At 50.6% G+C, this 139,955-nt stretch overlaps 6 protein-coding genes and 1 long non-coding RNA gene across 16 annotated transcripts; 3 read left to right on the forward strand and 4 right to left on the reverse strand.

The window, feature by feature from the left end:
- Positions 1 to 12,563: 12,563 nt before the first annotated feature.
- Positions 12,564 to 15,532, reverse strand: LOC309645909 (putative cystatin-16). Its single transcript, XM_082431746.1, has 2 exons — positions 15,244 to 15,532; positions 12,564 to 13,548 (listed from the first exon to the last, which is right to left on the reverse strand). The coding sequence occupies exons 1-2, from the start codon at positions 15,343 to 15,345 to the stop codon at positions 13,399 to 13,401; spliced, it is 252 nt and encodes an 83-aa protein (XP_082287872.1). The 5' UTR covers positions 15,346 to 15,532; the 3' UTR covers positions 12,564 to 13,398.
- Positions 15,533 to 23,917: 8,385 nt separating this feature from the next.
- On the forward strand, positions 23,918 to 29,533 carry LOC309645827 (cystatin-11-like). The gene is made up of 2 exons (XM_082431473.1): positions 23,918 to 26,091; positions 26,138 to 29,533. Exon 1 carries the CDS (start codon positions 24,099 to 24,101, stop codon positions 24,381 to 24,383), a length of 285 nt encoding a protein of 94 aa, XP_082287599.1. The 5' UTR covers positions 23,918 to 24,098; the 3' UTR covers positions 24,384 to 26,091; positions 26,138 to 29,533.
- Positions 29,534 to 29,619: 86 nt separating this feature from the next.
- On the reverse strand, positions 29,620 to 34,763 carry CSTL1 (cystatin like 1; the record flags this gene model as incomplete). Its single annotated transcript, XM_082431474.1, has 3 exons — positions 29,620 to 31,582; positions 32,239 to 32,352; positions 34,548 to 34,763. 3 exons carry the CDS (start codon positions 34,761 to 34,763, stop codon positions 31,499 to 31,501), a joined length of 414 nt encoding a protein of 137 aa, XP_082287600.1. The 3' UTR covers positions 29,620 to 31,498.
- A 16,019-nt stretch (positions 34,764 to 50,782) lies between these two features.
- On the forward strand, positions 50,783 to 90,796 carry NAPB (NSF attachment protein beta). 3 transcript variants are annotated; one of them, XM_082431772.1, is made up of 11 exons: positions 50,786 to 50,981; positions 67,263 to 67,342; positions 71,907 to 72,023; positions 73,567 to 73,613; positions 73,705 to 73,782; positions 78,465 to 78,520; positions 78,692 to 78,776; positions 85,650 to 85,754; positions 86,458 to 86,526; positions 86,861 to 86,911; positions 87,854 to 90,796. In XM_082431772.1, the coding sequence occupies exons 1-11, from the start codon at positions 50,884 to 50,886 to the stop codon at positions 87,962 to 87,964; spliced, it is 897 nt and encodes a 298-aa protein (XP_082287898.1). In that variant the 5' UTR covers positions 50,786 to 50,883; the 3' UTR covers positions 87,965 to 90,796. The 3 variants fall into 3 exon arrangements, with proteins under 3 accessions (XP_082287899.1, XP_082287898.1, XP_082287900.1); XM_082431773.1 differs by lacking the exon at positions 85,650 to 85,754 and having other exon boundaries at positions 50,783 to 50,981; XM_082431774.1 differs by lacking the exon at positions 73,567 to 73,613 and having other exon boundaries at positions 50,819 to 50,981.
- Positions 90,797 to 92,111: 1,315 nt separating this feature from the next.
- On the reverse strand, positions 92,112 to 100,617 carry GZF1 (GDNF inducible zinc finger protein 1). Of its 3 annotated transcripts, none has more exons than XM_082431769.1 (6): positions 100,352 to 100,617; positions 97,844 to 99,258; positions 96,599 to 96,693; positions 95,014 to 95,181; positions 94,423 to 94,580; positions 92,112 to 94,102 (listed from the first exon to the last, which is right to left on the reverse strand). In XM_082431769.1, the coding sequence occupies exons 1-6, from the start codon at positions 100,505 to 100,507 to the stop codon at positions 93,767 to 93,769; spliced, it is 2,328 nt and encodes a 775-aa protein (XP_082287895.1). In that variant the 5' UTR covers positions 100,508 to 100,617; the 3' UTR covers positions 92,112 to 93,766. The 3 variants fall into 3 exon arrangements, with proteins under 3 accessions (XP_082287895.1, XP_082287896.1, XP_082287897.1); XM_082431770.1 differs by having other exon boundaries at positions 100,164 to 100,476; XM_082431771.1 differs by lacking the exon at positions 100,352 to 100,617 and adding an exon at positions 99,763 to 100,134.
- Positions 100,618 to 100,685: 68 nt separating this feature from the next.
- On the forward strand, positions 100,686 to 107,118 carry LOC309645944. The gene is made up of 2 exons (XR_014255141.1): positions 100,686 to 100,771; positions 102,190 to 107,118. It is a non-coding gene; the product is annotated as an uncharacterized lncRNA (long non-coding RNA).
- Positions 107,119 to 109,402: 2,284 nt separating this feature from the next.
- Positions 109,403 to 112,456, reverse strand: NXT1 (nuclear transport factor 2 like export factor 1). 6 transcript variants are annotated; one of them, XM_082431776.1, is made up of 3 exons: positions 112,123 to 112,456; positions 111,466 to 111,720; positions 109,403 to 110,268 (listed from the first exon to the last, which is right to left on the reverse strand). In XM_082431776.1, exon 3 carries the CDS (start codon positions 110,111 to 110,113, stop codon positions 109,583 to 109,585), a length of 531 nt encoding a protein of 176 aa, XP_082287902.1. In that variant the 5' UTR covers positions 110,114 to 110,268; positions 111,466 to 111,720; positions 112,123 to 112,456; the 3' UTR covers positions 109,403 to 109,582. The 6 variants fall into 6 exon arrangements, with proteins under 6 accessions (XP_082287902.1, XP_082287901.1, XP_082287906.1 ...); XM_082431775.1 differs by having other exon boundaries at positions 109,403 to 110,921; XM_082431780.1 differs by having other exon boundaries at positions 109,403 to 110,064; positions 112,123 to 112,455.
- Positions 112,457 to 139,955: the final 27,499 nt, after the last annotated feature.

Genomic DNA, 139,955 nt, shown 5'->3' on the forward strand with positions numbered 1-139,955 from the left:
AAATCCACGTGTAACATTGGACTCCCCCGAAACTTAAATGCTAATAGCCTACGTTTGACCAGAAGCCTTACCAATATCCTAAACAGGTGATTGACACATATTTTTCATATTCGATGTATCATATACTGTATTCTTGCAGTAAAGTAAGCCAGAGAAAAGAAAATGTTATTAAGAAAATCATGAAAAAGGGGAAATTCATTTACAGTCCATATATGTATTTATTGAAAACAATCCATTTATAAGTTGACCCGCCCAGTTCAAGTCCGTGTTGTTCTGAGGTCAACTCTAATGTATTCATGATTTTTGAATTTTGCTGCATATTAATAGCACCAGGGGAGTTTAAGAGGTTCCCACCTTTAGTAAATATACAAATGCATTATGATATGAATAAAAGAAGCCTATTACGTTGACTTAAAAACTAAAGAATTCTCAACAATGTTGGAAAATGCTTATCAAAAAAAGTGATGCACAAGATGCAAAACACTAAATATGATCCAATTCTTCATAAATAAAAATGTGTTATGAAAAAATGTAGGAGACTCTTGACCACACTTTGATCGTGTGTGCCACCGCTTCACCCTCATCCCCGGCAGCCCCTCCCACTGCACCGAGCACCAGGCTGGCACCCCACCTGCCCTGCCGGGCACAGCCTTCTCTCGGGGGCTTGGGGTTCCCCCCTCACCTCCACACAGCTGTTCATCCCGGCTCATCTCCCTGCAAGTCTCAACACAGACACCCCCCAAATCTCCAGGGCCTCTCCCGGCTCTGGTTTTTATCTCCCTGTTTGTTTCTCTGTGTCACCCATCACAACCTGCAGTTAGTTACTGGTGAATATCTTTATTGCCTGTCTTTCCCCACGAGAAATAAAACGGACTTTCTCAGGGTAGGGAATTCTTCCTGTCACTCATCACGACGCCCCCAGAGCCTGGAGCCAGGCTGGACACAGAGAGAACATGTCAGTATTTGTGGACTGAGTGAGAAATGCTTTTGCTTTGATGAAAAAACATTCATTTCTGACTTTTCTTTATATTGTTTCAAGTTTTCTATATTATATATGCATTACTTCAATAATTAGGAAAAAAAGGAAAATAACCTTAGCAACGGTATGATGGTACGTAAATAGAAACGGGGTTAGAGCGAAGGGCAGTTCCTGTGCTCATGGCAGAAGATCGACGAGGAACCGGGCCTGAGGCCTGACAATTTGTTCACCTCTAGGGATTTAGCCACACATGCCCCTCTGCCCCTGGGATCAGGAGGCCTCAGGCACCATAGCACAAGGTCTGACCCAGGGGAGACCCCGTTCTGGGGGCAGATTAAGCTCCAGAGCCCACAGCGGCCTCTTCCTTGGGCCTCCACTTGCCTCCTGGGATTGGGGCACCTGGTCCCCCTCCCAGTTCTGTCATGGCCGAGAATGTAAAGCAGACAGGCCTTCTCCTACGCTCAGTGATTCCCACGACCCAGGGAAACAGGGGTGAGGGAAGGCCCTCGGGAGGGGAGCCCGTGCAGGCTGGCAGGCGCCTGAGGCCCTACTGGGCCCCTCAGGCCGGGGGCGTCATGGAGAGCAAACCCCAAGACCCAACCCGGCAGATGCAGAGCCCTCTTCGAGGGTCATCAGTGCATGGAGTCCCCCACCCCCATGTCCTCCAAGGCTGGGCTGATGGAGTAACCCCACCAGCTGCCCCTCAGCCCTTTCCCCATGAACTACCAAGTTCAAAGCACCTGCTGGACTTTTGTCTGACTCTAGGGTGCGTTTGAGGTTTTTGTTTGCTCGCCTTTTGTTTTCTTATGAACCCTAGTTGCCCAAAGTCACCTTAAACATCATCTGTCTTGGTTTGTGGCACTCCTGGCATTGGTCCACGCGTAGCTGTATGACGCAATGGACACCCATGAATCCATCACCCAAGCCGAGAGCTGGAATGTTATCAGTCTCTGACATGTACTCCTCAGCTGCCCTGTGACCCCACTCTGGATGTTGCGCTTCTCATCCCTGCCTTTACTCAGAGCTCCGTCACCAGTGTCCGCAACCCTGACATGCCCAGTTCTGCTGGGTTTTGTACTTTGGGAAAAGACGAGTATCTATCATGGCACATGCAGCCCTGGGGCCTGGGCTGTCCATTCAAGGTTATGGCACCAACTGTTGCACACGGAAGCATCACTGTGGTCCTCAAGCCCTCCCTGGTTAAGACTAGCTCATCTGCACACTTTGCCCTGACTTCCCAGCCTCCCACTGTGGTGGGCCTGGCACATGGCTGGTTTCCACCTGTGCCGTGGAGGCAGAGTTGACAGTGTCAGGACGAGGTGTGAAGATTCCTCCTACTCTCGGGTGGTCTCTCAATGTGAGGGGTCCCCTGGGGGCACCTAGCCTGAGAACACGTGTTGTGGGAGCTCCTAGCGTCCAGCAACCTGGTCTGGGAACTATTAAAGGTCCAGCTGTTTGGAAACACCTAGTCGGAGCCCCAGAACAGGTGGAACAGACCTGTCCCCACTCCAGGGTGAGCCCAGCTGTGCTGATCTGAAGGGAAGCCACACAGCCACGCCTCCGGGTCAGCCTCAGACCCATGACTTGATAATGGACTCTTGCTGTGACGCACTGCTGAGGTCAAGGGGGCTTTGTAGTGCAGCATTTCTGTGCCAAGAGCTGATCAGTACACCAAAATTCACCAAACTGAAGCGATATTTCTAGGGTTTGGATATTGTGTAGAAATATGTGGTTACTGTTGTTGATTTTGTAAAAGAACCAAATATTATGCCCCTAACACTCTCATAAGCCTTTGAACTTCACAAGCATGTGCAAACACACACACACCCCAACAACATGTTGATATTACCTAGAAAAGTTTAATTCTGGGCAGCTCTGAACACAATCATCCCCCTATCCTGCACGCCTGTCAGGAAGGAGTAATGCTTACTGCTATGTGTCACTGATATTTTGAGGCTGCTTCTTATGCAGCAAGAGCTAATTGATACAAAATCTTTGCATTGTGTCTTCCTTTAATTTTGGAAAATGTATCTCCATTATTTCTTCAAATATTTCTATCTTTTTCCTTTTCTCTTCCATTGGTGTTCCTAGGTTCACAGTTCTACAGATGTTTATACTTCAACTTTTACCCTTAAATCACCCGACTTTTCTCTCTCTTACCTCCTCATCCTTTCCTGCTGCCTCTGCACGCATTCCCCAGTGCTGAAACTTGGATTAAGGAGGAGTCTCAGCATGGGTATCCCAAAGGGCCCTGCTTCTCCAAACCAGGTAATCCCAGAAAACAGTCTGGGTTTTGTGGAAATCAAGAATTTCTAAAATACGTGTCCACTTTTCTATTGTGTGCTTCTGTGTATATTTTCACTCCCTACTGATTTGGGACGACTACTGACTAGGCTAAATCTGGAGCGGTTCCTCTAGGACACGGTGACACAGGACAGGCCACTCCTGGTTGTGACTGACCTTAGGGAGTGGGCCATCATCCCCAACCTGCTAACGTGGGTTCGCCAGTGACAACAGTGGTGGGCATAAAATTCACCAGCCCCACCAAGACCCTCACACGGCCCAGGACCCTGAGCCTCAGCTCGGTGAATGGGCCATGGTTTTAACCCCATATTCCCAGAGAGTGGGATCCAGAGGCAAGATGCAAGCCACAAACAAAATATCCTCACTGCGGTTCACACACCTCGAAATATTGGGCTTTCTTAGAAACCATTTCCTAATCTTGGGCACAAGTGCCAACCACCTGGGGACTTTGTGTGTTTCTGACATCAGGTAGCAGAGATGGGGGGGAGTGGGTCTCTAGGACATGAGTGAAATGAAGCCACTGGGGTTTCCAAGGTAGAAAATGACTGACTTATAATGAAACAGAGTAGATGGCAGGCCTTCCCCAGGGGAATGGGGGTTGGGCTGAAGGTGCTCACCTGTGAGCATAGCCCGCCCGGCCCTCAGGGCAGGGCTGTTTTTCCTGGGCCAGCCTGCGGCCCAGAGCAACGACCCTCAGAACTAAGAGCTCTAAGCCAAGGCTGGGCAACAGGCTGGCTCTGCTGACCATAAGACTCACCCTGTCAGTGTGTACATGCCCCTATCAGGGCATGAAGATGTTAAGACTCTACACACAGGCTGCACAAGGAGCCAAAGCTCACCCAGACCACTGTCTTTGTGACCTTCCACTGAGCTGTCCTCAGTGGTCCTGGGAAATGCTGTCCCATCAGCACTGATGACCACTTCAAGGGAACCAACTGGCCAGGAAAGGATAGACTAACAACATGGACACGCAGATCAGATCCCCGAACTCAAAAGGTAGAGGGAAGACCCCTCAGCCTCTCCCTCTGAAGTCCTCCTCCAGACAGCGTCCCATGGCCTCTCTGTCCCACTTAGGGTCCCAGGCCCCCATCCCTCGGCCCCTCCAGGACTGCCCCCACCAGGACCCGGGAAGAGAGAGGTGCTCATGGGGGGCTCTGTCACCTCAGGGCCTGTCCCAGGGCTAGTGATCAGTGTTGACAGCCATGGAGGCCAGGCCGGGTGCCGATGGGGGAACACAGGGGTCAGGGAGCAGGAGGGGAGGGGGTGACTGGAGCTGCCATCTTCTGAGTTGACCCCAGAGGCCCTGAGAAGATTTCTCATCAGTCAGGCAGCTCCAGGGCAGATGCTCTGATGGGAATCCACAGAGGACAGAGCCTTCTGTCATCTTTGTCACCCACCTCCCACCCCTGTGCCTGGGCATCAACCCAACACCACCACCGCAGAAGGGCCACCCACTGTGAATCTGGCCTGAGAGATGGACACAGAAGGGACACAGGTGGCTGTCGCCTGGCAAAACTGCCTGGATTCCTTTTGAGTGGTATGGATGGGAGGTGGAGAGATTGGAGGATGATGAACAAAGGAATGGAAGAATAGATGCATGGATGATGGAAAGATGGATGGATGGATGCATGCATAGATGCATGGATGGACAGATGATGGACAAATGGAGAATATATAAATGAATGAATGAATGAATGAGTACACACACCAATCATGAGGACCCTGCAAGAACCAGGAAGGGCACCCTCCCATGAGCTGAGGAGTTTGATTGACTCAGCACCCTGCACCCACAGCAAAGGTGAGAACAACAATGGTAAATTCTCCATCGCTTGTCACTGGCAGCAAAATCCATGGAAATAAACCATCAGGGAGAATGCAAAACTGACAGGGAACCAGAATGTGCTCTGAGATGCCTTTAATTGCTCTGGTGCCACGCAGACCTAGGACTCCAGACCCTCATTCTTCAGGAGGAAAGGAGCTGCTGTGGGAGCCGGGAACTCCTCCCCCCATTTCTGCTGGTGGCAGGTGCTGTTCAGGAGGGCGAACTGGGTAAACCATGGCCGTGAGTCCACAATGAAAGTGCAGCTCACCTGAAAAAAGTAATTTTATGTAAGACATAAAGTCAGAACAATGTAACAATGAGAGCGCTTAGCAGGAAGGACTTACCAGGAGCTCAAGGTGCATTAAGAACTAAAGAGGAAAGAAAAGCAGAAACAAACAGTGGCCCAGGGCTGGGCTCCAGAGCTCAAGTCTCCAGCGTCAAGGCAGGGGCTCCTGAGAGGGTGCCTGGTGGGGCCATCACCTGCCCTTCAGGGTCCCCCCCACCCAGGGCACGTGACGCTGCCTGAAGGGTCTCTGCCCCGTGAGCTCTTGGGGGAGCCAGCAGACTGCCCAGGAGATGGTCCAGATGGTGCTCACCCAGCCATCAGCTGCAGCTGCAAACCCACCCCAAGGAGAGACTGCCCCAAGGCTGGGTTCCAGGGAGACCCCAGCCACACTGAGGGCATTGCCCTGACTGAGGCCCGTCCCCAAGGTTTCAGTCTAATGGACCAGATGTCAGTTCATAGGGTGATGACAAGAGGTCTGACTGACCAGGACTCCTCCTTGCCGCCCAGGAGACCAGAGGGAGGGATGGGGTGACCAGCAAACTAAACTGTCCTCCTGTCCAGAAGAATCCGAGCAAAGGAAGGAGAGGCCCACAGGGAGAACAGCGTCTTCCTGGACCCGAGTTCTCAGGAAGCTGGAGGCTGGGACCCGGGGAGGCTCCATCCAAGAGGGAAGGGCCCATGGGGGTCTGTGGGGCTCTCTGGTGGGCCAGCCGGGCTGTGAGCACAGGGCCCAGCTTGCTGTTGTGCTGGGAGCATCTCTGTACAGGGGGAGCCCTGGGACCTGGCGGGGAGGGGCCAGGACCTGTCATTCTGCCCCACGGTCATCCCTGACAACTTCCAAGCCTCCTCTCATAGACCCTTCTTGACATTATTTTTCATTCTCTGAAGATTTGTGATGCTTTTGGTTGATTTTATCCTCAAACCTTTTTCTGTTCCGGGCCTTCTTGCAAGGGGCAGTTGTCAATGTCTTCGTCGTGTTTTTTACAAATTGTGCGGCCCAGCTCCAGGTCCATTAAATATATCCACCTATACTTCTGTCAAGGAGAGATTGTAGAAACTTCTGTGAAATACTTATTTTGCAGTAATGAGAGAAACACAGAGAACCAAGTAGAAAATGGGCAAATGGGTATGAATGTGCACATGTGTATAAATTGGGACAAACCTAGGTGCATTTTTCTTATTTTTAATTTATGTATTATTTTACTTTTTCATTTTAATTCTCTATTCTTCTTACAAAAAGATATCCCTGAGCGCAGCTCCAGCCCTGGACTCTTCCCTGCCGCACTCCTCCTGACGGCTGGTACCCAGGAGCCGCGTCACGAGTACATGGCGGTGGGGAGGGGGGTGGTCACGGGAGGTAGGGCCCCGGCGCTGAGAGCACACGCACAGCACACCTGACACGAGACCCAGCTCTCAATCGCATCAGCCAGACACACGGAGGGCATCGCACGGCTCCTTCTAGGGAGGTGGACGGGGGCGCTTCTCCACCGAGCTGCCCTCAGAGCTGCCCTGTCCCGCGGGGGCAGCATCCAGACCAGGACAGGGGGCTGGGGGCTGGGTGCTCTGTCTCTCCTGGGGCAGCTGCGGCACCAAAGGGCTCACCTTGTAAACCTTCATCAGGTGGATGTTTGTGAACCGGCTGCTGCTCTGTGTGTTCATCAGCTTCTCTAAGAAGTTAACACAAGACAGGATTTCATCCCCTACAGAGAGGTCGTGGAAACTCGGAAGAACTCCAACACGGAGAGGAATGTAACCAGAAACTTCCATAGGGAGGAGCACGGCCCTGACCTGGAATTGTCTAGGAAGCTGGCTTCCTTAGGGGCTCAGGAATGCCTGCAGCTGATGCCACCAGCCACACACACACACACACACACACACACACACACAGACACACAGACACACAGACACACATGCCCAGCCCCTTGCACTGCCGCCAGACCCTGGGCGAGGACAGGCTTAGGGCAGGGTGGGGGTGGCAGCTGAGTCCGCAGTGATGCTCGAGGGGCCCTCAGCCTCCACAGGTCCAGGGCTGGGTGCAGCCCAGTGAAGGGCCAGCCGGTCAGGAAATGAGGGCCCATGAGGGAAGCCAGGGCCGTCTGTGCAGGGAGGGGGCCAGCCTCCAGTCCCATCAGGAATGTGTGCAGCGGGGGACCGTCACATCAGAGCCCCGCTGTCCTGGGCCAGCTTGGGGCTGGCCATCCGGAGCCAAGAATGGGTCTGGGCTCAGGACTGTTGGACAAAAACTAATCTGGACAAAGTATCCGGGGCGGGGGAGGTATGAGCATCGGTGGGAAAGCGCTGCACAGCCAGGTGCTAAGGACACCCACACTCCCATCGGGTCCCGCCTCTTCCCCACCCTGATGCTCTGTAACCCACAGCCTTCTTTCCTAGAACTGCCTCGGGAACACTGACTGTGACGGACTCGGCCTGGCCATCTTCCTGTCTCCCCCGCCCCGCACTCTGCTGTCAGCCCACCTGCTCAGGACAAAGACCTGGGGTCTGTGCCTGACCCCCGCCCCCCTACACGCCACATCAACCTCCAAGCCGACTCAGAAGCCAGCTCTTCCTCTGCCTCCTGGCATCCGGGGCCCAGCTTCTCCACCCTGGTCTCAACTTGCCCCCAAGCTGTGGAGCCCACTGCCCCCACGGGGTCCAGAGGGATGCTGGACAAAGCTGAGCGACCACCTCCCGTGAGTCCCCGCTCCTCCGAGGATAACATCCTGACCCAGCCCTGGCACACGCCCACCCTGCACGCCCGCCTCTCTGAACCTCCTTCCCTGAGACACGGGCCCATAGCCCTCAGGCTGGCCCTGCCGGGAACTCGCGGCTCAGCCCGGTCCAGGGCCCTCTCTGGGGCTGCCCGCCCTTCTTGTCCCCAAACCTGCACGTGGCCCGGTCCTTCCAGGAGTGCCCGTCATGAAGAGCGCTTCCCCGCCCCCCCGGCCGCCCCTCCCCTCAGCCCTGCGGCCCTACACTGACCACTTTTGTCCAGGTCTTCCACTATCTCCCCCGAGAACTTGGGGCCTGCGTGCTTCTCGCCACCAGCGTTACAGCCCCACGAGATCGCGCCCTGTCTGCCTCCGCTGCCTCCCGCCAGGCCTGACCCACGGCGGCCACGTGGCCAAGGCCGGCTCACTTCACGAGGGGCCTCAGCCCAGCATCCAGGCAGTGATCCTAGCAGCTGAGGCCTGCGATCGGCTCCACTCTGCGCTGCCGGTCCTGCCTGGGCTTTGATGTTGGGGCGCTGCCTCCCCTCCGTCTCCCTCCTCACCTGCCCTCTGCCTCCCTCTCCTTCTCTCCCTGTTCCAAGCGCAAAGCTAACACATCAGAAACTTGGAGCCCTTCTATTCTGGTACCTTGTATTTTTAAACATCCTTGACCAAATGAAACATCCCTTACCTTTTCCTGCAGACCACAGACTGCCCCTTCCCCCGACCGCGGTCCCGGCTTCAGGGAGAAGGTGGAGCCACAGACAGGGAGACTGCCTCACCCTCCGGCCCCCACCCCCCACTCCCACCACCACCCCCACCCCCCACTCCCATCCCCCACTCCCACCCCCCACACCCATCCCCCATCCCCATCCCCCACTCCCATCCCCCTCACCTTGCGCTGGCTCCGCCCCACCCAAAGCAGCTTGTAAGCGTACTCATCTGGCTCGTGTTCGTTGAAGTGAAACACAGCAAACTCCACACACAAGCGGAAGTTTGGTGTACTCTTACTGATGTCCTCAAACTTCCAGCTGCAGACATGAGGCCGCAGAGCAAGAAGCCCCAGGAGCAGAGACAGCTTCAGGAACATGCTGTCCGGAGTCGGCCTGAAAGCCAGCAGTACTCGGTGGGCCGCCCACCCCAGCTCCCCAGCCAGTGCCTCCCTGCCCCGCACAGCCCTGTGCTGCTGGCCAGGCGCTCTGCCCAGCTCCTCCTCTCTGTCCCTCCCATCATCACCCGATGGGAGGCGGTGGCGGGGGCGTGTCCCAATTTCCACCCCTCATCACGTAAGCCTTGGGCCCAAGGACATGCAGGCGCCGTTCCCCCTTTTCTCCAGGGCATCCCCAGCCCAGCCTCGGTAGGGCCTGGGTGAGGGTCTCAAGCCCACTGGGCTTTGCCCTCATGGCAGTGCCTCCCTGGGCTGGCAGAGTCACGGGCACTTAGGAATGCTGGTGGGTCCCGAGTCCCGGGAGCCGAGGAGAAAACCAGATCTACCTCTGACCTTGGCTGCAGCCGATGACCTCAGGGCACAATGGGAAGGTCCAGTGAGGGGCAGCACGGGGGCTGGGGCACCATCCTCTCCACCACCGCTGGCACCTGCTGATCTGCATGACAGGAAGCCTGGCCGTGCTTGGCAGTGGGCAGGGGACAAGGGGTAAGCCAGCCAAGGCAGGGGCTCTGCTGGAATGGATGTGAGCGATAGCCATGGGCAGGAGGGGTTCCAGGGCTGGGGAAGGTCAGGCCCTGCCTTGCCCCAGCCAATGTGCATTCTCACGCAGATCTGCCATCTGTGGCGCTGTGGCCTCTGCCGTGTGGCCGTGTCAGGCTCTTCTCACGGGAACCGTGTTACTGATGTGCCCTGCCTGGGATGCACACGAGGCCGTGGGAGCGAGCAGGCCGGGAAAGTGGGATGTGCTGCCTGTGGAGGTGAGGAGGGAGACGGACTCCTGTATGTCAAAGATGATCCCAGAAAGGATGCGGGGTCTGGGCCATCGCCGTGGGGACAGGTTGTAGGACAGGACTGGGGCTGGCCCAGGAAGAGAGGGGAGTATGGACACAGTGGGGACACCCTCATCACCACCCTCACGGTCACGCCTCAGTGGACGGCTGTCAGCCTGGGGTCTAAGAGACACGGCAGGGTCCCGTCAGGGCGATCCCGATGAGGATGCAGCAAGCTTCTCCGAGGTGTATGCGGGCCTGATTGTTTCCTCCACAGAGAAGCTGCGGCCCCCATGCTGGTTCCCCACCCCTGGCAGCGGTGACTGTAGCATCTGCAGTCTTCGGAGATCTGCAGGATCTGTCAGGAGGCCCCGTTTTCCTTCCCACCTTCTCCACGTCTAGATACCTCCTGCTGGAGGAGCAGCCTCATGAGACGTTGCGAAGGGTCGGCTGTTGGATTCCTCGATTGTCTCCAACAGGCTCTGTTTTCTTTCCCGTTCCTTCTGCTTCCTGTGATAGTTTCCTCCCACTGAGGGAGGGACAGATCACCGGCCACAGCCCTGTCCAACCTCGGGCGCCTGCGATGTCCAGATCTCACATTCCTTGGACCCAGACATCAGCAGCTTCTCGAGTATGTTTCATCATAAAGTTTTTCATCATTTACTTTAAACATATACCCCAACCTGAAACGAGAGGGCTTCTCCAGCCCGCATGTCACCTAGGGGTGTGTTGCTGAATTTTCACTTTCCTCCTTAATTTCAACCTAAACTTCACTGTGCCTGGAGAACTCATTCTATATGATGTAGGTTCTTCGAAATCCACTGAAATTTGGATCAGAATGTGCTGAATTTGGATAAGTGTTCTATCAGATCAAAAAGAATACATGTTCTGCAGCTGCTGGTGAATGATATATGTAGTTATTATTAATTTGTCAAATCAACACTGAGGTGCAGCCCAGGGCGCTTGGTGGTGAGCCATGGCTCAGCAGAGACCACAGAGAAACTGAAACAGAGACGTTTACTGCTCACAGGCCCTAGAGGAGGTACCAGCAGTTTCCACGTGGTGTGGGCTGGGGGTGGTCACAGCCGGAAGCAGACAGAGACCAAGAGGCACATGCCCTCACCCGAGACCTTGGGCTCCCGGGTAATGCCAGACTGGTCAACTCAAGCCAAGAAAGCAGGTTCTGAAAAGCTCCACAGGGGTCTTATCTAAGGGCGGGACAGGGGCGGGCCCTGGGGGGCAGGGGAGCCTTTGGGGGAAGTCACACAAAGCCTTTTATTTGCTCTCTCTGGCACATGCTCATATGAGGGGTTGGTGTCAGTGTAAGGTCCCCACAAGCCACCTGACCATACAAACTGGACGCCCCATGGAGTAGCTTAGTTAAACTCTCCACAGTAATCAAAATCAAATTTGTTAAATGAATTCTTAGGTTTTTGTAAATATCATCTGAGTTTCACCTGGTGGGCTCTGTCAGTTATTGAGAGGGTGCTTTCACTCTCCCCCCGGGGCCACACATCTGATTGTTCTCCCCCTGGTCCTTTCACGTGTGACTTTACTTCTCCAGAGACCAGGAGAAGAGGTGGCCCCCCTGAGAGACCTGTTGTAACTTCCTTAACCAAGCAAAGCTGTGACAGTCAGTTCCCCAAAGGCCACGTTTCCAATCCTGTATGTGTTTAGAGCTACAGCCAGCAGACGGAGGCTGCAGTCAGCCTCTGGCACCTGCATTCATACCCTGGTGCCCCACGGGAGGCTCGTGGTGGGTTTCAAATCACCCCATGACTGGGTCTGAATGCTGAGGGACATGTGCAAAGCCCCCCGGTGTAGTTAAAGCGCACCTGAGGTCAGACCACAGAAGATTTGAAAAGAGCAGGACACAGGCCTTCCGATGGGAAACGGGAGTTGAGGTGAAGGTGGTCACTATTGTTCAGGGGGTTCTGTCTGGCCTTGGCCGGCACGGGGCCCAGGAACAATGGCTCCACCCCTCTGAGCCCAAGTGCCCTCAAAGGAAGCTTGGCTGACCACACAGCCACCCTTATCAGTTTGTACTTGCCCTTATCAAATTGTGGGGAGATGTTAGAAATCCCAATCACAGGTACTGAAGGACCAAAGCTGGCTCAGGCCAGCTGTGCTCATGGAGCTGCCCAGAGCTGGGGGGCAGGGAGGGGGAGACCTGTTTCACCAGTGCTTATGGCCACATCATGGCAATAGGTCAGTCAGGAAAGGGACAGCCTGCCAACCACGGAACATGCAAATCAGATCCCCGAACTCAAAAGGTGGAGGGAAGACCCCTCAGCCTCTCCCTCTGAAGTCCTCCTCCAGACAGCATCCCATGGCCTCTCTGTCCCACTTAGGGCCCCAGGCCCCCATCCCTCGGCCCCTCCAGGGCTGCCCCCACCAGGACCCGGGAAAAGAAAAGTGCTCATGGGGGGCTCTGTCACCTCAGGGCCTGTCCCAGGGCTAGTGATCAGTGTTGATGGCCATGGAGGCCAGGCTGGGTGCCGATGGGGGAACAAGGGATCAGGGAGTAGGAGGGGAGGGGGTGACTGGAGCTGCCATCTTCTGAGCTGACCCCAGAGGCCCTGAGAAGATTTCCCATCAGTCAGGCAGATCCAGGGCAGATGCCCTGATGCTGATGGGGATCCACAGAGGACAGAGCCTTCTGTCATCTTTGTCACCCACCTCCCACCCCTGTGCCTGGGCATCAACCCAACACCACCACCGCAGAAGGGCCACTCACTGTGAATCTGGCCTGAGAGATGGACACAGAAGGGACACAGGTGGCTGTCACCTGGCAAACTGTCTGGATTCCTTTTGAGTGGTATGGATGGGGGCCTGGAGAGATTGGAGAATGAAGGAACAAAAGAATGGAAGAATAGATGCATGGATGATGGATGGATGGATGGATGGATGCATGTTTGGATGGATGGATGGATGGATGAAAGGAGGGATAAATGGATTGATGTATGGATGAATGGATGATGGAAAGATGGATGGATGCCTGGATACATGGATGGATGCATGGGTGGATGGATGCATGAATGATGGAAGGATGGACGGATGCATGGATGGACAGATGATGGACAAATGGAGAATATATGAATGAATGAATGAATGAATGAGTACACACACCAATCATGAGGACCCTGCAAGAACCAGGAAGGGCACCCTCCCATGAGCTGAGGAGTTTGATTGACTCAGCACCCGGCACCCACAGCCAAGGTGAGAACAACAATGGTAAATTCTCCATTGCTTGTCACTGACAGCAACATCCATGGAAATAAACCATCAGGGAGAATGCAAAACTGACAGGGACACAGAATGTGCTCTGAGATGCCTTTAATTGCTCTGGTGCCACGCAGACCTAGGACTCCAGACCCTCATTCTTCAGGAGGAAAGGAGCTGCTGTGGGAGCCGGGAACTCCTCCCCCCATTTCTGCTGGTGGCAGGTGCTGTTCAGGAGGGTGGACTGGGTAAACCATGGCCGTGAGTCCACAATGAAAGTGCAGCTCACCTGAAAAAAGTAATTTTATGTAAGACATAAAATCAGAACAATGTAACAATGAGAGTGCTTAGCAGGAAGGACTTACTAGGAGCTCAAGGTGCATTAAGAACTAAAGAGGAAAGAAAAGCAGAAACAAACAGTGGCCTGGGGCTGGGCTCCAGAGCTCAAGTCTCCAGCATCAAGGCAGGGGCTCCTGAGAGGGTGCCTGGTGGGGCCATCACCTGCCCTTCAGGGTCCCCCCCACCCAGGGCACGTCACGCTGCCTGAAGGGTCTCTGCCCTGTGAGCTCTTGGGGGAGCCAGCAGACTGCCCAGGAGATGGTCCAGCTGGTGCCCACCCTGCCATCAGCTGCAGCTGCAAACCCACCCCAAGGAGAGGCTGCCCCAAGGCTGGGGTCCGGGGAGACCCCAGCCACACTGAGGGCATCACCCTGACTGAGGCCCGTCCCCAAGGTTTCAGTCCAACGGACCAGATGTCAGTTCATAGGGTGATGACAAGAGGTCTGACTGACCAGGACTCCTCCTTGCCGCCCAGGAGACCAGAGGGAGGGGTGGGGTGACCAGCAAACTAAACTGTCCTCCTATCCAGAAGAATCCGAGCAAAGGAAGGAGAGGCCCACAGGGAGAACAGCGTCTTCCTGGACCCGAGTTCTCAGGAAGCTGGAGGCTGGGACCCGGGGAGGCTCCATCCAAGAGGGAAAGGCCCATGGGGGTCTGTGGGGTTCTCTGGCGGGCCAGCCGGGCTGTGAGCACAGGGCCCAGCTTGTTGCTGTGCTGGGAGCATCTCTGTAAAGGGGGAGCCCTGGGACCTGGCGGGGAGGGGCCAGGACCTGTCATTCTGCCCCACGGTCATCCCTGAGGTCTTCCCTAAGCACCCTCCCCTCGGCATGCTGTGAGATAAAGAAAATGTTTATGTTGGTCTCTGCCTGTATCCCTGGCACAGAACACCTGGATCCCTTGTAAATTTCTAAGTGATAAGAACACCAGGAGCATGTTTTGTTCTATTGAGGTGACTCTGGGTGGGATCCTGGGTGGGGGCTGGTCAGCAGAAAGACCAATGATGACCAATGATGGGGCTCGGGACAGTCTTGCCTACGTGAGGAAGCCTCCCTAGAATCCTGATGGTGTGGGGTTCAGAGCAACCATGTGGGTGAGCACATCCACATATTGGGGGGAGGCGTGATACACATCGATCCTCAGAAGCTCCTGTGCTCAGAACCCTCCCCCACCTCACCTTGTGTATCTCTGCATCTGGCTGTTCATCTGTATCCTTTACCATATCCTTTAATAAGATGGGAAACGTAAGTATTTCCCTGAGTTCTGTGAACCACTCTAGCAAATTAATCAACCCTGAAGAGGGGGAGATGGGAACCTCCGATTTGTGGTCAATTGGACAGAAGTTGTGGGCAGCCTGGGGACCTACTCCCTGCGACTGGCATCTGAATGGGTCGGGGTGTCTCGTGGGCCTGAGCCCTTAACCTGTGAGACTTGATGCCACCTCCAGGTAGGTAACTGGTGTCCCCGAGAATTGTTTAGTGGGGGGAAAATCCCCACACATTTGGTGACCAGAAGGGTCAGGAGAGAGGTGTTCAGTGTGGGGAATAAAGGAGATGCACGGGAACTATGTGTTTTCCTAATACACCCTCCTTAATATGATTTTTCCTTCTCAGATTTGTGATGCTTTGGGTTGATTTTACTCTCAAACCTTTTTCTCTTCCGGGCCTTCTTGCAAGGGGCAGTTGTCAATGTCTTCGTCGTATTTTTTACAAATTGTGCGGCCCAGCTCCAGGTCCATTAAATATATCATTGTCCAGTTCTCTCAAGGAGAAATTAGAAAACAGAAAGGCAGAGAATCCAGTAGAAAAGTGGGCAAAAATCTACAATATGCACATGAATAGGACACACAAACCATGTGCAATTTCTCTGCAAGCACATAACCAACAAAAAGATGTCCCTGAGCACAGCTCCAGCAGCCCTGGACTCTTCCCTGCCGCACTCCTCCTGATGGCTGGTACCCGGGAGCCACATCACCAGTACATGCCAGTGGTGGAGGGGGGGTGGTCACGGGAGGTAGGGCCCCGGCGCTGAGAGCACACGCACAGCACACCTGACACGAGACCCAGCTCTCAATCGCATCAGCCAGACACACGGAGGGCATCGCACGGCTCCTTCTAGGGAGGCGGACGAGGGCGCTTCTCCACCGAGCCGCCGTCAGAGCTGCCCTGTCCCTCGGGGGCTGCATCCAGACCAGGACAGGGGGCTGGGGGCTGGGTGCTCTGTCTCTCCTGGGGCAGCTGCGGCACCAAAGGGCTCACCTTGTAAACCTTCATCAGGTGGATGTTTGTGAACCGGCTGCTGCTCTGTGTGTTCATCAGCTTCTCTAAGAAGTTAACACAGGACAGGATTTCATCCCTTACAGAGAGGTCGTGGAAACTCGGAAGAACTCCAACACGGAGAGGAATGTAACCAGAAACTTCCATAGGGAGGGGCACGGCCTTGACCTGGAATTGTCTAGAAAGCTGGCTTCCTTAGGGGCTCAGGAATGCCTGTAGCTGATGCCACCAGCCACACACACAGAAAAACACACACACACACACACACACACACACATGCCCAGCCCCTTGCACTGCCGCTGGACCCTGGGCAAAGATGGGTTTTGGGCCTGGCGGGGGTTGTGGGCAGCCGAGTACGCAGTGATGCTCTAGGGGCCCTCAGCCTCCCCAGGTCCAGGGCTGCGACGCAGCCCAGAGGAGGGCCAGCCGGTCAGGAAATGAGGGCCCATGAGGGAAGCCAGGGTCGTCTGTGCAGGGAGGGGGCCAGCCTCCTGTCCCATCAGTAGTGTGTGCAGCGGGGGACCCTCACATCACAGCCTCACTGACCTGGGCCGGCTCGGGGCTGGCCATCCGGCAGCCTGGGCCCACGACTGCCACTCACCTTTTGCTGGGCTCGCCTGACCTCCAGCAGCTTGTAGTCGTGCCCCTCCTCATGGCCACTGTTGAACCAAGCCACGGCGAACTCCACAGACACTGCAAAATAATCGTGGTCCTTACTAATGTCTACAAATTCCTTTTGAATGGTCCGGATGTGAATGCCCACGACAGTGAGCCCCAGAAGCAGAGCTGCCTTTGGGAACATGCTGTCCAGAGTCAGCACAAAAGGCAGGTGATGGGGGGTTGGGGGGTGGCCCTCTGCAGCCCACAGCCCATGCAGCCCTGCGCTCTGGCCTCCCGCTTTGAAGACACCTGTGCCCAGCTCCTCCTCTGCATCCCCTGTCTGTCCCTCCTGCCGGCACTAAAGAGGCAGAGCAGGGGGTTACATCCCTGCCTCACCACAGAAAGCCTGGACGCAGGGACACGCACGGAGCAGGCTCTGTCCCCCTTGTTTTCAGGGCTTCATCCTGACAGGGTCCCACTCCGCAGGGCCCTACATGCCCCCTGCTTGCCCTGGGGACTGTGCAGGCAGGGACTTCCAGAGTCCTGTGATTTCCTGGGAGCTCCAGGAAGCCAAGCCTGCCTATGACCTTGGCTGGAGCCAACACCACCAGCCGGGCACAGGGGAGTACAGGGTGTGCAGCCAGCAGTGGAGGTGTCTAGGAGGAGTTGTCCTCATCACTGCCCTGATAGGAATTACTAACCATAGTTGATTGCCTAATTGTCTTTTCTCTTATCAACTTCCAGCTCAAGTCCACTACAGTCAGAGAATATACTTACCATTATGTCTCTTCTCTGAAATTTGTTGAGATTTGTTTTATGGCCAATATTCCACAGGTTCTTTTTTTTTTTGATGTAGACCATTTTTAAAGTCTTCAGTGTATTTGTTACAATACCGCTTCTGTTTTAGGTTTTGTTTTTTTGGCGGCAAGGCACATGGGATCTTAGCTCCCCGACCAGGGATTGAACCCACACTCTCCGCATCGGAAGGCAAAGTCTTAGCCACTGGACCGCCAGGGAAGTCCCCACATGTTCTTGAAAAGACTGTATGTTCTGCATTTTTCAGGTGCAGAGTTAGGTATTGACATATCTCAGGTCGCCCATGTGACCAAACCTTCCACATATTGACTCTCTTTACTTTGTTTTGTTTTATTGAGTTTTCTTTGGTTTGGGTTTGGGTTTTGGTCTGTTGTTCTGTCCGTTTCTGAGAAATGCATTAAAATCTCTCACTGTGATTATGATTGTGGATTTGTCTGGTCTTCTTTTCTCATAATTCATTTCTTGCTGTATATATTTGAGACTCTGTCATTAAGTGCTTGTACAAACAGAACTGTTAGGCCATTTTATCCTCATCAATCACACCTCTGCCTCCCAGTGATGCTGTTGCTCTAGCATCAGCTTTGTCTGACATCAGAGTAGCCACATCAGCAATGTTCTCATTAGCGTTTCCATTGTGTATCTTTATCCATCTTTTTACTCGAAGATGATACCTTAATAATTCAGATGTGTCTTTGTAAACAGCATGTAGGCTTTTAAATCAGTCTAACATTCTTTTATTTGGGGGATTTATCCCATTTGCGATGACTCCTATTACTGATTGTTATCAGTATATTCAGGTTCAAATCTACCATATTACTGTGTGTTTTCTCTTCATATCAGTTGTCTCTATTCCTTCTTTTCTCCTTTCTTGTGTTCTCTTGGATTATTCATGGTCTTTTCATTGTTCCATTTCTTCCTCTCAATGGCTTTATTTGCCCTTATTTCTCTTCTCTCAATGGTAACTCAAGCGATCGTAATGAGCACCACTGACTTAATTGAATCTACTATAAATTAGTACCTTTACCATTTCAAGGATGGCGGGACCACTATTGCTCTTAACCTCACTTCTGCCTTGTGTGTTATTGTTGTCATATTTGAAAGTCCATAGAACAATATGATTGTTGCCTTACACATTCACTATTCACTTGGATCTAGCAACATACCTACCCTTCTGCTGGGCATCATTCCCTCAACATAACTTTTCTTCCAGAGGAATCATTTCCCCTTCCCCTAAAGAACTCTCCTAAGGATTTTGGGGGGGTTGGATATTATTGATACATCTTTTAGTTTTTGGAAAAAGCTGTCTTCTCACTAAACAATTCTATTTCTATGGGAGCCCCTTGTTCTAGTGGTTCAGCCAAGTCTCTCTCCTCTCTCCTCTCTGTGTCCTTTTAGCATTGCTAATATATGAATTTAAGACTATAAATTTTCCTCTAAGCTCTGCTTTGGCTGCATCTCAGAAGTTTTGCTATGTCGTATGTTCACTGTCTTTCAATTCAAAGTATTTTCTTATTTCCTATACGATTTCTTCTTTGATCCCTGGATTATTTAGAATTATACTGCTACATTTATGGGCAGCTAGAGGTTTTCACATTAAGTTTTTATTGCAGTTGTCTACTGTGAACAGAGAACATACTCTGAACCATGTCAATCTTTTGAAATTTTTGAGATTTCTTTCCTCTTTTGTTGTCTGAAATGTTTATATTTTGCCTTCATTTTTGAAGACTATTTTTGCTAGCTATAGAATTCTAGGTTGTTACCTATTTGATTTCAGTTCTTTGAAGATTCAAAGTGAGGCTTCTGAGAATGATCTACTCCCAGTTGACTTTCACTCATAGAATGCAGCCCTTCATGGTCTCAACTGAAATCCTGGGATATTTACCACAGCCCTTCTTGGCAGGTTCTGAACCCCAGGTTTTGTTCCCCAAGTTGAAGCAAAGAACATGCCTTTTCTCCAGTGGCATTTCTCCCTAGCATCTGGCAAAATATCATTGTGAGCATCATAGGGAACCTTGCTGAAAAGGAACATGGGGGCTGGAAAAGCAGAGACATTGGCTAAGGCTGTTCAAAAGCCCAAGGAGCAAACCAAGACCAGCAGGCCTCTGCTCTCCTGCCTCATCCCATGCCTCCGACCTTATCCTTAGGATGATAGAACTGTGACTAAACAGGCAACTACAGGACATGCCTACTCCTTAGCTCTCAGCGGGTCTGATTGTTGCTATTTCAGAAGTCGGGAGAGACCAGGACAGCTGGCCAAGCACCCACTGGAAGAACAGAGTTGCCGTTTCTCGGGGCAGCGGGGCCGGAGGGGGTCTTGGGTGATGTCAGGGAGTGGGGGGTGAGGGGGTGCACTCACGGAGGCCAGTGAGCACAGACAGGAGAGATACACGGATCACCCTCTGCCCTGAGAGAGCACGAGCCATAGTGCTGGGCTACTGTCCACATTAGGGAAACAAAAATTTAGGGAAACTCTACAAAATAATGACCCTTCAAAAGCATCAAGGTCGTGAAGTCAATGAAAGACTGATCATCCCAGATGGAAGACGATCAACACATCCTTCTCTATAGGAGCTCTTGGCAGAAAAGGTGCTTCCATGTTCTGGTGCTCGGTCACTGGCTGAGGCAGGGGGTATGCATGCCCCCTGACACCAGACGGGTCTGAGGACCAGCAGGGGGATCCCTTGGTTGCACTGCAGTTGGAGAGGAGGACCCACCTGTGTGTGGGCCTCACTCACTAACATGCTGGGGGTGATAGGCAACACGTTGGCATCTTCCTCTCCGATGTTTCAAGGGAAACACTTCTTTGCATTATAATTACATCATTTCCCTAAGTTTGAGATTCTTTTAAAAATGAAACCTATTTTTGAAAACACAGCAGGACTGAGACACAGCAATCCCCTCAGTATGTGGATATGGGTCAGAAGAGGGGAGGCGAGCCCAGCAGGATGGGGCTGTCCCTGCACCGGGGGATACCAACTGCAATGGGGGGTGTGTCCGGGAAGTGCTGGGACCACCGCTCCTGATCCAGCAACGGGAACATGCCTTGCTGCTTCTGACACGGAATCACACATTGTTGCAGCTGGAGGTGACTTAAATACAGACCAGCGCCACCTCCACGGGGACAGGAGCAGAGCTCCGTGGGAGCGTTTCTGGCTGAAGTCCCCAGGCCATCAGAGGGGGCCCTAAGCAAAGCTTCAGGCCCACCTTCCTCAGGCAGGTGGAGGCCCCACGGTGCTGGTGGCGCTCAGGGCGCACAGTGAGAGCGGCGGAGGGAAGCCAGTGCGGGGATGCTGGCGAGCAGGTAACACTGGCTCCGTTCCTCTAGGGCTCCTGGGAGGCAACACGGAGTGTGTGCCTCGAAGGGGCCCACCTGAGGGGGCTATCAAGTCTCCAGCTCCTGTCTGTCTTGGATAGAGGCTGCTCCCATTGCCTGCCGCTTTGGCCTGTCCCCACCCGTGGGCACACATGCCCGCGGCCAGAGAAGCCCCAGGCAAAGCACAGGGCACATGGTAGGAGGCCCGGTTCTGTTGGGAGGCACGTCGGAGCCCTCTGCTGCTCTGTCCCTTGGGGGGTGGCCCTGTCCCTCTCCTGGCAATGCCCTGGGGCAGGAGGGCTGTGCTGGCCCAGCCTCGTGTCCTTGCTCCACCCCCTGTGAGGGGAGAATGGGGAGAATGGGGGCTTTCTGGAAGTGTTCTGGGGAGGGCTGGCACATACCTCCCGACGCCCCATTATTACCGGGGGTGGAGCAGGCGTGCCCATCCCCGTGTATGTAGCTGGGGCTGAGCTGACAGACAGCTCTGGGAGAAGCCCTCTAGGAGCAGGATGGGGAGCTCGCAAGCACAGGGACAGTGGGAGAAGTCCTGTCTTTTCTCTCCTTAGTCCTCTCCCGCCCCAGCCCCTGGGCGATCCATGGGAGCAGTACTGACAGCAGAACAGGGATGGCAGATACTGCGGCCACATAAACATTGGGGGAGGGGGGAGCCTCCCTCTTTGATCAGAGCAGCTGTGGTTCTAAGACGGTGGGGCAAACCTCCACTGCTTTTTCCCATCTCTGTCCTCCTACTCTGTGGCCCCAGAATTGGGTGTAGATGTGGGCCTGCAAAGCTGAGCAACGTGAGGAAGATCCGGGGAACCAGAAAGGACCAGAGGGATCATGGGAGCTCAGGAAAGTGAACCCTGAACAACACACGTGTGGGTATAACCCTAAAGGCACACGAAAGATGTGAACTGAAGGAAGGGACAGACCACCACCCAGCCAGCCCAGCCCCTAGAAGAACACACATGCACAGACCCAAACAGCCCTGCAGAGGGTTGACACAGAGCTGACCTGATGCTGAAATCACGACCCCCAGAAGGCTGATCAGAATTTGCACCCTGAATGCAGCTGGGTGAATCACTTGCTGAAACAAAAATACCAACATACCCCAAAGAACATAAATAAGATATAGAGCCTCATTACACAGTTTTCAGAACACCCAGGATACAACTCAAGATTACTTAGCATATGAAGAATCAAGAAAATCTCAGCTCTCCCAGGAGAAAACAATCAACAGACGCTGATGCTGAGATAACTCAGATGTTGGAAATATCTGACAAAGACTTTAAAGCAGCTGTTATCAAAAGGTTCCTAGTAAGGGTAAACACTCTTCAAAGATTGGAAGAGTAGGAACTATTAGTAAGAAATAGAAGATATCCATAAAAACCAAATGGATATTTTACTGATATCCTGCAAAAATACAAAAACCAAAATAAAAATCTCATTGGATGAGCTCAAGAGCAGACTGAAGATGCCAGAGAAAAGGGCCTGTGAACTTGAAGATAGATCAATAGAAATTATCCACTATGAACACTAAAGAGGAAGAAAACATCAAAAAGCATGAATAGAGCTTCAGCAGCCTATGGGACAATATCAAAAAGTCTTTCATGTCATTTGACTCCCAGAGGGAGAGGAGAAAGTGTTGTGCCAGAAGAAGAAGAAGGAGGAGGAGGAAGAGAAGGGGGGAGGGGGAGGGGAGAAGGAGGAAGGAGAAGGAGAAGAAAGGGAAGAGATAATGGCTGAGACTTTCCCAAATTTGTCAAAAACACAGATTTAAGAAGCTCGGAGAACCCCAAAACAAGTAAATTCCAAGAAATCCACATCAGAGCACATCATACTCAAACTACTGAAAACTAAAGACAAAGGAAAAAACCTGAGAGCCATTAGAGAAAAGACATAATTTACAGAAGAACAAAGATTTGAATGACTGCAGATTTCTCACCAGGAACACAGAGGCTGGAAGGAAGTAGAACATGATTCTGAATTCTGAAAGACAAGAATGGCCAAACCTGAATTCTATATTTAGGGAAAATATAATAGTGGTATAAAGATGTTATCAGTTGAGGAACGGTTAAAGTATTTCATTGCCAGCAGACCTGCTATAAAAGAAGGGCTAAGGGAATTCTTTAACAGAGAGAAATTTTCTTGGTTCTTCATATGCTGAGTAATCTTGGATTGTATCCGGGACATTTGAAAATTGTGTTATGAGACTATATCTTATTTACATCCTATGGGGAATGTTGATATTTTTGTTTGGGAGGATGGAGGAAGGGGGCCCAGGCTGAGCAATGCCTCTGGAAGCTGGAAGAGGCAAAGAAAATGTTCTTCTCTAACGCCTCTGGAAGCAGTGCAGCCCTGCGCACACTGTAATTTTAGGACCTCCAATCTCCAGAACTGTGAGATAATAAGTGTGTGTCGTCTTAAGCCACCGTTAGTGGTCACCTGTCACCGCAGCCACAGGACACTAACCAGGTGCCAAGAGAGGAGAGGTCACTGCTGTGGAGGTTGGGGGAGAACAGGGAAGGGACCCGCTTGGCAGTCAGCTCCAGAATCCCGCCGGGGCGGGAGCCCCGCAGCTGGACCTTCCCGGTCCCTCCCCTTCCTCGCCTCATCCAGACCAGGAAGGTCCAGGACCCGTGGGTGGTAAGACGGGAGGCAGGGCAGACAGAGGGCAGGGGAGAATGACAGAAACCATCTCTCCCTCTCCAGGCAGACCTCCAGGATGGAGAAGGGCAGCTCCAAGTGCCTTCTAAGCTCTGGGCATCTGAAGACCCTGGCCCCTTGGTACTGGACCGAGGGTGCGTGTGTTGTACGAGTGCCACAGAGGGTCACAGGGATGGAGAGCATGGCTGGTGCATCCACAGGGACAGCAGGACACGAACACAGAGCCGCGTCGTGGCCACAACCGCAAGCTTCCCATACGGGGCACACCCTCCATTTTCTGGGGAGTATCAGCTTCTCCAGGGAGGCCCAGGTACCTCCCAGGGCTAAGAAATATTAGCAGGAGGAAGATGCCAAGGTTTGGGCTTGTGGGCGAGCTTGCATCCCAGCCAGCCCGGGGAGTGGGGAGGGGACGACCAGAGGAAAGTCTGAGGAAGATCACAGGGACAGGAGGACAAGGTGTTCAGGGCTCCGTCTCGCTCCACTGCCCTGGGATCCAGCGCTCCCAAGTGCCCATCGCTTCCTGCCTGCCGCTCAGGCCTCCCACGGCCCAGATGGGCCAAGCTCAGCGGACAGAAACCCCTGGCCTGGCTCCCACCCAGAGATGCTGGGGCAGCAGGAGGGTCTGTGCTGCTGAGAGAGCAGCACCCCCAAGGGAGAGGGGAGCTCGGCGTGTGTGTGCATGTGAGATGCGGAGGCCTGCGAGGAGGACGCGAGCCTGCCCTGGTCTCCCCGCGGGCTCGGCTGCAGGTAACGAGGGAGGAGGACACGCATGGACGCCCCCGGCTGCCTTAAATCCGTCTGGGCAAAGCAGCCTTGGCAGGGTGAGCCACGATGGCCAGACCCCAGCAGGGCGCCCGGCTGCTGCTGGCCATCATGGGGGCCCTGGTGGCCCTCACCTACCAAACAAGGAGGAAAACCTTCATAAGTGTCCACGAGGTGCCCGTGTCAGATCCTGTCGTGGTGACCACCCTGGACTTTGTGACCAAGGACTTCAACCAGAAGAGCGAGGACACGTACAACTTCCGGATCGTGCGCGTCCTCAAGGTCCTGAAGAGGGTCCGTGTCCCCCTCCCATCGCGCCAGAGCACCGCAGGCTCGGGGTGGCCACGCAAGTGAACTCAGCCTCGTTTAGTCCAAAGTGGAGGTTTTAAGAGAAGCAGAAATCCCCTGGAGTGGATGAAGTGGAGCTGCTTAACTGATACCCAGGACCAGGGCTGCACACCCCGGCCTGAGGGCCCGAGCCGCCTGTGGCCCCACGTGAGGGGTCCCCGGGGTGCCAGGCGCACCACATGTGTGCACGTCGGGGGCTGTTTCCACGTGGGGCGGCAGCGCCAGGACCCGCAGCTGAGACGGGCTGGCCCTCAGAGTCTAGGCTGCTGCTCTCTGCCCTTTACAAACCGTGAGCATCACGTGGGTCACCCAAGGGCGACTTTGCCCATGGAGTGGCTTCTGGGGAATTCTGCTCAAATGGCAGAAAGGGGCACGGGAGGCAGACAGGGGGTGGGGGGAGCCCACGGGTCTGTCCAGGGCAGGCCCTCGACCTGGGGCGCCACGCTAGGAGTCCCCAGCCCCGGAAGCTACAGACAAGGGAGAGGAGGTCCTTTATCCCCCTGTCCTTGCCTCCGACAGCTGACCGACCACATGGAGTATCGCATAAACCTGGAGATGCGGCGGACCATCTGCCTCAAGATGGAGGTGAACAACTGCTCCTTCCAGGAAGGCGAGCTCTACAAGGTACTGGGCACGTCACCCAGAAAGAGCTTATTTCTCAGTGCTTTGCTCCTCTGTCGCTGGAAGAATGATGAAGCAGTTGGGGGGTCCAGAGGGAGCAGCCAAGGTGGCTGAGCTGCGGGGGAGTTGGGGGGACACTCTGGTCCCGAGGAAAGTAGCTGATTATAATAATATTTTAGCAGCCGGGGGACCTTGTTGGTGCACCCACTGAGTATCTGAACCTCAGCCTGATGTAAGACACAGTCTCTGGGCTGCAGCCTCTGTTTCTTTCATCCAGCAGTGTTTAAGCAAAGACGAGGAGGAGGAGGTGGGAAAATGCGTTCAGAAATAGTTCAACCAGTGGTGGGATGGGTCAGGGAGGGGACAAGCCTGCAGGCAAGTGACACAATGCGTGCCCACCTCCCCAACAGTGGCTTCGTCCCCACCCAGTGTTGTCACATTGGGGAAGCTGGCTGGGCCATCATCACTGCAAGTGGCGGACCATCACACACACACATGCGTCAGGTGGGCCCACGTGCTCAGGGGCCTTGAAGGTCCCAAGTCCTACAGGCCCTGCAAATCTCTGCTCTTTACCCAAAGGAACTAACATGACGGTGATCACATGACCCACCTTGCCTAGAACAGTCCTGATTTGTGCCCAGCTTCTTAGTGTCATTGTTAACAGCATCCCCATTTGCCTACAACATGTCCTGGTTTGGTTCATAGATTCCATGGTCACCCTAGTTCTAATGGCCTAGGTGTTCTCAAGACAAACACATGTCCATCCACGGGCTCCCCCCTCCATGGAGAAGTCTTCAAAATCTAGCAAGTTAGACGTTTTTGGTTCTTCCCTGGAGAAGATCATGAAATCTATGAAAAGACTAATTGACGATAACAGTGAGGTAAACTTAGAGAGTCTCATCACTGTGAGAGATTAAATTGTGGGGTTAATATTCTGAATTCTACTTTAGGAGAAATGTCAACGTTTACGCCTCCCACACCACCTCTTCGCCCCCGGCTTTCCAGAGAAGAGCAGGAAAGCAAAATCGCACTACGAAATGATAATAATGTGCAAAATATGTTGATTGATCTTTCCTTGTGGGAGAAGAGGGAGGTGGAGAAGAAAGGGGATTGATCTTTCCTTGTGGGAGAAGAGGGAGGTGGAGAAGAAAGGGGATCCTGGAATAGAACAGGGAAGGGGGAGGAGAGGATGTGATGATGGGTGGAAGGACGGATGGATGGATGGATGAAGGAAGGAAGGAAGGACAGCAGGAGGGAAGGAGAGGGGATGGGTTGGGTGGGAGGAAGGGGAAAGGAAGCAGGAGGGATGAGGTGGGAGAGTGGGTGGAGGGAGAGAGAGAGGGAGCCAAGTGAGGGTAAGTGTGATGTGAACAGCACCTGAGCAGAAAAGAAGAGGAAGAGTCAGTCGTTACCATGGTGATGTGGGTGGGTGGACACTCGATTTCCAGTCTCCAATTCTAACCACAAGCAGAAGGACGTTTTGTGGGGTGGTTTCAGCAGTGACACTCTCAAGTCATTGAAATCAAAATAAAGATGGACCCACCTGTGGATTGGAGGCAGGTGAGGTAGGGTCATTTTCCCCATCTGCTTGTCTTACACCTTCCTCTTTCCATGTTGATCCTTTTTTATATTTTGTTTTCTTGTCTTTTTCAGAAAATCGATTGCTTCTTCTCAGTATTTGTTATTCCCTGGTTTGAAAAGTATAAAGTTCTGGCCAAAAACTGCACGGATGGCTAGGTGTCCCAGAGTGCAGCCCACACGGAGTCACTGTGTCTAAAAGAACCCTGCATTAAACAGCAGTTCTCAATATAGAAAATAAATTTTGGTCAGCCTATTCTCTTAATGCTTTGAATGTTTATGTTTCCGCTCTTTTTTCCCCAAAATTCTTCAACTCATAATAATATGATCTGAAGGTCTTCTGGGCTAGGGCAGTTTGGGGGTCCAAATGAGGTGACATGTATAATTTTTGGCCTTATAGCCTATACCCGCGGGATAGCAGACCTTCAACCTCATCCTTATATCAAGTAGGATTCTTTAGATTTTAAAATAAGGAGATGAGAAAAGGGAGAAGGAGAACGAGGGAAGATGCTCTAATTACTTAAATGAACAGCTAAGAGATACTGGCAAGAATGCCTGTGATGGCATCTCTGAGGGACCCAATGAATCTTGCTTGCCTAAAGTGTGAAACAAGGGGAAACAAAGAGAAATAATGCAAGTAATTGAAAAGAGGAGGGCCTTTGTTACTGGTAAGAGCTAGGTTGGGAGATGTGCCTTATTTTTGCAGGCACGTGCACTTTCTGATACCAGACTCCAGAATTAGACTCACACCTCCAGCATCAGCAACATTGGACCAGAGCAGGTCTCTTCCCAGAGGGGATTCCTCTCCCAGAATTGGCAAGGAAACCGTGGGCGCCTGTGAGAGGAGGAGGACGTGGGTATAACGCCCCGTTTATTCTTCCCAAACAGACCCATCTGATGAATTCCTGCAGGAGGGGAATGATCGAGGGCAGAGTGAAACCAGGAATGCTGCATTAAAGTGGTGCCCTTTTCATGGATGTCACATTAGCAGTGAGGAATAAGCATCCCTCACCCACCAGCTTGATTCAGTGTTTCAAATAATGTCATCAGGCTCAGCTCTCCCCTCGACTTCCTCCATGTGGTCTCAAGATGGTGCCAGCAGTTCACTGGGTCACATCTGCCCTCGTTCACATCCAGTAGGGAAAGGATGAGCCCATCTGCAAGAGTTCGGGCAAAAGCCTTGGGGTTTAATATCGCAGGGGAATTCTAGGGACTCTGTGGAAAATACACCAGCACACACAGCATCCATCGACCGGCAGAGAGAGGGAGCTGGGGCATTTATCCCCAGTTACTGGCTGCAGGACAGCTCCTGTGGGGCATTAATTCCCTGGAACCTCTGGCCTGGGGTGGCTCGAGGGCAGAGCAAACAGCCAGAGGTGACAGGGCACAGGTGTTGGAATCTGGAGCTGGTGTGCACAGAAGGATGAGATGTGAGAGGGCACAGGCAGAACACCAAAGGGACAGGTGAATAGTGAGCTGACAGCGGCCACCCACGTCCCCACCAGCTGGAGAAGGCTGGAGCTTTGAAAGAACAATGTTTTTCAACTTCTACTCTCCCTATGAAAGTTCTGGAGTCCTCAGGACCCCGTTTCAGGTGGGACCCAGGTGAGAGTTCCCTCCGCCAACTGTCTGGGAGAATGCTAACCTACAATTTCTTCATCGTTAAACGAGAATGACAGTACCTATTTCTTGGAAGAGTTGCAAAGATTAATGATGATAATGCTTGTAAGTTGCTTAACACAATGCCTAACACAAAGCAGATATTCAAACAAACAGTGATTCGTAAGAATACGGGCACTAGCAGCCTAATTTAATACTAATCAGCCATGCAGCTCTCTTCCGGCACTTTGGTTACTATGTCTGGAGGTGAGGGTTGGAGGGGAGAATAAAGGAAAGGTAGGACATTTGTGCTCATTGATTTTGGATTTCTCAGCCCAGTGGGTTTTTGAAACTTTTTTTTATTTTGAAATGTAGATTCACAGGAAGTTACAAAGCATACAGAGCGGTCTCTTGTACCCTTCATCTAGCTTCCCGCCATGGTTACATCTTTTGTAATTACAGAAAAATATCACAAGCAGGAAATTGACACCGTACAGTGTGTATGTGTGTCATTTTGTCATATGTGTTGATTTGTGTGGCCGCCACCACGAAGACATTCTGCACTAACCCCTCTGTAGTCACACCTTTCCTTCACCATCTCAAACTCCCAGCAACTGCTCACTTCTCCATCTTTATTACTGTGGCAATTCAAACGTGTTGTGTAAATAGAATCATACAGTGTGTGCCCTTTGGAGACTGGTCACAATGCCCTTGGGATCTATCCAAGTTGTTTCATGCATCAATAGTGTGTGCCTTTTAATTGCTTAGTGGCATTCAATGGCATCCTCAGTACCACAGTTAACTATTTACCTATTGTAGGTGTGTTAGTTGCTTTCAAGTTTTGGGCTATTACAAATGAAGCTTCTACGTACAAGCATGTAAGGTTCGTGTGTGGACCTAAGGTTTCGTTTCTCTAGGTTAAATGCCCAGGAATGCAATTGCTGACTTGTACGCTAAAGTATATTTTAGGATTTTTTTTTTTAAAGAAACCGACAAACTTTACCAGAGTAGATGTATCGTAATGTTCCTCTCTATCCCTGGTGATAGTCTTTGCCCTGAGGTCAACTTCTTCTGATATTAATATAGGCTCTCCTGCTTTCAATTAATGTTCGCATAATATAACCTTCTTCACTTTTTTACTTCCAACCTACCTGTATCGTTATATTTAAAGTAAGTTTCTTGTAGACAGCATACAGTTGGGTCACTTTTTTAATCCACTCTATCATTATCTGTCTTTTAATTGGCTTGTTTAGACAATTTACGTGTGGTTTGTACATACCATGCATGACATTATTAACATGTCAGGGCTTACGTCTATTTTACTATTTGTTCTCTTGTTCTCTCTGCTTTTTATTTGTGTTTTCTTTATTCTTCCTGTGAGTTTCTTGAACACTTTTTTAAGAATTCCACTTGCACGTATCTATGCTGTTTTTTAATTAATTAATTAATTAATTAATTAATTATTTTTGGCTGTGTTGGGTCTTCGTTTCTGTGCGAGGGCTTTCTCTAGTTGCAGCGAGTGGGAGCCACTCTTCATCGCGGTGTGCGGGCCTCTCACTGTCGCGGCCTCTCTTGTTGCGGAGCACAGGCTCCAGACACACAGGCTCAGTAGTTGTGGCTCACGGGCCTAGTGGCTCCGCAGCATATGGGATCTTCCCAGACCAGGGCTCGAACCCGTGTCCCCTGCATTGGCAGGCAGATTCTCAACCACTGCACCACCAGGGAAGCCCTATACTGTTTTTGAGTGTATCTCTGCATAGCCTTTTTAGTGGTTGCTTAGATGTTACATTATGTATATAAAATTTGGTCTACTGGTGTCAGTATTCTACCAGTTTGAGAGAAAGTTTACCTTCCTTTACATTCCATTTCTAGAAGTTCAGCCAATAGGCCAGCCTTGGCTGGGATGTTAGGATCTGGACAGAGTTTCCTTTGGAGGCTCCTGGCCTGTGATGTGGGGATAAGCTGCCGTTTTATAGGGCTGTCAAGTAAGGTAGTGAGGGCAGCAGGCAGCACCAGGCCCCCAGGCAGCCCCCAGTGACATCAGATTTGCAAAACCAGATGCTTCCAGCTTCCCTCTTTTTTGCACAAGAATTTCACCACCTTTAACCCTTCACCTCCATCCTCCCCTCTGCCTCAAGCCCCTCCGGCAAATGTGAGTTTCTGGCTTGTGTGTTTACTCTTGCCCCTCCGGAAACACTCTCTCGAGTTGCCATTGTGACTGATGGTGGGACTGCTCCCTGGGGAAGAGACCAGCTGGTCTGGGGGCACATCTCAGCCCACAGCCGCTCCTTGTGTGTGGTCCAGGGCACACCTTCTCTGCTTGACTGTGAGTCACATGACGGAAGACACCGTGGGTCTCACTCCACCAGCAGTGAGCCCGTGAGCGGCTCGAGAACTCTCTGTCAGGAAGACCACCCCACGGCCAGCCCAAGACACGGGGTCCTTGGAAAGGCCTGCTTGCAAAGTCGGCCTTGGCTGGAGTCTGGGAACTAGGACGGTAAACCATTCCCGATATAAAACTTTCCCTAAGTGATAAGAGGGCCTCACTAGGTCTACAATGTTTATACAAACAATGGGATTTATGCTGAGCACCTGCTTTCTTTCCAGAAATCTGAAATTTCGGTACATGCTGGGCAGAGGCTGCCTATGTGAGCAGCTCCAGTGAAATCCTGGGGCACTGAGTCCCTGGGGAGTTTCCCTCGCACACAATTTATCTAATTCTTGGAAGAATGAGGCGTGTCCTGTGTGGCTGCCCCCGGAGAGGACCCTGGAATCCTGTGCCTGGTTTCGGGGACTTCTCCCCACGAGCCTCTTCCCTTGGCTGATTTTGTCCTGTATCCTTCACTGTAAAATTCACAGCCCTGAGTATGACTGTACACCTGCCACGTCCTGGGAGTACTCCTAGTGAATTCCTGAGCCAGAGGGTGGGCGTGGGGACCCCTGGCACACTCACAAAGACAGGTGTCAGTCACAGAGTTGTACGTGCGTGGGACAGAAACTGGGGTCTCCAAGCTCAAGTCAGGATGTGCCTGACTCGTGAAAAGGCTCAGAGGTGCGGGCTGGAGGTAGAAACTAAGTGACGAGCTTCCCCCAAAGGATTAACAACCTTCTACTCAAACCACATCAGCCGCCTAAAGACCATTGACTCTGGGCATGAGTGTGTGAGTGCACACGTGTGAGGTTTGGGTGGCTGTGAGTGTGCATGTACGTGTGAGCGTGTATCGAGATCCTGATGAGGGATTCAAGGGCCTTTCAGATTCTACAATGCAAAGCACACAGCACGACCATCTAACGTTTCATCAAGGATCTTGGCACATATGCACCTAGGCATCCAGACAGGAGTTGTTCCAGAGCTGGTAATGGTTCATCCAGGGTACGGTGTATACAAGAAAGTCACAAATGAAACTCTGTGGAAGGAGAAAGGAAACGGACAATCAGCTTTCTGGGAAATATTTTTTTGAAGGCAACAAAAATTCCTGGCCCCATCCCCAGCCCCTGCCTGGGGAGTCTGGACCCGGCCTGACACGTGGGCAAGGCCAGATCTACTCACTGGCACATGCTGGGGGTGAGAGGGTCAGCCGAGCTGGCACAGGAGTGTCACCCTGGGCTCCCCCGCCCAGTCCTCCTGCACCTGCCAGCTTGCAGGAGGTGCTGCCAAGAGGGACCAGGAGGAGGACATAGGTTGGAAGACAAGGAGGTGACTGGACAATCCACAGGGACCCAGCGGTGCAGACCCAGACACAACAAGGTCCCCGAGGAAGGTAAAGCCGCTTCCACCTAAGGGCCGGGGAGTGTGCCAGGTGGGTGAGGCGTCCAGTGGCCGGGAGGCCAGGGGCCAGGGCTGTGCCAGTGCAGGGTGGGGAGACACCCAGTCAGAGGGCTTCCCTTCCCCCTCTCCCGGCCCCAGGCACCACCGGTGGCATCAGGCAGCCCTGGGGCTGCGTCCTCGCTCCGTCCCAGCCACACGGCCGCCAGAGCTTCCGACATCCTGTCCATGTTTCCTTGTGAAACGTTTATTCCCCCCTTGACTGGAGCGCCTTCTCAGACAGCTGCGGGCACACACCTTCTGCAGCTTCTTCTTGCTCTGAATGGGGCACCAAGGGTTGTTCGTGCTGTTCCTCTTGCACTTGGTCCGGCTAATTTTCACAGTGACCAGGTACTCTACACCTGTCGTCAGCTACCAAGAAGCAAAGCCTGTTAGATTTGTTTGTTTGTTTGTTTTTTAAATATTTATTTTGGCTGCGCCAGGTCTTAGTTGTGGCACATGGGATCTTTAGTTATGTCATGTGGACTCAGTTGCGGTATGCATGCGGGATCTAGTTCCCTGACTAGAACTAGATCAAACTTGGGCCCCCTGCTTTGGGAGCGCGGAGCCTTACCTACCAACCGCCAAGAAAGTCCCAAAGGGCTGTTAGTTTTGACTCCAAGCATTGCTGATGCTCCCCAGGAGGAGCTGGGTTGGAGAGTGAAGTCCCAGGAGCCTCTGTCCCCATTCCCTCCTCCCCTCCTGGCTGGAGGATGCCCAGTGGTCCCCAGTCAGCGCCCAGCATGTGCGGAGCCCGGTCCCTGCTCTGCACCGGCTCCACTGCTGCAGCCACAGGTGGCTTCTCACCTGTCTCCCTCGCATCCTTGGGACCAGGGAGGCAACTTGGCTGCAGCCCCATCGTACCCGCCTAGTCTGCACAACGGTCCTCAGAATGCATGGATGTAGCCTCATCTGTTCCCTGGGCTCTGCCTGTGTCCTCTTCCTCCCTCCCCACTGCCTTGTCCCAAAGTCAGTGGTCAAACCAGTGAGAAGCCTGGGCACTGTCTGGGGTGGCCCCCAGGAGGACAGCCCCCCAGAAAACCTCAGGGCAGAGCAGCAGGGGAAGGGGCCTGGGGCAGGACCACCGCCCTGGTCCCGGCAGCCACTGGAAGGACCTCAGGGTGCAGGGCTTCTGGCTCTCCATCGAAGGACGGCTCTATCCAGCTTGCAGAGCTGGTGCCAAGAGGTTTCACACTGACCCTCAGCACACCCCGCATGTGTGAAGAAATTAAAACACTGGTGGCAAATTTAACTAACATTTCAGAGTGCACAGTGTTTTCTTATTCATTGTTAGGCTCGTTAGTTAAATAATAATAGGAATAATCATGATGATACAAATGTTTTCACAGGTGCCACTTCGCTCTTATTCTGCCCACTTTGCAGGTCAGGAAACTGAGGCCTGGAGAGTATGGATGGTGCTTGACCAAGACTCCACGATTAGGAGGACCTGGGTGTCAAACCCAGAAGGGGGACCAGGAGCCCAGCAGAGACGGCCACCGCATCCCCTCCCTGCCCTCTGTGAGGTACAGATGGACACAATCACGGGGCAGCAGGCGATTGTCACCCAGCTACCCAGGGGTGCACCCACTCTGTCCACTAATCCGGCTGAATGACATCAAAAGTTTGCTTATAAACAATGATTTCAGTTAACTGTTAGTGATAAAGGACCAAATCCACACGACTGGCCTCCTTGGGTTCCAGCTTCACCCCAGAGACTGATGGGGGGAGAAAATGCCAACTTGGGCAGAATTTGGTGGATGGCTGCCACCTTGTGGCCATGTCACCTCAATGTCCTTGGTGCCATGAGCCGCCGTCTTGCAGCAAGAGTGTGTGACTCAGGCAGACAGGCTGCTGTTCACGCCCTGTGAGGCCCCTTAGCGTCACACTAGCACTGCCCGCCTGCCCTGCCCCACCCTGGCTGGTTTCTGTGTTCCTGCCGTCCCTCTCTCTAGCCCTTTTCTCCTAGTCAGTTTTTTTCCAAATCCAGTTAATTGAACGAGGATGCATTATTGCGTCTGCCCTAACTCATATAGTTTACTATCTAACCTTGAGGGCAGGTTGGACCAACAAAAGTGGTTTTTTAACAACTTTTCTTTCCTCTATTATCCTTCAATTGATGTATTTCAGAGAAACTTTATATGTAAAACAAAATGAGAGATGACGCGCACCTCCAGGTTCCTATAGGAGCCTACTAGAGGTCCTCTGTGTCATTCTAGCTTTCTGAAGGACACGGCTAGAACATCCAGACTCAGATTTTACAACCCTGGACATGGAAAAACTATCGCTGAGGGGAACCTACAGAGAACACTTATGTTTTGCCAAACGCGAGGAATAATAAAGGAGGCGAGACCATCCTCATTTGCTGTCCTCCTGGCAAATTTCTGAATGAAAGCGATTCTTCCCTCGGGAGAGCAGCTAAGGAGCTCGGGGACACTTCCGTTCAAATGAGAGTAACCTCGGTGCTCAGGCGGCTCTGGGTCTGAACAACACTGCTCCCGGGAAGGCGCCCCCTGGTCCCCTCTGGGAGACACACCTGTGCCCACGAGGCCCTGCGCACCCGCTCTCACCTGCGCCTGGCTTCGGAGCAGCTGGTCCACGCGGAACAGGTAGGAGTCATTGCTGTTGTTGTTGTACGTCTCCATGAAGAAGGCGAGGGTGGAGTTCACATTCTTCGGGCTCGTGGACTCCTGGAAGCCGCTCCACTGTTGCAATTGACCCAGCCTGGCCACCAGGGCCAGGGCCGCCAGCAGCAGCAGAGGGTTCCCCCAGGGTCCAGCTCCCATCTCTGTGGCCTCAGAAGCCTCCTCTCCACCGGGCCTTCCAGGTAGAAAGGTGCCAGCCTCGTCCACTCACCCTCTCTCCTCGCAGCCGTCACCCACGCAGGCTTCCCCAGGAGATGCCCTCCTGCCGTAAAACAGAGACTGAGGCCCCAGCCCCTTCCTTCGGGTCCTGCCCATGACTTGACCAGAGGACTCTCCGGGAAAGTCTTCCCGCGCGGCTGCCCAACCCGCCGTCAGCTCGTTCACCTTTCTTGCCCCTTGGGTTCTTCAGTGATTGAGGCAAGTGTGATTTCCAAACACCCACCAAGGCGGGCAAGACCCTCTTGTTACCTTCACACCCAGTGAGGAAAAAAGCCCCCAGAACAGACCCCACAGGCAAGAAGAGCTGGTGTATCAGACAGAGAAGGGCCATTGGTGGGACTCGGGGAAGGCCATGGAGAAGGTAGTGTTTGAACTGGGTTGCAAGGAATCAGGGACACAGAACAGGATACATTCCACATTACCTACAGTGGGTTCCAGCTGTCTAGCCCGGCCATCCACTATACCGTGCTTCCTCTAGACACTGGATCTCTGACACCCACTCACCACAGAGTTCGGCCTGCTGGATCCCACTGTGCCTGCACCCCAGCGCCAGCTCTTACCATCTTGGTGTGACACCAGCAGAGCTTTGTGAGGTAATCCCAGCCCTTCTGTGAGGGAGGAATGAGCTGTGGGCCTTATTCAGAAATTAACCCTGCAGACCCCTGAAGGTTAGGTGTTGCCCGTGTAGGGAAGGGAAATGTCCTCTCCCTTCTTTGGGTCTCTGGCTGGGCCTAAGAATTAAACTGACAGAAGGCAGATGAACAGGAGACAAGTATACAAACTTTACTGGCTTTGACATGTACGTGGGAGACTTCACAAGAGAATGAAGACCCAGAGAAGTGACCAGAACGGGGAGCTTTCATGTTTTGTAGATAGGGACACAATAAATCTGTGAAGTTGCCAAGACAAAGGGGTTGGGCTCAGGGTGCCCAGTGGTGAAGGGGTAACAAGTTAGTTTAAGCAGTCTCCTTGGCCCTGCCTTCCCATCTCTGGTTACCAGGACATCCTCTATCTTCATGTGCAGAGAGGGGACCTTTCACTTGGGACATTGATCTCCTGTTTCAGGGAGGAAGGGCCAGTGGGAGGTCAGAGTGACCTTCCTGCTTCTGCCATTTTTTCAGACTCCTCTAGCTTAAGACAGTCCATAAGCCAAGGTGCCATATTTGGGGGTAGCATGTCCTGAACCCCATCACCTGCACCCAGAAGCCTGTAAGAGCTCCCTTTTTTTTTTTTTTTTAAAGTGCTTCTATAGCACCTTGTATTTTTTTTTTTTTAATTTATTTATGGCTGTGTTGGGTCTTCGTTTCTGTGCGAGGGCTTTCTCCAGTTGCGGCAAGCGGGGGCCACTCTTCATCGTGGTGCGCGGGCCTCTCACTATCGCGGCCTCTCTTGTTGCGGAGCACAGGCTCCAGACGCGCAGGCTCAGCAATTGTGGCTCACGGGCCTAGTTGCTCCACGGCATGTGGGATCTTCCCAGACCAGGGCTCGAACCCGTGTCCCCTGCATTGGCAGGCAGATTCTCAACCACTGCGCCACCAGGAAAGCCCAAGCTCCCTATTTTTAAAACACTCATTAAGGTGGGATGCTGAATGGGGTTCTGCTCCATAAGAATAACATTAGTGGGACAGTTGATGAAATGTGGATAAAGTCTGTAGATTAATAGCATAATACTGCTGATACAAATAATCAATAACCAATCTGTAATAGGAAGAGAAAAGAGTTTTATCTGAGCCAAACTGAGGACTATAGCCTGGGACTCAGCCTCTCAGATAACTCTGAAGAACTGCTTCGGAGAAGCATGGTCTTCAGCACAGTTTTATATCTTGTCAGAACAAAGAACATCAACAAGTCAGGGATACATTCCTTCAAGGTTTCAAAAAAAAAAAAAAAAAAAACTGGATCAGAATGCATACAGAGAGTCAGTACAGCCTTGGCACCTGGGAAGGGAGTCTTATCATCAAAGGAGTCCCAGCATTGACGTCCCAGGGAGGAAGGCATTTATCTCTATCTTCAGACATTATTTACTTCTGGATAACGTGCCTTTTTCTTTAATGATTAAAGCAGATATGCAATGTATGTTTGATGGACCACAAACAGGCTGTTTTAATTAGCAGAAAATTCAAGTCAACTCACGTATAAGCCAGAATGACTACCTCTTACCTCAATATGTGAACATTTCTTCCATTAGTAAGAATGTTAACTCCCTGGTTTCCACCGTTGTCCTGGAGTTATGCAGGATGTTAGCATGAGGGGAAGTGGGGTACAGGGTATATGAGTACACTATGCTATTCTTGTAATCTTTTTTGTAAGTCCGAAATTATTTCAAACTAAAGGTTAACGTGTTCAAAAATAAATAAATAGGATCTTGGACTTTGAGAAGCAGCACGATATGGCGGGGGAGGCACTGGCCTTGCAATCTGGCTCTCCTGGGTTTTTGCTGGGTTCGTGTCCCCAGCCTCAGTTTCCTCATCTGTAAGATGAGAACAGGGAAAATGACTAATCTTGGATTGGGGTGTAGACAATCAACGTAGGCGAGAAATCTGTTTCTCAAACCAGGCAAGAACACCCTCCGTGTTATTCTGTTGTGACTCTGAACCCACACGCCGAAGCCCGTGGCCTGTCGGACCCCAAGTGTCCTGGAATCCAGACCACCCTCTGGCATGAAAGTCCTGCTAGGACCTGCCACGGTGTTCTCCCTGACCCCACGGCCTTGCAGGGCTTGTCCACCTGGGGGAGGTGGCCGCTTTGGAATACCTGAGCCCGGGCGGCCGGAGTGCCATTATGAAACAGATACGGAAGGATTGAGAGGGATGTGCGAGATGCTTGGGTCTGGACCAGCTCAGCCCGCCCTGGACGTCTGGGTGGACAGCCACCCTGGACATGCCATCAGACTGTGGACCTGAGGAGGGGAAGGTGATGTCTGTGAGCTGTGTTAGAAAACCCGTGAACACGGGGCAACGCACACACCAAATAGATCTGCTTAAGAAATGTGGGCCTTGGCGACACCCATAAATTAAGAGAAAATGGGACTCTGGTGATTTCCATGGAATGAGAGGAAAATATAGACCCTGGCTATGTCCATAGAATAAAACTAAAAGAAGCCTTGTCGTGTCACTCCCGGAGTTCTTGGGCTCATGGCAGAGTCACTCCAATCTGTGCCTCCATCTTCACATGGCCTCCCCTGCCTCCCTTGGTCTCAAATCTGTCTCATCTTCCTCCTATAAGAACATCAGTCTTGGGGCTTCCCTGGTGGCACAGTGGTTAAGAATCCGCCTGCCAATGCAGGGGACACGGGTTCGAGCCCTGGTCCGGGAAGATCCCACCTGCCACGGAGCAACCAAGCCCATGCGCCACAACTACTGAGCCTGCGTTCTAGAACCCGTGAGCCACAACAACTGAGCCTGCCTGCCACAACTACTGAAGCCCACGTGCCTGGAGCCTGTGCTCTGCAATAAGAGAAGCCACTGCAATGAGAAGCTCACGCACCGCAACGAAGAGTAACCCCCGCTCGCCACAACTAGAGAAAGCCCGCGCAGCAATGAAGACCCAATGCAGCCATAAATAAATAAATAAATTTCTAAGAAAAATAAAAAGAACATCGGTCTTATATAATCTCATCTTAACATCCTTCACTTCATTAGATCTGTAAAGACTCTGTATCCAAGTCAGTTCCCATTCACAGGTACTAGGGGTCAGGACATGGCCGTATATTTGGGGGGTAACACAGTTCTACCCACTGAAGCGCCTATGGTATAAGAAGAAAATTGACAGCACAGGGTCGTGTGTATTCGTTTCTGTGCCTACTATAACACAGCACCACCAAATTGATGCATTAAAACTATAGAAATGTATTCTCTTGCAGTTCTGGAGGCCAGAAGTCTGAAGTCATTTTCACTGGACCAGAATCAAGGTGACGGCGGGGCCTGTCCTCCCCCAGAGGTTCCAAGGAAGAATCTGTTCCCTGGCTCCTCCAGCTTCTGGGGGCTGCCAACGTCCTTGGCTCGTGGCCTCATCACGCCAATCCCTGCCCCTGTGGTCACGTGGCCTCCCTGCTCCTCTCTGCCTCCCCCTTATGAGGATAGAGGGGCGACACTCAGAGCCAGACTGGAGAATCCAGGATGTCTGCCCACCTCAAGATCTGGAACTTCATCACTTCTGCAAAGTCCTACTTTACCATTTAAGATTATGTTCACAGGTTCCTGGGGTTAGGATGTGAATATCTTGTGGAGGGACATTACTTAGCCTATCACACGATGACTAGGGGAAAATCAGAGGCTGATTATATCCATGGAACAAGGGGAGGACAGGGACCCTGGTCACGCCCCAGGAAAGGGAGAAGGGGAATGAACACATCCAAGGAAACAGGAGGAAATGGGAGGAAATAGGAGGTCCCATCAGTTCTATACCTAAGGGAAAAGTAGGAGTCCCGGTCATGCCTGTGGAATGAGGAAAAAGCAGCGCTACGGTTCTCCCCAGGAGTAAGGATGCAGCAGGGCATGATCAAGGACTAAGGGGAAAATGGCATACTGGTCCCGTCCACGGAAAGGGAAGAAGAGGGGCCGGATGACATCCACGGGGCAAGATGAATCAGGCAGCAATGCTCCATCCATGAATCAGAGGGAAAATACAGAGGACGGATTGTTTCCATAGTTGAGGGGGAAACTGGGGCCTTGGTCATGTCCACGATAGAAGGGGAAACAGGGGCTTGGTTAAGATCATGGGATAAGGGAAAATAGCTGGAACACGCTGCAGGGGAAGGCAACAACTTAATGTCCATAAAATAAGGGGAAACCGTGGGCCTGTCACGTCCATGAAATATGGTGGGAATAGGGGCCTCTGTCCACAAATTAAGAGAAAAATATTGAGACTGATAAAATGCATAGAAAGGGAGAGTATGAGGCCTGATTGCTTCGTGGAGTCATGGGACAGTGGAGCCCTTGGTGTCCACCAGTGAGAAGAAAAGAGAAGACGCGGCTATGTCCGGGGAATAAGGGGGAACCCACGGCCTGGGCAAGTCCATGAAGTCAGAGGAAGGGGCCTGATCACATCCATTAACAGGGCAAACTGGGAACCTGGGCATACCCATGGGATTAGGGAAAGGAGGTCTCTGGACGTTTCTACGGGAAAGGGGAAAATCGGTATAAAGGAAAAGCTCAGCTTTCCACCTGTGTAGGAAAAACCCATTTCTCCCCGACTGTGTCTTTGTTTCCCATGAACCTCCTTTACTACTCCCACTAAACACACCTTCTGACACTTCTGGTTCCCAAATAGGTGAGTGTATTCCCCACAACAAGCAACTCCCTGTGACACTGGCTGGACGTCCTACAATTCAACTCCATTCCAACACCATCTACCTGGAGATGGCATCAGACCCCACAGGGTAAGGGTTCAGGCCTGCAAGACGCCCCCCGCCCCACACTTCTAGGACAACCGCAAGTCCAGTTCGTCACCTGTGCTTCTGACCGACCAGCTGGAGATCGGAGGTCACCATGACCCCCTCCTCGGGTTCGATTAATTTGCTAGTGAGGCTTACAGAACTCAGGGAACCATTTACTTAGGTTTACCAGTTTATTATAAAAGGATATGATAAAGGATACAGACCACCAACCAGATGCAAGAGACACGTAGGGCAGGTGTGTGCAGAGGGGCACGGAGCTTCCACGCTCCGCCCAGGCGCCACTCTCCCAGCACCTCCATGTGTGCACCAACCCCGATAGTCTCTGTATCCCATACTTTCGGGATTTTACGGCAGCTTCATCAGGTAGGCATGATCGAACTCCATTTTCAGCCCTTCTCCCTTCTCAAAAGAAAGCAGAGGTAGGGCTAAAAATCCCAAGCTTCCAATCATGGCTTGGTCTTTCTGGTGACCAGCTTCCATCCATCCAGAAGCCACCCAGAGTCACGTCATTAGAACAGAAGACACCCCCATCACCCAGGAAGTTATGGGGTTCCAGGAGCACTGTGCCAGGAACCAGGGGCAGACACCAGTATGTATATTTTCTATTATCTCACAATAGGGAACTTGGTTATGTCCATGAAATAACTAACAGGGAACTAGAGGCCCTGGCTCCGTATCTGGCCCAATCATGTCCACAGAACAAGGGGAAAATAGAGGACGTATTTATTTCCATGGAATAATAGGAAAATATGTTGCTTGGTTACAACCAAGGGGTAAGAGGAAAATAGGGAGCCTGACTATTTCCATAGAATAAGGGTACACTCGTTGGTTATGTTCATGAAAAGTGAAAAATGGGAACCCCGTTCTTGTCAATAGAAGAAGGGCAAAATATGGCCTGGTTATAGCATGGAACCACAGCAAATATGGGGCCTGTATATGTCCATGGAACAAGGGGTGGGAAGGAGGGAATGCACAGGGGCATGAGGAAACTTTGGGGGGTAGATGTGTTCATTTTTATGGATTGTACAGATGATCTCATGGGAGATTCGTATGTCAAAGCTCATCAAAGTGTGAGTTTAAATATGTGAGTTCATTGTATGTCAATTATACCTCAAAAGAGCAGTTTGGATGGATGGACGAATGGATGGACAGTTGGGTGGATGGATGGATGGATGGATGGATGAGTGAGTGGGTGGGCAGGTGGATGGATGGATGGATGAAGGGTGTGCAGGAATAAGCACAGAGCTTCCTGTGGAACAGACACTCAGACTGGAGTCCCCCTCCTGCCACCACCCCTTTTCCTGACTGGTACCCGGGCCACTGAGTGGGAAAGGGCGGCCCCTGCAGAGCCTTGCGGGGGCAAGGATGAGAAGAGTGAGGTCTGCACCTTGGCCCCTTCCACCTGCCTGGACCCAGGCTACCTTCTCGTCTGCTGCCACGCCACCCAGAGGAAGACAATAGTTGGTTCTTAAGAAAGAGGAAGCATCTTTCCCAAGAGTCCAACAAACCTGACCTCCTGACTCACAGGCTGAACCTGGTAGCAGAGCCATGGCTGCACCAGTCACGGTGGCAAGAGGATGGGATTCATCTCTGATGAGCCCTTGGCCGGTTGTGTGTGGATCAGGTAGCAGGGATCCAAGGGGGGCCCCTCTGTGAGCTGCACAGCTTCCTCGTTTTGCTGTTGCCAACCAGGCTTGGGATTTCTTTATCAGCTGCTCCCAAGGGAAGATAAGCAGGAAATGAAACTGCCTTCGCACTCAGCAGAAAGGCTCTGCTTGTGAGGCTGGGGTCTGGAGACAGGAGTTTCCAGGCTGTGGCTTTTAACCCACTCCCTGGTCCTACCTTGGTCACTGTCGTGTCCCCCACCCCTGCTGCCCTCGTCCCATGAAGTTCTCAGAGCCGGCACAGATCACCCTGGTCAAAACCTCTGCTCGTCGTGTTACGCTCTGACTGGACATCTGAAGTGGGGTGCCATTGCTCCCCAAAGTGGGGGGGGACCTGGAGGTCATGTAGCAGGTGGGAACCCATGCCCTAGGGCGCCCGGCATGCTCCAGGACAGGTTGCCAGGTAGAGCATCCCCTGCCCAGCCAGGCTGGGTCCAGACATCCGGGCTGGTCAGTGGTCAGGCTGGTCTCACTGTGTGTCCTGGGCTGCTGTGAAGGGCGGCGCTGCCCAGCAGGGGCCGAGGTGGGGCAGCCTCGCCACTGTGGCTTGGCCATTGCTTTACCTCCTGAGTCTGTTTCCGGGCCTGTAAAATCGGTGTCATAGGAAGCAGACTGTGAAAGTTAAATGATAAAAGGTACAGAAGTGCCAGCATGGTGCCTGGGGCAGGGCTTCAGCTGTTTTAATAAGAAGGAGGAGGTGAGGTAGGTGGACTGGCCCTGGGCTTCTGGCCATTCCCTCCCTCCATCCCTCTGCCACTGCCGGCCTGGGCCTGGGACACGGGTCACAGTGTCACGCTCTCTTAGGGACCTGCGTCTGCCCCCGAGCCTCTTCTCCTCTATCTGGGGGAACAAATGAGCCCTTGCAAACAGCAGGCTGTCTTCCTCTGGGTTCTTCTCTCCACCGTCTTTTTGTTTTGTTTTGTTTTGTTCGTGTTTGTGTCTGATAAGCTCCGCCTTGTCCCCTAAATAGTCCTGATCTGGCCTGGCTGCTGACCTGGATGTAACCCAGGCAGGAAGCCAATCTATTTGAGGCTCACCCTGCCACCAGAAACCCTTCAAAGAGAGCCCAGCAGGGAGCAGCCCCGGGATGGAGGGGTGGCTGTCCCGCACGCTCCTGGCGGAGGCTGCAGGGGACACTGCCAGCCGCCGGCGGCAGCCCTGATCCCTGGGCTGCAGCGGAAGGACGTGGCTGACCCCGTCTGGAGAGGCCTGCTGGTCCCGGGGAGCAGGCCAGCAGCAGCGAGCCAGCAGTGACAAGGCGGAGCTCCAGATGGCTTGGAGCTGGCACCACCTCAAAAGGCCCAGCGGACGTTTGCTCTTTCCAGACTAGGACACCTGAGAAACCATGGGACTCAGAAGGTCAGAGAGGTCACAGGGGCTGGCATTCTGTCTCCACGGGGCTTCCACCTGAGGACCGAGGGTGGCGGGTTTGTCACACGCCGTTGTCCTTTGTCACATTGCTTTTCTGCAGACGGTGTCCATAATCCATAATCCTGCAATGTTGGTTTACCAATTCCTAAGCAGGCTACTCCACTTAAACAGCCATCAAGCCCCATCCTGAAAGCAAAGAAAAGGCACCCAGGCCCCGCAGGCCTCTGGCTACTTCCCTGCTGTCTTTCTGGTTTTCTATGAACAAACTACTGTCCTCCTGAGGCAATGAGCAGCAAAAGCTGAAGAGGACCCAGACTTTGTTGTAACCTTCAGTTCTTTAAGTCCTTTGCCCATGTTTTCTATTTGGTTGTTGGTCTTCCATTGATTTGTAGAATTTCTTTACCCTTAATAATAATTATCTGAGGGCAAATGTGCTGCAAATATCTTTTTCTGGGTTGTGGTTTTGTCTTTCTGTCGTAGTCATGCAAAGTTGGTGAAAATAAATCTTTCATCTTAAGGGAGTGAATGTATCGATTTTTTCTCTTGTGGTTTGCAGTTTCGATGTCTATTTAGGAAATCAAGGTCATAAAGCTTCTTTCCTGTATTTTCACTTAAAACTTCTTAAAGTTTAGCATTTCACATTTATGTCCATAACCATCAAGATTTTTTTGCATGGTGTGCTTGCTAATGTTTGTTTAAAATTTTTGTGTTCATGTTCCTAAGAGAGACTGGCCCAAAATTGTCCTTTCTCACACTGACCTTTTCTGGTCTGGGTTTCAAGGTTATACTGTCTTCAGACAAAGAGCTGGGGAGTGTGTCTGTCAGGGTCCCAGCAGTAAATAGGATACACTAGCAATAGGGGGGCTTATTTATGGGGTGATCTACAATGCTGCAAGGGCAAGGGAGCCCAGGGCATAGGGCCATCATTTGCTACGAGATGAGGGGAGCCTCAGCTGGCCACCTGGTCGGGGGATGTCCCTTTCCTTCTGCCCTCCACCACAGGCTGGGCACCTTTTTGGCCAGACACAACAGGAAGTCAGAGGTCAGGGCCCCATTGATGGAGTCCGTACAGGTCAGCACCACAGGACAGACAGCACCTCACAGATGGGTGGTGAGTGGGGCTGGGGGCAACGTGATCTGACACAGGGAGATTTCTCTGTCTTAATTCTCAGGAAGAGTTGCTAGATTTTTACTTTATCCATTTCTTTTAGGGAGTGGGAAAGAGAGATTCCCTGATCTGACTTCATTTCATTGTCTTTACCAGATACCCTCCTAATGTAGTTGATTTTCATCATTCGAGGTAGTTCTGTTCTGTAAAGTCAGCACAAACCCTAAATTAACAAAGACCGAACCATCGCCATCCCAGAGTAACATAGGTTTGCTTCCCGTGAGTGTCTGGTCACCCATCAGTATGTCACCATCTTGTATATGAAATATATCGTTTTATTTGACATCTCGTTGACTCATTAACAGGGACTCACAGCCAACAGCCCTGTAACTCGTGCCTGAACGAAGCTTATCCAACAGACGTGTTTCCTCTGGAGGGCATGGCCCACCTTCTCCCCTGAGGACGCTAGATAGCACTTCAGCACCATGCTCGGGGGCCGGTTTAAATAGCGAAATCGCCAACAGAAAGTACAAAATGTGAAAGACGTGGCACTAAATAGACTACGAGAAGGACAGTCATTTACAACATGAGACCAGCGTGTGGACTCGTCCTCGTGTGCATCGAGCACGCCAATATCTCCTGCTCTGCGCACGTCTGCAAATGACCGCAAAAGTGCCCTGGGTGTTGATTTTGGCTACAAATAAATGTTAGGGAATTGGCACAGTTGCAGGCACAGAATCCGTGGGCAATAAGCATCACCAGTGTTTCCCGATCCCGTCACCAGTACAGAGGGGCGGAGTGTGAAGAGGGGCCGTCACCACACCCTAGAAAAGCTGAGTCCACGTGACCGCTGCTGGGAAAACCCTTCTTGCACTCTGGGACGGCCCTGAGTGTTTTGGTAATAGCCAAATGTGACAAAACCCAAATATGCCACAATGGGGAACGGATATGTTAAATTCAGTGCAGTGAACTATTACCCATGAACAATCAATTACAAAGACTTGTAGCAATGTAGAAAATGCTTCTTTCCTAAACAAAATACAAATATACACCTTAATAATTCCTGCATATTTGTAGGTTTAAAAGATATTTAAAATATTTATTTTATTTTATTTATTTTTTTAACTCTATTTTATATTAGAGTATAGTTGATTAATAATGTCGTGATAGTTTCAGGTGTACAGCAAAGTGACTTACTTATATATTTTCCCATTTAGGTTGTTACATAATATCGAACAGAGGTCTCTGTGCTATACGGTAGGTCCTTGTTGGTCATCCATTTTAAATATAGCAGTGTAAAAGATAAAGATTTGATAGGAAAACATATTTGTGAAAAAGAAAGTCTCAGGTAGGTAGAAATATGGGTGAAAATTTTTTTCCTAAAATTTCATTTAATGTGGCATTAAATAATAATGTGAAAGGAGGGACTTCCCTGGTGGTCCAGTGGTTAAGACTCTGTACGCCCAATGCAGGGGTCACGGGTTCAATCCCTGGTCAGGGAACTAAGACTCAGTGCAGCCAAATAAATAAATATTAAAATAAACAAATTCCATTAAAAAAATAATGTGAAAGGATATCAGAACAGTCCAGGAAATAAACTATTTTTTTCCCTTTAAGCCATTGTACCTGTAGCTCAGAACCATAACTTTGAAAAGAATTATATTAAGCTGAAAGAAGAGAGGTCTTTGAACATATCATATGAATAAAAGTTGTGTCATCTTTGTTTTTATGCCTATTTACCATATTTAAAAGCATCAAGCTAATTTCAAAACACGTTTTAGAGTTTCATATAGATTAATTAGAAGAATAACATTAACAACAATACTATTTTTTCATGAGTATTTATTATAACTTAAGATTTTCTATGTTTCCTATAACAGATATTGTGTATTAAATTAATTTTACCTTTTCTAATTCTTTGTTCTAAATTTTATAAAATAATTCCTTAAGGAAATGTTAAATAATATTAACAAAGCCACCTTTGGGAATATTTCTAGAAATTTTGACATGGTGTGAAATGTCTCAAACATACACATATCCAAATGTTGTTTTGAAAAGTAAAAACAATTGTAATAAAAAAACACAGATCCAATGATTCCTCTGAAGCTCCCCATTCAATTGCTCTTGCGTTTGCAAGTCCTTGAGGAAAATGAAAAGAACCACTGGAAACAAAGTAATTAAATTCTATCCTTAATGCTGCAAAAAGTACAGAAGCCCAACCTCATCAACAAGAATGGAGAACATTCGTTGTCCTGAATTCGTTACTTTGATGCTTTTGGATGAAGGGCCTTCTGGAATGGCTTCCTTTTTCCCCTCTTTCTAAACGGGAGCAGGGGATGGGGCCTGGCTTTGACTGGCTGCCTCTGAGCCACTCATGCTGCAGATGGAAGCGAGGCCGAGATGTCCTTGGAGGAGACAGCTGAAGACGGGGCAGAGCCTGTCAGGGCTCCAGGGCCCTTGGAGGCAAGGGCGGCTCCCAGCTTGGGGGCTCCCGCTTCCCAGCTTTGTCAGCACAACCAGAGTGGACCAGGGTGGGGGCTGGCTCCCTGGAACCTAACTGTGGAGGTTTTAACATGTCTGCAAAGCCTTTGAGACCCTCCCCTTGAACACAGGTGAGTGATTTCCTTCCGGGAAACGGAAGTGATGCCTGGAAACTTTGGAGACTAGGTTAAAGGTGATGGGGCTGCTGCCTGGGTCCCAGCCCCCAGCACCTTTGGCTCTTTGACCACCACGTGAGTCCAGAGAGAGCCTGCGAGGGGCCACATGAGTCTTCCCACCCCCGGCACCAGGTGAGTGGGAAGAGTCAACCCCAGCTCCAGCTACACCCTCACTGAGAGACCCCGAGTGAGACGCCAGGCATCCGAGGCAGCGCCTCGACCACGGGGGATGACAGTGACAAATGGCTGTTGTGGTTTTATACCATGTTGGAAGTGGGAACCAGAGCCCTGCGTCTGCAGTGACCCACAGGTGAGAAGCTCGGCTGATGAACTTGCAATGAGCACGGGGGCCGGAACGCACCTACTGGTCCTCAGCACACACTCTCCCTGTCCAGACTGGTGTCCTCCCAGAAGCAGATCTTGAGACAAGGATTCTAGTGAGAGCAGTTTGTGGGGAGGTGACACCACTAGGCAGCGCCAGTAGGGGTGTGGGGACAGGGCGGGGAAGGAAGTCAATGCAGGGCACGGAACAAGCTACCTTCTCCTTTTGGCAACAGGGGCTCATTCCCACCGAGCACCTCGGGGGAGAGTGTAGAACATTCCTCAGCTGTCCCACCAGAGGGGTGTTTATCCTCCAACTTCTAACAGTCGTTGATTGAGGGCTGCTCCCAGGAGGCAAAGGGGCGTGAATCCCCCTGTTCATGAGGTTAATTACCTCCCCCTTGCCTCCCGCAGCATCCGATCAGAGCAGGCTGGAAGGCCAGAGAGAACCGTCAGGAGAATTGCAGGTGCCGGCAGGTGGGAGCTGCAGGCACAGGAAGATTAAGTGCTAGTCACCGTCGGAAGTTTCCTACTGACTTTGGAACAGAGCGTGACACTAGGTGAGCTGTACCTGGCAGCTGCCGCCTGGCCACTGAGCAGTCAGAGGCACCCTGATGCAGGCCGCAAGGGCGCCCGCTGCCCCCACAGCTGCTGGCTCCACACGGGACCCCCATGCTGCAGCCCCTCTGTGAGCACATGCAGACACCACACCTAGATTCCCACGTGGGTCACGTCCTGACCCGCCTTTCCTAGAGCTGCAGCTGTCACAGGGCCTGTGTCTGCCTTTGCAGACCACCTCTCAGGTGGGTGGGTGGACATGACATTCCATCTACTCCTGTGTGTCCGTCACCTGACCTGCTCACAGGGATAGGCCTGCAGCTTCTGCCTGGTTCCTTCTTGTTCGGGGTGAAGCTCCTCTTTTCCAGCTCCATCTTCTCAGAAGCTCTGAAGCCGTCTTCCTCTTTTCTTCAAAGTGTGCAGAGCTGCCGAAAGGCAAGGTATGCACAGGCCAGTGTTGTCCACTAGAACTCTGTGCAGTGATAAAATGGCAGCCACTAGCTACATGTGGCTGTTCAGCAGTTGAAATGTGGCCTGACTGAGGGGTGAAATTTACATTTCATTTCATATCATCTGATCTAAATTTAAGTGGCCACCATCCTGGCTGGCACAGGTGCGGGCCACGGCTCCTTCGGATCTACTCCAGGGCCTCGCCGCCTCCTTGGTCCACTACAGCTCCTCCCTCCTGCTTTGAGGATCCCGCCTCCGTCCATCTGGTCAGTGCTCATTCTGAGACGTCTGTCCCTCTGCCCTGCTACCTCCCCTCACCCAACCGCCGGGAGAAGAAAACACGCACTTGACACAACAATGAAGGTTTGAAGGTTTTTCCCACAGGGGTGTGGTCTGGGGGGAAGGCTGGGAGTGCCCGTGAGAAAGAAGACACTGAGCGAAATACCCAGAAACATCAAAACTGTCCAGATGTCCCCCTGCCACCCATCACGGCAAGTTCTGATTTAGAGGAGGCAGTCCATCCTGCCTCCTTCTCCACTGACTACAGATTTGAGAATCTAGAATTGCATGCTTCAGAATAGTGGTGTTCTTTCTTAAACGTACACTTCCTAGACTCCAGCTCCACGAGATGCCAATACAAAGAGCGAGGGGCTTAGGGATCAGTATTTCTTGAACATCCTTTGGGAACTGCTTTAATCAACACACTCACGCTGCACTGGGAGTTTTCGAGTTGGACCCTCCACCAAATCCCCACAGACTGCTCTGCTTCTCGACTGCTCGTGTCCACTTTTTGCAGTTTTTCTCTTTACTCCTGCATTTACTTCCTCTAATTTCCTGCTTCCTTCTTCACCAATACTGCTCCAGATTAGCTTTTTGAAGTTAGAATAATGCATGCAGTAAAAGTTAATAAACTCTGCCTGAGGATCTGAGGCTTCCTTCCGTCTCTAGAGTGGCTGCACTGCAGGGACTCTGTGACATACGCTTTAGTGACCTTTCTTATTAGGAGTTTGGCCCTTCTTGCCTTGCTCTCCCAGTTCAGGCTTCATTTGCTTAGATGTATTTTGTGTGCCAGTGCCCACAGTGTATTTATTAATAGTTTGAAACTGTCTCAAGTTCTCATTTGGCAGCGATTTTCATATTTGCTTCACCACCTCTGCTTTAGCATTGCCAAATGTAAATGGTCTAGACTGTGCATTAAAAAATAACTCCCTCTGACCTTCCAGGACAGGCCTGGAAATCGTTGGCACAGGGTAGCGTCTGTCTACGGATACTTCTCCTAGGAGATTATAAATTCCTGACAGGCAGAACTGTGTCCCAGGAGACCCACTCCACACTATGGCCAGCATTATGTAAAGAATAAGAGAGCTCAATGGCTCAAATCCATTGAAAAGAATTCAGTCAATAAAAACAGAGGATTATGCACATATCCCATATATGCAAGTCTTCTTTAACCAAGGAAGAGAACCGACAGAAAGTTACAATATGCGGAGACTTAAAAACAACTCTGAATTTTTTAAAAAAATAAATTTATTTATTTATTTTTGGCTGCTTTGGGTCTTCTTTGCTGCACGCAGGCTTTCTCTAGTTGCGGCTAGTGGGGGCTACTCTTCCTTGTGGTGCGCGGGCTTCACATTGCGGTGGCTTCTCTTGTTGCGGAGCATGGGCTCTAGGCGCGCGGGCTCCAGTAGTTGTGGCTCGCGGGCTCTAGAGCACAGGCTCAGTAGTTGTGGTCCACAGGTTTAGTTGCTCCACAGCATGTGGGATCTTCCCAGACCAGGGCTTGAACCCGTGTCCCCTGCATTGGCTGGCAGATTCTTAACCACTGCACCACCAGGGAAGCCTCAACTCTGAATTTATATTGGGGCAAACGTTTCCTTCTTAAATGCCTTGCTCTGAAGATAAACGTGGTTCCTCCTGCTGCTGGAGCTGGAGGGTGGTTGGGCGGAGCATCGCAAGGTTATTGCAGCTGCGTCCCTGGCCGCCTTACATCACGCTCGCGGAATTCTCGGGCAGTGAAGTTTTCCAGCCTGCCACCCGCCGTGTCCTCATCCACCCCGTTGTCCCCGCGTCCCTGTCCATCCCCTGGCCACGATCGTGCTGGGCAGAGACTCCTGATCCAACGTGATGCTTGAGTTTGAGGCGGTCTTCTCTGGAAGCCACGGGCTCTTTTCCGTTCCCCACATCCTTAAAAGATTAACGTTCCCCTTCGCAGAGGGCCCTACAGAGGGTCAGGACCCCCGCCTCCAGGCCCTCGACGCCCACGGGCTCTGCGGCCTTCTGGGTATGGCAGTGGACGCCTCGCTCGCTCCCGCCGCCGGAGTGCGGCCCGGACTACAACTCCCGAAAGGCTGCACGGCGCGCCTCCGCGCCCCGCCGCTGCGAGAGGACGGCCCAGGCGCGGCCTGGACTGCAACTCCCGAAAGGCTGCGCGCCCCGCTGCTGCGAGAGGACCGGGAGGCGCGGGAGGCGCGTCCGACCCGGAGAGGAGCTTGTGGCGGCGGTCGCGGCTGGCGACATGGACAACGCGGGGAAGGAGCGAGAGGCGGTGCAACTAATGGCGGAGGCCGAGAAGCGAGTCAAGGCCTCCCACTCCTTTCTCCGAGGGCTCTTTGGGTGAGCGCCGGACCGCGCGTGCCCTGAGCGGGGGTCTCCGTCCTTGGCCGGCGGCCCCCCCACTTCCCTCGGGGCCCCCCAGAACGCCCCAGGCCCCCCCCCCACTCTCCAGGGACCTCCTAGGACCCCCGGAGTCCCCCACCTGCCCTCCAGGGATCTCCTGGAACCCCCGGAGCGCTCCCCACGCACCCCCTGGAACCCCACGGCGCTCCAGGGGCCCCCATGCGCCCTCCAGGGATCCCCTAGGACCCTCGGAGGCTCCCCCCCCGCGCGGGTGCGGGGTCCCACCGGCCGCGCTGGTGTGCGTGACCCTCCCTGCGGCGGCCACACCGGTTTGTTATTTCGCCACGAGTGAACCGACGTAGCTCGGGAGACCCGTGCGGGCGTGAGGCACCGGGGAGCGGCGGGTCCCGGACCCCCAGCCCCAGCGCCTGGCCCGCGGTCTGTCGGGGGCGTCGGGCTGGCGGTGGGGCCGCGGCAGCCGCATTCCACCACCCGGTGCCCGTGCGCCTTGCGCCAAGTACAGGTTTAATAAATATCCGTGGGAGGAATGAGTACGTTTTCTCAAACTGGTGTCTTTCCTTCACTGGAGATTGATGTGATACCCAGGGCCTCCTGTTGGATTAGGGATAACGCAACTCCTCTAAGTCTGCGTCATTTGGGAATCCCGTTCATTTCCTATAATTCTTCTGTGCTCTCCTAGGGAAGGTCTTAAATTCGGACTTACCAAAAAGCAGAGCCTGCGTTGACAGTCCTTGGAAGAATTCTGGGCGGTTGAATATGTGAATGATTCAGCTGTTTAGGATGAGAGAGGCAGAAAGTTCGTGGTGGTTTACTCTTTTTCCTTTTGGAAGTGAAAGGTCCTCGGCCAACACCCAGAGCATGTTTTTATTCTGAGAAGGACCGGGGATCCGTATTTAACTGTTGCATTATTAGACGCAGTTTTATTTCTGTACAAAATCGGTTTGGAATTTGCTAGTCTTGCCACGTTCGGTCTTTTGGTAATACTTTACCGTTGTTGATAATCTCCAGGAAATGCTCATATGCAGGTTTCATGCAGTGCACGTAGTGTAGGGTGCAAAGATGCAGAAAGGTAAGGGTTCCTGTCCTCAAAAATCTCTCGGGGCACTTATCCCAGCTGGTTTCTAAATTTCTCATGTGATGTGTGGTCTGCATTGTAGCAGTGAATTATAAATTTGTTCCCCTTTAAAAGTTATGGCAATACATAAGGAGCACTGCCTAATACTTGATACTAACACCAAACAATAGCTCCTTTCTCTGGTTGTTCGCAAAACAATTACAGTTTATTTATATAAAATTTAATGTCATAGCACCTCAAGCTGGGAGGTGATCGTAATGGCACAGCGTTTCAAGTCCAGATGTGCTTCCCTGGAAGAGAATCTGTAATTGGCAGAGGAAAAAAGCCGGAGAGCACTTGATGCTTCTCAGGGGCATGCTCCTTTCTGTGAAGAGGTGTTGTGTTATTGTTTTCGTGAAAGTAGGCCAGGTCTTGAATCAGTAATCTTTAAGGGATTTTAAAAAGGCCTTTTGATCACCTGTTTCATTGGCATGCTGTATAGGAAGACTTCATCCTCACCATTCACACTCAGTTTGCTTGAAAGTCATTGCATCCTAGGTCTGACGTGGATCCAGTAGGTCAGTTTATTATCCTCGCTTTGGGACCTCGGGCAAGTTCCTTAGCCCCTCTGTGCCTCAGTTTCCTCGGCTATGAAACGAGGTTAAGAGAAGTATATCTCATAGTGAGTGAGGGTTTTTTGAGTATATGCTTGTAAAACATTTAGAGTCATTGAAGATGGGGATTATGAAATATTAATTAGTATCTTCATCAAAATTTTCAGGCCGTTATTTATCAAGGAAGCAGCCAGACAGATCAAAGCAGGATTTTGGAGCCAAAGACCTTTTGGACTGTATCATTGGTCTTTTAATGAAATAAAGTATTTGAAAGAGCTTTGCACCATGTAAGGGTTATTTATACTATGGAAGACTGTGTTTTTAGTAATACTTGGCTCCAGAAAAACTTGGGGGAGAGGGTACTCAGAGTTCTGTGAGGTTTAATAGCATTACGTAATTCTTTGAAGCCAAAAACCAGGCCTAGTTTCTCTCTCAGTGACAGTGGGAAGACAGATTCTGTATCAGTTTCAGTCGTTCAGAATCTGATGTTACATCTAGCATCACTTGCACCTGTCATCACCCTTCTAAGCCGGGATATATGTTACTCCACCCTGCCCCCACTCCCTTAGCCAGAGAATTTTCCCATCTACTTGTTTTCCTTTATTTAAACCACAGTGTAATCTATCTTCATGTCAGTCTCCTTAATTAACAAAACATACCTGCATGAGTATCACCAGTATCACCGAGCCCATCTGTTTAAGAGCTGACAGTGCTTTAAAGGGGGCAGGGTGATGCTGTTTGGGGCTGTGGCAGCCATTACAAGGTGCTCAGTGTACTTTACTGCAGATGTGTCACACCACGGACTCATTATCCCAGCTGCAGGTTAAAACCTGTTAGAAGTGGGTCCCCTTCACTCAGTGTTGATCCACCACCCACGCTGGTTTTGTGGCAATGCTGTATTCTCACTACTGTTCTGTAGCTCTTCCTTTTTTGTTGCTTTCAGTAAAATTAGATGAAAATATGCATTGTGTATTCCCGAGAAAAAGTCAGTCACGCATTCTTCCGTGTGTAAGGCACAAGTCTAGGCTTGTCTGCAAGATGTCAGTGCTCCTTCCCCGCGTCCCCCTGCAGGAAGGGAGCTGCTGAGGGATGCAGCCATCACAAGAAGCCACTGTCGTGGTGGTCTGTCTTTCTGTTTGACTGCCAGTTAAACAGTGATGTGTTTTTGTAGTTGTGGAATGAAATTAAAACTTATTCTTTTGCTGACTGAGCTTAGTATAGCAAAATTACCACCGAAAGAGTTGTGTTTTGGTTTCATTTGTTTCCAGAGATGAGCTATTGAACTTTGTAGTTAATTTCAAATTTTAATTTAGCATCTTAACTACTGGTATGATGGTTAGCTGACCTGGGTCTGACAGCAAGATAGCTTTGCATTTCTCTTGTTATAGGAGACCACACTGGGTACACTGCCCAGTGCACATGGAGAGAGTGGCTTAAGGCTGACCGTGGGAAGATGTTCTGGATGGTTAATGCTTCCTTCTCGGGCTCTTGAATGTTCCCCAGTCTCAAAGCTTATAAGGAGCTGTAAATCTGGCAGTGTTGAAGTAGATTTAATGAAAGGCCCTGTAGGGTTATCTTGAAATAACTATAAGTTTATAATTTCTTAGCTAGTTGTGAAAATTGGGAATATTTCTTAAGCATTATAGGCCATTATCAGTATTCTTCACTCAGCTTTATTTTGGCAAAGATTGTGTTTACATTTTGCCAAAATATGGTGGGGGCATGTGAAAGTATTTATAAAGCATTTAGGTCTGCCTCAGTTACAGTAGATATTCAAATGCAGATTAAACTTTTAAAAAAAACATTAAGCTCAGATTTACTCAGAGACAGGTAGTATAGTATAAGAAATATATATGTATATTTACTCTTTATTTCCTATGTAATAAGAAATAGAGGACTTCCCTGGTGGCACAGTGGTGAAAAATCCGCCTGCCAATGCAGGGGACACGGGTTCGAGCCCTGGTCCGGGAAGATCCCACACGCCACGGAGCAACTAAGCCCATGTGCCACAACTACTGAGCCTGTGCTGTGCTCTAGGGCCCTCAAGCCACAACTACTGAGCCCGCACGCCACAACTACTGAAGCCCGCGCACTTAGAGCCCATGCGCTGCAACAAGAGAAGCCACCACAATGAGAAGCCCACACACGCAAACGAGGAGTAGCCCCCGCTCGCCGCAACTAGAGAAAGCCTGTGCGCAGCAACGACGACCCAACACAGCCCAAAAAAAAGAAAAAAATAGAATAACCTATATATTGAATAATTATATATTATATAAGGTATATTATGTATGAGCCATAATAATATATACTATTACATGTAAGAAGACCAAATATAGATTCTAGTTTACTAGCTTGGGGATCCTGGCCAGGTAAATCATATTCAGAGCTTCTGTTTTTTCGGCATTTGAATGGGCAGAGGGAAAGAATTTACTTGTCAGAGTTGTAAGGATTGAATGAGGTATCAGAATGCTTATTAAGCTGCACAGAGCTATATTACTGTTACTTATAATCATTTGGTTTCCTAATTTGAGTGTCAATGTCAAGTTACAGTTTGTATATCAAGTGATAAACTCTCACAAGTTTGGCCTTTTTCTGTCTGCATTTTTGCAGTGTTCACCATAGATTCTCTCATTCTTGTGAGCCCTGCGAGGTGCAGAGTCCTTTACAAGAAGTAGGGAGGACTGTGGTGGCCTGTGGCTCTAGGATGTAAGGTCCTGGGGCGTCTGCCTTAGTTGGTGGCTCTGGCCCAGCGCTTGCCGCAGCACGTGGCTATGGCAGGCGCGCGTGGACTATGGTGAATGCGGATACAGATGTTGATTTGTTTTCTTGTACTCTTTCGTGTAGTTTCAAGAGCAAAGGTAACAGAGCGGGGGAGTTCACGTCACTTTCTTCTGTTTTCTTGAGTATGTGTTTGTAGTAAATCCATATATGGTAGGAAAATGCAAGGAGTACAGAAGGGTTTCAGTTGAAAAGTAAAATTTTCCCTGAGTCCTCACTCTCCTAAATCTTACTCAGCAGACGTAACCATTTAACTTTCTTTTTGATTCTTTTGATGGTTATTGCCATAAGTCTAAGTAATTTTAGAATACTTCTACTACCTTAGATAATATTTGTCGATCCTGCCACATAGCTTATGTGGCAGTGCATTTTCTCCTTCACCTCTTGTTTTTAGTTAATTCTCAATCTCCAAATATTATCTTTTATATGTAAGTAACATTTAAATTTATAATTCTGCTTTAAAAATTTTTCAAATATTTCCCTATTTCTGTGAGTTATAGAGTGGCCGTGAGTATCATGTCCAAACTGGGATATTTTTGAGTTGCCAAGAAAACGCGTATAACCTAGGAGTGTCCCCGCAACCAGGACGGAGGATCATCCTAGTTAAAGGCGACTCTGTAATCTATTTTTATGCTTTCACTTTACATTCATTTGATTAGATGATAAAATGGGTAAAACTTCCATACCTTAAGAATTTTCAGTTAGTGATGCTTGTGAGTGCACAGTAAGGAGACTTTGAAAATAGAATCTCAGAGTGTTAATCACGTCTGTATTTGAATAGAGCTTATCGTTAAGTAATGGTAATTTAATTAAAATGTAACAAAGTAATAGATCAATTCTTTCTTGGGTTAAAATATGTTTTTCACAGTAAGGAAGTATCTTCCAATTCGGTTTTAATGGGTGTTTTCATTAGGGGTTGAATGAGGGCCTTTTCAATAACTGTCAGGTAAGCGTGACTTTTTTTCTTAGTTATTAGTATATTAACTAATGGATAGCCTCATACTGAACTCTGCTTGCATCCCTTAAATAACCCCTCTGGATTATAATGTATTATTTTTACTATGGGATTTTGTTTTTAGATATTTTATTTCAAATTCTTTTATTTACAATTCTTTTGTGTATAGTCTTAGATTGAAGTATTGATGTCACAGGCACTCATGTCACAGGTACTCTCATAAAAAGAATTTGTAAGTTTTTCTTTTTTCCCATGCTCTGGTCTTTGGATTTTTAAATAGAATCCTCTTAGAGTGAAATCATCTTGGGCTTTTTGGTGGGTATTTCTTTGATAACTTTCTCTTTTTTCCCTCTGGAATTTATAATGTTTAAACTTTGTATCTCTGCTGAGGTCAGTTTTGGTAAATTGTATTTTACAAGGAAATTATTCATTTCATCCAAGTTTTAAAATTTATTTGCAGAGTTCTACAAAGTAGTCTTTTATGACTTAAAATGTTATTGCAGCAGTTATTTCCCTCTTTTTACTTCTTACTTACGTGTTAGTGCTTGTCCCCTTTTTGTCTTGATTCTTTTTCTTTAAACAACTGATATTTTGACTTATGAGTTTTACTAGTTTCCTGTTTTCTACCTTATTAATTTCTCTCTTGCCTTTATTACTTTCTTTTGTTTTTTTCCCATGGCTTTTTTGGGGGGTGAGGGGTGGTATTTAATTCATTATTTCTATTTTATTTATGTGGATCCAAATATTCATGGATGAATTTTCCTTTAAAACTGTATTACTGTTTTAATTGCATCCCATAGATACTGATATATAGTGTTTTTATTTTAATTTGTTTCATCTTTGACCCAGGAGTTCTTTGAGGGTTTTGTTCCAGGTAGAAGGACCTTTTTCCTTTTTTGTATATTATTAATTTCTAGCTTCATTTCATTATGATTAGAGAACGTACTGAGGTTTTCTTTGCCACCTAATGTGTGATTGGTGTTCATGAGTGGTCCATGTGCCCTTAAGAAGAAGTGGGTTTTCTCTCTTCAGAGTGTATGACTTGCTAGAGATCCCTGAGATCTGGTTACTGATTATGTTGTCTAGGTCTTTCATATCTATATTTTTTGTCCACTTGACCTGTTTTGGACTAAAAGGGGTATATTAATATCTCCTTTTATGAGTGTATTTCTGTCTTCTTGGATCTATTATACTTTTTTTCTTTTTTTATTGTAAAATACTCATAACATTTACCATCTTAACCATTTTTAAGTGTAGAGTTCAGTAGTATTAAAGTACATTCATATTGTTGTGCAACCATCACCACCATCCCATAACTCTTGTCATCTTGTAAAACTGAAACTCTATACCCATTAATAACTCCCCATTCTCTGCTCCCCCAGCCCCTGGAAGCCACCGTATACTTTCTTCATGATTTCAGCTGTGCTGAGTACCTCATATAAGTGGAATCATACAGTATTTGTGTTTTTGTGATTGGCTTATTTCACCTAGCATAATGTCCTCAAGATTCATCCATATTGTAGCATATTTCAGAATTTCTTTCCTTTATAAGGCTGAATAATATTCTGTCGTATGTATATACCACATTTTGCTAATCCATTCATTCATTAATGGACACTAGGATTGCCTCCACATTTTAGCTGTTGTGAATAATGCTGCTATGAACATGATTGTACAAATATCTCTTCAAGACCCTGCTTTTCATTCTCTTGGGTATATACCCCAAAATGAAATTGCTGGATTATATGGTAATTCTACTTTTAATTTTTTGAGGAACTGCCATACTGTTTTTCCACAGTAGCTGTACCATTTTACATTCCCACCAACAGTGCACACAGGTTCTAATTTCTGAACATGCTTGCCAGCACTTGTTATTTTCTGTTTTTTTTTTTTTTTAATTAATGGCCATTCTAACAGGTGTGAGAGGATATCTCATTGTGGCTTTGATTTGCATTTCCCTAATGATTATTGATGTTGAGCATCTTTTCATATGCCTGTTGGCCATTCATATATCTTCTTTGGAGAAATGTCTATTCAAGTCCTTTGCCCATTTTTGAATTGGTTTGTTTTTTTGTTATTGTTGAGTTATAGGAGTTCTCTTTATATTCTAGATATTAATCCTTTATCAGGTATGTGATTTGCAGATATTTTCTCCCATTCTGTATGGTGCCTTTTTACTCTGTGAATAGTGTCTGTGATGCATAAAATTTTCTTAATTTTCATGAAATGCAATTTATCTATTTTTCTTTTCTAACCTGTGCCTTTAGGGTCATATCCAAGATATCATTGACAAATCCAGTGTCATGAAGCTTTTGCTGTTTTCTTCTAAGATTTTTTTTGTTGTTTTAAGTATCACATTTAGGTCCTTGATCAATTTTGAGTTAATTTTTGTATAAGGTGATAGGTAAGGGTCCAACTTTATTCTTTTGCAAGTCAGTATCCGGTTTTCCCAGCACCGTTTGTTGTAAAGACTGTCTTTCCCCTGTTGAATATTTTGGCACCCTTGTCAAAAATCATTTGCACATATATGCAAAGATTTATTCATGGGTTCTCTATTCTAGTCTGTTGGTCTATATGTCTTTTTTTATGCCTGTACCACATTGTTTTGAGTACTGTAGCTTTGTAGTAAGTTTTGAAATCAGGACGTATGAGCCCTCCAGTTTTGTTCTTCCTTCTCAAGATTATTTTGGCATTTAGGATTACTGTAATTTCTGCTGTAGAAAGGTGGCTGCCAGGTTTTGGTACATAGATATTCACAATTAATATAATTTCATTTGAATTGTATCTTTAGCATTATGAAGTGAATTTCTTTATTTCATTTGATACTTTTGAGCCCAAATTCTACCTTGTCTGATGCCAGCAATCCCTGCTTTCTTGTTACTTGCGTTTGCCTGTTTTAGAGCTGTGTTAGGTAAGAGGATTATACCTGATGCCTGTTGCCATGTGGCCTGTGCTGCCTGGCCCCAGGGAGAGGGCACCTCCCCTCCCCGTTGAGTCCAGGCGCAGTGGCCTGAGTCCAGGCAAGGTGGCCGGGACTGACTTTGAGGTAGGAAGTGAGAGCAGAAGCTGCAGGGGTCATCTGTGCTTCCGTCATGAGAGGAGTACACTCGATGGGGGCCGCATTCCAGAACAGAGAGAAGACCCACAGAGAAAGAGCCAGCAGAGTCACAACCAGCACAAGGTAGAGTGAGAGAGAGAGAAGCTTTGGGAAGACTGGGGGATATTTCTTGTTGCAACAAATCTAACAAACGCAGGTTGACATATTTGGCAAACTCCCGACCAGCCCTTTATCTTTAGGCTTTCAGAATAGCTTTATTTTAGTTGTGTCTGTCATATTGAGCACAGAGTTGGGCTTTGTTTGTTTAGATTTGTGAGCAAATCTAAAACTCTTCAGCACATTTACATTATTGGTATGACTGGCATATGGATGATTTTTAATTCTGTCATTTTGTTATATTTGTTATGGACAGCTGACCCTTGAACAACATGGGTTGGAACTGCGTGGGTCCACTTACACACAGGTTTTTTTTCAGTAGTAGGTACTGCGGTGCTGCCCGATCTGTGGAATACGAGGGTGCGGGCGGGGGACTGCGTGTTTGGAGGGCTGGCTGCACCAGGGTCAGCGCACCAACCCCCCGCACTGTTCAAGGGTCAACCGTATTATGTTTTATTTGCAGTTTTTCTTCATGTGATCTCCGTTCTTTGCTTTTTATTTAGGAAATTTCGTAATTTTATTTTACTGGCTACCTTTATGCTATGAATCTTTTTTAATACCCTTTGCTCGGTTTCCTTACTTAGGCATCTAGTATTTTGTCTGCCCTGGAAAAAATCCATTAGCTACCTATGTGCCACTCAGGGAGGGTGTTCTACTTACCCCTTTATCCAGGGTGTGTGTGTATCGGAGAGGTTCAGTTATTCTTCCTCAGCTTACAGTGGGGTTATGTCCTGATAAACCCCTCCTAAGTTGAAAATATATTTAATACACCTAACCTACCAAACATGATAGCTTAGCCTGGCCTTCCTTAAACATGCTCAGAACACTTCCATTAGCCTACAGTTGGGCAAAACAATCTAGCACAAAGCCTATTTTATAATAGTGTTGAATGTCTCTTGCTATTCATTGAATAGGTACTGCAAGCAAAAAGCAGAGTGGGCATCTGGGTCCAGAATGGTTGTGAGTGTGTCGGTGATCACATGGCTGGCTGCGAGCGCAGCTGGTGTCCCTGCCAGACCCATCACAAGAGAGGGTCTACTGCATATCGCTAACTTGGGGAAGGATCAAAATTCGAAGCCTGGTTTCTCCTGAAAGCTCTGCCTTCAATCAGTACGTTAGTGCGGCTTCTTTGATGACTAGGGTCTTGGGGGTGGGTTGGGGCTTGCTGCCACTCCAGTTCTGCCTCCTCTCGTTTCCTATGACCCTGAGTTTATTTCCACCTCCGCTTTCTTTCCCTTCACTGCCAAGCCTCCTCTCCCGCTCCCTCCCGCAGAAGCAAATAATCTGGAATCTGCCGCCTCTAGCCAGGCCACCCTTCCAGCCCCCCAGGTGCTCCAGGTCTCATACCTGCCTCCTTGACCCCACTCTGCGGCCCCTCCTTGCCGAGATCTTGTCGTCTGTCAGCTGCTGTTGCTGGGACCCTGCCGCACCCCCTCTTGTGTCCAGGTGTCCCCTCCTGATTTCTAGCAAGGGCTGTGTCCCTAGCTCTGCTAGTTCAGGGTCTTTATTTCCCCAGCTTTATTTAAATGAAGTCTTGTTGAATTCTGTCTGCTAGTTTTGCCGTGAGTGTATTACGGGTGGTTGTATCTGCTGCTTGTTGATCTGTGTGGTTCTGGAGGATGTGAGGACGCACTTGTATTTAGGCAGCCATCATTGTCCTATGGGAATCACAAGTCTGAAAGATTAAATTCAGTTTAAAAATTGAATTTTTATAAAGATTGAAATTAAATATAAAAACTTCTCTTGGCAAGTCATGTTGTGTGTGTCATTTCTGAGTTTATCCAGTAATTCCTATTTTTGGCTTCCTTGTAATATTTAAGTATCTTGGTTTGTTTTACTAAAAGGTCCAATCTATACATATCTCCCCTCTTCAAGAGAGGTGACTCTCCATATCAAGTCAAGGCATTGGGACTATTACCAAATAAAGTCCAAGTAGCTTTCTTTGCTGTACCTGTTCTTGTAACTTTATTTCAGCAAGTTATGCTTAAATGCAGATACTTTTGTCAGACAGTCTTTAAATGTCTCAGATTGTTTCCTGTGTCTGAGAATCTGTGAATATTTTTTCTTACATAAATGGAAATAAAGTGAGATGTTCTCAGAAGATGGAATCCCAGGGTCCAGGGCAAAGCACTGAGGCCACCTGTCAAGTTTGAGGCCCCTGCTTGTCTTCTGCCAGCTGCTCTGGGGGCGGTGCTCTGGGGCTTGGAGCTGTGTCTGCTCTTGTGGGGGGAGGGAGGGGAGCCGATAGATGCCTGCCTTTGTTGGTAGGCAGTCCGACTCCAAAGCCTGCGTGCTTGCCACTACTCCTCCTGTTACTGGTTTGTGAAAAAGCAGAGGACTTCAGTCAAGCAGTTACAGGAGTTTGGTATAAGAATTCAAATGAGGGCTTCCCTGGTGGCGCAGTGGTTGAGAGTCTGCCTGCCGACGCAGGGGACACGGGTTCGAGCCCTGGCCTGGGAAGATCCCACATGCCGCGGAGCAACTGGGCCTGTGAGCCACAATTACTGAGCCTGCGCTTCTGGAACCTGTGCTCCGCAACAAGAGAGGCCGCGATAATGAGAGGCCCGCGCACCGCAATGAAGAGTGGCCCCCACTTGCCGCAACTAGAGAAAGCCCTAGCACAGAAACGAAGACCCAACACAGCCATAAATAAATAAATAAATACATAAAAAAAAAAAAAAAAAGAAAAGAAAAGTACAGGCTAAAAGTAAGACCCCACTCCTGGCCCCATTCTCTCTCCTGAGGTCAGGCCTTAAAAAAAAAAAAAAAAAAAGAATTAAAATGAGCACTAAGAAAAGTATCTCCCTGGGGCCTCTACATTCCACCTGCTGCAGGCAGGCGCTCTGCTTCCTCATCATGTGGAGGAAGCTGGACTGTTTACAGACATATTAAACCCAGAACTAAAATAACCCTGAAAGGGTTAAGTTTATCTAGGAAAACTCCCAAGTTTTAGAATCTGTGGAGATTACAGATATGAAGTATCAGATGAAAGTAAATTGCTTGTTGGAGGGTAAAAAGTAGAATAAATAGTTGTATATGGCTGTGATGTTGTGATACATGAAATATATATTTGTTCTCCACCCTGGGTTCCTGGCACAGAGCTGGTAAAGGCTTGTAAGACCCTGAGTGGTGAGGGTGAGAGGGGCGTCTTGTTATTCATAATAAGCCCCTTTCAACCCTCCCTGGGTTATGCTAACGAGGTGACTCAGGGTGGGTCCTTGATGGCGTCAGGATGGGGGCTGGTTGTCAGAGGAAGCAGCCAGTGATTAGAGGGCTGGAACTTTCAGTCCCACCCCCGAGGGGATTGAGTCAGTCACCAGGGTAGTCAGTCCCTCTGCCATGAGCCTTGTAAAAACCCTACACGACGGGGCTCAGAGAGCTTCCGGGTTGGAGACACGTGGAGGTGCTGCTCCTGGGGGGAGGGGGTGCTTCCGGGGGGAGGGGGTGCTCCAGGGGGGAGAGGCTGCTTCCGGGGGGAGGGGGGCTCCCGGGGGGAGGGGGGCTCCCGGGGAGAGGGTGCTTCCGGGGGGAGGGGGGCTCCGGGCGCCCTCCCGACACGCCTGCCCTGTGCCTCTCTCCCGTTTTGCTGTTTCTCAGCTGTGTCCTTGATGAGAAACCAGCGATAGGAATGTGTTTCTCTGAGTTCTGTGAACCCTTCCAGCAAACTATCGAATTTGAGGAGGCGGTTGTGGGAACCCCTGATTTGTCAGAAGAACAGGGGGCCCAGCACTTGCAACGGGCATCTGAAGTGCGGGTGCTCAACCTGTGGGGTCTGTGCGGAACTGAATTGAATCGCAGGACATCCCGCTGGTGGCCGCAGGGAATTGGAGAGTTGCTTGGCATAGAAAACCCACGTTTGGCGTCAGAAGTGTTGTGAATAGAGAAACTGTTTCCTTTAATGGTAGAGGTATTTTAAACAGACTTTGAATTTTTCACTTCTTTTCGGGATGCTTTCTGTATTTGCTTGTTGTTTTGAGGGACACGTGGGAAAACTTGCAAATCTGTGATGTGGGCTGTTTCTTCCATGCAGACGCTGGGTCTTCAGACTCGTGATTGAGGCCTGTGAGCCAGGCCCTGTGCTGGACCCTGTCCCGGCATCGGCCTGGTGGCTGGAGTGGTGTCACTAGTGAACGAGGAGGAGGAGCCTCTCCCAGGCCCGGGAAACTCAAAGTGATCCCTGGGTTCAGTCTTTCCACACGGTTTGACAGCCCTTCAGGGTGTTCTGGTGATGAAGCTGAATTTTGTCTCTAGTCCTGCTTTGGCATCATCACAGCTCTGTGACTGTCACGCGGTAGGACACTTCTGCTCCAGATCTCGTGGGTTATGAGCAGCGTTCTTTCCGCCTCAGCAGTTGCCCCGCTTCTCTGGGGCATATCTCTTGGTGTGTGTCGTTGGTCCCCACGGCTCTTGATTTGGTGTCTGTGGCCCCCACCTGCGCACGTGCTCAGTTGCAGTTTCCCGCTGCTCCCAGGTAGCTCTCACTCACCATGAGGAAAATGCAAGACTTCAGATGAGTGGAGGATTAATAGGCTTGTCTGCATGTAGATGTCATCTGAGCTCTTTGGAATAACGGGCTGTGATTTTTCCCAGGCTGATTTTTTTTCCTCCTAAACATTAAAACGGGAACAGGTGGGGGCCGGGGGGAGGTAGTGAGGAGAGGCAGGGGCTTGCAGGCAGGCTCGGGCCCAGCTCTGCTGCTCCTGGGGGCTGGGGGAGGCGTGTGACTCTCACCCCATCTCCTTGGAACCCGGGGTGGGGATGTTAGATGCTCTCAGACTTCTCCAGCACTGAAGTTAAATACTCTTCTTGGCATTCTCACCTCCTCCTGGGTAAGGACTTTGTTTTCTTAGTGATTTCTGGCAGGTCAGTGCCATGTACTGTACTATATCACTTTATAATGTAGACTCCCTCAGTGAAACTTGTTTCTGTTTTTGAGGATCTTCTACCTCACTTATAGGGGCTCTGGGTAATGATCAGTTGAATTATTTGAATGTGAATTCTGAATATTTTTCCTTAAAACTTATAAAAATCAACGTTCATGGGTGTAGAACACAGTAGGCATTTGGAGTGACTTAAAAGTATATTTTTTTCATGAATTCTTTAATTTATGTCTTTATGACACATGAGTTCTCTGGTGCTTTTAACATGAGATTTTTTCTGGTGATTCTGTTTTAGGAGAGGTGAGGCAGGGTTCATTCATTATTTTTGTAAACATCGCTGAACCTGTTATCAGGTGTCAGCCCCACCACTGACCTTGACTGGATGACCTTGGGCAAGCCATTGACCTCCAGGTACAGTTTTCTCTTCTGTAACATGGAGATCTTTTGTGGTCGTTGTAATAATGAAGATGACGTAAGCCATGTGGAAATATGCAGCATAAAACCTAGCATAATGCAGGTGTTCTATTATTCCTAGCTGAACCTGCTTCTGAAAATAATAGGATAAAGTACATTTTAATTAAGCTAGTTTTATTTGGAAACCTTTAATAAGAACGATTGCACTGGACTTCCCTGGTGGTGCAGTGGTTAAGAATCTGCCTGCCAATGCAGGGGACACGGGTTTGAGCCCTGGTCCAGGAAGATCCCATGTGCTGGGGAGCAGCTAAGCCCATGAGCCACAACTACTGAGCCTGCGCTCTAGAGGCCGTGAGCCACAACTACTGAGCCCACGTGCCACAACTACTGAGCCCACGTGCCACAACTCCTGCAGCCCACGTGCCTAGAGCCCGTGCTCTGCAACAAGAGAAGCCACCGCAATGAGAAGCCCGCGCACTGCAATGAAGAGTAGCCCCTGCTCGCCACAACTAGAGAAAGCCTGTGAGTAGCAACGAAGACCCAACGCAGCCAAAAATAAATTAAAAAAAAAAAAAAAGAATGATTGCACTATAATTACAGTTCATGATTCCTGGTACATGTTAGAAAAATAAGACACAGAAAGTGGCAAGCCTTTGTTAGCTCCAAGGAGCTGTGGCTAAGATTGAAAGCTTTCTCAAGTTGGGAATTTTCCACTGGGATAATTAGCTTTTTTTTTTTTTTTTTTTTTTTAATGTAGCTTTGAAGTAGAGAAAAAGGAACATGAAGGTGTGAGTGAGAGAAGGCTTTGCCTATTCTGACGCTTCAGTTTTGGTGTGGTTTGTTGCCATCCTATCATTGGCTGTGTGACATAGCTTCCAAAGGGGTTTTTTTTTTAGAGGGAAGGGGAACAGCTTTATTGAGATATAATTCACATACCATACAATTCACCCGTTTAAAGTGTCCAGTTGAGTAGTTTTAAGCATATTCACCAAGCTTTGCAACTATCACAACAAGCAGTTTTAGAACATTTTCATCACCCCAGAAAGAAACTCTGTACCCTCCCCCCTCATTTTTCTCTAGCACTTCCAGCTCTCGGCAACCACCAGTCTGCTTTCTGTCTTTGTAGACTGGCCTGTTGTAGGCCTTTCCTGTGAATGGTGTGCTTCTCTGGGACTGGCTCTTCACTTCACATGATGTTTTTTGGAGGCTCGTCTACGTTGTAGGATGATCAGTACTTCATTCCTTTTTATTGTCTGGTCTCCTCCATTGTGTGTGTACCTCCTTTATCATTTGATGGACGTTTGGGTTGTTTCCATTTTTGTCTGTCATGAATAATGCTGCTGTGAACATTTGTGTACAAGTCTTTGCGTGGACTAATGTTTTCATTTCTCTTGGGTAGGTACCTAGGAGTAGAATTTCTGGGTCATATAGTAACTATGTTTAACCTTTTGAGCAGCTGCCAAACTGTTATCCAAAGTGGCTTTTTATACAATTTGCCACTTGGACCGGCAGTATATGAGGGTTCCAGTTTCCGTACATCCTCCCTGACACTTGTTAGATCTGGCTTTTGATTCTAGCCAGCCTAGTGGGAGTGAAGTGATATCTCGTTTGTGGTTTGCTTTGCATTTCTCTGATGGCTGATGATGTTGAGTATCATTCATTCATTCATTCATTTATTTATTTATATTTTTGGCTGCGTTGAGTCTTCGTTGCCACGTGCTGGCTTTCTCTAGTTGTGGCAAGCGGGGGCTACTCTTTGTTGTGGTGCGCGGGCTCTAGAGCGCAGGCTCAGTAGTTGTGGCGCATGGGCTTAGTTGTTCTGCGGCATGTGGGATCTTCCCGGACCAGGGCTCGAGCCCGTGTCCCCTGCATTGGCAGGCGGATTCTTAACCACTGGGCCACCAGGGAAGCCCTGGGTTTTCTTTTTACTTTTAAGTCCGAATAAACATAGTGCTGAACTCTTCGATGTTAAAAGTGTCAAGATGTCTTTATCCTAATTTCCTTTGAAAACTATACTTCTCATTTCTCAGAATGAGTAAAACTTCAGTTTTCGTGCATGGAAAAGACTCTGGTTGAGGGTGTAAGCCCTGGGTCCTGCCACATCTGTATTTGAGTCTCAGTTCTGTGACATCCTTGCTGTGTGGCTACTTTCTTATGCTTCAGTTTCCTCATCTGGACAACAGGGATAATTAGAGTAACTCCTTTGAACAGCTGTTAAGGTTCTCTGATGCTGGTCTGGCACATAGTGACTGCTCATTAAATGTTTATTATTTGAAGGAGGAGGGGAGGATTAGGGATGTGGATGGTTGTTATAGTAAAACTTAACCTCATTTTTAAATTTTTCTCAGAGGAAACACAAGAATAGAAGAAGCTTGTGAAATGTATACCAGAGCTGCAAATATGTTCAAGATGGCTAAGAATTGGAGTGGTATGTATAAAGTTTTTGTTTGTTTGCTTTTTAGGCAAATAACTTTAAAATCACTTTGAAGGAGGAAATGACCGTCTGCCTTCCCCTTAGAAAAACTGCTGGCTGTGGACCGGGAGAGGGGGGCCTTGATCCGAGGGAACAAAGCTTGAAATCCTGGCTGAAGTTTAAGCATAGAGGCCGTGTCTGTTTTAGTGTCTATAAGCCACTTCCTACAGTGGGCATGTGGTGATTAAAAAGACTTAAAGTTACTTGGAGTTAAGAATAGTCATCTTTGCTTCTTATTAATCTGCTTAAATAAATTCAGTACCACAAGGAATGAAAGTTGTAGTAAAACTTATTGAAAACAAGTAGGATAAACAGGAGAGTCTGCTTTTGTTTACCTAAACCTTGGTGGAGAATTTCTAACCATTCTTTACTCTGATAACTGGTTGTGGTCCACTGAGAAATGCAGCAGTGGGAGGTGTTATTTCTATAAACCCTGACAGACTCGTCAGTTTCTAACATAATGCTTTCTACCGGAAGAAATTACACAAAATAAAATCAGAATTCTTTTCGTTGTTCTGAGAGGGGATGGCTCTTTCTAACACGATTGGTTTGAGAAACAAATTTATCCTCTACCCCTGGAGAAAGAAGTTCTGTGCTGGGGTTTTTCTGTAGTGCAGGTGGAGACAGCCTTTGACGGGGCAGGACGTGGGTCTCCAGCCCCCTCGCACCTGCGGATGACCTGAGGCGGGGCCTTGCCCTCTCTAAGTGTGTTTCCCCGTGTGCTTTCCCAGCTTGATCGAGATGTCAGTGACACATCGCCTCACGTAAGCGTGAGGTGCGCGGTGTGATGATTTTCCCCCTTGCCTCTAAGGCTGACACTTTAAAATCATTTCAGTGAAGAAAATGCTGTTGAACTAGATGACCCTAAAAGGTCCTTTCTGGCTGTAAAATTCTTTTTATAGGTTTAGTTGTCGGTTAAAAAGGTATGTTCTGTTTCCAAAGTGCATTTACACCTGAATTATAATGTATTTTAAAATGGAGGAGAAAAGAGTATTAGCATTCACATCTTCTGTTTGGTTCAGGTCCTGTAGTCATACGTAAAAAGTGATCTTATCTAAAAAGACCCTTTATTTATTTTATCTGGTGACCAGATGTTCTAAACTTTGGAAATTCCTTTCAGAGGGGCATTACCGGTTTTGTAACCGAGGGGGACGTGTGTGCACTCCCCACCCCGACCCATTGATCTCTTGCCTGGACTGTTACCTCCCTGCTTCTTTACTTTCCTAGTGTGTTTCAATGAAGAAAACAAAGTAATCCCGTTAAATCTTAAGTCAGGTCATGTTATTTCACATCAGAGCTACGGTCCTTCGTGGTGCCCTTCAGGATCTACCCGATCTCCCATCCCCTCCCGACTCTGGACGCTTCTCCTGCCCACCCCCTCCTTCCCCGGCTCTTTCCTCTGAGCCTCTGCCTGTGCTGTGCCCTCCCTCTGGCACCCTCTTCCCTACAGTAGGGCGTGGCCAGTCCCTGTTTTTTCCAGGTCCTTCTACAAATGTCATCGTCGTCTTAGTGAGGTCTTCCCTGGCCGTCGCTTTTAAAGATAGCAGTCCTCTCTTTGGGGAAGCCCCGTTCCCTTTTCTCTGATGCCCTTACCACCATCTAGCAAAAATAAATGAAGTACATTTGTTCAGTTGTATTGTCTGTGCTTTGATTATGTTCTAGTGAGCTGTCCCTCACTAGAACATAAACCTTAGAAAGCCAGGGTGTTTCTGGGCTTTATCTCTGCTCTACCTACAGGCCCTGGACCAGTATGTGCAACACGATAGATACTCAGCATATTTGTGTAGTGAATTAATAAGTATTAGGTTCTTTGAATTTGGAATTAACAGATACACACCACTATACATGAAATAGATAAACAACAAGGACCTATTATATAGCAGAGGAAACTATACTCAATCTTTTGTAATAACCTATAATGGAAAAGAATCTGAAAATGAATAGATATATATATAACTGAAACACTTTGCTGTACACCTGAAACTAACAGAGCATTGTAAATCAACTCTACTTCAATTTAAAAAATGGTTAAAAAATGAAATAAGAAACTGAAAAAAAATCTGGTTCTTTGAAATTACTTCCATGTCCTAGTGGTGGTGATCATGACACCACTGCATTTGTTTATAGTTTTAGAAGTTCTTTTATAAACTAATTCATCTGCTACTCCAGTTTTGAGAGGTCATCCTGGCAGGTATTAGATGTTTACAGTTGAGGAAATTGGGCCTGAGAAAGTGTGTAACTTTGTCTTTAAAGGAGCATGTATTAAACCACTTCCAAGTTTGGAGAGATGGAGCTGGCGTTTGTTAGCAGTGGTTGGAGTGAGTGCTCAGACTGAAAAAGTGAGCCAGCACCTAGTTTTGGAAGGTGGGAGCATGAAATTGTAAAATCAAAGCTCTTAATATTGTCTGGGGAGGACTTCCCTGGTGACACAGTGGTTAAGAATCCGCCTGCCAGTGCAGGGGACACGGGTTCGAGCCCTGGTCCGGGAAGATCACACGTACCGCAGAGCAACTAAGCCTGTGCGCCACAACTCCTGAGCCTGCGTGCCACAACTACTGAAGCTCGCACGCCTAGAGCCCGTGCTCCGCAACAAAGAGAAGCCACCACAATGAGAAGCCCGCACACCGCAACGAAGAGTAGCCCCTGCTCACCGCAACTAGAGAAAAGCCCGCGCGCAGCAACAGACCCAACGCAGCCAAAAAATCAATCAATCAATCAGTAAATTTATTAAAAGAAAAAAAATCATCCGGGGAAGTGGAGCCAACACGGCAGAGCCTGGATGCCGTGCTGTTACCCTCAGCCTGGGAAGGATGGACCACGATTGGTTCTGGGATGGCCAGCACAAATAAACTGTCAAAAATTAAATTATTGGTGGGAGAGGGAGGATTCGGTTGTAAAAGAAGCAATGACATTTAAACACAGCAAAGCACAGGTGTTCTCTAAGGACAGATTTACGTGTGATAATGACAGTGGCCAACATGCGTGCATGTGCCTGTGGCCAGGCCGTTCTGAGCGTTTTGCCTAGAAGGTCCGAGTGATGGCTACACGCTTTTGAGGCCGAGCCCATCAGAGCCACTCTTTGGCCGCTACGTTCCTGAACTGCCACCGGGAAGTTCACAGCTGCCTGGAGGACCTGGGTGCCTGCCCACCACCCTGGCAGTGGCTTGGCCCCTCCTCTGGGCCTCTGGGTTCGCGGTCCACCAAGGTAGGGGTCAAGGCCTGGTGGGCAGGCTTCTGCAGTCCCAGCTCCAGCCGCAGGCCAGTGTCTGCTTGGACTGGCAGGGCCCAGGCCATGCTGGTGGGTAAATACTTTCAGAAGTGCCTGGGCGCTCTTTTGTCTTGCACAGAGCAAGACTTGAATCTGGGCAGCCTGGCTCAGGGGTTGTGCTGCCTCTTCTCCCTTGGGTGAAGGTCCAGAAACCCCAGTGGGAATTATGTAGTTTCCTCTGGGAGTGTGGTTGGGACACGGAGAGCCACTGAAGCTTCAGTGGAATTGACTGTTCTGTTTCTGAAAAGAAATTTAAAGTAAATGTTTAATACCATCAGGGTTCTTAGGCGTCTGTCGTTATTTTTTATACTTTTCTGAATGTCTTTGAAACGTTTACGACTGAAAATTTTTTTTAAGTACCCAGAGGTTTTGTGATACTCTTGGTGGTGCCTCTCCTAACGGGGCGAGCTCTTCCTCCATCCCTGCTAGTCCTGACTTCCGACTCCAGACCCTCACGAGCCGCCCCCAGTCCTGGTTCTCCCCTGCGCTTGAGGACCTCGTGGTGAAGTGGGTTCATCCTCGTCCAGGTCCCATGCTGACCTTCACAGCCTCCTGGGCGGGCCTGACCTCTTCCGCCCCAGCCCGGTCCTTCCTCCTTTGTTCCTCCATTTCAGCCCCACCAGAAGCCACGTTTCCTGATCCAGAACCTTTTCTGGAAAAGCTGAGTGCGTGAACCTCTCACGCTGTGCCCCCGGGCAGCACCCGTGTGACTGCGGGGAAGTGTGCCAATTCCACACCAAGTGGGACATGCACAGTTCAGCCTCATGGGTCTCTGTCAGACTTTGTCATAAACTTAGGAAAGAGCTTTGACTTTCGAAATTGTGGGCCTCATCTTCACTCCTTGAGAGCCTGCTCTGTCTGGGAGCCTTTGTCGCTGTTTCTCCGGTGATGCCAGCTGAGCCAGTGGACACAGAGAGGTGGGCGGTGCGCATCCTCGCCTGTGGGCCCTCCCAGCCTCACGCCTCCGCGGAGACGCCCTGTTGGTGCGGGGCCTGTGCCGGGGACAGAGCTGAACACCCGCCGCCGGGCGGTCAGTGTGGAAGGAGGCCTGGGGCTGAGAGGAGCCCTTGTTGCTGTCCCCCTGGGTCCTGGGCGTCTTTGTGGCCACCCGAGGTGCACTGGGTCCCAGGCCCGTGTGCTGCTGTCAGGGATGGGGCCTTCCCCAGGCAGGCGTGGGCCCGGCTCCTGGAGCAGGGCCGCTCTGCAGGGTGCTTGCTCCTCTGTGTTAACTTAGTCATTTGTCTTCTTCAGCTGCAGGAAATGCGTTTTGTCAGGCAGCCAAGCTCCATATGCAGCTGCAGAGCAAACACGACTCCGCCACCAGCTTTGTGGATGCTGGGAACGCCTACAAGAAGGCAGACCCCCAAGGTGAGCCGCGCTCTGTCCCGTGCCCGCCGGACCTCCCGCAGGTTGTGCTGCTAGAGTGAGATGCTCGCGCTTCAGGACGGTGGAGATTTGGGGATTTTTAACTGCAATCATCTGAAGCTTTTATGAGGAGAAAATCTGTTAAATTTATCCAGCTTAGTGCTCAACACCATTTTCTTGAACTCCATTGTGGAGTTGCATTGTGGACAGTTTTTTGGAAATTAGCGTTAATTTTATCTAAGTCTTATCTTAATTGTGTGAGTGTGTACATCCCTCACGAAAGGAAACGAGTGTTCCCTTGCTCCCGAATAGTGTGTGTGGAGATCCAGTTAATGGGAGGTCGTAAAATCCTGTAGTTGAAAACAGCTTATTCACACGGCATTCATGTGACTTCTTTAAAAAGTGTTTTTCAGACACTTCAGGTTTTGAGGAAAGAATGATCTTGGGTATTCGAAGAGGTAAAGTTTTGCAGACGTTCTTTCTTTTTCAGTTAGAGGAGTGCACACTTAGCGCCTGAAGGCCTCATCTCCTCCCTCCACACGTGCACTGGTGGCTGTGGAACCTCCCTCCTTGTTTCAGCAGCCCGTTTAACACAGAAATCCCAGCTCTTGTGAATATATCACACTGAAATAAGCTATTTCAAGGGCTGTGGTATAAGGATTAGCCACAGTTTATTTTCCAAAGGGGAAAAACTGGGCACAGCCTAAGTGCACAGTAGAATCACCTCACATCAGTATTTCAGAGTGTGCTGCAGGCACTGAACCCCGGGCTTCAGGGCGTCTCACGGACCTGGGAAATGTTCTCACGGCAGCTGAGGAACCATAGAGAGCTGAAATCTGAAATTCACAATACGTCAGTGCTCATAGAAATGCATCCAGAAAACACAGGGAGGAAAAGTGCATCAAATTCCTAGCGGGGGGTTTGAGTGGGTTTTGTGGGTAGCTTTTCTATTTTTCTGTATTTTTAAAGGCATAACAATCCACATTTCTTATGCAGCTTAGGGGGAAATTGCTTTTATTTTCACTCATCTACTTATCTTTCTGATCCTTCGGTCAGGCCTTTTTGCTCTGCTGCCTCTTTAGAGCAAAAGCAGTAAACTTGGAGCCGCCAACCGCTTGCCAGCCTTGTAAACGCCACCGTGTGGTGGGGAGCTGTCGGCTCACTGTTTCAGAAAATGAGTGTCATTAGCACTGTCATTTATTAGATTTTTTTCTTCCTATTGGTATTTGTTAGTACACCGAAAGTTAGCGTCTTTTAACACTGTACAAAAAGTACTGTCTTTCAAAATTAATACGTACACGTGGTGCCAGCGAGGAGTGCGCTGCACTTAGGCTTTAGTGGATAGATTGACAGGTGGCGATGACACTCCGTGGACAGGCTCCCCGAGGGGCTGGACGTGTGTCTGCTTCTCGCCAACCACCCTGCCCCGCCCCGCCCCGCCCCAGCGGGGCCCCTTAGCCGTGTAGAAGCAGCCAGGAAGACAGGCTCAGCGAACCCTCTGACTGAATGGATTTTTCATTGTTTTTCTTGAATGCCTTCGCTTCAGAGGCTATCAACTGCTTAAATGCAGCCATCGACATTTACACAGACATGGTAAGACATGCCTTGCTTGAGCGGCCGTGGGGTGGCACCCTCGAGATAGCTCACAGTTAACCGGGATGTGACTGCTTTGTTTCCTCCCCAGGGAAGGTTCACGATCGCGGCCAAGCACCACATCACCATCGCGGAGATCTACGAGACGGAGCTGGTGGACATCGAGAAGGTGTGCGGACGGGGGTGGGGGGCGGGCAGGGACCCCAGGCCCCCCTGCAGTGGGCTCGTGAGGGCAGAGGGGTGCGCGCGCAGACAGGGTCACGTGGAGACCTTGGGCTGCGGCGGGAGGGAAAGCCCTGCCAGCTCCCCAGGCTGCCTCCCTCCAACTGGGGACGGCGTTTATGTAAAACCGAGCGCCGTGGGAAGCAGGTGCGAGTCGGGGAGGAACGGCTTGCACTGTCTGGGGCGGACGCTGAGCTCTCAGAGGTCACCCTTCACCCCGTGCTTGCTGCTCGTGCTGGACCGTTGTCACTCTTGTCTCTCTTCCTCTCCTGTTTCACCTCTTCCCTCGGCCTCTGGAGCACGGCCCCTGCTTGGTTCTCTGCCCCCCACCCTTGGCTGGTTCCTCCTCTCTCCCCTCGGGGCTGGGCCCTCGTCCGCTCTCACTGTGCTCGCTCCCGTGGTCCTGTCTGTGCTCACGCAGCATCGCAGCTTGAAGTGTCCCGTGTACGCTGGTAACTCGCCATCCTCGTTCGCAGGAGATCAGATTGTTTCTCCGCTGCTTCCAGCCTTGCAGGTGGCCTCCTGCGCCCCACGGATTGGCCCCTCACCCAGCGCCTTTCAGGCTCCCCTCCTCCTCCTCCCGCCTTGCTCTCCTGCTCCCCCTGCAGCAGCCACCCTGACCTCTGCTGACCCTCGCACAGGTGTGCTCCGCCTCAGGGTCTTGGGGCTGCTTGTCTCTTTGCTCTGAGCTCTTCTCCCGCACGTCAGTTGTCCTTCAGAGCTTTGCTCATTTGTAACTGGGATGAGAACTATCACAGCCACCTAGTTAACACTGGGACCTCAGCCCTCACGGGGACACACCCAGACGCCTCCCCCACCTCGGTGGCCCCCTTACAGGCGCTGTGATGGCCTGCTCACCATCCCTGTGTTGCCGTCTCCCTCCACTGGAGTGGGTGCCCCACGTCAGCCCGAACCTTCCTGTGGTTTACCGGTGTGTCCGAGAGCCCAGGCTCTGATGAGTGAGCAGAGGATGCCCTCACTGTCAGGCTGCACCTGCCAGAGCAGCCGGAGTCTCGGGTGGGGAGGCCCTCTCAGTGCTGCAGTCAGACAGCCCTTGTTAACGTCGCCCTTTGACTTCATGCTGATGCCCCTTGTGGTCACGCAGCTCAGAACTCTCTGGCTCGTTTCATGGACTTCGCTTTGAGCCATTTTTGTCCTACTGTGCCATGCTCTTCTGAGGCTGCCCTTAGACCTTGACTACGTCAGGGCCATATGCCCCGTCTCTGGGGGGAGGTTTTCTGCAGACCCAGGAGGAGGTGATGAGCCCCAGACCTGCGCCCTCCTTTGTTCCCTGGTGCAGAGTCGATGGCAGAGCAGGAGGAGCCGAGTCTGGGTGGCTGGGGTGGGCTCCACGTCTTTACTGAGCTGAACGCCTTGGGGGGATGAGCGCTGGGGGGGCAGAGCGTTTCTCCAGCCGAGGCCGCTGCGTCCGCTCCTGCCCTCAGTGGTCAGTCCTCTGTCTTCCGGGGTGGTCTTGGGCAGCCTCTTTACTACATGCGTCTCCAGAAGATTCAGGGCGGATAAACGACCTGTGGTGAACTCTTGTTTTCCTTCTTCTTGAACAAAGTTGACAGCTTGTCACGGGAGCTTCTGCAGCCTGTCACCCACGGTGTTCCTGCCATTCTGCAGGTTGCCCATGGGCAGCACCTCCTGGCGCTTACGTGGGGCGTGTCACGGTGCGTTGTAAGGACCACACCACTCAGCGCACGCGTGGGGTCAGCTCGTCTTGTTCCGCATGTTTGGGCTCCTGTGTCTAGAAACGTCCTCACCCTCGCCTCCCTGGTGGGACTCTCCAGGTTGTGTTGGTGGTGCATGATGTTTGTTTGAAAAATCAGTTACACTGAGGCGTCTTACATCTGATTCATTATGTTTCTTCCCTGTTAATGTGGCCACGATGTGTTCCCTGGTTTACTCAGATTTTAGCTGGTGAACAAGGAAATGTGAAGTTCCATAAACTCACGTTGCTCCTTTGACTTCCAAGTAAAACATTAATATAATAATAATCAGTAATAATCAGTGACCCAGAGGAGCTCTGGCTCGTGCCCGTCTCAGCCCCTGGAGAACGTGATTTCGTGTTGTCTGTTACAGTGTAGGGTAAGTGTCTATGGCAGGTTCTCAGGGCGTAGGTTCTGAAAGAATGATCCCATCTGAAGGCTGTTGAAGGCTGTTTTAAGCCTGTTTCACCTACAAAGTGGACTCTTGAGCTTGACCCTTAGCTGTTGCGTTTGCCTTAAGACTCTGGTGGTGACCGCAGTCCTAGAGCCCAGTCTCTGCCTTCAGGGCCCAGTGTTCTCCAGCACCGTGACGCTTACCAGACTCCCCAAGGAGGAGTATTGTGATTCCTTTGGCATGCTACCCAAATTACAGGATAATAACTGATTTTTGTGTCTGGATTTATTGTTATGTGTGTTGTTGTTATTGGCGGCTGTGTTCTACTTTTGAAATTTATTATCATCCTTGAAATTGTAAGATACTCTGGGCTGATTTCTAATGTGTAAGGGTCGACTTGTGCCTGATTAATGTCACTACATGTTAAAATTCCACACTAGTGTGAACATCCAAAGATAACCCGTGCCCAACCTCTTTTCTCTGAAACTTCTCTGTTAAGCTCTAAGTAAGTTTTTTTTCAACTAGTTTCTGTCAAAACTTGGGAATACCATGAAATTTGATTAGTGGTTTAATTAGCATTATTAATTATTAGAAACCAAACAGAATTTTTCTTTTACTATGATAAATCTAGCTGTAGTTTAGAGCTATAACGTCTTGATGAACCAGTGTCATTATTTACTAAGTGTCAGGTTAAACCATGTCATCCGCACTTGGCCTTTTTTTTTACCCTCCAAAACAGCAGTTCCACATGGTTCAGCCCAGCACTGTTCCCTGAGTTCTGGGCGGTAAGAGCCAGGAAGGTGAGTAGTACGTACGCTCCCTCCCTGGGAAGAGGTTATACAGCCTGATACTCTTTACACAGTGATTTGGTATTGTTTCCCATACTTACCCCATTATTACGATGGGAAAGGGTGCAAAGTACTTCAGAGAATGAGGACAGTTCAGAGATAATGTTTGATTCATCAGAAATTCATGGGAAACCTTTCTTTGGTAGGCATTCCCATCAGTCATGATGGTGCTGGTAGTGTAATCCGGACCGCCTGTGAAATGCAGCTGCCCACGTCCCCTCAGCACCCGTTTGCTGAGCACCTGCTGTGTGACAGGCGTCGCACTGGGCTTGGGAGCAAAGCCGCGTGGGCCTGCCTGCCCTCAGAGCTAATGGTGTAGTGGGAGAGTAGAGCATGCGCGCGTGTGTGTGCGTGTGTGTGTGTGTGTGTGAGAGAGAGGGCTCTGACTGTGCTCCAGAAGGGTGGATTCCAGGTGTTTCCTCCACGTGTCTGTATTTGTATATACTCTTTTCTGACTGTTTTTATTTACCATTTCATGAAGAACTTTCGTACTGATACTTTGTATCGTTATTCTTCATCTTAGCCGGGTAGCCCATTATGTTTAACCATGGGGTCACTGCTCCAGCAGGCACGGTTCTGCTTTCTGAGCTGTCAGGTGCTTGATTTTACTAAGTCTTTTTTTTTTTTTTTTTCCTAAATACTTTAGAATGTGATTTTTTTAAAAAAATAATTAATTAATTAATTTTTATTTTTGGCTGTGTTGGGTCTTCATTTCTGTGCGAGGGCTTTCTCTAGTTGTGGCGAGCGGGGGCCACTCTTCATCGCGGTGCGCGGGCCTCTCACTGTCGCAGCCTCTCTTGTTGTGGAGCACAGGCTCCAGACGCGCAGGCTCAGCAGTTGTGGCTCACGGGCCTAGCTGCTCCGCGGCATGTGGGATCTTCCCAGACCAGGGCTCGAACCCGTATCCCCTGCATTGGCAGGCAGATTCGCAACCACTGCGCCACCAGGGAAGCCCGATTTTACTAAGTCTTAAGCCGCAGCATGACCAGGGCTTCTAGCTTTCCAGCCTGTTTCCTCTCCACTTGATTGTTCACAGCTCCCCCCATCTTAGGTGGAAGGCAACCCCTTTATTCTGGATGACCCTTAGGTGTCCGTGAGGAACGTCTGTGCTGCTGCAGCAAGCCATAGATCTGAATGGAATAGGGCCTCACACGTCTCTGAAATAACAGTCCACTGTCACTGCTTGGGGTTTGGCGGTGGTGGGGACATCACTTGGGAACCAGGCTGACAGAAGGGCTGCCATGTTCAGTTTGCGGCTTCCAGCATCACTAGACGTGGCCCTTGCCTTTCCAGCTCACAGGAAGGGGACAGGCCTGGAGAAGGCTGCAGAGTCAGATGTGTGGGCCACGTCTGGAGGTGGCCCACAGCGTGTCTGCTCACATCCCATTGGGAAGGACAGGTCACCCGGCTGCCCCTAACTGCAGCAGGCCTGGGGAGACGGGGTGGCAGGGCATTTGTCGGGTGGGAGGTAGGGAAGAAGAGATTTTGATGGACAGCAAGCCATCTGCTGGGAAGCGCATGCTTTCTTGTGTTCCCAAAATAAAGCAGGCCGGGTTGTGAAAGATTTGTTGCTGGAAAAGGTTTATTTATAGGAAAAATATCTGTGCAAATGTAGTTTTTAAATGCAACTCTTCAAACAAATAGTTTGAATAAAACGTGTGTGTGTTTGCAGGCTATCGCCCATTACGAACAATCAGCTGATTATTACAAAGGGGAAGAATCCAATAGGCAAGTATTATTTTTCTTGATATAATTCAGTGGGTTTTGTTACATGTAATAAAAGACAGACCTTCACTCTGCTCTGGGAGCCCCTTGCATCATACCACGTGAAGGTGCACTGAGATGTCTTGTCATTTCTCTTCGGGAGTGTTTTCTCTCTGCTCTGGTTCTCGGTTTCAGCTCGGCTAACAAATGTCTGCTGAAAGTGGCCGCGTACGCCGCCCAGCTGGAGCAGTACCAGAAGGCCATCGAGATCTTCGAGCAGGTGAGGCTGCAATCTCCGCAGCTTCCGGCAGAAGGCATTCTGAATCTTCTTTTTAAATTCAACTTTTTATTTAGTAATGATTTTTATTGGATATAATTCATGTATCATGTAATTCAGCCTCTTAAAGAGTACGCATCAGTGAGTTTGCATATATTCACAAAGTTGTGTAGTCAGCACCACTGCCTGGTTCTGGAATACTCCCATCATCGCACAAAAAAATCCCATCCTCCCTCCTCCCAGTCCCGTGGTGTGTGAGTCCGTGGACGTGGAACCTCGGATATGGGGGGCCGACTGTGGGATTTGAGCATCCGTGGACACTCGTATCTCAGTGGTCCTGGAACCAGTCCCCCTTGGATACCGAGGGGGGACAGTAATACTCCACAGTTTGGAGGGGTCACTCCAAACTGGATACCGAGGGGTGACTGTAATACTCCATAGTTTGTTTAACCATTTGTCAATTAATGGACATCTGGGCTGTTTGCATTTGGGGGTATTATGAATAATGCAGCTAAGAATATTTGTGTTCAGGTTTGGGGGGAATGTTTGCAGTTCTCTAGTTTATATACCTAGAATTGGGATTGTTGGGTCATGCGGCAAGTCCCTTTTTAACTATCTGAGGAACTGCCAAATTGCACCATTTTACATTCCCTCTGTCAGTGTGCACATGTTCCAGCTCTCCACGCTTCACAAACACTTGTTTTCTGTTTTAACAATAGCTACCCTAATGTGTGAAGTGATATCCCATTGTGTTTTCGATATCCATTTCCCTAGTGATTAGTGATGTTGGGAATCTTTTCATGTGCTTATTGGTCATTTGTATACCTTCATTGTAGAAATATTTGTTGAGTTTCTTTGTCCTTTTTTTTAAAATTAATTAATTAATTAATTTATTTTTGGCTGCATTGGATCTTCATTGCTGCACTCAGGCTTTCTCTAGCTGCGGCGAGCGGGGGCTGCTCTTCGTTGTGGTGCATGGGCTTCTCATTGCGGTGGCTTCTCTTGTAGCAGAGCACGGGCTCTAGGCACGCGGGCTTCAGTAGTTGTGACGCACGGGCTCAGCTGCTCCGCGGCATGTGGGATCTTCCCGGACCAGGGCTCGTCCCCTGCATTGGCAGACGGATTCTTAACCACTGTGCCACCAGGGAAGTCCCTCTTTGTCCCTTTTTGAATTGGGTTTTTTTTTCTGTTGAGTTTTAGAAGTTCTTCATATATTCTGGATATTAATTTCTTATTAGATATGTGATTTGCAAATTCTTTCTCTCATTCTGTGGGTTGCCTTTTTACTCTGTTATTAATGTCCCTTGATGCATAAAGTTTTAAGTCCTGATGAAGTCCAATTTGTCTGCTTTTTCTTTTGTTGCCTGTGTTTTTCATGTCAGATCCAAGAAATCATTACCAAATCCAATGTCCTGAAGCATTTCCCCATGTTTCATTTTAAGAGTTTTATAGTTTTAGTTCTTAGGTTTATGTTTTTCATCCATTTTGAGTTAATTTTTGTATGTGGTGAAGGTAAAAGGTCCAACTTCATTCTTTTGTGTGTGCACGTCCAGTTTTCCCAGCACTGTTTGTTGAATACACTGTCCTTTTGCCATTGAAGGGTCTTGGCACCCTTGTTGAAAGTCATGTGGCCATATAAATGAGGGTTTATTTCTGTGCTCTCTATTCTATTCTACTGGTTTTCTGTCTTTATGCCAGTACCACACTGTTTTGATTACTGTGGCTTTGTGTGGTAGGTTTTAAAATCAGGAGATGTGAGTCCTCAACTTGGTCCTTCTTTTTCAAGATTGTTTTGGCTATTTGGGGTCCCTTGCATTTTCACATGAATTTTAGGATCAGCTTGTCAATCTCTGCTAAAAAGTCAGCTGGAATTTTGATGAAAGTATTGTCATTTTAACATTAAGTCTTAGAATCTGTGAACTCAGGGTACTTTTGCATTTATTTAGATCAGCTTTAATTTTGTTCAACAATGTTTTAGAGTTTTGTAGTGTGCAAGTCTGGCATATCTTTGGTTAAATGTACTCCTCTAAGTATTTTATTCTTTTTGATGCTATGTAAATGAAATTGTTTTCTCAATTTTCTTTTCTGATTTTAATTGCTAATTTTATTTACTGCAACTTTGCTGAACTTACTTACTAGCTCTAATGAGTTTTTATGGATTCCTTAAATTTTCTTTATACAAAATCATGTCCCCTGCAAGTAGTGATAGTTTTACTTCTCTGATCTGCGTACCTTTTACTTCATTTTCCTGTCATTTGCTCTGGCTTGATCCTCCAGAACGATGATCAGTAGAAGTAGTAAGAGCAGACATCCTTGTTTTGTTCCTGTCTTAGAAGGAATGCATTCAGTCTTCCACCATTGAGTGTATGTCAGCTGTGGGTTTTTGCAGATGCCTTTTATCAGTTTGAGGAAGTTTCCTTCTCCTCCCAGTTTGTTTTTATCATCAAAGCATATTGGTTTTTGTCAGGTGCTTTTTCTGCATCTTTTGAGATGATCATGTGGTTTTTGTCCTTTATTCTGTTAACATGGTGTCTTTCATTGCTTGATTTTTATCTGTTGGCCCAACCTTCCATCCCTGGGATAGATCCTCCTTGGTTGTTGAAAAGTTTCAGGGTCTCCAAGAGCACCTTCAGGTTTGATAATTCTCTGGAAGGACTCACAGAACGCAATGAAAGCTGCTATATCACAGTTATGGTTTATTATAGCAGAAGGATGCTGACCCAAATCAGCCAAAGGAAGAGGTGCAGAGAGGAGGTCAGGAGAGCTCTGAGTGTGAGCTTCCTGTTGTCCTGCCCAGACTGGGACTGTGGAACTGTGGAACTGTGCAGACAGCACTGACTTCTCCCAACAGCGATGTGTGAAAGCATGTGTAGGGTGTTGCCACTGGGGAAGAAACTCACCTGAACATGGTTAGCCTTATTCTGCAGTCCCTCCATAGGTTGAGCTAAACTACATGGTCTAAGACCCCTGGGTAAACAAAAACACTCTTTCAGGCAGGACATTCCAGAGGCTTAGGGATTATCTACCAGGAATCATGGGCAAAGGCACTTTGGACAAAATTAATCCTTTACTACAGGGTTATGGTGTGTAATCCTTTTTGTAAGTTGCTGGAATTAGTTTGCTAGTGTTTTGTTTAGGATTTTGCATCTGTATTCGTAAGGGATATTGACCTTTAATTTTCTCTTGTAATGTCTGTCTGGTTTTGGTAGCCAGGTAATACTGGCCTCAGAATGAGTTAGAAAGTGTTCCTTCCTATTGCTTTTCTGGAAGAGTTTGTAAAGGATTGGTGTTAATTCTTTAGACATTTGGTAGAATTCAGTGATTTTGCTCTATCGTTCTGTTTTCGGTTTCATTGATTCCTATTGTTATCCTGATTTCTATCCTATTTTCTTCAGATTTATTTTGCTCTTCTTTTTTAGGGCACTGAGGGTAGAAGCTTAGCTAATTGATTTTCCTCTTTGTTGTGTGGGCATTTTTAGTGCTCTCAATTTCCCTCTAAGTGCTGCTTTGACTATGTCTCACAGTTCTGTTACATTGTTTTATTTTTATTTATTTTATTTATTGATTTCCATGGATTATTTATCAGTGTTTTGTTTAATTCCCAAGTGTTTGGAGGTGTTCCTGTTATCTTTCTGTTGTTAATTTCTAGTTTGATTCTGTTGTGGCTGGAAAATACACTCTGTGTGATTTCAATTCTTAGAAGTTTGTTTTATGGCCCAGAATATGGTCTTGGCATATATTCTGTGGTTCTGCTGTTGCTGGGTGATATGTTCTATAAATGTTGATTAGCTCCTCTTGGTTGATGGCGTTGTTGAGTTCTTCTGTATACTTGCTGATTTTCTGTCTATTTCTGTTGTTGAGAGTGGAGTGTTACAGTCTCTATCACTGTGGATTTGTTTATCTCTCATTTCTGTCAATCTTTGCTTCACAATATTTTGCAGCTCTGTTTGGTGCATACATATTTAGGATTGCTGTGTCTTCTTGTTGGGCTGACCCTTTTATCATTGTATGGTGTCCCCCTCTGTCTCTGGTTACTTTCTTTGCTCTGAAGTCTATCTGATACTAATATAGCCTCTCCAGCTTTCTTTTGATTGATGTTTACACGATATACCTTTATACATCCTTTTTCTTTCAGCCTGCCTATATTGTTATAATTGAAGTGCGTTTGTTGTAAACAGCATAGAGTTAGGTCATACTTTTAATCTACTGTGCCAGTTTCTGTCTTTTAATTGGTATGTTTAGACCATTCACATTTAATGTAATTATTGATGTATTAGAACTGAAGTCTGCCATTTTACTTTTTTGTTTTCTGTTTATCCTCTGTTTTTTGTTTTTTTGTTTCCTTTTTCCTACCTTCCAGGGGGTTTTTGATTACCTATAGTGTTTTTGGGTGTATCTCTTTAAATAGCTTTTGTAGTGATTGCTATAGGTATTATATTTACATAAAGTATCACAGGCTAATGATGTCATCATTTTTTCAGTTCCAGTGAAATACAGAAATCTTACCTTACTTTCTGTTCCTTTATCCTCCCCCATCCAATATATAATTGTCTTTAATATTTCCTCTACACACTTTTAGAAACACATCAGTCACTGTTACAATTTTTACTTCAATCATCCAACTTAATTTAGAAAACTCAGGAGGAGGAGAAAAGCCCATTGTATTTTCCCATATTTTGCTTAATGTGTTCTTTCTTCCTGATGTTCCAGGATTCCTTCCTGTATTTTGTTCTACTTAGAGAACAACCTTCTGCTATTCTTTTAGGGTAGGTCTGCTGGCGAAACATTCTCTTGGTGTTCGTTCATCTGGGAATGTTTTGATTTCCCCTTCATTCCTAAAGCATATCTTCCCTGGGTATACAATCCTGGGTTGACAGCTCTTTTCTTTCAGTGCTTGAAAAATGTGCCCTTACGACCAGCGTGGTTTCTAATGAGAAGTTTGCTGTCATTCAAGCTGTTTTCCCTGTAGGTGAGGTGGTGTTTCTTTCTGCTACTTTCAAAAAGTTTTTCCTTTGTCTTCAGTTTTCAGAAGTTTATGTGGCTTAGCATGGGTATCTTTGTTTTTATGCTGTTTGGATTTCAGTAAAATTCTAGAATCTGTAGGTTTATGTTTGTTTCTTGCCAAATTTAGGAAATTTTCAGCCGTTATTTCTTCAAGTGCTTTTTTAGCCACTCGCTCTTTCTCTCCCCTTCTGTGGCTCAGACAGCCCAGATGTTATGCCTTGTTTTATCATCCTATATGTCCCAATGCTCTGCTCCTCTTTTCTGGGACTGTCTGCTCTCCGTTGTTCAGACTGAGTAATTTCTAATGTTCTACCATCAGTTCACTGAGTCCTTCCTCTGTTCCATGGAATCTGCTGTTGAACCCATCCACTTTTTATGTCAGTTATTGTGTATTTCACTTCTGAAGTGTCCACTCATTTCTTCTTTGTATCTTCTGGGGTTTCTTGCTGAGAAATTTTCGTCGTTGATGCTTTGGTTTTCCTCTGGTCTCAAGCAATTTTCTAATGGCTTGTGGAAGCATTTTAGGAAGGCCCCTTTAAAATCTGTTAGGTAAGTGTCACATCTCTGCTATGTGAGAGCTGTCGTTTATTAGTTGTCTTTTTTTTTTTTGAATTTAATTTAATTTAATTTTTTTATACAGCAGGTCCTTATTAGTCATCCATTTTATACACATCAGTGTATACATGTCAATCCCAATCGCCCAATTCAGCACACCACCACCCCCCGCCACTTTCCCCCCTTAGTGTCCATACGTTTGTTCTCTACATCTGTGTCTCAATTTCTGCCCTGCAAACCAGTTCATCTGTACCATTTTTCTAGGTTCCACATATATGCATTAATATACGATATTTGTTTTTCTCTTTCTGACTTACTTCACTCTGATTAGTTGTCTTCTTTTCATTCAACTTGAGATGTTCCCTTTTCTCGGTATTGCAAGTGAGTTTTAATTAAAAACAATATTCTTACATTGTGTTATAAGACAGGGTCTTGTCTAAACCTCCTCTCTCAGCTGGTTTTCTTTGGCACTGAAGGGGTGTGGCCTCGCTCCTGCCAGGTGGAGGTTGGGTTCAAGCTCCCCACCCGACCGCCTGGTTACCAGCAGGTAAAGGTGAATCCATGCCCGCTGGGAGATGAGGGGGCCTCTTTCCCACTGGGAGGAGGTGACGCAGGCCCCACGTGGTCTCTAGTGCCTCTGTGATGGGGGCGCAGGCTGGCTCCTGCTCTGGCCTCCTTGGCAGGAGAGTGGGGCTCTCCCAGGAGGATGGGCGTCTTGTCTTCCTCTTTGGTTTTTGCTGCTGTGAGTGGGGTGGATCAGAGCAGGTGTCATCTAAACATTTTCTGTCTTGCTAGCTGCCCCTCTTCTGGTCCTCTGGCTGGAGAAAGCAGGCTTTCATCTCTTCTCTCTCTTTCTTTCGCTGCACCCACCGGCATTTATGGGTTGCTGGCTTTTTCTGTTCCAAGTCAGGGATTCATGCAAGAAAAAGAAAAACCAGGGAACTCCCTGCCGTGTTTGCCCTGTGTCCCTGGCTGGTCTGCTCTTCTCTCCACCTTTCAGTCTCCCTACGTTAGTTTCATATAAAAGATCCAGGGCTTTTAGTTGTACTTAGCAGGAGGGACAGAGGACAGCACGTCTGTTCCATCCTCCTGGATGTGGAATTCTGCTGAGTCTTTTTTAACAGGTCAGCACTTTATGTCTTAAATATTGGTTTTTTGTCTAGTAACATTTCTGATACATGGCTTTGGGTTAAAAGAATGGATTTCATAGCTTAACTAACGTAAGATGCAGAGTACTTGCTAAAGAGTAGATGAGGGTCAGCATGCCTAGTGTAGGAGGGCAAACCTTTTCACTCTGACCCCACTTTCTGTGCCTAGGTTGGGGCCAACACCATGGATAACCCTTTGTTGAAGTACAGTGCAAAGGATTACTTCTTTAAGGCTGCCCTCTGTCACTTCATAGTGGATGAGCTGAATGCCAAGGTGAGGGGCCCTGCGGCGTGGGTTCTGATGTGCTTCACCCCTAAGCACAGGTGCTCAGCCGTTGTCCGTGATACCCGCTCGGAGCAAGACTGTGCTGCGTACGTGAAAAGCAACATGGAGGGTGACACTCTGACCCTGTCCTGGCTGTGGTACCGCAGAGGGAGTGACAGCTGCTGAGGCTCTTCTCTTAAGTGAACGCCCCCTGGGGGCCACACTTCCTTCAGTAGTTTTGGTTTAAAGAAATTAGGGGCTGAGGGGAGACAGTAAAAGCAGAATCGTGTCTTTTTTTAAACTCAGAAATGGAGTTGCGGTGAGGGTTGGGAGGAAAGCAAAGAGAGAGCTGGAGGTGGAGGCAGGGACAGGGCAGCCTTGGTGTCCTCGGGATCGGGGTTAGGGCCCCGGGCTCCGGGCAGAGCCTCCTCCAGCACGTGAAAATAGACGCCTGCTCTGGGAGGTCCGAACGTTGGATCTGGCTCACGTGGTCTTCCCCACAGCAACCTCATTTGGAAAAACTGGTTTAGAAGTTTATTCTTAACTGAAATTGAAATTCACAATAAACAGGTTTGATCAACACAGGTTGATTTTGATGTTGAGTCTGATAATTAAGTAGGATGTAAATAAATCGTACTGAAGTTAGTAGAATGTCAAAGCTTCGTTTCCTGGTTCAGTGACTCAGATGTTAACGAGTGGTTTTCTTTCCCAGCTTGCTCTGGAGAAATACGAGGAAATGTTTCCGGCGTTCACTGATTCAAGAGAATGCAAGTTATTGAAAGTAAGTAGGTGGGGCTGGGATACAGTGACGTTTTCATCCTGTGAATCTGCTCACTGAGCAGCCCCGTGCCTTCCTGCTCTCGCACACTAGGCCTCAGGTGCCGTTAGGGTCAGGCGCGCACTGCTCTTAACCTGGCGGGTCAGGCACGTTAGCACAAGGCTGGATCCCTGACTCGGGGTAACTCTTGACTTGTATTTGAAAATTTCCCCATTTTTGTAAGTCATTTGGCAACATCAGTTAGTGTGATGCGAAAGCTATTTCGTATTTAAAGTATCCATTCATAGATGGAACTTTTTAGCTTACCAAACTAATTTTTCTGTATTTATGTTCCCAGAAACTTCTAGAAGCTCACGAAGAGCAGAACAGTGAAGCTTACACGGAAGCAGTACGTTCGGTTTTGGGATTTAGCATGTTCTCTGAAAGTTTACGTTACAGAAACAACTTCTCCTTTTCATCGTGTAAATGCTGAACATTTATTTGGACATTATTGCACTACACCTACGTTGTGTTTTCCAAAAGGCATGTTTTTAGATCCCACCAGCCTTCACAATTAGACAGTTCTATGAGCTGTGCTGAATTTAGCTGTGAGGCAAATACATATCACATAATGTTATGACTTGTTGTTTGGATGTTTTCTATGGAAAATAATCTGATCCATAAATAAGTGTCAAGTAAAATCAGTGAAATCTCATCACTTAAATTTAAAACATAAAAACAAAGCAATGAGAGTTTGTTATTCTTGGCATAAAGTAAATGGGAAAATTATTTTTACATTTATCAATTTCCTGTGTTCCCATCTTTTTCCATCTTATGTTTATAATCAAGCGAATTTCTTAGTGCCCTTCATTAATTCATTCATCCTGGCTTTGAAGCAATAGTGGGAAGGCGAGGTTTCCCCTTTAACTTTTGCTGCCAAACCCTTTTCATCCTATGAAAGTCCATTCTTCGATAACTTGTGGAAATGAGTTAAAGGAATTCTGCTTCCACATGTTCCCTCGCTGCAAATACATTTGTTTGTGTTCAGTGGATACTGGAGCCACATTAATTTTCCATGTCCCCTTGTTCTTATGCAGGGTCTCGTGTCCTTTGTCACGCTAAACGTGCTCTTCGTCCAGTTATAAAGGCTGTTATGGAGTTTTGCCATTGCCTGTTAGCATAAGAGCAATATAAAAAAAGTTTCTAATGAAGAAAGTTGTAAACTGGAATGAATGATTTTAAATGAAGAAAGTTAGTGGATCTGTAAATGTTTAAGCAGTGTGGGGCAGTGTAGTTCTGTGTTTGATTGTATTTCCATGGAATGATTCCTGTTCCTCTTTCCTTAAACCAGGTGAAGGAATTTGACTCGATATCCCGCCTGGACCAGTGGCTCACCACCATGCTGCTGCGCATCAAGAAGTCCATCCAGGGGGACGGGGAAGGAGACGGAGACCTCAAGTGAAGCGCTGTGTCTCTGTGGCATGCCGCTGAGTCCTCTTTAGTTTCGTGTTAGGGCCAGTGATCATTATGGGATGCCCGTTCAATGGCTTCATTTTGTTGCACATGAGCCTGATGATGTGTGTGTGTTTAAGCCGCCATGTGTGTCACCGTGCAGCGGACGGGTGGGCGGCTCCTGTGTGTATTGCGAGCGTGACAGGCTGTTTCCCGCTTGTCAGTCCCCAGAGTTTTCCGAGAACTGCTTCCGAATCTTACTCCTGTTATTTTGATACATGCAGAGCTCCTGTTTAATTTTGCCACATATTTTTATGTTCTTTTTCCTGGACTTGAGTACCCAACCCAGTTCTAACAGATGCTTTGCATGTTCTCCATGAACTTACACCTGGATGGATTCTCTAAATGTGTGTGTTTAGTGTAGGATCGTTGTTAGGAATGCGTTTATGACTTTCCTTGTGAGAAATTATTTATCCTTTTTGTTATCTTGTGATTCTTTTGATGGTGCTAGTGACCAGTTTCTTTGCTTTTTATATCGTTCTGTAGCTAATATGCATGTGAGAATTCAGATCAGCCGGGCCTGCCAGCCGCTTACAGTGGGAAAAGAGGGAGCTTCCCGGCACTGCCTAGTAATGTGTGTGGACGCGTGTGGAGGTGGGCCTGATCTCACATACAAGTGCACACACATACAAGATCTGGAAGACTTGGGCGTTTTCCTTTCCTGGAGATGGTGTCCACTTTTAGTTGGGCAGGACCCTTGCTTCATCTTCATAGAAAGGTGTTTGAACTGGCACATCCCTTTACTTCCGTGTTCACACACTTTTCCACGTTGAGAGGGCACCTCGTGTGCCCTCTCATGTACATGCTTATCAGGGCTGGGAGGTTATCTCAGTCGAAGCTTGTGTGTCATTAATTTTAATTTTTAATTGTGTGTCGTATTCATTTTATCCATTAATTGGATGTGATGGGCTTGGTAGGCTGAGTACGGTACAGAGGTTTACTGTGCTCAGTCGGGAAAAGAACCTCAACTAGCTTCTGAGGGGACCTGCGCTTAGCTGATGGAGTTGTTTTAGCTTGTGTGTTTGAATTCTGTCCTATTATTTTGGCTTATATATGTGCTCTTTTGACTTGTGAACTTGATCCCTGCGCATAATGTTATGTGCCGACATCGTACTTTAGACGTGGTCTTGTTTCCTGAATCTCCTGTGTGCATGTTTTTAGGCACAAATGATTTATGTTTGATGTGTGTTAATTGCCAGGTAATGACAGTGTTGACAGGTAAGTGGAATTTCCTGTGTCCTGTCAGTGTTAGCTGGTATTTGAATGGTGTTTGCATTTTTGGACGGTCCTCGACTGGGATTGGTAGCTGCTGTTGGGCAGAAATAGAGGGTGTGCCCAGGCTGAGGGCTGAGTGGGGAGGAAGGCTTGGGGATGGGGAACAGGTCCGTCTGGGATGAAGCAGAAAGTGGCAGGAAAGGAGGCTGAGAAGGGCCGGCTGGAACCCGGTCACGGAGCAGCCCTGTGGGCGGCCGTGAGGATTCGGTGGCCGTAGTTGTGGGGTCACTTGTGCAGGCTGTGCTGGTGGAGAGGCAGGGCAGTGATGTCACAGTGTTGGCTGAGGGCAGCGGGAATGGACCAGGAGACGCGGGCTCTCTGACCTTGGGCCCTGGCATCCGATGAGGATTCCTTCCTTCCTTCCTTCCGAGGTCTGGGATTCTTAAAAGAAAGCTGGCTGTCAGTTTCGGGACATTTTGGGATGGAGCCGCTTGGTACTTCTTCACTTCCTGTTGGAACTATGAAAAAACGCTTAGAGAGAAAAGTGGGGTTTTGTTGCTCTACCTAATCCAGTGCCAACCGGCCAGAAGCACTTGGATGAGATGAGCGTGGGGCCTGTGTCCTCCAGCTGCAGGTCTGTCCCACCTGAGGGGCTGTAAACCTCGCCGCCAGCGTGTGCGCTCTGTCGTTAGTCTGGAAGGTTTGTTCCCACTTGTTAAAGGAACCTGGTCTGACCACGTAAAGTAAAAAGCAAATGATGTCTTTTAAGGCAGTTTGTTTATTAGCTTTTCATACTGCACCCCTGACAGAAGACCTGTGGTTTTGAGAAATAGTATTGGCAGTGTTTTGTCACATCAGAGTTGTTTGTGTTGAAATGAACACTGGGATCAGTGCCTGGGTTAAGATGTTTTTGTTTTTAATATTTCACGTGAAAAAGAGTAAATTGTAATTGTAATGGCTAGAGCAGACCTGCCAGAACGTAACAGGAAAAGGAGCAGAAAAAAGTCCCATTAACAGTATCCAGACTTTCTCCCTTGAAATGTTCCATCAAAGTGGGCAGTGCTGTGACTCAGAGCCCGGGTCAGGTTTCCAGGATTTATAGATCGTTATTTATGAACAAAGTATAATGACTATTTATGTTACAGTCCTTGTGTTTTAGCAGATGGTGTTTAGTTCATTGTCAGAATGAGTTAAAATTTCTTACAGGAAAGCTTTGCTTTTTGTGGCAGCGTTTTTATAGCTTATGTGAATTCCTTTTTTATTTAATGATTTGAAAGCAGTATTCTTGCAGTCGTGACCATGTGTGATGATGTCCCTGTAAACATTTATTGTTTCCTCTGATACCGTGCATTTAAGATGCCCAGAGGCAACCCCCATGGCTTTCTCGGGGCCTGTGGCACGCAGCCTGCCTCCCGGGGCCCCGGCCTGGCACGGCCCCTCCTCCCCCGCGCTGTTGGGGAGGGTGTATTATGAGAACTCATCCTGTGATGATAAATCCACCTTCGCAAAGAGTCCGTGTGTTTCATGTGAACCTGTACAGTAAATAAAGTCGAAGTTGTGAACGGTATGGTGAGTTTCCTGGTTGGTTTGCACAGGTCGGGAGTGGCTTCCTGTCCTGGAAGGTGGCCCCCGGGGTTCAGGGCAGTGGGCAGCAGCCGTACGGGCTCTGCAGGCTCCCCGTTCCCATCCCTCCTGCTGCCTGGTCAGGGATCTCACCGGCAGGCTTGAAGGAGGAATGGCCCCTAGGAGACCTCGGAGGGGGAGGCCGGGGGCCCGAAGCCCCGTCTCCCTTGGTGGAGCCACGTTGACTTGGCGCTGTCAGCGGGCCTTGTTCAGGTCCCTCAAAGATCATTTGAGGCAAATTCAAAATGAATGGTCGAACAGGCCGTCCCATCTAGGAATTCTGCCAAGTTGTTGATATTCAAGGTTACTTTCTCATTCAAATGTCTCTTCTGTTTCCTAACAGAAGCTCCCGTGGTGGGTTTTGCCAGCCTCGGTGAGGGTCCCAGAGGCCCGTGCAAACTGGTGGAGGGAAGTGGGCAGTTCCTGGGGCTCAGCTGGGGGGTGACGGATGTGCCAGGCGGCCCTGTGCCCGCATTCATCTGCCCGTCTTGGTGCCTGTGGACAAATGGACTTTCGCCTGAAATAATGTTACTTAGAGTGACAGGAACACCATCAAGTTCAGTTAAGGGGACAGACACTTGCTTGGTCTCAAAAAATGTCCCTGCTGTGGCAAGATATACAACAGGTTAGAATTAAATGATAACTTACACTCAAATTGGTCAGTTTAGATGATCACCTTTGGCAAAACCACATTTCTGTGAAGATCACCTTTAATAAAGGTTTTACCCCACCACCTGGCCAATTTTGTTTTCAAACTCTGTACAACAAATTTTGGTTAAAAGCAGAGGCAAGGGAGCTTTGGAGTCTGGGCTGAGAGCGTCTCCCACACAATGGTTGGAAGGCGCGAAATCGCCGCCTTGGTGGCCTGACCTGAGCGTCTGGGGCTGACAGTCACGTGGCAGCACAGCACCTGGATGGGGAGAAACGGAGACGCCCCACAAACCCCCGAGATGAGATGCATCTTCGGCAGGGTTTGGGGCGGCAGCCCTCCTGTCCCCTCCCGGGAAGCAGGGAAGTGACCGTAGATGGAGGAGCCTCTGAGGCGCAGTCACCATGGCCGCGATGAGGCTGGGCCCCTCCGCGCCACCGAGGCCGAGCGCGTGCGGGGCCAGGCCTGTCACGTGTCAGGAACACACGTGCGGTGCACGGAGGTGGCGAGACTCCAAGGACCAGGGAATTAAGCTGCCTGTATGAATCAGGAATCTTATTTATGTAGAACCTAAATTCTAATAATGGAAATAAACTTAGACTTGCAAAACTATTTTTACAAAACATTTATTAACACATTAAAGTTTTCTGTAGAATTTCTAAAGAAACAAATTCAAGACAAAAATTATTCCGAGAGGTAACAAAATAATAATCTATTATTTAAATTTCTTCTCATCATTAAGATGACTTTACCCCAAGAAACAGTTCATTAGCCGGGCAGGTTCGTTCTCCTTTAGAGAGTAAAATGTGTGTGAGAGTCACTGTTTTGCTCTGTGAACACAAGTGGGCGACGCTGTCACAGCTGGAGGTGGATTCGGTACTGCCGCCTGCAGCCTGTGTCAGCACCTGGGACGCCTTCGGCACCTTCAGTGTTGACGTCACCGTCTCACGGGGAAGAAAGCATCCTCGGTCTTTTTCTGGCATCTCGTGCAGCTGTGTCTTCATCCCGGACTTGCATAAAGTACCCTTCCTCTTAGAAAATGACTGTTTTCACAGCAAGTGTAATAAATTAAATGTAAGAAAAAGAGCAACTAGTGACAATTCCCTTTCTCTTTTTACCTGGGTCACACGTGAGTCAAAGCACTGTGCACATGGCGACCTGCCCTCACCACTGGATCAAGAGCCAGGCTGGGTAAGGACAGCGGAATTACCAAAGGCCAGCATGAGACAGAGGTGCATTTAAGACAAGGTTGGCGGTTCCATGGTCCACTCTTGAGGCTAATCAGAGGAGTGTACAGAGGCTTTTGGTCCCTTTTGCTGAATTCGCTCACGCTTCCAGGGGAACGTGCGTGCCAGTGACTTGCCTGTGTCAGCGTCTAGACATGTTAATGAGAAATGCTGGGTTTCTGAAAATCACAGAAATTGTCAAAAAATCTAGCAAAATTACCAGTACTCTGTTCTTAGATTGGCTACCACCACCTCACTGCTACTTGTGGATAAAGTAACTACACTATGTTTCAAGTGATCTCAAGCCCCTGGCTTAATTTTTCACACCTCTTTGCAAAAACTACTACGCTGTTTTCTGCTAGTCTTTGGTAGGACAGCTTTTTTAAATTGGATTTTTAGAAATGAAACCTGTAGCCACATCTCAGGTCATTTTATGACAAACTTCCTAGCTGCATGTGTGCTGTGAGCAGCTACTTTACAAGTGTTCAGTTTAGTGCCTACAAACGGGGGGCGGGCAGACGGGGACAAGTGCAGTCATCTGTCTCTTTAGCCCCATTCCAGGGTCCCAGAGCACCTCTGACTGGCTTCAGTTCAACAGCAAAGAAACAGCTGAAAATAAATACATGGTCCCAGTTTTATTTCAGCTTGGCAGAAAAATAGCTTTAAAGTATCAGAAATAAACTTCCATGAGGAAGCTGAGCAGTAACCCCAGCCTCAGGAGCCTCAGGAATGTCAAGGTCATCAAGCATTAGGATGATTCCACCAGAATTAAGTGAGGTTATGTTAACTGCCTTGTTTGCTGATGAAGCGTGGCTGAGACCATGCGGATCAGGATTTCTAAGGGAAAGCATGAGAAATGGTTTGACAGAGACGTGCAAGTTAGCAGAAATTCAAGAAACTGCGGAAGCCATCCTTGCCCACTTCTTTGCCCACAGTTCTTGACCCCTGACAAACGCTCGCGTCCAGCCCTCACGCACGCAGGCGCAGGTGCAAGGCTGGGACCGCGGGGCAGGTGACCCCGCGCTCTAGTCTGTGTGAGTCAGAGAGTGGAGCTGTGTGGGCCTGGGTCCGTCTGCGGCGTCAGCTCGCTCAGCTCGTTGATGGTGGTGGCCAGCAGCGTGTCCTGGGACCCCACAGGGCCGTCCGACTTACAGGCCGGGTCCGCAGGACTGTCATCGTGCACGGCAGGCGTGCTGCCCTGCATGGTGGCCAGGTTGTGAAAATGGCCATTTTCTGCGAAAGACAGCAGTTTATCAGAGAGTTTGGATGGCGTGTACTCTTCATCGGGCTGCTCAGTCTTGTGCCCATCGCCGTTCTTGGGAGAGCCGTCCACGATGACGAGGAAAGACTTCCATGGAGTTGTCTTATCGTGGATCTGCGGACCAAACGCAGAACAGAGAGATCACCCACTATGTCCCTAACCAGGATCTGCAGAGCCCCCAATTCGCAGCCACTCGTTACCAGGTACAACAGCCTTCTCCAACCGTCAGACACGTGTCTGCCACTGCGGTCCCTGCCAGAAAGGACTCAGCATGCCCCGGGCCCTGCTTCACCCCGCTTGGCTGCCCTTGCTGCAAGGGAGAGAGAGCCCCGCCTTCCCCTGGGACCCCCTTCTGGATCGAGGGCCTCAGGGAAGGGAGGGTGGGCGGCTCTGCCGTCCAGCGACCGTCCCTGGGGGCCACCCTGGCCGCTCACCGAGGTGTGCCGCCGGAGTGTGGACTTGTCGGTGAACGTCCGCCCGCACGCGTTGCACATGAACGGCTTCTCCCCCGTGTGGATCCGGTGGTGGCGCTGGAGCGCGTTGAGCTGCGTAAACTGCTTGCCACACTGGTCGCAACAGTAGGGCCGCTCCCCTGGGAGGGAAGGGACGGAGGACACGAGAGCTACCGGCTGCTCTGGGCCGCCCCGCGTCCCGAGCCACCACGGGGAGGGCGACACGGGCACGAGCAGCTGACCGTGCAGGAGCCCCAGGGGTCCGTGACCTCACCCACAGCTTTCCAGTCGTAAGTGACCCTGCGCGGGTGGGGGTGTTCACTAGCATGTGCAGATCATCACCCCTAATTCTAATCTCAAGGTGTTCAAAGGTTCACACGTCCACATCCAGGTTCACACATTCATACCTTTCCAGTTTGTCAGAGCCAGAAACTAGACACTCAAAAATGTTTAAATGCTATTAGGACGCACGACTTAAAGCTAAATTCCAAATAATTTTCCAGAAAATCTAAAACCTTCGGGATATTTTCTTGCCACACTGACCTCCCTTCTCTGGCGACATTCCGGCCATACCTGTGTGGACTTTGATATGCTGGTAAAGAGAATTCCGCTGAGCAAAAGTCCTGAAACAAACTTCACATTTAAAGGGTTTGGACCCAGTGTGGATCCTGTTGTGATGTTTTAAATACTCCTTGGAAGCGAAACTCTTGCCACACGTTTCACACATGAAAGGCCTCTCACCTACACGGAAACATGAGACACGAAGTTAGAAGTGACACGGGTGCTAGAACACGCAGAGGATGGGGTCCACCCTCCCAAGTGCCCTGGCAGGCAGCGCGTTCTTTTCTAGTTAAAACTGTCATAAAATCTTTGTGTCCAGTGCTCGCTACCTGCTGAAAGTTGGTGTAAAATGTCCCTGGAAATCCCAAGAAAGATTTCAGTAGATTAGAATTAAAGAGCGTATTCAGCCAGCTCACGTTTTGGAAATTCAGTCATCCCAAACAAGAAAAACAGTTTGACAACGGGTTTGGTGGAACAGCTGGACTTGTTCACAGGGCTTCTGTGGGTCTCTATCAGAACAGAAGCCCCTCGTGAAGGGAGAGGATTGTGCGGTGGACACGTGGGGTGGTCCTGGAGCAGCTCCCAGCCGCCCGGGATGGGGTCAGGGCAAGGAGGGCGTCCACCCTTCACACTGCGCAGTTGGGGCCCTCAGGGCCCACAAACCAGACTCCTCTGTCAGGCGTGCCCCGATTTCTCAAACATCAAAACAAAACTACTGGCTTTAATAAAATCCAAATATATTAGCATGTTCATCAAATGACCGATTCTAACTTAATCCTTTGGTGTGGTCTGACCTCCCCCGACCCCAGTCTTCCATCAGACACCAATTCTGCTCATTTTAGTCTATTAATTCACGTCATTAAGTGGTTCATCTATCTCACCATTTGAACTTGAGGCTCATAGGACAGTCAAAGAAGTAAAAATTTTTAAATGGGAGTAGGAAAGAACTGGGTTAGCGTGATAAGCCCAGTACCCGACAGCTAGACTCCACGCGCCCCAGGGCTCTGAACCCCAGGAGCACTGCACAGAATCAGAATAAAGAGCTTAAATGTTCTCCCTCACCTGATGAAATCGTACCACAAAAATTCTGAAAACCCCATAATTCCACCACCTTAACACATCATGTAACTACTTTATATTTCTGCAGGTTTTCAATAAAGCTGGGATTCACTGTATGCTCAGTTGCGCATTTTTCAAGTCGACAGCCAAACAGGCGTTTTTCCTAATATTCAGAGACCTTAGTCAGAAGGGCCTGGGACGGGACAGGGTGGATGTACCCATTTACTGAACCACTTCCCTGGGGTTGGACAGTCAGGTTTTTTCTAATGCTCTGTTCTTAGAAGTGGCAGGAAGCAGGATAATAGCATATAGCTTTTCCCATATTCTGAGCAATTTCTTTCAGAGGTCATGGCCACAAGCACACAGCACTGGAGGCAGCGGGCGTATTTTATGCATTTACTTATGCTCACTTACGAGACGGAAGAGCGTATCAGGGCTTTAACCTAAACCACTTGGCAAATGCCAACTTCTAAATTAAGAAAACTGCAGTTTTCCTCCTACAGCCAGGAAAGACATTCAATCATGACGGAGTATTTACCTGTGTGACACCTTTTATGATAAATCAGCATGTGGTTCTGAGTGAATCTTGCACCACATTCATCACAGACGAAAGGTTTTTCCCCCGTGTGAATTCTGAAAGCACAACATTCAGAGGGTAACTCAGGATGTGTCAAAGCTCACTCTGCATTACCATCTCCTCCCTCACCTGGGGAGACACTTCGCTCCAGGAGCCCGAACGCGAAGGACTGAAAGGTGGCAAGGCCCAGGACTCTCACCCCCAAGTCAGTCTCTGCCCGAGTCAAGACCGCCACATCCCCGCCAGACGCCGAGTCCCCCCACGTGCTGCCCCCAGGTGCAGGCACAGGCTGTGCCTCTGCAGGCTGTTTACAACACCAAACAGCACCGTGTGGTATTTATAAAGCTCCCTCATTGAAAATAGTCACCCACAGACACCTTAGGAACCATGGCTGACAAAAGTACCACGCGATCAAAATGTTTACCATCCTTTCCTAGTTTGACGTAACAGTCTAGGAAGAACTGTTATCAACACATGAAGCCAGCCGGTCCCTGGGGCGCATGCGTAAGCACTGCATTTCAGGGCAAGGATGGAGTGGCTGTCACCATGTTTACTGAGCCCTTCCCGAGCCAGGCTATAAATGACAGTAAAAGGACAAGGAACACGCAGCTCCCACCCCTTGACTAGCCCAGGATGACGGCAGATCTGGGGAGAGTAGAAAACTGCTTTGTCTGGATTTCAAGCATAAGTACTGAGCACTGGAAGGGAATTTATTTAAAAACTGAATGTCACCCACCTACATTTCAAAAATCAGTAACTGGAATCCCTGTCCGTCCTAATCCTGGAGCTTAGACTGACTGGTGGCAGGCACTCTCCAAGCCCAGAGAAGTGTCGCCCTGCTGAGGTCTTCAGTGGGACTCGCCACCCAGCCGGTCACAGGACTGAGTCCCAAATGAAGGGTCAGGAAGGGGGATGGGGTCGTTGGCCCCATTCGGCAAGGGTGGTGGGAGGCCTCAGCACCAGGAGTGGGAGAGGCCCCTGCGCCTGAACGGGAGGCGTGGGTCCCCATCAGCCGGGCCCGCGCCCAGGGAGCGCCATGCCCGCATCTCTGCCTCGAGAGAGAATCCAGAGGCTCAAAGCAGCCCCCAACTTTGCGAGGGAGCGAACTGAAGTGACCCATCCTGCGAGGCAGCCACACCGGCCGCCTCCTGGCACGCCCCCCACGTCTCCACGTGCGCTCTGGGGTTCGAGGTGGCCCATGCCTACCTCAGGTGGGTCTTGAGGGCCGAGGGCTGCGAGAAGGTGGCCGGGCACTCGGTGCAGCCGTAGGGCTTGTGGCCCGTGTGTGTGCGCTCATGCAGCCGCAGTGCCGTTTTGGAGCTCAGGCCCTTGCCGCACTGCTGGCACTGGTGCCGCTCGCCGCCGCCCTCGTGCACCTGCACCACGTGCCGCTTCACGTCCTTCTTCCTCTTGAACTTCTTGCCGCACAACTCGCACGGGAAGTGGCGCTCGCTGCTGTGCACGTGGCGCTGGTGGCCCTTCAGGTTGCAGCGGTTGGCAAAAGTCTGGCCGCAGGTGTCGCAGCGGTGGACCACCTCGGTGGCCACGCCGTGGTGGTGCCGGACGTGCTTCAGGAAGCTCTTCTCGTACAGAAAGGCCTTCTCGCAGCGCGTGCACTGGAAGTTGCTCCTCCGCCTCCCCGCCCCCTCCTCCCCCTCCTCCTCCTCGTCCTCGTCCTCCTCCTCCTCCTCCCCCTGCCCCGCCTTCGGCAGCACTGCCTCCGCCTCGGCCCCAGCCCCGCCGTCCTCCTCGTCTTTTGCGACTGTGACCAGCTCCTTCACTGTTCCCCCGGCGTCTGGGCTGGGCTCCCGGGGGCCCCCGTGGTCCCCGGTGTCCTGCTCGGCACTCTTCTGCTGCTCTCGGAGTCGTCGAGTGTACTTCTTTTTAGGGATTTCCACGAACACCTTCCGCCCAGCCAGCCTCCCGCTAGCCCTTCTGAGCTTGGGGTAGGGGGACTTAGCGATCTCTTTTCTCTTGTCTGGCTTCTCCCTGGACTTCCTCGAGGGTAGATCTGGCAACAGGCTGTTGCCGATTCTTGCCGCTGGGGGATCCAAGGAACCCGCGACGCCGTTGGCCAGAGGGCTGTCCGCGGCCACACCTGCCCGAGCATCAGGGGTGACAGCAGCAGCGACCTGGGAGCCGCTGCTCCCTTCTGCCTCCTGAGACTCCGAGAAATTCTGCAACTCCAAAAGTACCGACTCTAACATCTGTTTCTTCAACTGAAAACAGGTTTCAGATAAGTCCAAACATTTCAGCTTTTCTGCCATTTCCAGCATTCGCTGCACCCGATCTTCCTCCACCTGGACCTTTGCAGTGTAGACGAACTCAAGAAAAGAAGCGAAGTCAGCCACCTGCACTTCGTCTAAGTAGACGTTAGTCCTCGTGCCGTCCGCAGTCTTCTCGTTAAGAAACACTTCCTTAAAAAACTTGCTGGTGGCTGCCAGCACCGCCTTGTGGGCCATGAATTCCTCCCGGACACCCTGGTACTCCACGCTGACAGTCACGTCGCACAGGTGACCCAGCAGGCGGAGCTGGTGCATTTCATGCAGAAGGTTAAGCGGGGAGGACTTGGATTCCAGCAGAACTGCACCACTCTCCATGTTTCTTCTTCCCAGGAACAGCTTTGAAAACAAACCAAGAATTATTCACGCATGAACCTCTGAAGTAGAAGGATTAAAAATTATGAGGATTATATCAGTTCTTTAGAGGAAATAAACTGATTAATGACCTAAACCTAACTTTTTTCACGTACAGATTCAAGTCACGCGCCACTTCTTAGCATTTTTCTGAAGCCTTAAGGAACCTTCATGAGATATTTGCATGAAAACAGACTAAGACTGCCCTAAAGATAAAGTGATGATTAATGAAACACATTAAAGCAGTAATTGGCTTCTCTAGGTCATTTTGTAATTTACTTACAGACCCAGACCCCCAAACTAACAGAATTTATAGCAACAATAAATAATGTCTACTACTTTGATCAGGAAACCAAATAAAACAAAATATAATACATGGCGGCCACGGTCTGAGAGCAAACCTTGTCTACCTTTGAAAACAACCAACTAAACTACTTTATATGAAGAAAATTTCATGGAAAGTAGCCCACAATTCAGTCATTCTCCAACCTCGTTAAGTCCCTCCTAGTGGAGTCACCGTCACTGCACAGAAGCGATGCGGGGCACTGCGCCGGGGGCACAACTGCGCTACCCCGAGCAGGGCCCTCAACCCCTCCGAGCCGCAGTGGCTCCCGTGCTGGAGACTGACAGGCCGTCGTGAGGGCTGCAGCCGCGCCGGCCGTCCCGGCGACCCTCGAGCAGGCGTCACGGGGGAGGCCCTGACAAGGTCACAGGGCGGCCGGGGCGGACTCGGGCCTCCCGGCGCACCACCTTCCCGCCGCCAGGCCCAGACCGCCCGGGGATCCGTCCTCCCGGACCCGGCGCGGACGCTCCCCCCGGCGCACCCGCCTTTAGCGCCCGCATCTGCCGCCCGCCTCCAAGCTCGTCCGGGTCCCTGAGGCCGGCCTCACCTGCCCGGTCCAGCTCCTCAGCGCCCGCCGGTCGGCGGGGCAATGGCCGCAGGTGGCCGCCTCTGCCCTCGTCCGCCGACAGCCAGGCCAGCCCCAACTCCCCGGCGGCCTCCCGGCCCGCGCCTGGCCCCCGAGCCCGACTCGGAGCCCAGGCCTAGCGCCCTCCGCCCCGCGGGCCGCGAACGTACCGACCGGCCGCCGCCGACGAGCTTCCGAGGACTAGGCCCCGGGACCAGCAGACTGCCCGACGGACGGGGGGCGGGGCGCGGCGCCGGCGAGGGCGACGCCGATTGGCCGTGGTGGGCCTGGCCCCGTCCCTCGCGGGTAGAGGAGGACCTGCGCATGCACGTCCCACTGCGGAGCCCATTCGGGGAAGTTACGTGATTCGACTCACGCTGCCGCCGTACGCCCGGCCGGCTTCGCAGGATTGCGTCACCCGCCGCGAACCACGGTCTGCGCCTGCGCAGAACACTGTGCCGGCGGCTCTGCGCTTCTCGCTACGCGGCGGGGGCAGGGCCGGCCCACTCCGAAAGTCACGTGACCTGCGGGGCACGCACGCCGTCTCGCGTGGGTCCCTCCCCGGCTCCAGCCCATGGGCAGTACAGCAGGTAGGCGGGTCGCCGGATTGGGTGGAACCCCTGGAGGAGCGGGGCGGAGAGAGAGGGCAGGGAGGTGGAGGGGCGGGGCGCTGGAGGAGGCAGGAGGGGGCGGGGCGGCGGGAGGAGGTTGCAGGAGTGGGCGCGGCTTGGGGAGAGGGCGCGGCGCCTCCACGTGCCGCAAGAAGCGGTTGTTGGATCCCCAGCGGAGCCTTGCAGAGTGGGCGGCTGAGTTCGTTCTGGGCACGCGGCAGGCGGGCGGGCAGTCAGGAGCTGAACCGGAGGCCGTCTGTACTCCGAGAGCCTCCGAGCCTCGGGCTCCGGCCGCCACTCCCGGGTGTGTGCACGCCGTCGGCCGTTCGCCGGCGACCCCAGGGTACCGGCCCTCGCGTCCCAGAGGCTTCACGTCGCTACTCCGAGCCTCCGTATGTCCTCATTTTTCCCAAACGCCCAGCGAACCCTGGGCCGATCTCTCATCCGGTGTCTTCCGGTTCAGTTTATGCAGTGTAGACAACGTCCAGAAATGAGACAGATCCTCTGCGCAGTCATCATCTGGAACAGCGGTCCCCAACCCTTTTGGCACCAGGGACCGGTTTCGTGGAAGACAGTTTTTTTTGGTGGTGGGGGGGTGACGGTTCAGGCAGTAATGTGAGCGATGGGGAGCTGCATATGAAGCTTTGCCCGCCGCTCACCTGCTGTGCGGCCAGGTTCCTAACAGGCCGTGGACCGGTAGTGGTCCACGGCCCGGGGGTTAGGGACCCCTGATCTAGAACAACCCCTCTCTTACTGTCTCTGTCATAGCCTGTAAAGCATCTGCCTGAAGCGGCTGGAATGCAGTGTGGACACGGGGAGCAGGGCCGGGGTGAGAGGGTCCAGGCAAGGAGGTCTCGGACAGCAGCCTCTTTTCCATGCTGTCAGCGGGGGAGGAAAGGGAGCATTTGAAAATAACTGTACTTACCATCCTTCAGCGTCTGTGTTTAGGGCTATAAGCGCTTCCACAGAGTGGGAGGCCTTGCCCTGATGGACCCAGTGTCACTGGTAGAAGGAGCCCGGGGCCAGGAAGCCTGGAGGCTGCGTGGCAGAGGATGGTGCTCAGCTTGCCTGGGCCTGGCTCCTCCTCCACGCAGGTCACATGCCACCCGCCCTCCCTGCCACCTACGGTGACACCTGGCACTGTGCCCACCTGACCTCCCTGGGTGTAGTCAGCGCACAAGCCAGACCTTGGGGAAGTGGGTCGGCCGCTGTTCACAGTGGAGCCCAAACAGGACAAAGCAGTTCTACCATCTTTCCCGCCGTACTTTCTAGCTTCTGATTTGTACAAACCCATACAATCTCTACTTTCTGCTGCAGCTAAAAAACATGGCAGAACTCTGCTGGTTCCAGAACAGCCCTGCCCTCCTCACACACCTATGGGCTCTTCCTACCTCCAGGTGCACCCAGAAGTGGATCCTGCTGTAGCTCCCCATCTCAGGAGGATTTCCAGAAGCCATCCCAGTTCCTGGAGGCCGGGCTCAGCTCCAGGTGCACACGCTGAGTTTAGTCTTTCTCCAGCCTAGGACTCTCCTGCCCTCCCTCACTTGGGGCCCCGACTTCCTCCTGCAAATGGATCTCCTCCCTGCAACTTCCCCCAAACTGGTCCCAAGTCTCAGGATAATAGGAACAGAATGTGCTTGATGGTTACAGAAGGTGGGTCACTACTACCCACCCCCAGTTACTGGTATTAGTCACTTCTCACAAAACTCTGTGAGGGGGGTTAGTATTATTACCCCCATTATACAGATGAGGAGACTGAGGCACAGGGATGTTAGCCAACTTACCCAAGATCACACAGAGAGCAAGACAGAGCCAGGGTACAACCTCCACAGCTCAGCTCTGCGCAGACCACATGCCTCTCCAGCTACAGCAAAACAGAGCTGTCTCCTGTCAGATCAGGTAAACGTCAGAAGGGAACTAGAGAGGGTGTGATTAAATAGCATCCTAGAAATTCCATGTCTGGTTTGCATGAGTCCAAAAGTGAACACTGAGAAGTTGTGGTTTCTAAGATGCTGGGGGCACATGGGAGGACTTCTCACAAAAGCCCAGGGATCTAGGCCTACTGCCTGCCTGGCCGCATCACTTCCATCTCTCACCTCCGAGCTCTCCGGGGCCCAGGCCTGGGCGTGGGTCTGCCAGTGGCCGCTATGAATATTGGTGTACAAGTATCTGAGTCCCTGCTTTCATTTCTTTTGGATATGTATCTAGAAGTAAAATTGCTGGATCATATGGTAATTCTGTGTTTACCATATCTGTTTTCCATGGCAGCTGCACCATTTTCCATTCCCACCAGAAGTGCACAAGGGTTCCAACTTCTCCACGTTCTCACAGATGGACTGAAACAATTTTAAGCAAGGGATTTTTACACATACACAGTGTCTTCAGCATGATATTCTATTTATTAAAACCCTAAATAGTTTCAAAAAATAGTCCTCAGTCTTCAGGATGTGAGCCCAAATAAAATGTCTCCTCTAAGAAAAGCCTATATGATAATTCATGATAGGAGATGGGAAACATATGAACAAATAGCACCTTATTTTTGGAAAGAGTTCAGATTCCACTAAAACATATATGTTTTAAAAATACATATATCCTCTTATCATGAGCATCACATTTGGATAAACTTAATCTGGCCACAAATGCTTTGAAATCAACTTTGCTTCAACACAGAATGTCAAAATAGGTGATACACCGCTTTTTATAGGACAGTTGCATATAAAACATAACACCACTGCAGTCTTACTTTGTCACTAACAGGGATCCTGTCTAAGTGTTTAAAAGAGCACATGAAGTATTTAGAATGTGTTAGAAGTCCAAGTAGACGTAGAAGCAGCATATGTGGAAAAGAGCAGCCAGGATTCTGTGTTCTGCCCAAGTTAGCATTCAGTGCTGAAAGGACTTCTTTATTTAGGGTCATAATAGCTTTAGTGATTGACCAAGTGAAGGAACTGGATATGATTATTATAAGTTTTATCTTCAGTTCCCTTTAGAAATGCTACCTGATCAGGTTCCAAGGTAGGAAGTACATCAGGCTATTCAAAGAAGCTTTGGAAAACAAGGAAAAAAATACCAACAGCCCAATGCAAAATTAACAAAGAACAAAGACAACCATGGCAGACACAAGAGAATACTATAAAAAGCAATGATAAACCAATGAATACAACAAATTGACCGGAAGTTAAACATAACCTGTGATGTCACAGAAGTTTGCATGGGAAATGCAATCTCAGGGGCAGTTGGAATAGATGTTTATCTCCAAGTAACGCCCTGTAGCTATCCTGAGGAAGTGGAGTGAACAACTTTCAGGTAATTATGTTAGTGAAAATTTGGAAACCATCTACTCGCCCAAAAGGAGACAACTGAATAATTTATAATATATCCATGCACATTTTAAAAAATGTTTAATGGAACTTGTGGTAATCATTCCACAATGTATATGTTTATCAAATCATCATGTACACTTTAAAGATAATTTGTCAATTATACTTAAAGCTGGAAAAATGTTGAATTGTTTGATGCAATGCTCACTATGTTATAATGAATAAAGAAGGTACGCTATTTTACCCAGGAAATGATCTGATTTAAAAGCAAATCTATAGAACCAGACCGGAAGGAACTCGCCACATCAAATTCTAAACTGCCCAGGGAGGGGCGGAGAAGCTGTGCGGCCGCCCACCCGACGCTGAGGAGGGGCGGGGCTGGGGCCTCAGATTCCGAGGCACTCACCACCCACTGGCTGTCATAATCTCAGATTGTCACAGTCAATCTTCCGATTGGTCCTGGGCCGTCGCCTGATGATGATGTCGGCCGCCTTGCGTGTGCCCGGAAGCGTGCCTTGGTGGCCGGCGGACGCGCGGAGGCAGCTCCTGCGTCCAGGCCTCGGGCTGGTGGTCGCGCGATTTGGGTAGGTCAGCCCGGGCTTCCCTCCAACCCTCTGGGCGGCGTCGCGGCGGCAGGTCGGGCGAAGTTTTCTTGCGCGGTCTCGGCTGTGCGGTCCACTGCGAGGTCAGGTTCCGGTGGGTCAGGCCAAGCGTATTAGGGCAGCTGGGGCTCCATCAAGCGTCTGAGTTTGGGCACGTCTTCACCTGCCTTCAATTTGGGCAAATATCCGGACTTTACACTAACTTCTCACAGGCCTAGGTGGGGATTTTTAAATGTTTAAAACATCCATTTTTGCGAGAACTCAGGATGTTTCAAAGCAGCATCTACTTGGAGACTTCACTGGTCAGGTCAGGCACAGGTCGGCCGCTCTGTGGGGGAAAAGGCCACTCCTCGAGGTGCCCGCAACTTGAATACTACCCCTTACTTCTTCTGGCTGCGGAAACAGAGTCCTGATTCTTAAGTGAGCTTTTAATTTAAAAAACAAGATGGGCGCACTGTATAAAAAATGAAGTCCAAGGACATTCGGCAGCAAATGCCTTGTCTCCACGTTAAAACCCTAGAACCCAATCCTTAAGGACAGCTGTCCTTACGTTTTTGCCAATCCTTCCAGAAGGTCCGTGCAAACAGAGCAAGCCTATATGGAATCTTTTTTTTTTTTTTTAAACACAAAGCAGTTTCCTCATCTGTAAAATGAGATTGAAAATGGTGCGAAGTACCTTGAGCAGTTCTTGGGATGTTGTTCTCGCTGCCTGTGACAACTGTTGTCAATATTCCACGAAGCTGCCTGTGACAACTGTTGTCAATATTCCACAAAGTGTTTGAACTTCGTTTTCTGACTACCAAAGAAACTCAAAGATTGTTTCATATTCGTATCACGGACAGGTTTGCCTCTTCTTTTCAAGCCCCCTTCTGAGGGGCTGCGAGCCCCCGCTGTGTTGAAGTGCAGGCCTGAATGCTAGCTTTTAACAATCTTTTTCTTTGCCCTATAGAAGGCTCTGGTTCTGAAATTCTGAATAAAGCCACAACAGGCTTGTGTGTTTGGGGTTGGCTCGGGGAGTGTTTGAGGGAGGGGACATCTGGTGGGAGGGGAGGGCCGAGTTGCCTTGGCTGGGCCTGCAGGAGAGGAGAGCAAGAAGAGCTGCAGCAGGCGTGCACACACACATACGTGCACACCATTCCTTAGAGAGACCGTGAAATAGCTCATCTTCAGGTTAAAGCAGGAGATTCAGGTTAAAGCCTTGTCCTTTCCCCTCCCACCTGGCCTTAGTTAGAAGGCAATGTTCACACTTCATACAAGTCACGGTAAATAAGCCGACTGACCCATCCCCTGTCACACCTGCCTCTCCGAACCGGGAGGCGACAACTCAACAGTAATTGCGAGGCCGCAAGCAGGACGGCGGCAGAGGACAGGCAGAGAGTGTCTTCATGTCTGGATCCAAGTTGCATCTATATTTACTTCAGGGTGGTTTTCCCGGAGAAGTTTCAAGCCCATCTTGTGCCTCATTTCAAGGAGGAAGCAGGTGAGATCCTGATGTAAGCAGCTTTTGGCAGGAAAGAGCTCTCCGAAGGGGCACCCTTTTGTCTTGTCACTTTAGCTAAGCTATATTGTCACTAACCTTAAACTAGGCGCCCCCATGCTCTACTCATCTCCTGCTCTAGCACACCTATCAAATTTTGATCACACAGTACCTTGCCTAACCTGTTGGTTCTTTCCGTAGATCAAAGAAATAAAAATGAAGAATAATTAACAGGTGTACAGATCTATTCCCTAACTTCCCCTCAGTAATGGCACAAATAAACTGTGAACAAGACAACATCTAAAGAAAAGATCACATTGGGAATTCCCTGGTGGTCCAGTGGTTAGTACTTGGCACTTTCACTGCCGGGGCCTGGGTTACATCCCTGGTCGAGGAGCTAAGATCCTGCCAGCTGCATGGTGTGGCCAAAAAATTTTTTTTAAATAAAAAAGATCATGAGGAGTTGACAAGCCTGTACACTGTGGGAGATGGCTACGAGTCTGATACCCTAGCTCCATGATTAACTGACATTACTTCCCCTTTTCCCTTTAAAACTTTCATGGCAGGGAATTCCCTGGTGGTGCAGTGGTTAAGAATCCGCCTGCCAATGCAGGGGACACGGGTTTGATCCCTGGTCCAGGAAGATCCCACATGCTGCAGAGCAACTAAGCCCATGTGCCACAACTACTGAGCCTGCACTCTAGAGCCGGCGTGATACAACTACTGAGCCCACGTGCCACAACTACTGAAGCCCGTGCACGTAGAGCCCGTGCTCCGCAACAAGAGAAGCCACCGTGATGAGAAGCCCGTGCACCGCAACGAAGAGTAGCCCCCGCTCGCTGCAACTAGAGAAAGCCCACGCGCAGCAACGAAGACCCAACGCAGCCAACAAAATAAGTAAATAAAAAATAAATTAATTTTAAAAAAGGAATTTAAAAAAAAAAACCTTTCATGGCGGAGCAGCAGCTTTAGAGGTGGATTTCAAGGACACGAGTCTGCCTTCTCCCAAGATTGCCATCTTTCTGATCAAAACAACATTTTCCATTTCTCCCAACACTTCCCTCTCGAGTATTGATTTTGAAGCATTGAGCATCTGGAGCTGAGTTCAGTAACACTGATGTGCTTGGGAAGTCAAGGAACAAGGTCTTTCTGGCCTCGCCTCCTGATGGGCAGGACAAAATTCTCTCCTTAGGAGACGGCAGCGGGGGTCTGTGCTTCATATCAACCTGGTCAGTTCTGAGGCCCATTCCAGCTAAGAAGGGGCACATGTCCCCTCTGTCACCTGGGCCTGCGCCTAGGCCCCGGCCACACTCATTTCCAGGTTCTCAGCCACCTGTCTCCGGACCAGCATTCCTCTTTATCTCTGCACCAGTACAGTAGGGACCAAGCACCATGGCTATTCAAGTTGAAATTAACTAGAATAAAGTATAAACCCAGTGCCCCAGTCACACGAGCCACATTTCGAGTGGCTGGGGGACATGTCCGCTCACCAGGCCCCGTGGGACAGCCTGACGCTCTCCTGCTCCCAGCACTAATGGGCCCACCCCACTCCACTCCTTGCCTATTTCTAGAGGCCACCGTACTGTTTAGAGTTTACTAGTCTGTGGCAGAAATTGGGTTGAGGGTAGGGTAACCAACTAGTTCCAGTTTTCCTGGGACTTTCCTGACCATAGCATTGACAGCCTCATCTGGGAAGCCCCCGTCCTGGGCAAACCAGGGTGCTCGGTCCACCCACAGAGCAAGTGACGTCTGACTGAGCTCTCAGTGGGATGGGGTCAGAGGGCAGTTCATGCCCTTCGGTGGGGACACCCTGATGACACGTGGTGCTCACCTGTAGATAAGACAGTCCTGCATTCACCTAAATCCCCCCGAGGCCTCAAGTGTTAGAAGGTTCTGTGCCTGCACCCCCTCAGCTGGGCTGGAGCCCCTCTGGCCCCCTGGGCCCACCTCCATCACCCCTGAGTTTCTCAGTCATGAGCCTTCGGAGGCGAGCATTCTGTAAGAGGAGTTGGCTGTCTCTGAACCTGGGATCTCTTCTCTCCTGGGGCACTTGAGTGGGTTTTCTGAGGCCCCCAACACTGCCGAGATCTGACCTTGGAGAACGGACCTCCTGCTCTGGGGGGCTTTTGCTCCCCTAGCAACTCTATGAACCCTGAGGACCATGTCCGCCTTCCTCTTGGCCTCTCCCAGGGGCCCAATCACCCAGCGCCCGAGACAATCCCCAGGCAGGGCTCCGGGCTCAGGCCTGCATCTCAGCCAGGGAAACTGACCAGGGCTTGCCCTTAAGTACAAGCTGCCCCCCGTACAGCAGCCTCTGTCCTGCCTCCTGCCCTGTTCCTGTCCCACCAGCTCTCTGTCCAATCCCCAGGGTCAGGCCCCTTTGCTCTATCAGAGGGGAGTGAGATCCTTCCCGACACAGCAGCAATGCCCACCTTGCCCAGCCATCCCCAGTGGACGCCACAGCCCCAGGCTAGAGGCCCCTGCTATCCGTGCAGCCTACACATCAAATTCCCCCTTTCCTAATCCTAACCCACACCCCTAGCCCAACCTTTTGTCACAGATTTACCTGGGGAAGCCACGTGTCCACAAGATCTCATCTATTAATCAAAGGATGATGGAAACTTCTAGTTTTCTTCTCTTTCTTTACTTTGGAGAAATGCAGTTAGAGTTGGTCCTCAGGGTCAATAAAACCAGCATCCAATTCTGATGCCCCCGAGCCCCACCTCAGTACTTCTTCCTCTTAAAAGCAGTTCTCCTCCTTCTCTTCGTAAGGGAGTAGTCAATGTAGCTGCTTCATTTACAAGCAACTCCAGGTATCTCACCTGTTCTCATCCATGTAACTCCCAGCACAGGTGCTAAGGGAGGGCCCAGCACCTCGTTAGGGGATTCTGATGTGCTCTAAAGTGTCTTAATGGACAGCTAGGTTGTTTTTGTAAAATGCCAATGCCAGCCCCACCCTCAGATATTCAGAAGTAGTTGGTCCGGGATGTGCAGCCTGGTGAGTTTTCAAAGTGTCCCAACGGATTCCTGTGTGCGCAGGCTGTGAGCCCGGCTCCCGTACACCTGTGTGCACACCTGTGCCTGGGGCAGGTGCTCGGCCCTGGACCTCAGCCCCTGCAGTGCCTTCTGCTGAGCTTGTTGCCTTTAACCCTCCTTCTCTTGCTCCCCCTCTCCAAAACCTACCAAACACATCAGGTGAGGGAAAAGAAGCAACATTCATATTATCATTTTATTCATCAGAATTTCCAGAGACAGGGTCTCTACTGGGCAAGTAGAAAAATAGAGAATTTTACTACTTTGAAAAGGCAGCTATGACAAGTGTACGCCGCGAAAAGGGCCCCTGGGACTCGAGGGAGCACAGAGTTCAGTCTGGGGGTGTCTCCCCACGCCACTAGCAGGCCCAGTCCTGGAAGCGGAAGCAGTCGCTGGCAATCTTCCACACCGTGTTGCTGGGCGAGGCCTGGGCTGTCAGGATGAAGTTCTGGTTGAAGTCCCGCTGTTTGTTGCCCTCAAACTTCACCGTCCCACAGATCACCACGAGGACCGTGGTCTGGCTCGGGGTGGCTTCATCGTGAACAGGCTGGCAGTCTACCACGTTGATTTGGAACTCACTAGAAGGCAGCATCTCAAAAAACTCACTCAAGGACTCTTGTCCCGAAACAGCGTTGCCGTTCCACACCAAGGTGGCCGTGCCCATGTACAGGCGGGACAGCAGCCGCCGCCTCTTGTCCATGGTGGTGTAGTACACGTTCACGAACTCCTCAGCGGCGCGGCAGGCCTGGTCCACGTAGGTCTTGAAGTCCACGGACGCCATCTCTGGCCCCGCTGAGGAAGGCCTCCACCCAGGTGCTTCCTGTACCTGGGGGAGCTGGGCTGTGGGGCGGCAAGGTGGAAGAGACCCTGTGTGAATGCCATTGTCCATCCTGCCGGACAAATGAATACTCCTCCTCCTCTGTTGGTGGCAGAACGACTACACATGGTGGAGAGATGATTCTAGGCGCACACTGTTGCTGACGCCTGGTCTGACTAGGCCTCAGTTCGCTCACTTTAAACGGGACCATCCCCAGCTGTGCATAACTGCAATGTTGGATGAAAAGAAGCCGTGTACACCACGTGCTTAGTTAAAAAGCCTGAGACCCACATGGTCCGCAATGGTAGCTATTACTATGAATTTTAACGGTTTCGTTTTATAAGCTGTAGTACATCTGATAGTGGGAGGCCGCTTTTTCCTGGAAGCATGGAACAGCTGTGACTGCCCTAGAGAAGCGGGTAAAGGGACCTTCCTGGCGGTCCAGTGGTTAGGGCTCCAAGCTTCCACTGCAGGGGGCACGGGTTCAATCCCCGGTCGGGGAACTAAAATCCCACATGCTGCATGGTACGGCCAAAAAAAAAAATTAGAGAAGCAGGTAAAGATGCTGCACCCTGGGGAAGGGAACAGTGGCCCAACAAAGGCCAATCAGTCTATCCTCAGCTCACCTACAGGGTCTGGGAGGGAGAAGGCAGGTTTCCTAAGAGAGTAAGAGAACAAATGCCATGAGGACAGGACGGGACCAACATGGTGGCCACAGTCCTCATGACGGGCTCTAAGAAGCTAAGCTGGTGCCAAGCTCCTGGGAGCACAGGGGAGCCCCGTGAGCCGAGGAAAGACAGGCCAGATGGAAGAATTTCTATGGGGTGCAAGATTGTGGCAGCAAGGAAGAATTTCAACTGTAGCCGAAATGTCACATTTCCTTAAAAAAAGGTCCAAAAGCACAAAGAAAAATTATTATTATCTTTTTTCAGGGTATGGTACAACTATTATAGCTGTATTCTTTTTTGCATGATTAAAATATTTCACTAAACAAAAATCCAACAGAGGACAACATTACTAAAATAGTGGATAGGTTTAGATTTACAAACTTAAATACTGAATATTTTTTTAAATTTCAACAACCTTAAAAAAAAAAATTATCTTATGAAAGAGATAAAAAATCCCAGGCAGGGTTGGGAAGGAGTCAGGCACTCTTCAGGGCGGAGGAAGGTGTAGGCCTGAGCCTCCAGGAGAGAACTAGCCAGGCTGGGCAGGAGCTCCCACCTAGAAAGCAGCGCTGGGTACCGAGCGCTGGTGCGGGGTCCTGCCACCCCCTCGGGGACCTCAAGTCCAGTCTCGCAAACACTCACTCCAAGCTCCTATTTCCTAGCGCTTTACATTCGTACACCACATCCTTTAATGGTCACCGAGACCAAATGAGGGTGTTACTGTAACAACTTCGCTAATGAGAAAAGAAAACTCACGTGTGGAGGGAGGTCACACCCCTGATCTGTCACTACAAGAACTTGTTGCCGGGACGACGCGGTCCTCTCACTGGCTCCTGCCCTTCTGGGGTCCAGTCTGGGGCTCAAGGTTCCGGGACAGCCAGTTTGTCATTTCCCCCTGCGGGCCTGTCTCCCTCGCTGGACTCCCCATCAACCGGCGTCCACTCGATTCCCCCCGAGCACCTCGGGCCTCCGCCTTGCAAACGCAGCTCACCCAGCTGCCCGCCCGGGCGTCTGCAGGGAGGGAGGTCGTTCCTGCGGGGCTGCGACCGGCCCAAGACCCGCTGCGGGACCAGCCGGCATCCCCACCACGCGGGGGCCACCTACCTGAGCTGAGGGGTACCGACCTACGCGGGGGTCACCTACTTGAGCAGGGGGCACTTACCTGCACGGGGTCACCTACCTGCGCAGAGATCACCTACCTGCGCTGGGAGGGGATCACTTAACTGAGTCGGGGGCACCCACCTGCGGGGGTCACCTACCTACGCGGGGGTCATCCATCTGCGCGGGGGTCACCTACTTGAGCAGGAGGTACTCACCTGCACGGGATTACCTACCTGCCCGGAGGGCACCTACCTGCGCTGGGTGGGGGACACCTACCTGAGTGGGGGGCACCGACCTGCGTGGGGCACCTACCTGCGCGGGAGTGACAGCGGGGTGGCAGCCCTAGTCAGCGCCGGACAGCGTGGGCCTCAGTCAGCCGGGTAGGCGTGGGCGAAACGAGCCGGGTCGGCGCAGGCCGCCGTGGGCGGCTCCGGTCACGCGGGCCGCGGCACAACGGACTTTTGGGCCGGGTGCGCCGAGGCTCCGCGCTCCTCCGCTGCTCGCCCGAGGCGGCGCAGGAAGAGCCGCCTCCAACGAACCCCTTCCTCCCAGGACCCGCCTGGTCCGGTCGGCCCCTCCGCGGGTTCCCGCGCGCGGCCCGCCAGCTCCGCGCAGACGCGAGTCCCCGGCCTCCGCCTCCGCCCCCGCCCCGTGACGGGCAGCTGTGCCAGCCAGTGGGACGGCGGACCGCAGGCTAGCCCCGCCCAGGTGTGGCAGAGGCGAGGAGGGGCTTCCGAGAGAGACGCTTTCCCAGAAGACCACGGCAAATCCGCGCTCGAGTCTTCATTGGTCAATCTGGGTCACAGACTCCGGCCCGACTTTAGGTGGGGCCTCTGATTGGACGAAGCTCCGCAAGTCCCGTCCCCGACTCTCGGGGCGGGGCTGTCTCGCGGCTGCGCGAAAGCCGCCGGGCATGAGAAGTTTATTGATGCTGCTGCGTTTTCAGAGTGTGTGCGTTCCCCCCACCTTGGCTACGCTAGGGCGCACCTTTGCCTGCTTTCCTAAGGGGAAGCTTGCTCTCAGTGTTCAGGACAAGTTTAGAAACTGGGTGGGCTCTTCCATATAGGCGACCCCTCCGCCCCCAATGAAAAGTGTGGATTATAAACAAATAAGTTGCAGGCTAAGTAGAAAGGTGAATTGAACTCGCATCTTTGGAGCCGTAGTCACACTTTACAAAGCCCGAGCCAGTGAAATTGGAGTTTAATGTACAAAACTCTGAATCCCTAGAATGAAAATGAGAGTTGACCTGCATGTCCACTGGGTTGGATGTCGCACTGCTTTTAAGTTTCCTTATGTTTCCCATGTAAGCCCTTGTCATTTCATTCTCATAGCTTCGGGGGAGGTATCATTATTCCTGATTTTATAGACGAGGAGGCCGAGAGACAGAAATTAAATGACAGCCTGGAGTCACAGAGCCACTTCAGTCCTAGAAAAGCTGGTTAGGAGGACATTAATCCAGCGCTAAGTTCTGGTGAAAACACAAGGCTTTAAGCCTGAGAGGCAGCAGAGCCAGCAGCGGGAGGATGGGAGGGCAGGCAGCTTTCAGATTTGTGTCTCCAGCATCTAAATTGTGCCTGACCCACAGCAAGGGCGCGATAAATACTGTTTGAATGAACAGACAGGGCTGGGTTCGATTCATTGCTCCACAACATTCTAGTTGTGATGACTCCTCTCTAACATTTAATCCATTGCTCTTGGAAGCAAGCCTGTTTTTTACTCCCCCTGTGGTCCTTGAGTTTGGGAGGTTAGAGACACCGCTGGCTCCAAGGGCACAATTCTGGAGTGGTGGGATGCCTGGTGAGGGCCACTGAGCCTAGAGAAGGAGTTTGCCAGGGGATTTTGGAAAAGATGATGTTTGTCCTTCTCCTTCTGGACATGTGATGTGTGCTGCTGCAGCCATCTTGCCACGCTGAGGGGGGCACCCTTGTATCATGAGGCAGACCGGAGAGATGGGGAGAAATCAAGAGTTTGATGACTGTTGGGAACCAAATCAACTCTGAAGTTTAGACTTTCTAATTTCAAGAGCCAGTAAATTCCCTTTATTTTTTAATACTATTAAAAATTGGGCATTAACAAACGTATTTGTAAGTTAATTAGTGTACTAGCAGAGTGATTGTGCAAGTGAGTTAACCTACCTGAGGCTCAGTGCCTCACCTGTAGAAGAGGGACAGTAATGCCATCATTTCCTCGGGTTGATGTGAGGAGCTAATGGAGGAGGCTGTGGTCAGCGCTTAGCCCAGGGCCGAGCACAAAGCAAGCATCCAGGAAACGTTGGTGTATTTTGACATTTTGCATCGGCAGCAACTTCCTTATTTGCCAGCAATCCTTCCAACAACTGGCTTTTAAACTTGGGACAAGTGTACTGACAAATTGGTAGGATTTGTCACCAAATCACATGGGCGCCTTCTGGAAGATGAGCCTGGCTTGAGCAGCCGTGGAACCAATGGCCCATTTGCCTCGTGGAGTCTGTCCAGGGAGGAAGGACACAGCTGGTTAGACACGCTGAGGTGCTGGCAGCTCTGAAGACAGGCTGGGATCTTTGGGTCTGTAAACACAGGGCCGAGCTTTCTGAGTTGTCAGCGTAGTTCTCTGGTGCAGGATCTGATGACGTTTTTTTGCTGCGAGAGGCTGCGTGACTTGGAGCTGATCTCCGGGGGTCTATGGTGATGGCTGGGCAGTTGTCCTTCCAACATGTTGCCTCCAAAACAATCATGTGTTGTTTTTTCCCCTGCCTTAGAGAAATCATCTGAGCTGCTGCTGGACCAGGGTGAGCTGGGGCTGCATTTCTGGAAGGTCACTTGGGATGAGACTTTTAGGGAGATTCTGGGAAGGCAGGGAGAATGGAGGCTCGTTAGCTTAGGAGCTGAGCTGTGGCCGGAGCCCAGAGGGGAGATGTGAGCAAGAGAGAGGGAGGGACGGAGAAGGGCAGCTGGAGTGAGGTACGTGTGCACACACCTACACACTCACACACACACACTCACGCATGCACGTACACACACCCCAGAGGGGAAGCAGCTGAGCTTCCCCAGTAGCCAGCAGTGGGGGAGGGGCTGCCTTGGAAATAGACCCTCCAGTCCTGGTCGGGCTGCCCGTCCTGGTGTGGCTCAGGGCAGAAATGAGCCTCCCTGCCAAGCCCTGCCCCGATGGATCTCAGATTCCCGAGCAAATAAATGGTCGTTACCTGGTTATGCACCGAGGCTCGTGTGGTCTGTTGTGCAGCACCCTCGGAGCCCCGCTGAGGCCCTGTCCTAAGGCCCCAGGAGAGCCTCCAGCCCAGCACCTCCCTTTTTAACTTACACCTGTATGACCTGGGTGGGCCACTTGCTGTTAAAGGGACCCTGAAGACCCCACCAGGTCTTCCATGGCGACACGGCCTCGAGGAGCTGCCCACAGTCCGAGGCCGGCTCCCTCCTCATCTCTAAAATCAAGCCCTGAGAGGGAGGTTTGTTCATCTGCAGCCAGAACTAGCGTCCCGGGGACTGGAGCACCCCTTCCCCCCTTTGAGACTAGCACGTTCTCCGTGTGAGCAGGGTAGGTGGGAGCCACAGCAACGTGGATGGTGTGGGTGGGGTGCGCCGGCTCTGGAGCAGTGACCAGAACAAAGAGAGGCAGTGGATGATATGATCCCAAGGGTCTGCGTTCCCAGCAGGGAAAGTGTCACCAGGGGGACCAGACAGAGTCCCGTGAGCACAGCTCCTTCCAGCAGCGCCACCCACATTTGCCCTGTGAGCTTCCCACCCTGCTTCAGTGTTTCCCACTTGGCTGATAGATCATAGCCGGCTGGCCCGAGCCTCATTTCTCTTCAGGATGACGTGGCCCCTGTCTGCTCCAGTCAGTGTCTCGCTGACTGAACTCTCAGGGCCGTCTGATTTCTCTGCTTCTCGGCAGCACCCCTGAATGTTGCGTATGAATTGCTGTTGTGTGGCAGATCCAGAGCAGGGATTCAATGCAGACTGTAGGTTTGGGAGGTGTGGGAGCACTGCTGGGGAAGAGGGGCATTGAGACAGGGCGGGTATGATACTGTGATTTACAATAAAAGGTACAGATTTGCTCTTCATCCCCTTCCTGGCATAGAACTCCGAAAACCCTTGGAATTTCCTAAGAGATAAGAGCAATAAAGTTGTCTTTTGTTGTGTTAATGAGGTGACTTTGGGGACCACACCTAAGGGTGGAGCTGGTTTGCAGAAGAACCTACCGGGTGATGAGAGGATTAAAGGTAGAACTTTCAGACTCATGCCTGGATCTCTGAGGAAGCGAGGGGCTTGGAGGTTGAGTTCAATCACCAATGACCAAAGATTAACCAACTGTGCCTGTGTAATTAAGCCTCCATAAAAACCCAAAAGGTAACGCATGTATGTGGAACCTAGAAAAATGGTACAGATGAACCGGTTTGCAAGGCAGAAATAGAGACACAGATGTAGAGAACAAACGTATGGACACTAAGGGGGGATATGGGGGGTGGTGGTGGTGAGATGACTTGAGAGATTGGGATTGACATATATACACTAATATGTATAAAATAGATAACTAATAAGAACCCACTGTGTAAAAATAAATTAATTAAATTAAATTTAAAAAAAAAGACAACCCAAAAGGACGGGGTTCTGCGAGCTTCTGGGTTGAAGAACACCCAGAAGGAGGAGGCTGGGAGGGTGGTGAGCCTGGAGGGGGCATGGAAACTCCACGCCCTTTCTCCACACCCTGCCCTGTGCATCTCTTCCATCTGACTGTTCCTGAGTTACAACCTTTTATAACAAACCAGTGATCTAGTAAGTAAAGTGCTTCCCTGAGTTCTATGAGCCGTTCCAGTGAATCAAACCTGAGGAGGGGGTCGTGGGAACCTCTGATCTACAACCAGTTGGCCAGAAGCCCAGGTGACGACCTGGACTTGTGACTGGCATCTGAAGTGGGGGAATCTTGTGGGACTGAGCCCTCAGCCTGGGGGATCTGACACCACCTCCAGGTAGATAGAATTGTGTTGAACTGTCGGACGCCAGTTGTGAAGACTCCCACTTCAGTGAACCTCAGGGATGATAATGTTGACCTTTTCTGACCCTTGTGACTTCAATCAACTAAAGCTTGGAGTCTGTCCACCTTTGCCCTAATTCTATGCTGAGGTCTCCTGCCCAAGCCCCTTCATGAACATGCATATACCCTTAGCTTAACACTTCCTCAGTCTTGCTGCTGGGGAGACACTCCTTTGGGAAAGATCCTCCATGTTCTCTTTACTTCCTGAAAGTAATACATCCCCCTTTCTCCCGCTCCTTGGCTTGGTTGTGTCTTTTGGCCTGATACCCACCAAGTGGCGGACCCAGTTTTTCAGGTAACAATCCCACCTGGAGGCCAGAGAGGAGGATAGAGCTGAGGTGTCTGCACCCAACTCCTGAGGGTCAAGGGCAGCGGGGAGGGCGTCATTTCCTGGTACCACGGTCTAAGGCAGGCGTTGTAAGGGGTGGGGACCCCCATGCCCAGTGTCCTTCACAGGCCACCCCTTGCGGGCATGGGGTGGACCTGTGAGGTGACTGGTGCCAGTGTTATCACCCCCAGATGCCCAGCCGAGTGCGCTGTGTCCCTCCTTAAGCCATGACTGCTCCGAGCTGACCACCCTGGGAAGAGCAGAGCGTTTCCTGGTCCCTGCCTTCAGTGAGCTGACCATCAGCGTGAGGTCCTCAGGGAGAGGTGGCCTTGTAAAACTGCCTGTCCCCTGGGGCCCCACTTCACACCTGCACCCACAGCATGGCCCAGAGTCCGCGGAGACGTGTGTCTAGAGAGGCAGCGCTCCACCTGGAGAGGACGAGGTGTCCAGGGAAGACAGGACCAATGCTGAGGAAGTGAATAAGGAACCAGAGTCTTAGAACTTTCCTTCCCCCTGGCAGCCTGGGGAAGCTGCGTGGAGCCGACAGTAGGGGCCTCCACGCTCTCCTTCCTGGATGAGGGTCCTCTGGCCACAGACTCCGGCCTCACCCAGGGCGGAGCAGGACACCCCGGGGGTCAACACCCCGGAGTTACCCTCAACAGTGACAGATGGGGGCTGGAGGATAGATAGCCCAGCTCCTGAGCCCCGGGAGGGGCGTCTCTGAGGATGCCCGCACCGTCCCCAGTCGCCCTTGGAGCCGGCCTGCCCTCAACCTTCCCACGCCCAGGACGTGCGTCCTGAGGCCACCTCCACATTGCCCCACTCGCACGGGAATGATTGTTGGGGTCACTGCTGGGGGAACCCAGCCTCAGCAGTGAGAGAGAAGACAAGACTGTCTCAACATCAGATGTCCTGGGGAGTCTCCAGGGGGTTCTCCTGGCACCTTGCAGGGTCAGTACCTTGGCTACCAGGTATGTTGCAGCAACAGCAATAAACAGAAATAAACCCAAACATACCTAACAGACCACAAGCATCAGGACCCTCTGGAGGGCTTGTTAACTCACAGAGGCTGGAGCCTTTGCCTCGGTTTCTGCCTCAGGAGGACGGAGTGAGGCCTGGGGTTGCATTTCTAGGGGTTGCATTTCTAACTAAGTCCCAGGGCTTGCTGGAGCCGCCAGTGCTGGTCCAGGACCACAGGGAGAACCACAGCCCTGACCAGAGGACAGTGCCTGGGGATGGGCTCTGAGGGGCTGCAGGGTGAGGGCTGGGAGAAAAGCCCCTTGAAGTGGAGGCTTCCTAGATTCTGCTGATGGAAGTAACCCTGCAGCCCACACCTGGGATTCTTGTGATTTTAGCATCTTAAATTGGGCATTACTTTCCACTCACCTGGCAGTTAGTTCAGACCTGACTACGTGCGTGGTTTCCCCACCTTTGACGCTGTCTGGACTTTCCTGCCCTTGGATTCTGAGCTGCTATTCAAGCAATGGCCACAAGAGTGTGGTCCAGACTTTGGAAAGAGCTTCTGCACGCACGTCTGCTCAGCTCAGCTGCTCCAGGGCTGCGAGGACAAAGCAGCTCTGTTTTTCCCAGATCAAACCCGGGAAAATGTGGCAAAGCCCAAGACTATCTCTTGTGTCTTGGCAGTGGGTGTGCCGAGGGGCTTTGGGTTTTTCTTTACGGGGAGGAAGTGTTGGGAGCCTTTGGGAAAGCGGATGCCCTGTGCCCACCTGGAGCTGCAGAGCTGGCCCCATGAGGTGAGATCAAGCAAATGGTCCACCAGGGCTGGGGTCTGCTGCCTCCCGGAGAAAGAGGAAAAGGTGTCCCCAAGGGAGAGGGCCTGATGGTAGACAGTGGCCGGCACACTGGGCCACAGCTTATTGTCACCGGCACAAGCCCTGCGCCAGAGATCTTCCCACAGCCCGGGATTCTCTCTGTTCTCGTCAGTTTATCTTGAAACCTGTGCTCGTTGCTTAGGAACGAACCTTGCAATTTGGAAGCCAGATCAGATGATGCTTTACTTTAAAGAGCTGCGCAGAAGGATTGCAAACTTATCGTCACTCACTGCTCCCAAATTGCAGAGATTTTGGGGGTGGGGGGGTGGGAGGGGTAGAGGGGGGAGGTAAACGAGTGCTCCATACCGAAAACTGATTTTCAAGATGCTGAGTGAGAAGCTGTTTTTACTGTCCCAAAGAATAACTACTTCCATCTGTGTATGGCTTTATCCAGAAAGCTCCGCAACAGTTCTGTGAGGGAGGTTTCATGACTATTTCCATTTTATAGAGGAGGAAACGCAGGCTGGGAGGGTGAGGTACCAGTCAGCTTGGCCGCTGCAACAAAGTGCCATGGGCTGGATGGACTTAAACAACAGAAATCTATTTCTCCCAGTTGTGGAGGGATGGCTGAGACCACTTAAGAGCTACTCTCTTAGCAACTTTCCAGTGCACAACACAGTATTAACTACAGTCGCCACACTGTACATTAGATCCCCAGAACTTATCCAACTTACAACTGGAAATTGGTGCCCTAGACCAGCATCTCCCCATCCCTGCCCCACGTCCAACCTCTGGTTCATCATCATTCACGCTCTGTTTCCGTGAGTTTGGCTTTTTATTTATTTATCTATTTTTCTTTAAAAAGTCTTTGAATTCTTTTATTTTATTTATTTTTTAATTAATGTTTATTGGAGCAGAGTTGCTTTACAATGTTGTGTTAGCTTCTGCTGTACAGCAAAGTGAATCAGTTATCCATATCCATATATCCGCTCTTTTTAAGATTCTATTCCCATAGAGGTGAGTTTGGCTTTTTGAAATTCCATATGTAAGTGGCATTATACGGTATTGGTCTTTGCCTGACAGTGTAATGCTCTCAGGGTTCAGCCATGTTGTGGAAAATGGCAGGATGTCCTTCTTTTTTTATGGTTGAATAATATATGAATATTATTTACATTTAAATAAATTTATAATTTATATAAAATATAAAGCATCTTCTTTGGTTCCATTCTCCCCCTCGTTGTTAGCTTACGAGTCGTGCGTTTAGAGGAATGGGGCAGACGAAGGAGAGGAGAGAATGGGAGTGGAGTGAGTTCAGATACAAGCAGTTTGCAGAACAAGCCCACTGTGAGTGGCCCCTGCCATGCGCCCGTGCGCTGGGCTTTCGCGGCTTCCCAGGGAGGCTCGGGCAGGTGATGTGAGCGGGTTTTCATGCTGGGCTCGGAACACAAGCAGAAACACTGTAGGGCCGTCACGGGCCGTCCAGAGACACCGTTCAGGTGGGCTGCAGGGACAGACATGCAGGTTTGCTTTAGGTCCTCATCTGCAGGCAGGGCCTGGCCCCCGAGAGCCTGGTCTGCTCCAGACCTGCCCAAGGCCTGTCCGGCATCCAGCGAGCACAGCGAGGTCTGGGGAACCCGAGGACACTCGTAAAGTATTTTCGGAAGGTCAGTCGAGAGGGTGGGACCTGAGCTCCTGGCAAGGCTAGGAGAGGACGGTGCCTCCAACCTCGTTATATGATAAGCATGGAACATTTTCCTTGGGGAAAACAATGCCCGCAATGCGGCTTTGCGTTGGGAAGAGTGGAAACGCAGAAGGAGCCGGAGAAGCCCAGCCCCAGTTCTGATTCTTTGTCTCTTGACTCCGCCCTCCCTCCCTCCTTCAACTGTCAAGTCTACTTCCTGAGCACTTTTGAGGGGTGAGTGGAAGAAAGCAGGCAGGTGCACAGACAGGTAGGGCCTTGGTTTCCCCATCTGGGTGGCACCCGACGCTGCCCGGGTGGCCTCTTCGCCGCCAGTGGACACCCATCCAGGTGCTGGGGCTACGGTCAGCTCCCTGGTGTGTGACCTGGGCCGTCACACAGGGCCCTGTGCTCAGAAGGGCCCCGAGCTTGGTTCCATGCTTTGCGGTTGTGTCTTGGAATCTTAACAACTTCTGATCAGGGGACCCGGGGTTTTCAGCCTGCACTGGACCCAGCAGATCATGTAACCATTCTGCCTGGGGCTTTGGTTTTCCTACCAGTGGAGGAAGAAGGGATTGGATTGGGCCTGGGGCCCTGAGAGAGAAGGGCATGGCATCTGAACTCAGCGCCGTGGATGGGCTTGAGCAAAGCCAGAGGCCAGGGATGCTCTTCAAGAGAGGAACCTGTACGGACTGTGGGCAAAGGCCCAGCTGCTTCGGGGGCCAAGTGACCGCATGTGGGATATGGTTGGAGAGAGGGGCGCCTCACAGCACGGGCGCCCAGGGCTGCTCCGGCATCCAAATAGTGCGGGAGGCCTGGAGTGGACCGTGGGGTGCCGGCCAGGGCTCTTCCCGAGTGGCAGGTGGTTTGTGAACAGCAGAAAGAGACCAGGAATAGCCACAGAGGGGACGAGGGTCATAGTGGGCAGATACTGTGCCCCACGGCCTGTGGGCCACGTGGGGCTGTCTACTGTGTGTGTGTGTGTGTGTGTGTGTGTGTGTGTGTTTGTGTGTGTGTTGTGGGCTATTTGAGCCCTTCTACTGGCACATTGGTACGTTGGTACCCTGAGAGCTTCGAAGCCCAGAGACTTTGGGGACAGGTTAATGGGAGTCCGGGGCTGCTGGCTCATGATCGCTGGGGGACTCAGAGCCTCAGTGTTGAGATCATTAGGCAGGAGCAGGGCCTTGTAAATGCTCAGGAAACAGGAGCTGCCATGACGACTGCTCTGCAAAACCTGGCCGTGATCCTACAAAGCTGACATCAGAGCTCAGAGAGCCTGGATTCTCTGCAGCCAAATAGGACGTAAGACAGGACCTTCAGAGTCGTCAGGAAGAGTTGCTCCCTTACACGGAGGGAACTGGGGCCCAGAGCTACGTGGTGTCATTCCCGGGCATCCCGGACAAAAATCCCCACCTCCTGGCCCCAAAGGGAGCTCTTCCCCGTCCCCCCGTCCACCCTCCCCCCCAATGAGAGCAAACTAGGCCACCGAAGTCACTTTTAGGCCTGCAGGCTGGTTTTCTCTTGTTACAAAGTCCAGTTTCGGGGCGCTAGTGGGCAGGGCTAGTGGGCAGGCCACTCGGGTTCATCCTCAGGTCTCGGTTCTGGGATCATTAACTGGGAAGCTTCCCTGAGCCTCTCAGCCGCCAGGTGGTCCTGAGAGTAGCGCGTGAGACCGCCGTTCTCCGCTTCCCATCTGTTCCTTGAGCTCTGGTAGCCTTCCACGAAATCTCCCCTTTCGCCTAATTTGTCCAGCTTCAGATTCTGTTGCTTGCAAACCAGACCCCTGACTGTTTCCAGTGGCAGGGAGGGCCAGGGATGGGGCGGGGGTGCGCGGGCTCAGCTGGTGTGGGACCCGGGGCTGGGGGTGCGGAGGTCCGGCCGGGGAACCGCGGTGAATGAGGAGTCCGTCTGTGACTCGCAGGGTGCTGCGGGCTTTGGCGAGCCTCCCTGGGAAGCGGGGCGAGGTCCCCGATCCCGTAGAACTGTCTGGCTGGGGCTCAGAGGTGGCGATGCACGCTGCTTCTCACTGCCTCGCCAGGTGGCACGAGTTGTCAGGAGGGGCGAGTCTGTGCTGGTCAGACCTCTGGCTCTTCTGCAAGTTTGCTCAAGAGTCTTGAGCAATTTCTCCAGTGGACCGAGCCTGGAACCAGAGCGTGAAAACGCTCACTCTAGAGAACAATCTGCAGAGGTAGGAGTTTTTGGTGCGCCAAGAACAGCGTGTTTGAGTGGATCAGCCACGGTCCGCAGGAGCCTGGGGCGGCTCCGTTCTCCCCCCAAATAGCAGGGAATGATCTGACCTTCACCCCAGAGCCAGGCCAGGAAAGCGCGCTTTCTCATAGACCCGTTCACTGGGCAGGGGCCTGACACCCCCTGGCTGGGCCGAGTCTCCTGGACCAATGCGTTTGCAAGCGCACTTCTGAGCTATGGAGTCTTGGGCGAAGCCACGGAAGGTGCCCCTCTGGCCCTTTGCTCAGGAGTTTGAAGGAGCCGCTAACACGCCTGTGAGACGTGGGGCAAAGGTGTGGCTTTGACATTGGGCCAGGCTCCCCTCCAAGGTGTAGCAGCCCATCCCCTGGGCACTGGAACCCTCTCTGGGGACATCTGCCTTCCTGTAAACCTCCAGCAGAGCGCCACACGTGCTCTGTGCTCTGCTTGACACGAGAGAGGTGGTTACGATGAGGGCCCAGTGAATCTCGGTGAGCTGCCGCCTTGCGTCCACGCCCCTTTGGGATGTGGCACTGCTCCTCCTCCCCTCAAGGTAGGGCCCTGTTTCTCTGTTCCCTCAATCTGGGTCGCTGTGATCTGCTTGGACCAGTCGAACGTGGAGGACGTGACACTGGGTAAGTTCTGGAGCCTCAAGGACCCTGACAGCTCTGGCTGTTGCTCTCCTGGAGCCCTGAGGCCTCCAGGGTGGGAGGACGCCTGGTCCAGAGAGGCCGTGTCGAGGAGGCTGAGTTGCCCCGGCCGACGGCCAGCACCATGTGCCGACCAGTCAAGTGTCAGCTGGATGGAACCTCGCAGGTGAGCCCACGCATTGGGAGAAATAGCAAAGCACTGTTATTTTAAGCCACAAAGTACTGGCTTGGTTTGTTACACAGCAGAAAAAGATACACACTTGACTGTCTTTCTGGAGAGAGGCTGGAAGGTTCCATGTGGTCATTTTTTGTACTTTGAATGTGGCATCAATTGCTGTATATTGATCACAGGTGAATAAACCACAGTCTACCTTTACACAGAATTACCCAACTTGTGAAATTCACTCTCCATATCAACACTCGATAGTTTCTAGTTTTTTTTTTTTAATTTATTTATTTATTCATTTATTTAATTTCTGGTTGCATTGGGTCTTTGCTGCTGCACGCGGGCTTTCTCTAGTTGTGGCGAGCGGGGGCTACTCTTTGTTGTGGGGCGCAGGCTTCTCATTGCGGTGGCTTCTCTTGTTGCGGAGCACGGGCTCTAGGCGCGCAGGCTTCAGTAGTTGCGGCACACGGGCTTCAGTAGTTGTGGCTCGCGGGCTCTAGAGCTCAGGCTCAGTAGTTGTGGCGCACGGGCTTAGTTGCTCCGCGGCATGTGGGATCTTCCCGGGCCAGGGCTCGAACCCGTGTCCCCTGCATTGGCAGGCGGATTCTTAACCACTGCGCCACCAGGGAAGCCCAGTTTCTAGTTTTTTTAAACTTAAAAGTTTTGGACCAAAACTCCAGTTCCTTTCACATGTTCTTTCTGAACCAAGGATGACAATGAAGAATTTATTTTTACCGGAATCAGTTGTTGACATGTCTTCATGCCAAGTATTTGGGGGTGACATATCATGACATCTGGGCGTTGTTTTATATATTTAGCAATCATTTAAGAAAAGACTCCACTGCATAGTCTACAGTTATCACAATCATTAAAATCGTTTTTCAAGAGTTTGTGAACATCTGCTAAATGTGATGATGATGAGAAGGTTATTGTGATTTGGGGGCTACACTCCCTGAATGTCCTCTCCATCTCCTGGGAGTATGTGCCCTGTGAAGGTGCCATAGGCTGGAGTTTAGGAGGAAGGACAAAGGTGGAAAAGAAACTCACCCAACAACCACTCTGGCGTTCCCGCTAAACTCTGCGTGAAGGAGGCCTTAGCCTCCAGGGCTGCTCGGTTCTTGGATCTGCGAGGTGGCGGCATCCTCACCTTCGTGCCCTCACACCTGCCCCGGGTCCCGGCTGGGTTTCTCCTCACAGATGCTTGGGGGACCGTGCTGAAGGAAAGCGCTCCCCAGGTTGTTGTGAAGAGGGGACATAACAACAAATAAGACTGAGTCTCCGCTGAGTGCTCTGCAGAGAGAAGGTGAGAGACCCTGACAGAGGCGAGGGTTCCTGCAGATGTCAGTCTTGGTGCCGAGAGGCTGGGTGGTCCGCTTAACCCTATTCCCTGTCTGCCCAACCCTGACGTCACGAACCTCCACCCGAGATGGAGTTTTCTGAAGCCCTCCCCTCCGCCTCCACCCTCGTTGCCCTCGCCAACCCTGCGGGCAATGCCAACTCCACGTACAGGCAAGTTCTTGGGGAGCAGCGGTGTGTCTTGGTCACTCCTGTTTCTCAGGCTGGAGCTCAATGCTTGACCCAAGGCAGGTGACCCAACTTGGAGACGTTTGAAGTAGCTGAGGAAAGAGGTCACAGTGTCTGGGGGAGGCCGTGGCAGTGAAAACAGGGACACGGGGCCATGGGTGAGGTGCATTTGGGGATCAGGACTTCCTGATGGGCCAGGATAGGGAGGACTCCGGTTCTCTGCTTTGGAGGAAGTGGGGGCCCCATCTGAGCCCGTTTGGTGCGTGAGGTCCACGGGGCGCCGACGTGGGCGGTCCCGAGGCAGTCAGACAATGAAAACTGGAGGTTGGGGGAGAAATCGGCCCTGAGTTCTCATGGTTAACAGGGTTATTCCCATTCACAGAAGTAGACTAGCTTGTCTGTAGTGGGAATTTCAAGGGGTAAGAAAGAGTGTTCGGGGCGAGGAGGGTGAAGGACGGCTGGCGTCTGGCTGAAGCTCCAACTGATGGAGCAAATAAGCTGGAGGAGAGGGGTGGCCGTCCAGGCTGGGGGACCCGAATTAGACTCAGATGCGGTTGAAGTTGTGGCATGGAGAGCATCCCAGGGGGAGACTTCTTTCTAGAAGTCACTTCCTTGTCATCATAATTAGCCCCGGGGAGATGGGTGCAGAGGCAGAGGCCCCTTCAGGCCCCCCATCCGAGATGTTGTCTCTGATTGGGATGCTGGACCACATCCGGCTGTGGGACCACGGCTGCAGGGATGCCGAGTCTGGAAACGACATAACCAGCTGCAGACGGACCTGCAGACTGAGGGGGACAGCGCTGGGCCTGGGAAGCGGGGCCTTCTGGCAGAGAGGGCAGGGAAGGGCGGGGCAGTGAGGGGGCACGGGGAGGAGGCTGGAGGGGCGGTGGGTGGGGTTGGAGCTCGGAGATGCTTGCTGACCGTCTGCCCTCCACCCAGGAAGTTGGGTGGGGAGAGAGATTGAGAGGGAGAGAAAGAGAGACAGAAAGAGGTAGAGAGACAGAGACACAGAAAGAGTGAGAGCGAGAACGAGAGAGAGAGAGAGCATGCATCTCTGCAGGGTCCATGGGAGGTTGGGGTGTGTGTTGCCTGGGGTGGGGACACTTGGATTTTCACTCGCTGGTCCCCGGCTCCTGGAACACCCATGTCACTCGCAGGGTGGGGTTAGATGGTTGATTTGGAGTGTTCTTTCCTTCTGTAGCAAATGCGTGTCTGGAAAAGACCTGTCAGAGGATACCGCTAAGAAGCAAAGCCTTTTGTCATTTTTCAATACTTTCTGTAATGTTGTGGTTATACGGTTTTCAGAATAAAAAGCCTGCCGTACTTTTAAGCCCAGATTCTCCCGTGTAAGAGTCACACAGTCTGGGGTGTCGTGCTGATAAAGGGGGTCCCTTTTCCTACCCTGTAGCACAGCTCCTTGGCTTTTACGTGACAGAGCTAGGGCACCGTGTTTGGATCAGTGTGCATCAGAGAAGCTGCTACTGCCGATAAAAATCCAGGCCTGATGGGTCACGTGGCTACCCCGCATAAAATACAATAGTGAAGCAACCGGCTCCCTTGGGATTTGTTGAGTAAATTTAGATCTTTGTATGTTTCAGATATTTTGCATATTTTTAATATATTTTGCAGTGGTGGTGAAATTTCCTTGGACTCTGGCTCTGGTTTCAAGGCATTGAGTGGATATGCAGTGATCGCCAGGGATCTGGAGGCTTGGCGTGGGGAGGGCCACGGTCAGCTGGAAAACTAGTTTTAACCGCAAACAGTCGGTAGAATGAGGCGGGCTCGGGTGGTCCCTGACTTCTGGAATCAGCAGCTGTCAACAAGAGTCCACAGGGTTCTGTGGTTTGGTAAACATTTTCAGGCGGCCGAGGGTTTCCACTCAAGATAAAGTGTGTGTGTAGGGACATGAGTTCAGGGTCCCCGTTGGTGCCACACCCTCCGTCTGGCTTCAGCTGATGGCATGAGGGGCCCCAGTGAGGAGTGTTAGGTGGAGACCCCTGTGCGTCATCACAGGCCTGGAGCGTGAACCCAGAGCCGGCAGGGGAAGTGTGAAAGTGAGTATTAGGCTGAAACGTGAGAGGAGCTATTGGGGGAATCATGGGTCGGATACAGAATGAGAACAGCAGCAAGGGAGACGCCAGGGAACCCACACGTGGGCACCAAGGAAGGGACGTGGCAGTTTGGTGCTTGGATGCTGCTCTCTGCTCGCCCCTGCTGTCCATCCCCGTCCTGCCCAGTGCCCAGCAGACTGCAGCCCATGCCCCCTCCTTGCCTGGTACCACGCTGCATAGTGGCTGCACCCTTGTGGCTCCAGTCCCATGGGGCTGCAGGACCACAGTCCCCCCTTCAGGCTTAGGGCGTAAAGAGCTTCAGGTTGGTTGGGGGAGCATCAGGTGCCTCATCGGCCCTAGTTTGTTTCCTCACCCCTACATGCGTCTCCCTCCACTAAAGGTTCCATCTGAACCGTCCATGTGGAAGTCTGCTTTCTGCCAGCACTGCAATCAGACGATAAGAAAGCTCTTTTCATCACGTCAAAGCGGAGCAGGCTTCCTTGTGAGCTTCTGCAGTTAGAGATGCTCAAGGTGAACATGGGTCGTGCGTCAGCTCAGGAAGCAGATGCCAAGATTGGGGAGCAACTTGTCTGTAGAGGAGACGGGACTGAGGGGGCCTGTGCAACGTGGCTCTGACACCCATGAAAGGCGGGAGGCTTGGGGACATGGACCCCTTTCCTTGCCTCGCCTTGAGGTCCTCGCAGTTCTGCAAACCTGCTTCTCAGCAGAGCCGTAAACACGGCTTCTCCTCACCCTGTTGGACTGCAGACGTGGCCCCTGGGAGACGGTCTCTGCAGGGACCCTGAGGTCTTAGCTGCCACTTCCTGTTGGGAAAACTCTCCTCCTTCCTTCTCCCTTCAAACTCTCCATCATCCACCACATGATTTGTGCTATTTTGTTCTTTTAAGGTAAAATCTGTAGGGTAAGGAATCAGAGGTCCTCCAGGTATTTTGTCCAAACATGGTGCTGCTGCCCGGGTGGGTCAGCTCCCTGGAGCGTGCTGACTCCCCAGCCCTAATCTTGGGAGGAAGGGCCTTAACGTCTGTTGGAAGATGAGCCCCAGGGTCATGGTGGTCTTTGCTCGCCGGGAAGGCTCTGGCCAGCTGATTGTCACACCAGCACCTTGGCTCTGAGACAGGCAGGACCCAGTGTGGCAGCCCCGCCCACACAAGGGTGGGCCGGTTCAGGCAGAGCAGGTGGGTGAGCGCCCACCTCGCTGTTGTCTTTCATGAAGGCAAGAGTGTGCAAAACACACAGACTGAGCAAGGCACCGGAATCCCTGGACATGCCTGGAGGTGGTGCAGTTCTTGTTAGTGAGAGTTCCTGGACGCGGCCAGACTGTAGGGGTTTCTGGCTCTTCCACCACTTCTGTGGTCCATTCCTGTTTAACAGTGTTTCCATGAGGCTACATCTTAGCTCATGAAGTTTCTTCAAGCGTAGTTCATGTCCCTGGACCTTTCCCTTAAAATAGCTGTCCCTCTGTGCCCCTGGGGGCCGGCCCCTTTTAGGTCCCGAGCGTGAAGAGCCTGTCCTCGTGGTGGGAGTGGATTCCTCCCGTCTCCTCTGACCTCGCTGTCTTTCTGTCGTTTTCTGCCAACAGCAACACTTACGACACAGCACAGACGCACAGAACATGCAAAGCTCGTGTGGCTGATTAGAGACGGCTGGAGACTCTGCTGCTCTTTCCAGTGAGAAGTGGGGTCTGGTCCCCCTCCCTGGACTCTGGGCTGCTGGACCCACAGACGGCGGCATGCATTTAAGTACGTTTTAGGCATGCTTTGGGTACATTATGCACATTTTGCATGATTAGAATGAGAGGCAGTTGGCATCCAAGACAGGCCTCTTGCTATGGAAACGTGTCAGAGAAAGTGACAGAAACCACTTGAAATCATAATCGGGCAGGTATTTTTGATTCAGAGAAATAGGGTTTACACAGCTTCCCTCAAAGTAAAGCACAATGGAGGGCTCCTTCCCCCACCCTCCCAGTGGTCCCCAGGGACTCAGACGTCATTTGGGGGGGGTGCATTGGACAGACACTGGGGTCCTTTTCCAGGGAAGAGAGTGCAACTCTGGAAAGTTCCTGTTCAGATGCTACCTGCCAGGGGAAGCTCCGTGACTCCCGGGGCACGAGTGGTCCAGAGGTCACGCCCTCCACATCTGACTGGGGGCTCATTGCAGGTCTGCGTTAGCTTAAACACACCTCATCTTTCAGGGACTTAAAAAGTGGGTTTCATCACAGATTTTTTTTTTTTTTTCCAGTATATGCTTCCAAAAGCTACCTGCTTCCGAAGGAAGAAATCATTATTTCCTCGGAGCCTGGCTGGCCTCCGAGCCCCGTCACCACCATGTCCGTCTCCACCAAGAGAACTCCCTCTGCGCCAGCGCCCCGACACCTGGACCCTCTCTGCACGGCTCAGGGGCCCCCCTTCCTTTTGTCTCCACTGCCCTGCAGCCCAGGGTGGAAGGGCCGGGCCGAGGCCTGTGTGTGGGCAGCCCGGTTCCAGCTCTCCCAGAACAAAGAGCCTTTCCTCTGGCTGCCATCACTCCCAGCTTCCTCGTCCACCAGGCCAACAGCTGCCCCAGGCTTGCCCCCTCTGATTCTTTGCTGGGGAGTTTCTCTGAGGGGTGGTGGGAAGGGAGCGGGTAGAACCCTGGTGACCCCGCATGGAGGCCAATCTGACTCAGGGGCAGAGCTGCTGGAGGATTCAAGCCAAGCGTCCCAGGACAGCCTCAGGGACGGTCACCCAGGTTGGGGCCCGTCTCCTGGCTGCATGACCCAACCGAAAAGATGTGCAGGGGCCGGAAACCGGACCGCTCCCGGCCCCTCCTTCCTGTTCCTCCTCTGGGGCTCTGACAACCCCCTGTGGCTGCCCTGACTTCTCCAGTTGGGCCCTGATCGAGGGGGCCTCCCCATCCCGGTGGGGCCCTTCCTGCCCAGGACGGCCCCTTAGCGGCACACGGAGACCAGGCCTGGCCTCTCCTCACCTGGTCCGGCTCCTTTCATCGTGTGGGTGAATCGTTGCCCAAAGCTCCAGCTCCAACGATGGAGGCAATGCCTCAAGTCTGCCAGTTTGCTGGCAGGGAGGTTCTGGGAGAAGGACTGAAAGCGACAGAGAGAGAGAGAGAGAGAGTTCTTGTTTTGTAGAGTGGCTTCTCCTCTACAAAGTGTGCTGTCCTGGGTGCAGAGCGCCAGTGAGGAAGCTGTTCTACTGCTCTCGCTGCTATAGGGCTGGGCCAGGCTGGGTTAGGGTCCAAGGCGGGAGGCAGCGCCTAGCAGGGAGCAGGGGGCTGGTGGGATTCGGGGCTGGATGGATGTACAATCAGGAAGGGAAGCTGGCTGACAGCAGGCCCAGCCCTAACTTGTCCCGGAAACAGGGAACCTTGCCTTGTCCTCCGGGGTCCCCTGGGAAGGGGACTTGGGTTCTCAGATCCTGTTTCACCAGGTTCCTCTGAGGAGTGAGGGTGACACGTGACACAGTGACACGTGACACGGTGGCCATGATGGGTCCTCGTGGTTGGCAGCAGAGTCCCTGTAGGGGAGAATGTTCTTTGTGGAGGAAATACTTGAATCAAGGCTGAAACCACCTCTGTCCCTGTGATACTGTGATTTATCATAAGAAATACACATTTGCTCTTCATCCCCCTCCTGGCCCAGAGCTCCTAAACCCCTGGAATTTCCTAAGAGATGAGAGAGATACAGGTGTCTCGCCATGTTAATGAGGTGACTTTTGGAAATACCTAAGGATGGGGACCCAACCACGTGATTGGGTCCTGACCTCTGACCTCAGGGAGGGAAGAGGGGCTGGAGGTTGAATCCATCACTGATGCCCAGTGACTTAACCAATCATGACTACATAATGAATCCTCCATAAAAACCCAGAAGGACGGGCTCAGAGAGTTTCCAGGTTGGTGAACACGTGGAGATTTGGGGAGGGTGTTGAGCCTGGAGGGGGCACGGGAGCTCGGCACGCCTTCCCAACACCCCGCCCTGTGCATCTTGTCCACCGGCTGTTCCTGAGTTACACCCTTTTATAATAAACTGGTCACCTAGTAGGTGAAATGCTTCCCTGACTTCTGTGAGCCACTCTAACAAATTAATCAAACACAGGAGGGGGTTGTGGGAACCTGTGATCTATAGCTGGTTGGTGAGAAGCACAGGTGAGGAGCTGAAGTAGAAGCAGGGGCAGACATTGGGGAGTGGGGAGCGTCCTCGGGGACTGACCTAACTCTGTGGGATCTGATGCCGTCTCCAGGTTGATGGCGTCAGAATGGAGTTGAATTGTAGGACACCCAGCTGACATCAGAGAATCGCTGGGATGTGTTGGGAAGAAACCCGCACGCTGGAATTGGGTGCAGGATATTAGTCCCCTTCCCCAAGGCCTGGAGGTCTGCTGGTTCTAAGACTTCTCAGCAAGGGAAAGGAGTCTGGGGAGGTGGAATGAGGGGGTAAAGGGAGGGCCAGGTGGGAGGGCCTGGGAGACAACCCCTGGGTGCGAGCGCTTAGGCCCCAAACCTTTTCAGAGTCCTCTAAAATTTTGTCCAAAGACTACAGGAATGGTCCACAAGCACGTGAAGAGGTGCTCGCTTTCCTCAGACCTTGGGGAAATGCAGTTAAACCGCAATGAAGTTCCTCCGCATGCCCGCTGAGACAGCTCCAGCTCACAGGCCGGGCCACGGCATCACCGCAGGGGGGCCTCCTCCCACTTTGCACCCTCGGCCCAGCCTGGCTCTGATGATCAGTAGCACCCCACTCTCCACACTTCCCCAGCTGGGAAGAGCTCCTCAGAGAAGAACGGTGGCCGTGGTGCCCCAGGACCGGGAGACATGGCCACAGTGCAGATGAGGGTCCCCCAGGTCCATGTTTTGGGCCTAGCGTGAGCCACCTGTTTTTTTTTGTTTGTTTGTTTGTTTTTTTAAAGGGAACTTTATTTTTATTTATTTATTTATTTATTTCTGGCTGTGTTGGGTCTTCGTTGCTGCGCGCAGGCTTTCTCTAGTTGTGGCGAGCGGGGGCTGCTCTTCGTTGTGGTGCGCGGGCTTCTCATTGCGGTGGCTTCTCTTGTTGCAGAGCACGGGCTCTAGGCACGCGGGTTTCAGTAGTTGTGGCGCACGGGCTCAGTAGTTGTGGCTTCCAGGCTCTAGAGCGCAGGCTCAGTAGTTGTGGCGCACGGGCTTAGTTGCTCCGCGGCATGTGGGATCTTCCCGGACAGGGGCTCGAACCCGTGTCCCCTGCATTGGCAGGCGGATTCTTAACCACTGCGCCAGCAGGAAAGCCCAAGCCACCTGGTTTTCCTGTGACCCCGGAGTGGCCAGTGAGCCTAGTACCATTGAAGGGGACTTTGTGCCTGGCTAAGGGAGGTGAGGGCTGGAGTCAGACTTATAAATATTTGAGAAAATAAAGCCTCTGTATTAGTTTGTAGCTGAGTAGAAATACCTCGGAGGACAGACAGGAAACAGGTGGTCTCCAAGGAAGGGAAGTGGGTGTTGGGGAGCTGGAGAGGGAATTTTCACTGTGTAGCTTTTTGAATGTTCTGCCATATAAATGCATCACCTAAGAAAAGATCAATGCAATTAAAGTTAAAACGAAAATAAAGAAATATGACTTTTTTTTTTCACACACACACACTGTATTTTATTTTTACAAGAGATAAGTAGACTGACACCAAGCATTGTACATGGATGATCACAACAAAAGCAACAATGATTGCAATTACCAAACATGAAACACACTCATACTATGTCATAATATTGACATTCAGTCCAGTAATCCTCCACTGTAACAGCTGCTTTACTTTGCAGTGAAAATTGATTTGTATATTCTTTGCCTCTGAGTCCTTGTGGGATTTTTTTTTTTAATTCTGACAGAAAGTCACAAAAATTATACTCATCCTCATCAGTTCACTCAGTCCCATGTAATTAATTTTTTTTTTATCTTGATCTTTTGTTAGCACTTTTATGAGTTCATCAGTTTTTCATTAGAGTTCTGAAAATGCTTATTCATTCAGTTCAGCAGTACAGTCAGTTACCAGAAACCTGTACTTGTCAGAGTCTTTTCCATGAATTTCTTGAAGATGAAAGCCTTTTATAGGAACATATTTGCAAAAGCATCAGAGTACACCCAGAACTGTCTGTAAATGACAAAAGACTTAAAAATGACCACTGTTAAAGATTTGATGAAAGTTCATAATAATGCAGTTGACAAGAAAATTAGTTATTTCTGAGATATACATTTTAAAGTAATAACTAGGATTATTACTTATAACATTATACCAGAACATATAAGATTTTTAGAAATTTCATGTAATGTCTGAAACATTTATATTAACATATTTCCATACATATTTCCATACAAATACAAATATAAGATTTTTAGAAATTTCATATAATGTCTGAAACCTTTATTTTAACATATTTCCATACATATTTCCATACAAATACAAATATAAGATTTTTAGAAATTTCATGTAATGTCTGAAACATTTATATTAACATATTTCCATACAAATAACCCAATGAAAGTTTAGTATTAGTTGTTCTGTTTGTTGTTTTATACTGCAGGTTCTTATTAGGCATCAATTTTATACACATCAGTGTATACATGTCAATCCCAATCGCCCAATTCAGCACACCACCATCCCCACCCCACCGCAGTTTTCCCCCCTTGGTGTCCATATGTCCATTCTCTACATCTGTGTCTCAACTTCTGCCCTGCAAACTGGCTCATCTGTACCATTTTTCTAGGTTCCACATACATGCATTAATATACAATATTTGTTTTTCTCTTTCTGACTTACTTCACTCTGTATGACAGTCTCTAGATCCATCCACTTCTCAACAAATGACTCAGTTTCGTTCCTTTATGACTTTTTTCCACATGCAAGTTTCTGGGCGTAAGATGTGAACCAACCACACGAAGGCTGGGCCTTTCAAATGCCTGCTGGAAGCAGCTACCAGAGCACCTTTGGGAAGTCCTTTCCTTTCCTTTTTTGTGTTTGCAGCACATGACACTGTGCCTTACACACAAAATGGGCAACATTCAATCATAGTTATGGGGTGTACATAAAATCCAAGTGTCTCTCAGCTCCTCAGGGGCAAAACCCCTTAGCAGGGGGGGTTCCTGCAGGAACCCGGGAGGAAACATCTTGTTGAATGACTCTCCACACTGGTCCCCGGCCCCCGTCTGCCGGTGTGGAGCTGGGTGCTAACAGCTGAGTGCAGGCGGGGAGGAGGGACAGACAACAAAGAGGGACGTAAGTGAGGCGTGTGTGAGCCACTCAGGGACACAGACACCGAGGGGCAGGTGGAAGCTATGCAGAGCTCACTGGGCACAGGGGGCACTGGGGAGCTGTCCGGGCGGGAGGGTGGACACAGAGGCCTGGAGCCTGAGCCTGGGCCGTGATGCAGGGAGGGTGAGAGGGCGGTGGGCACACAGCAACGGCGAGGGCGCTGGGAGGGGCAGGTGGGCCATGGGCTGCAGGAGGAGGCCCGCGTGCCCACTCAGCTTGTCCACCTTTGGGTTGTCCGGAGCTGAAGGGAAGTAGAAGAACTCCACGAGGGCTGCTGGGCCATGTGAGTTGTCTGGCTGGGGTCAGAATGGCCCCTCCTCACCACTTCCTAGGAAAGGCTGGGATTCTGCCCAGGATGAGGCCTTTCCAGGACTTGTCAGCTTCCTCTTCTTGGGAAAGTCAAGTCATTTGTTGGTGGTTTGGACAACATCCTGCTGCCTTCCATCCGCTCAGCCCTGGAGGCCCCAGCCTCCTGGCTGAGGTCCTGGAGACCATCGGACATTAGAAATCTCACGGGAGCAAGGATGCCACCTCTGGGTGGGAGCAGCTCTGTAGGGGGACGGGGACAGTGGTGGCGGCTGGGATGAGGCTGGGGAGGCCAGGGCAGAAGGAGCTTGTTTGCTTCCAACACAGCATTATGTGTCCACGGGGCGGAGGGGACGCTTGGGCACACTGCCCAGGCCGCGTCCCTCTGGGACACATGAGTGTCCCTCCCACCCCACGCTCCCTAGACATTTGCCAAAGAACAGACTTCTTCTTCTTCTTCTTTTTTTTTTTTTTTTTTTTTTGTGGGTCACAGCTAACCCTGTGGGTTGGGAAGTGTTCTATGGGGTGCGGAGCAGGGTGGGGAGAAATGTGCAGAAGATGCAATGTGGCTTCATGACAAGCCTTCCCCTCCCACAGTCGGGAGACAGGAGGTCGAGCGGCTGGCTGGACCTGGGGTTGGGCGGGTGGGTGTTTGCAGCCAGCCTGACACTGGGGGCGGCCGTGTCTCACTTTCATGTCAGCACTTGTTGGCCGGAGTCAGGAACAGAGAGTTTCCTCAGCTCAACACTAGCCTGCAGCAGTGTTTAGCACGCGGCACCGTCTCTCGCCAAGGACTTTCTGGAAGCGAGTGACCTGTAAGGCCAAGGGTCACTGGTCTCCCTGCCGGCCTGGTGGCACTCCTTCTCGTCACGGTCCGTCCCCACCACCCCTAAGTTCCCACAGCGCTCCTTCGGCCCGGGAGGAGCCTGAGGGGACACAGACCTGACAGATCTCAGTCCGTGGAGCTACCTCACCAAAGAACCTTCTGGCTGGGGGATGACCAGGTCTCCTTGATGAGGGGGACCCTGTGGCTGGTTTCAGGGTCTCTCCTGAGAGGAGGCCAGGAGGACCCACACTGCCTTCCTCACCCAAGGTGCAGCCCATCCTGGAGTCTCACGGAGCCTATAACAGGACCCAAAGGAGTTATGCTGCCTATTAGTAAAAACCGAGACTAAGTCGAAGCCACTCGATTTCAAAAACCAGAAATTTGAAGAAGAGAAAGAATATCTGTCCAGCCCCTGGCTCAGAGTCCTGCCTGCTGCAGGTGCCACGAAATGCCAGCGCCCCCTCTTTGTCAGTTACCAAAACGCTGCCAGAAACAAAATTCTCCCAATGTTAGAAGCGGAGTCCACCCAGGATCTCACACTTTCTAAAGAAATGTACTTTTGACTTACTGGGGCAGTTCTAACAAATTTTACCCAGATTTTCTAGAGTTTTCGGTTAACTAGATTGAATTTGTCGCAGCCTCGTGGATGGCGGATAGATGAAGTTTTGTTATGTTCCCCCAAGCAGCACAGCCCACTCATCCACTGTCTAACTCTAGAGCAGGTCAGCTGTTTCTTAAAAAGCTGGAAGTCAGTATTTTCGGCTTTGCAGGCTGCTGGTCTCATCACAAAGACTCAGCTCCGCTCTGGGTGATGCATCTTCGGACCTGCAGCAAGTGCGAGGCCAGGGCTGTGGTCCAGCAAGGGGCTTCTGGTCGTGGCTGTATTGCTGTCTCCTGCTCCTAGGGAGGTGCTATTCAGTAGGAAGATAATACGAGCCACCCATGTAACGGTACCCTTTCCAGTAGGCACTTTAAAAGCAAAAAGAAAGAAGTGGAATTAATTCTAATAATGTATTTTACTTAACCCAGTACATCTCGAGTATTATCATTTCAACACGTAGTCACTGAAAATGAGATATTTCACACCCTTCTCCAGCACAGTCCTCAAAACCTGGCGTGTGCTTTACAGGAAGGCACATCTCATGCTGGAGTAGTGTCTACGGGTAGAATGTGTGTCCAGGGGACCATGCTGGACAGCACAGCCCAGCCTTGGAGAGGACACTTCACAATGATGTGAGGTTCATCTCTGCTGGCCGAGTCTCCCATCAGCTTTCTGCTTCTTTCCTGGTTGGAAACACATTGCTAGAGGCTTCTCCACGTGGAGGGCCAAGGGGATGTGCTGGGGTGGGGTTCTGTGTGTGTGTATGTGCGTGTGCGTATATGTGGGTACATGCATGTGTATGTGGGCGTGTGCATGCACCTGTGTATGTATGTGCGTGTACGTATATATAATATGTGCACGTGTGTGAGTATTTAGCAACCATCTCCGTAGGAGGCAGGATTATGAGGACAAATCCCTGAGCCCAGGGAGTTACCAGGATACAAAGCGGGGTGGAAGGAATGCTCATAAAATACAACCTGAGGCGCGGTGCCTGATGGGAAGGGTGGGCAGGGCCGCGGGGCTACAGAAGTGAGAGGAAGCCCCGGATCCGGCAGCAGCTGTGTGTGCAAGTTGAGTCCGGGGCTGGGAGACCACGCTGGAGGCTCCTGGGCAACCCAGCCAGCCCAGGTCTCGAGACCTCGGGGAGGAGGGGGCAGGACAGGTCTGATCAAGGGGCAGGTGCAGGGCAGGTGGGCCGAGAGGGGCAGGGCAGGATTGGAGAGACAGGTGCATGGGGGACGCGGTGCTTTTCCTGGAAGCAGACCATTGAGAGGACGGGGGTGGGTCTCGATTTGGCTCCGTGGAGGGTGACCCAGTCGGCACAGATGCGTGGCTTCCTCCGGACACGCACCACGTCCTTAGCTGGAGGAGGGACGGAGGCAGAGGGAAGACGTCAGTTAGGCCCCATCAGCAAAGGAGAGGGCGGGCGCCGTGGGTGGGAGGGAACTTCGCCTGAACGTCTCCTCAATGATGCGACTTCGATTTAATTTAAAGGTCACGTTAGATTCCTATTAATGAATGGAGATTAATTCCTGTCTCTTTACTTAACATCCTGGCCTTTGCTATCAGGCACCTTCCTCTGACATTTTCTAAGGTCAGATGAATTTCTAAACTTTCTCGGGTAGTGCAAAGTCTTCTCCAGATGTGGGTGTATTGCAATATTCCCTTTCCTCACCTGCATCATGGTTTAAATAGGATTGTGCAATTACATTGGATAGGATTTTGTTCCAAGTCCATGATGGGGGCGACTTCATCCACTGTGTTGTCCTTTAAGAAGTGCTGTCGGTCAGTCTGGTCAGTCTGAGAGCAAGAAGTCTCTGGGATGGCTCCCCGCCAATGACAAGCTGTGTGTTGGCCAGGAACCCCTGGCTTTGCTGGTCTTTTCTGAATGTGCCAAACGGGGGTGGGATGTAGATCCTGTCACCGGGTTGCCCCGTCTGCTCCATGGACAGAAGGCTGAGGCTGGTCCTTCATGGAGGGGGTGGGCTCTCAAGAGGCCTCTCCCCCTTCCCCCTTAAAACAGAGAAGCACCCAGTTTTGGGTTCTATGTAAAGGTTAATTTGGGGGAAAGCAAATGCTTCATCGTTTGACAGCCAGTTCTCCTTTTCTTCCTGGTAACAGCGTGTGGGTGTAGAGGCAAGTCATCCCCGGTTGTTGAATCCTGCCCCACCGTCCCATCTTTTTTTTTTTTTTTTTTTTTAATTTGTTGACAGTGCCGCGTGGCATGCAGGATCTTAGTTCCCTGACCAGGGATCAAACCCGCAATCCCTGCAGTGGAAGCATGGAGTCTTAACTACTGGACCGCCAGGGAAGTCCCCACCTTCCCATCTTTTGCTGCAGCCATGGCAACCACGGGGGAGGCTGCGGATAGCGGGGCCACAGAAACACTCCCCTGAGTCGTCGGCTCACTGCTGGAGGACAGCCACCCGCAAGGCTGTGGGAGGAGCAGCTGGAGGTACGTGCCCTCCGTGTGAGGCCCTGGGGTCTGGGGCATTTGTCTCTGCCTCATGGCTTAAACTCGTCCTCCCCTAACACTGATGGAAACCACCCTACTGGGGCCAGCGTCCCTCCCAGCTCCACAGGCCCCTGCCATTCAACTTCCTTCTCCACAGACAGCATTGCTGTTCTTTGGTTGCAAGTTGAGAGACAGCCCAGGGCTGTGAAGGCAACAAAATGGTCCTGATCAGAGGTAGCAGAACCAAGAAAGCAGAGGGCTGTCAAGGCCTGCTGGATAATCCGAATCAGTCCTCGCTGAGGAGGGTCGGGGATGAAGAGGCCAGAGGGCCTGGGAGCGGGGAGAGGGCAGAGGTCTGGGTCTGGTAGGGAGGCAGCGGCAGGGGGTCTGGGCCTGGGGACCAGTTTGCAGCAGGTTGTGCTGGGATCTGGAGAAGAACGGGGGAAGGCAGGTGGGGCTCCCCCCATCAGTGACTGGTACCAGGCCTGGCCTGCGGGGCTTTCTCTCCCAGGACAGGGGAGTGATGGTAAGGACTAGAATTCATAATGGTGTTTCCTGTGGGCTAGGTGCTTTCCCTGTGCCATCTCCTGTAGTCACACATCCCTGTGAAGTAGGGAAATTATCTATTTTGCTCATAAGAGAAAGGCCACTTGGTGGGGAGAATAATTAATGTGGGTCCCTTTCTTCCATGCCAAGCTGCCTTTCCAGGGAGGGACCCCCGAGACAGGGCGGGGTGCAGGCATGTCGGCAGCAAGATGGGTTCAAGGGTGAGTCGGAGGCGTCCTGCCAGGGGTCTCAGCTCTGGGACACCAGGTGGGACTCTTGTCGGTCCTGGCTTCTCTGGCTGGGGCTTTGGGGCTGAGCCTGGCTGGGGGGTCACCGTCTCCTATTGACCTGGGGCTTGGGTGCAGTGGTGGGGAGCCGGCCCCATTCACCATCTTTTGATGGAGTAGAAACTCCTCCTTTGGAACAAGGGTGCAAACTAAGAGATGGTGAGCAGCGCTGAGATCCCTGGAGGCCTCCCCTCCCCCAGCCCGGGCTCCCCCTCCACTCCCCCAGCCGGGGCTCCCCCTGCCCCGTTGCTCAGAACCTCCGCCTGCAGGTTCACTCTGTTCCCTGGCTCCCAGCCCTCCCGCTGCCTCCGGTGCCGTTGTTGCCGAGTGCTCGGAACTCTGAGAGCGGTCCCCTGCGGGTCAGCTGAAGCGGGACCACGCCCAGTGTGCGGGGCTCCTCCCACTTCTGTCCTGTCCGCCCTCCCTAAGGTGCTCA

Source organism: Balaenoptera physalus (assembly GCF_965194825.1).
Source record: "Balaenoptera physalus genome assembly, chromosome: 16".
Lineage (NCBI taxonomy): Eukaryota > Metazoa > Chordata > Mammalia > Artiodactyla > Balaenopteridae > Balaenoptera > Balaenoptera physalus.

Coding starts and splice junctions, on each gene's coding strand:
- LOC309645909 (XM_082431746.1), bottom strand. CDS start 15,345: ATGATATATTTAATGGACCTGGAGCTGGGCCGCACAATTTGTAAAAAA. Junction 13,549..15,243: donor AAGGCCCGGAAGAGAAAAAG/GTTTGAGAGTAA, acceptor TACTTTTTTCAG/GTGAGCTGCACTTTCATTGT.
- LOC309645827 (XM_082431473.1), top strand. CDS start 24,099: ATGGCCAGACCCCAGCAGGGCGCCCGGCTGCTGCTGGCCATCATGGGG.
- NAPB (XM_082431772.1), top strand. CDS start 50,884: ATGGACAACGCGGGGAAGGAGCGAGAGGCGGTGCAACTAATGGCGGAG. Junction 73,614..73,704: donor TCGACATTTACACAGACATG/GTAAGACATGCC, acceptor TTTCCTCCCCAG/GGAAGGTTCACGATCGCGGC. Junction 86,527..86,860: donor GAGAATGCAAGTTATTGAAA/GTAAGTAGGTGG, acceptor TTATGTTCCCAG/AAACTTCTAGAAGCTCACGA.
- GZF1 (XM_082431769.1), bottom strand. CDS start 100,507: ATGCGCAGGTCCTCCTCTACCCGCGAGGGACGGGGCCAGGCCCACCAC. Junction 99,259..100,351: donor TCGTCGGCGGCGGCCGGTCG/GTACGTTCGCGG, acceptor TTGTTTTCAAAG/CTGTTCCTGGGAAGAAGAAA. Junction 94,103..94,422: donor CACTCCGGCGGCACACCTCG/GTGAGCGGCCAG, acceptor TTTGGTCCGCAG/ATCCACGATAAGACAACTCC.
- NXT1 (XM_082431778.1), bottom strand. CDS start 110,113: ATGGACAATGGCATTCACACAGGGTCTCTTCCACCTTGCCGCCCCACA.